The 131374-nt window shown below is 42.6% G+C and overlaps 5 long non-coding RNA genes across 7 annotated transcripts; all 5 read right to left on the bottom strand.

The window, feature by feature from the left end:
• Positions 1-25696: 25696 nt before the first annotated feature.
• LOC118165236 lies at positions 25697-28346 on the bottom strand. Its single transcript, XR_004749933.1, has 2 exons — positions 27709-28346; positions 25697-26231 (listed from the first exon to the last, which is right to left on the bottom strand). It is a non-coding gene; the product is annotated as an uncharacterized LOC118165236 (long non-coding RNA).
• A 17527-nt stretch (positions 28347-45873) lies between these two features.
• LOC118164773 lies at positions 45874-52012 on the bottom strand. The gene is made up of 3 exons (XR_004749665.1): positions 51779-52012; positions 50831-50983; positions 45874-45936 (listed from the first exon to the last, which is right to left on the bottom strand). It is a non-coding gene; the product is annotated as an uncharacterized LOC118164773 (long non-coding RNA).
• A 6640-nt stretch (positions 52013-58652) lies between these two features.
• Positions 58653-72285, bottom strand: LOC118165030. The gene is made up of 3 exons (XR_004749823.1): positions 72174-72285; positions 59201-59259; positions 58653-59094 (listed from the first exon to the last, which is right to left on the bottom strand). It is a non-coding gene; the product is annotated as an uncharacterized LOC118165030 (long non-coding RNA).
• Positions 72286-90055: 17770 nt separating this feature from the next.
• On the bottom strand, positions 90056-112670 carry LOC118164330. Its single transcript, XR_004749444.1, has 3 exons — positions 112547-112670; positions 93751-93808; positions 90056-90448 (listed from the first exon to the last, which is right to left on the bottom strand). It is a non-coding gene; the product is annotated as an uncharacterized LOC118164330 (long non-coding RNA).
• Positions 112671-119570: 6900 nt separating this feature from the next.
• On the bottom strand, positions 119571-124842 carry LOC118164329. Of its 3 annotated transcripts, none has more exons than XR_004749442.1 (5): positions 124650-124842; positions 122601-123266; positions 122078-122254; positions 120903-121328; positions 119571-120037 (listed from the first exon to the last, which is right to left on the bottom strand). It is a non-coding gene; the product is annotated as an uncharacterized LOC118164329 (long non-coding RNA). The 3 variants fall into 3 exon arrangements; XR_004749443.1 differs by having other exon boundaries at positions 123125-123266; positions 124650-124837; XR_004749441.1 differs by lacking the exon at positions 122601-123266 and having other exon boundaries at positions 124650-124832.
• Between the last annotated feature and the right edge of the window lie 6532 nt (positions 124843-131374).

Genomic DNA, 131374 nt, shown 5'->3' with positions numbered 1-131374 from the left:
AAACAAACATGAACAAATCTAAATGCAATTCAGCTGACCTTCTAACAAGAACCGGAAAGGCTCAGCACTCCAGTGACACTCTCCACAAAGCAGAGCTGTCATACTTCATGTTAGATACCTCATTATTGCTTATATAACGTGTAACAGCTACGCCAAGACTGCAGGAGGGCAAGAGACCCTAAATAAGTAAAGAAATAGAGGGGTCCTTGAGAGAGGGCTTTGAAGCTTTGTTTGCATTCAATAGAATCAAGGAACCCCTTGAGTATGAAGGTTAATGGAAACCCCAGGATGATAGTCTACTCAGAAAGCCAGTCCTCTGGAGAGGGAGTTCTGCTGAATTGGCCCCTTGACTTTGATAGCTGAGAAAAAATATATAAGTGACAGCTCAAACAAGAGGTTGTTGTTAGAGTCACTGTAGGTTTCTTAAATCTTTGGGCTTGTTTTCTTTTCTGCATGTGTAACTGCCTCCAAGCTTGTAATAAAAAGCTTAATTCTTTGTTGCTATACAATCAATTTGCTTTCTTAAGTTTGCTTTTATATTTGAACTTGCCTGGTGTTGCACAACCTGGTAGCAGCTCCAGCAAGCCAAGATACGTTGTTTCTCCAGAAGACAGCAATATCCTGTAAAATAAGATCCCAAAAAGATCCTGTAGAATATCCCAACAGAAGACTGGGTGCTCTGAGGACTGGTATTATCAGATACAAAACACAGGGGAAAAAAGAAAAAAAAAAACGGCATTTTCTGACATGTTATTCAGTGACCTGCAAGCAAGCGATGAGATGATTTGCAGCATAAGGGATTATCAGATCTTGACATAAACAGAACCTAGAATCAGCCATTTGTAACCTTAATAAGAAAATGTGACTTCAATCTAGCAACCTGAACAGGATTTCAAAGAATATTTGCATACTACCTAATCCCTACCTCTTAAGGCTGTATTGGCAGTGCTTTATGTGTTGGTTTAAAGAGCTGCATGATTATTAGCAGCTGTATCTGATTATGTGCCAATTAATACTGGAGTTCCCACAGGGCTAATATGAAGGTTTTCCTTTCTTCTACTGTTCATTTTTATCTGACTTTGAGAAAAATCTATTAATCACCCTATGCATGTTCTCTCTGTGCTAATACAGTCATTTATTATGGTTATTAAGCTGCTATAAATCCCAGGGGACTTTGACAGATCTTACAATTTTAGATAGGGGATTTATAAGAAACATTTGGCAAATCATTTGTAGGAACTAAATGTACTGTCTCCAAACCATGTGCCCTTGGAATTACCAGCCTTACCAATTTTGTTTTATTCTCCAGTGCCCTACTCAGAATATCCATCTGTCTTGCTGGTTTCCTGTAACAGTGCCCATCCTGATGACACCAACAACCACAGAGGAACATAAAGGTACAGATTGGGAACCAAACCCAGAGACCAGAGGGATGCCTTTAAAGATGGATCAGCTCAGGAGGCTTGGGACTGTCCCCAGGTCACACAAGGTGACCATGGTTGAGGCGCCCATCAACAAAGATGGTTTTGTATGTTGGTAGTCCTACGTAGGACTTTGGCAAGGAAATTTGAAACTATTATTCCTAACTTCTCACCAGCCATACAATTCCTTTGGTTCCTTATTACTTTACGTCTGTAAGTTGTGCTTTGTCACAGAAGCTACACCCCTTGGGAGGGCAGGACAACCTGGCATGAGAACCAGGTAGCCACAGTGGAGATTCACTTCAGTAATGTATTCAGGCAACACCTCCTCCACACCCCCGAAGGTCTATGCTCCTGACTGGGCTTAGAGCAAAACAAAACAAAACCTTTTGGCTGTGATTTTCAAAAGCTCCTAAAAAGGCTTGTGATCATGAATTGTCATAGCTTAGGTCAGTTCTACTGCTTTTGAAAACTCTCCTTCTTGGTCTTAATATTATTTGTGTATTAGTGTATAAATATTGTGGGATTAATGCTCTCTTTCTCAGTGACTGCATGATACAAAGAGAATTATCACCTGAAATAACCACTGATTTAAAAGTATAAACTATTTATCCTCGGCCACCTGGCCTGTGATATGAATTTCTCTGTATCTGAAAGCATTTCATAGCTTTCTCCATTTCCTCACTAAGTTTGGGTGACTTTGATGGCCTCTCTTTGCAAAGTTCTTTTACCTGGGCAGCAATCTGTTGTTCACATAGGCAACCAGTCTCTTGCGATATGACCTGATACTACAGATAGTATAATTTAATATTCTTACTGGTTACAGCGCTGTTCTATGAAATAGGATGGAAAGTTTTGCTGGCCTCTGAGGCCAGTTTGCTACAGTGAGGTAATTTTCATTTTCGGGGCACATTTATAACTTATCACTAATGTGATGACCCCTGGGTCAGTTTTGCAAAGTCATTGAGAAATTAAGTGAGCAAAATGGACGGCTGTGGTGTTTTTTTTGTTTTGTTTGATATTCTATTATTATTTTAATATTCCTTGTGTTACCTGAGTTCTGAAACCTGACTCAGCCTTGATAAGTTTCAGGCTGTCGTTTCCTCTTGAGCCATCTGGCTGAGCCTAGCAAGACAGGACTGAGGAAAGGAAGTTGCTGGCCTTCCCTTCCACATAGTGGAATTGTGAACATGGACAACTACAAATCACCCGAGTCAAACTTTTGGTACCGCTGTAGTCATCAGAAAGTTCCCTGTTGATTTTGGCAAAGCAAAAATTTCTCTCTGGGCCAAGCAATTCCAACTGTCACTGTCTGCAAATACCTGCAAAAAGGCAGAGTACAGAATATATACATCAGGATGTAATATGCAGCCTGCAGGAGGGTCCCTAGATGAGGCAGTTTGAAACATTTCCTTCATTATTTTGCAGTTTTATGTTCTTGCTTGCTATATCTGTGTAAGCATCACTAAAACTCCAATAGGAGTAATAGATAGAATAATTAAAAAGAGAATGGAAGAAATTAATTCCATATATAACTTTTTCTGACTACTGTCTCACTCTGTTTACTTTAAGAACTCAAGGCTCAAGGTTGCCATCACAAGGCAGAAGGAAAATACCTTACATAAAACACATCTGGCCATTTTGTAAGAAAATTAAAGTTATGGCATTTGGTTTCACCGTTGATATAAAGCTCCCCTTCAACTCTTGAAGCATAAATGAGCTTATTTTGTCGTCTCCTGAAGATCAGCCATGTTGTCTGCAGCACACGTACAGACTGTATTTTCTGTTAATCCCTTGGATATTAATCTGTCTTGTGGCTGAAGCCATGTTTCAGAATCTAAGCACAGAAACACAAGGGTTGAACCTAATGCAGTCATAAGATGTTTTTCCTTGTGATGCACCCTTGGCCAGTTGTTTCCAAATGTGGCATTAGTCAGCGAAGCATAGAAAACACTCAGACTACACAATTAAAAAATGATAGCCCCTTTCTCTACAAATGAGTATGTTAGTGTTGTTAATAATCATCTGATATTAATGCAAAGCTGTGCTGTCACCTGCCACAAACAATGACCGTGTATAACTCCATCAGTTATTACATTACAAGGATGCCTGAAGCCTTATGCTGACTGTAAGGAAGCAAGCATTTGATTTAATGCATTTAACTGAGTATCATATATATATAAATCATAGCTTTAATTTAATATATGCATGTTCTTCACTGTAGCAATTACCCACATGTCCACAAAGAACAGTCTGGGCTTCAGGGTTTATTCAGGATTTATTCAGGATTATTCTTATGGATGATAGCACTTCATGGTCTCCAAAACGGGCTTTTTCATTACATTGCTTTCTGCTAACAGGATTTCTTCAAGATGCCCCTTTCAACTGTTTTGCATGCTTGTGTCTCTGAACCACGAAAAATACCAGTAAACTGACGCAAGACTGATTTCAGCATCACAGGTAAAGCAAATGTTCAAAAAGTGTATTTTGTTCTGACACAGTCCTTTAATCAAGGAAAACATTTGCTCAGCTGTAAATGAATGAATGGTAACTGAGGGGAAAAAAGACCCATTCGGAATTATTAACCTGATTTTCAGCTTAATTTCTAACACAAAGTGAAAATAAATAGTCTTTACCTCATATAAATCCATGGACTCAGTTATTCTCACTTAAGTAGGGCTACAGAAGTTTTTACTAGCTGAAAATTATGCCAGTTATTTTTATCTGAATCTGTAGCCTTCCAGAAATCTGTTCCAGATTTCTGAATAAAAATGCCCTGATATGCTGAGGGCATGAGAATGCTTCAGTTGGATTGTCCATAGCAATTAGCAAACAGAACCTTTATCAGAACAGACCAAATCCTATTCTCAACTCACACTGCTGATAACATGAGATGTCTGAAATTTTAACCTACAGTGCAGAGTCGAGAAACTTAAGATTCTAATGGCATGATTTTTTTCTCTCTAATTTAAGGCTCAAAACCTTAGGAAGTAAGATGTTTGACTCCCTACTCTGTCATTGTCATGTAAGTTCTATGTTTCTTCAGCTAACCTGCCAGACCAGCTGGTTTCCAGGGGCTATACCTATACCACTGGTTTATCTTTATTGTGCAATATATTGAGGAGATAAGGGAATGGGTCACAACTGCATCAGAAACATTCGTTAAGCATATTTGCAACCACGGTCTTGTTGCCAGTGGCTTTTTCCTGTGCAGCTGTACAGAACTCATAAAAGTGTTCTTAAATATTGACCCATTTTATTTGTTTAGTTATCTTTCTGGCTACTTTTATTCTAGAATAATCAATAACGTATTTACCTGGCAAAGCATTTCCACAAACATTTTCTAAGCAGCCAACAGAAGAACAGTGTTGAAAGGTTTGCTTTCTCCATTACAGCTGTAACTAATGATTTGTTTATTCAGAAAAATGTAGAAAAGTTTGGTCTTCTTTAGCAAGCAAGGTTGTAAAATATATATATATATATATATTTGAAATTGTATCTGGAAGTTGAAATGGCTCAGGAGAGTTCCACTCAAATACACTTACATTGGAAAAGGGATTCTTGAAAGTTTTGATCTTTCAGAAACATTTGAGTTTCATTCAGGAAGCCAGATAAAAATATTTTGCCTCACATTACGTAAATTGGTATTGCAATATTTTGTTTGAGTGATAGAACCTAAGCATTAGTGTGTTTATAGTACTAACTGGCAAAGCACCTCAATTTGCACAGAGGAACTGCAACAATTCAGTGATGCACAAATCACTGACACCATAAACAAGCATAAAAAGTTTCACTGATTCTTCAGATGGAGATTTTCATTTGAAAAATGTAAGATTACTTAATTTCAGGTTAAAGCCCCCCTTTAAAAAAAAATACATTTTTTAATAGTTGTCATGTTTTACTGTGGATTTATTTTCAAATGTATCTTCCATACTAAAAGAACTTTCTTTGCTTTTAAAAAAGGAGCTCTAGTAAATGAATATGTTTCTCATGTTCAAATTAGTTTAGTTTATTGGTTTATAAGGTAAACTGATTTGACCGTCTCCAATACGTATTCACCCTGCTTTAATGAAACTAATGGGACAAAGTGCAACATTTTGTTGCTAGAGATTAAAAAAAGAGATCTGTCCATTAATTTACCTGGCAACAGTCTCTTTCCAGACAGTGCTGTATTCTGAAGTACATGCTTCACATCCTAGGATTTAGTTACATTTCATGAAGGATACGTGACTAGAGAGGAGAACATTGTCCTTATTACTTCGTCCTTACTGACAAGAGAGGGGTTGTTCAGTCAGATCTTTGAACTTTGAAGATCCTGCTAATAAACATGACACAGTTATACCCTATACTTAAGAAATCCAGGAAGATTTTATTGAGCATCTCAGCGCTATAAACACACAGGGATGGCAGAACAGAGGGAACTATAGTGATTGCTCCCAAATCTGCCACACTAAACACCTCAATTAAAGATGCTGTCACCAGGAATTTCTTTGTCACAAGGTGCTAGGAAGGGCTGTAGCACACACAAAATTGGCAGAACCTACTGCTTTGATGGGTCAGGATATGACCCAAAACGATTGGTGAATGCTCCAGAGAAGACAAGGCTACCTGATGGAAGGCAGTGGCTGCCATGTCCTGTCAGGCTGGCAGACCCCTTGTGGTGAGGTGTCTTCATACCACTGAAAATGGCACCTCTCCCCTTCCCTCCCTCAGCCATCCCCATTTGCACACATCATCTCTGTTACCCCAAGGATCATGGCAGGAGGCAAAACACCTCAGAGGGCAGGTGAAATTCACCCCCAAGCAGCATGGGGGAGAAGCCATGGCATCCATGAGGGGCCGCCGCTCTGAGGAAAGACAGCCAGCTCACTGCTCAGTGCTGAGGGAGCTGAAGCTCCACAGCATCATCCCTAGCATTTATCTTAATCCCTTCCCAACCATTCCTCGTTTTGATCCCTTTATATTCAACTCCAGCCCTCAGGCCATTTTGAAGGGTTGGGCAGCAGCCTGATGCCTGTGTTGATGGCTGAGCAGGAAGAGCCGTGTGGTGCCAGGTGCCCAGAAACGGGGCAGGGGGGCCAGGAGCTCTTGGCACAGGCCATCCAGCACAGGGCGCCTGACAAACTGGTTTTATGCACGTGGTCTTGAATCAGGGGCTTGTAAAATTAAGTCAACACAATAAAAACAAACAAAAACACGAATACAAACTGTATTCCTAGCAGTTCTATCTTTGTTTCAGTTAGACTGCATGTGAATCCTCTTGTAGGTGTTCCAATTCAGAAGGAAAGCTGGTATTGTTTTACCACATTTCACTCTGCTTCAGCTCCTGAGTTACAGCTGTTTGAATTCAGAATTCAAGTCTTTATGAAAAACTGTAATTTCACCTACTTTAAAAACCAGTAATGTTTCCTGCGTGCCCCACGCAGACAAACATTTGAAGGTCAGGTAGTAGGATTTTTTTTTTTTTTTTTTTTTTTTTAATTTAAATACCATCTCAACATTTCATTTCCATCCTTCTTGGTATGTCTTTGCCTATTACTCTTTTATTAGCTTTCCTGCACTGATTTTGAGCCCTCCACAGCAGCACGCTAAGCGCTCCAAAATGAATTTACCTTTTCCCACTGTAGTATTGCTGTTACCGGCAACAGCCTCATCATTTACTCTGCACTAAAAGACAGGAGAGGTTCAGCCCCTGGGTAAGCTTTCTGGCTCCTCACTCTAATAACTAGTGCCACTAACACAATAAAATTTTATATCATTTTTATTGGATCCCTCCTAGAGACTTATAGGAGGAGCACTGGCTTGCAGAGCAGATGTGTGAAGCTGCAGACAGAATTGCATCTGTTTCCTTTTGCCACAAATTGTTCTGCGTTGTCCCCTGTTGACTAGGAAATTTAACATACTGTCACTGTACATCGCATTTGTAATAAAATCATTGTTGAACATAAACACATTATCCCTTTCTACCTTTTTTTTTTTTTTTTTTTTTAAAAAATAATAAACTGAGATTAATTCATCTACGTCTCCCTCCTCCTCATCCCCCAAAATAGATTTTTCTTCTGGCCCTGATATTTCCTGGAGCTAGGCCAGCTCCAGAAGTTTGATGCTGCCTTTCACAGCAGTCCCGAGAGCGAAAAGGAGTACAGAGGAAGTGGAGAAATGTATGTAAGAATCTGCCACTTCCCACTAAATCAAAAAATATTTGGTACTATATTTCTTGATATATATATTTTTAAACCCAACAACTGTTGCCTTCTAACAACAGAGAAATAAGCCACAGTCCAGATCCAGATAAGAAATTAAAAAAGAAAAGCTCTGTTTCCCAGCTGCAGAAAGTTGCCAACAGCTTTTAATTTACAAGCCAGGGTGAAACCCTGCTTTTGCTGCAGTCACAGGTGCTCTGCATCCTTGTACTGCTCTGGGTCACTGTGGCCACTCTAGTTTTTGGCTGGCTGGATAAACTAACTCCTGGTTGCTGATGAACACAGAAGACAAAGGAGTCCAATACCACATTGACAAGAAAAGATGAGCTTATTTTGCTCATTTTCCAAACTGAGGGAAGACAAAGGAGATGCATTTGCACAGATCCTCCAAGGAAATACTGTGGTGTCTTGAACACCTGTAACACATGGACCCTAATCCAAGAGGAGACATCTCAGTGCTGTGCTAGGAGAGGCATTTGGCTCCTGCGTCCATCCCGAGAGCTTCAAGATAGCTCGGGGCTGTGGCTGCACTTTGCTCACAACAAAACTGTCACCTTCCACCATCCTCACAGTGAGGCACTGACGAGCCACTGAAATACTTGGGTATGGTGCCAAGTTGGGAACACAGCCGACACACACAGCAATGAGGGGAAGCCAACGGGATTATGAGTGAAAATCACATCCATAATAAAAGTGACAGGGGTGTCACAAGCCCTTTAAGGGGCCCTGTCTTATTTGCATTTTCTTATGCTACTCAGAAAACTTAATGAAGTTTAGCTTCTGTCATTAAGATAAACCAGCTCTGGGGTGGTACTGTCAGCCATACTAATTAAAAGTCAGCCTCTAAGTGCTTAAAGCTTGTCTGCACTTGAAAATTCAGTTTGAGGTAGTGCATAAATTCAAAATGCAATTGTTATACTAACTAAATCTGTAAATCAATATATTTATTCCAGAATAAGTGTGCCTTTGAACTTGGATCAAATGGAAACAGATGGAGCAGTTGCTTCTTTCTCCTCTCCCAAAATAAAAGATCTCTGCATGGGAAACAATTCAGGGGTGCCCATTGCTAAGCATACTTATGCACAGACAAGTCTTCAGACAGCTGCAGGACAGCAGCCTTCCTTTCTGTATGCTTCCCTTTGCACAGTGCTTCACCAGCTGAGCTGAAGCTGCAAGCAACAGCTGATACATTTCTACACAGTGCTAAACTAAATTGATATAGATTACAGTGATTAAATTTTTAAGGACCTGTAGTGTTTCTGCAAGGCTTCAGTTAGAGTACAAAGCCCAAATAAGAAAACTTAAAGCTGGAATAAAACGCTTTTAAGAAATATAAAGTACTTTTTAAATATTTCATAAGAAAGCAAGTTTAGAATAGAGCTAGAAGACTGTGAACATGTGGTATCACCTTTATGTGCATTGTAGGAGTAGTTATCAACCAGTTTAAAAACATCTAGAAAATACTAGGGAATGTAAAAAATTTCAGTCACCATAAAGAATGGTTTTGTAGTTAGATTCTAAGAACCCGCAATACCCAAGTCCTTTGGAAATGTCAGAGTACCTAAAAAGCACAAAAATTTCTGGATCTTCCTCCCTTTCATGTCCTGCTCTACCAGCTGCATGTTTCATACAATGCTTTTGTGATGCTTGCTAGCAAAATAGAAATAGCAGCTAAAATCATCACTGCTGGGGAAAACATGTCTAAGACAAGGGCTAGAGAAGACATGGAGCAGAGCAATGTAACATACACAACTTGACTCTAATTTGGATGACGTGAACAGGGCCAAAATATGCTGTTTGAAAGGGAAGGCTGTTCCCACTCAAAGGAAAGTGAGTGGGGAAAAATAAATGGCTTTTCAGGTGCTTTTGTCCAATTTACTCTTTAGAGGCTTCATGGAGCATATCTCTGTGTTGGCTCTTTGGTTTCTGGCACCTCCTGCCAGGAAAGCCAGTGAGTTTTGGGGGATCTTAAATGAAGAATTAATAGCTGTGTGAGAGAAGGGAACATAGCACTTACCTCATCCATTATTAGCAGAGATTTTGGAGAATGTTGTGGGAAGATGGTAAATGGAGAGTCACATCTAACAAGAAATGTTCTTCATTCAAAAAGATGATTGACAGTCCTTGCAGGGCTGTCTGACCATGTCTTTGAATAGGGAAACAAAACCAAAAAAAAAACAAACAAACAAAAAAACAACAACAACAACAACAAAAAAACAAACCAAACCAAAAAAAAAAAAACCAGAATTTTTCCTCTTATGAGTGGTAAAGTATGACTGCAGCACAAATGAAATTGACTTTCCTTGCTGTTGAATACAAAACAGTTTAATCAACATCTAATATCCACCAAATTACAACCTAATTGTCCACCTCCTACTTCTGGAGGGAGTCCTCTGGCATTTGTTAGAGGTCTGCAGTGGGTTCCTCCCAAGCACATGGTTCAAATACTGCCACCATCCTACTACACAGATGGAAACTTCTGCTCTATAGAGGACTCTAGTAACACAGAGCTTCCCTCCACTCAGTTATTAGGGGGGAAGTGTTCCCCGAGAAATAAAGGGAAATACACATTATTTTAAAAATGCAGCTGGAAAAGGTTCCCAAAATTATTTGGTGCAGAGGAGGAACACCACGTACTATTTATTACCCAGAGGCAAATATCCAACAGAACTCCTACACATGCAAGTATGTGTTTACACATGTAAATATGTGTGCAAACTCATACACACAAAATAGGACTCCACAGCTGCCTTCTAACCAAACCCAAAGGAAAATTCAGCATGCAATTGGCAGTGGTCATCCAGCTGAGATGAGGTGTTCCTCCTGCTGATATCCAACCTTTTGCTTGAAAATGAACCACTTGGCAGCAGCAATGCGCCACAGCTGGAAGCCACAAACAAGTCAAAGCAAATAAACAATCCCCAAATTAGGTTTAAAGCGGAGATCAACAACAACAACAAAAAACAACAAATGTCATTTGAAAGCCTACTAAAATTGGCTTGTGTCTACAGGAGTGCTTGGTAGTTCAGCACTTCTCTGCTGCACTTCAGAAATTGAGAGAAACAGAAAAACAGTCTTAGATGAAGAAATAAATAATGGACACTTTCAACACAATTTGCATTTGAATCAACTAGGCTGGCTAAATTAATTCATCCATTATGAAAGGGGAATTTTACTGTCTATATTTTCAGGCTCCCTACTGTGCTAAGTTAAATGGGCATTGAAGCAGGGACCACTGGCTTCACAGAAATTGCTGCTAAATTAGTTTCCTCCCAGTTATTATCTAGTTTCACACTCATGATCTGGAAGTCTAATGCTAATGGAAGGAATTGTCTCAGGGCCTTGTCCTTCCTGTTCACACTAGTGAGGGTGTACAGCTACAGTAGTACTTCGCTATGATATAAGGCAAAGGCATAACTCACCCAAAGCTTTTGCCCGATATATTTTTCCAGGCCACCCTCCCCAAAAGGGTTAAATCACATAGCTAAGGTTATTTTGTATTAAATATCAATTTAAAAGACTGGGAAGGTTGAGGGGCGATTCCTTGATATATTATTTCAATTGTACCCTTGAAACAATTTCGAGCAATCTTAAAATAGATGGTTGATAACATTAAACATCAGAAGCAAGACGTGTTGTCACATCCTTCAAGATCTACAGCCATTTATAGAAACCACCAAGGTTTCTTCCCTTGCTCTTAGTTCCAGAGGAAATTGAAATATTTACCTCTCAGAGTGAATTTAAACAACATAACGGGATTGGACTTAAAATATTGATTTTCTTGTTATTGGAAGGTTACAGCACACAGCATCCACAGCACGCAGAGCAAGGGCGGACTGACACTATCTAAGGCAGCTAATGCCTTGGAAATTTACAGGATAACTCTTAAAACTATTCACTAAATGACGAGCATAGAAATTACCTGGGTAAATACAACTAAGCTACCTGAAATGACTGGCGAGCGATTGACTCTTGCAATGTCTGTCTTTAAACCGAGCGTGAACTCTGACTCCACTTGGGTGGAAAATGACTGGGGCAGACTGCCACTAAGAGGAGCGATGGCTTTCCAGCCATGGGCCCGACAGCGAGGAAAGGGAAGATTAGACACGGCATAGCTACAAGTCTTCATTTTTTATTTTTATTTTTTGGTGAGCTGATACAAATCAGAGAATGCTTTTAGAAGTACTGGGCAATTCAATATCAAAGATAAGGAAGAATAAAACTATCTCACTAATCACTATTCTGAGGATAGGCATTCTCCAAGATTCATGAAAACAGCTGAATTTTCAGAAAGATTCAACAGACAATATGTTAAATATTATTTATGGATTCCTTTAGCCTTCAAACTGAGGGAAAAAATGCTGCATTTCCTAAGCTACTGTGGATAGGGTAGTTTCCTTCCGTATCAGAAATATTTCACTTTGAACAGAAAGTAAATTTCATATCTCTGAAAGGTCATTTATTCAGGATGAGTGACAGGTGCCATGAACTTACTCAGTGTCACTTGCATGTCAGTTCAGCTCGATTGAACACAAAGCAAATCAATTCAGCCCAGTCAAGTATAATTACCTGCCAGAGCAGGGCACATCACTTTGCATTTGTTATTATCATCAATGCCACAGAAGCACCAAGTCCAACAGCAGTTTGATTAGCATGAGGTCGTATAGAGCTCCTCCTCCTCCAGCACTTCCTTCTCCAGGAGTTTACAGCATGATCAGTACAATATAATAATTGCAATTGAAAAAATTGCTAGGTCCAATGCTAAATTAGTACCAAATTTTAGTTGGAGGGGGGAAAAAAAAGGCTCAAGAGGATGTTTGCAGGAGCTGGAAGCCTGTATGTGCTCACAGAACTTGAATCTGGGAGTCTTTGCTCCTGTCTCTTTTTAGTGTCTTGAAAATGGTAAATCCCTGGAGCCAGGCCATCAATTTCAAAGACAAATTTTGCCAAGTCACTTCAGAATTCTGGCAAGTTTAAGCCTTTTTTGACAAACCTCTGATATATTTCTCTCTAAATTGTCAGAGGCTTTGGAGGGCTGGGGGTGAACAGATGCACAAGTCTCTCAAATTTAACTGAGTTAGGATGCAAAATTCACTTAACCTTGGGAAAATACAGAACAAGTTTTTAGTAGAAAATTACATATCCTTCCCAATCAACTGATGTGTTATGCTAGGTGTTAATTAATGTTTTTTCTAGATCTTACACCCCCCACCCCCGCTTTTTGGGACCATGTAGTTTATGGAGGACTGGGATACTGGATGTTTTAACCGAGATGTTTTCTAATCTGCTTGATAAAAATGTGAACAACCAATACTCAGTCAATCCAACACATATACGTATATGTTTATGTATCACTGAGACAAAACAAAAAGGCTAGAGATTATAAAAGGATTGACTGCAAACCAAGTGCTTTAGACAGATTTGGCTACCCTTTTCAACAGATATACTATAACCAGTCACAGTGTTAGGAAGGTTGGAAGGACCTGTTCATTACAGGAAGATTTAGAGCATCCCTGTACAGTTAAAGCGCTTACCAACCTGCAACATATTTGGGCGGTTACATAGTAGTAGTGTTTTCAGTTGTATTTTTTTTATTCGTGATAGTAGAAGTACTCCAGTTTAATAAAATGAAAAATAAAAAGAAAATCAATTAAAAATAGAGGTAAATCACAAAACCAGAACCTTTATGCTCCACAGTTAACAAATTCAGAAGGCTGACTTCATTGGACTCATGACTAAACCACTCAACAGGCAAACTTGACAGCGTGTTAGACTATGGTGTCCCTGATGCCTTTTCAGAGCTTCAGAAACTGAGGTTCCCAAGAAATTCTCTACCATTCTCTACATTCCCTGCATGTTTTTCAGCATAAGATATGGTTAAAGAACAAAGAACTATTTCTGTACAATGCAGAACACAGTTTGTCTTGCTTTGTAAGGCTCCTGTTGAAGTCCTGGCTCTCAAGGAAGCGTAGTCAAGATCAATCGAAGCCTCCATTCATCATGCCTCAGGGATGAATGGATGCAGTCTGTGTCACATCCATAAGAGCTACTTCCATTATTCTGTGATCCCCCCAAAACAAGTATAGTTCAATTGATTTTCTCTGTGTCTTGGAGCAGGTTGCAAGGGACAAAGCTAGGCAAAAGGAAGCACTCTCCCTGTAGGGTTTGGAAAATACTAGGAAAGGGTAGAAGCTGAGTAGAGAATGCTCTTATGCAGGGGTCCCTGGAGGCTGAAGACTGCAGAGATCTGTCTTCCTAAAACTCTGGCAACAGTAATACTAAAGGAAAGTGCTCTGACTTTTGCAGTCTCTGCCCACTTATGAAAAAGGTGATTTCCCATACTTTTTATCATAGTTAATGCAATGCATAATGACCACAGGTTACTGTGGAGGACATTTTGCAGGGGTAACCTTGACATCTGATGAATGTAATCAAGGACTCATCTTTCTGTTTCATTACCTGCCTTGGACCAGGAATAAGAGAAAAAAAACAAAACAAAACAACAACAACAAAAAAAAACAAACAAACAAACAAAAAAAAAAACACAAAGACCTTGCTCGGATTCATTCTTTTCATATGAAACTGGACTTTTTCAGGAACTAATTCCTTATCTTGCCCTGTTAGAAGCTCCTAAAATAGGCATAGCTCTTGCTTGGCCCAGAATCCTTCTATTTTTATCTTCTTTATTCAAAATAATGAAGATTTTCTTTCTTTAATATAATTTACTATCAGATTTACCAGAAAATTTCAAGCTATGGGAAAATGTTGGTTTCAGTTATTTTTATTTCTCCATCAAGAGAATCTAAATGAAAAATGCCACTTTCAAGTCCATGCTTTGAAATGAAACATTTTAAATTTAATACTACTCTTTGGGGAAAAATAAACAAAGAGAAAACAAACATCTTTCTCTACTGAATCATTTTGCTTCACTGCTTAAATCTCAACATTTTACTGTGTATGGGACAAAACACCATTACTCTTCATATTTCTAAGAAGAGAGCCTGTCACCAGAATATGAATATATCCACATGGACCTAATTGACTGTACACATCCGGACTGCATGTTCTCATATATTCTGCTTGTTTGGTCGCAATATAAAAACAGAAAGTCATTTCCTTCCTCAGTATTTTATCTAAGATGTTACAAATTTTCTAAAGCTTTTTGGATAAAGCATTTCATACATACAGTGAGCAAAGGAAGGTAGAAATACAGTTGACCCAGGAATGTAGAGACTGAATAATTTCATTAAAAAAAAAAAAAAAAGAACATGAACTTCAAGAACAGTTTTTGCAATAGTTCCTTATAGCTGTTCAGTGTCACAATCTGCAAGGCTTAATGCATTTTACCTGCAAAGGTAGGTGGACTTAGCTCATTGGCTATGGATTTATTCTAGTATTTTCAAGCTTTGTGACCAATGCAGAAAACCACAATACTCCTCTGGACACAATGCTGGCTTTTCTTCTCCTTCACTTCTGAAAACATCAGAAATGTTCTAGAAATTAATTGGTGGGGAAAAGAGGGCTCATAAGGAATGTAGGCTGATATCCCTCTGACATTTTTTTCATATCTCGAAATCAGCACCTTTCACACTCTTGGATTATATTAGACCTGGTGCTCTCCTAGTCTGACATCAAAAAGATCACAAATGCTCCAAGGCAGGGGGTGGCCCTGTCGTGCTGAGGAAACAAACCTAACTAAATATATGCAGGGTGCACTGGGTGTCAGGTGCCAAAACTCAGCCTCCTCATTTTCAATGTTAGTTTTCAGACTTCCTAATCTTCACAACTTTTTTTTTTTTTTTTCCTGACAAACTCCATCTTGGGGGTGTGTTCAAAAAAGATGATATAACATTCAACTGGTCTTAATAAGAAAATGTTTTGGATGACACTTGAATGAAAACAAAGGTTTCTTATCTGTTTTTAAGGGCTCCTGTCTCCAGAGTATTCCAGGAGCAGTAGGACTCTCATTATTTCTATACCACCCACCTGGATTTTAAGACAGACTTAAACCATTCACATCCTTTAAGAGAGAAGACTAAATGCTAGCATCAGCTCTCCCATGAAAGAACGGAAATAGGAAGTCACAGGCATTGTCAACCCAACAGGGGAGAGAGGCATCGTCACAGGGACCTCTGCCTGCAGATTTCCCCAACCACTTGGATGCTTCGCACAAATAGTACACAACAAGACAAGAGCTAAGTTCACAATTACCGATGTATTTTACATTGAGTCATAATTAGCTGCAATGTATATACTTCACTTTAAAATAGGTATGAATAGATAGAGTAAATGCCAGGGACTGCCATCTGCTCCATAAGCCATAATTAACTGCCTGATTATGACATACGTATATATTTATCTAATTAGTTTTAATAGTGCTGCTTTTGTTGGCACCACACCAAAAGTAAGGTGAAGAAGTGAGTCCCACCCCTTTAGAGAGAGAGGCTGGGGATGCAGACAGCTCTCATGGGGACTTGCTCCAGAGGCTAGTTGGGGTTCAGTTAGAGAGCAGACAGGCACCCTGAACAGGGCATTACAAAAACAGAGGGTTTTGCAAGACAAGGTCAGGGCACAGCCAACCCCCACAGCCTGTCCCTGTGTGTGGCATGAAGCACATATCTTGGATCTCAGACAAACTCTGGTGTACAGGGGTGATGACCACACTGAGAGGTGAGGACAACAAATGCATAGACAAACATAGCTGTGTCCCACCCAAGCATGTGCTGTAACCAAACTCTGCTTCTTAAAACAACTCAGGATTACTGATTATTTGAGCCCATAGAATTCTATTGTCAGCATAAATCCAAAAGGACTTTATGGAGATTAGGATACTTATCTATTTTGTTCAGAAATAAATAAATCTCTGAATACGTATTTTTCCCCGGTTGTCTCTGTAGTATAACCAGTGTTGCATTTGCTATTAATTTAAGGGTGAGTAGCATTAATGCTTTGCCACAGGACATACTGTCATAAATTCCACATTTTGATTGCAACTCAGATGCTTTCTACAGAATAAATACATTTAGGGACACATTTTAAAAGTCTTTCAGATGCCAAAGGATACATTTGATATTGATTTCGAGGGAAGCCAGGCATCCAAATGCATCAAAATCCAGTCATTCAGCCCAGCCCCCCGAACCACTCAGTCAATTTCCAAGGGCTAGTGAGCTTCTTCTTTAGGTTAGGAAGCACTGTAATTAAGCTAAGTGTAGGACATATACCTCTCTATGCATGGAAAGCCAAAGGAGTAGAGGAGATGCCCCATATCTCCATCAATCCTTACACACTTGGTGATTTCACAGAATCAGATGCTATTCATCAGATCGTCTCCTGCATACCAGCAGCATCTATTATTTACACCTCCTCTGGCTGGTTGATAGGTCTGAATTTTAAAGCCCGGCTCCTCCATGGATTCAGTGAGGTTCACCCTCAAGGAGCTTTGTGTTAACTTTACAAAAAAATTTACAAAAATCACCTCCCACACCTCCCTCTCACTGCCACTCCCCCCCAAAAAAACACAATATGAACGTACAGAAGAGGTACAGAGGATGCCCAAACCTTCAATGGTCTCACAGCGTTGGTCTGTGTCACAAACCTCAATAGCCAGGTCCTGCCGCCTGCTCCCACACCAGTTAACCAGGAGAGCAGTCTGTCAGCCTGGGCAATGATTTGGCAAATCTGTCATCAAAGCCTGGTAAATGAAACATGACAGACACTTCCTCACTCAATGCCCACAGCGGGGCCAGATGACAGCAGTGACACCGATGCGACTACCCCGCGGCAGACCGGGTACAGTAATTTAGTGACACATTCCCCCTCCATTCCCTCTCCCCCCGTCCCCAGGGACCACCAGCTGTGGATGCCATTTCTTCCAGCCCGCGGGGTACAAATACCTGAGAAGTCCCTTTATTTCAGCAGATGGGCTGAAATCCCTTGACCCCCAAAGAGCTTGCGTAGCAGCATCCTTTCCTGCTGCTGAAGGTGGAAAAACATGGTTCCCTTGCTTTTCTGGGAAACTGACAGCCCCTTGCTAGTCCAAATGAAATATTATTGCTCAGGTATTGCAATTATGTGGTGTACAAAGCTGGCTATATTGCAAATGCCAAGTGGGAGGAAATGGAAATCAGTTTTTTTGTTTGTTTGTATTAAGGAGATGTGGGAAGATAATTTTTCAGATGGGACCAATAAAATTACATAGCCCTCTTTAGAGCCTGTTTCTGGAATGCTGCTCACAACCTCTCTCAGAGCCATAACAAGACAATAACACATAACAAGCTGCAATAACAGAATTGAAGCTTCTGACATTTCAGTAAACAATGTGGGATGGGCTTAACTCTTATGTTTTCTGCAGAACCCACCAGCAAGCCAAGCAAGACATATTATCCCATAAGAATAAGACACATCGCAAGCTAAAACTTTTAACTGAAGAGCCATGCCATCACCCGCAGAGCCCTTTTCCTCTGACCACAAGCCTGCCGTTTCCCATTTCTGTCTTTATTCACAAAATGAGGATCCCATCCTGTAACACCATCAGCTAAGCAGCTTTACTGCTCTAATAGCTTTGCATCTGTGAGTCCTTCTATCTGACTCCTGATGGGCTCTGTCCAGAAAAGCACTTAAATATATCCCTCTGTAGCCAAGGGAACATCCTCTCTTTGGCTCCAGGAGAACTTCTCACATGCTGGAATTCACAAGCGTGCTGCTGAATCAGGGCCTCTCACTTCTTTGTCCAATTAAGAGCATTGTCCTCATTAATTATAAGCAAAACCAGGCAGGTATGGCATGACATTTGTTGGGGCAATTTTGAATGCTCTGGGATAATTATTACCAATTTCTTTATATATATATATTTATATATATATATAAACCATCCTCCATTTTAGGAAACCTTCTTCTGACCCCACACCAGAGATTTCCATTCTTCAGCATCATGGATATCAGGGTCCCACCCCACACTTGGTCTGGGATGTTCAAGCAACAAGACCACTCCTGATCATCTCGGGTAATAAAGCTGAAGCAAATAGCTCAGATGGAATAAGGAGGAACACTTTCCCCCTGTTATTTTTTTAATATTTTTTTTTTATTTTTTTTCAGATTTCAATTATGCCAGCCACTGATGCATGCAGAATTCACATGCTCCTCGCTGGACCTTCAGAAGCAGGGCTGAGGCAGCATATTCCTGTGATCTCAAGAGCCAAGCTTTCACAAACCTGTGTCAAACACTTTGGCTTCCTCTGCACGCCCTGGTGCTGAGCTACCTCACTTTACCCCCTACTTATTTTGCTCAGTTCCTCCCAACTGCTCATTTTGCCATGCAACCACAAACCACCACCTGCCTCGTGAAGCCACACTGCATTCAGTGAGGCCAGAAATTTCTCAGCATGCTGATACACTCTAAGACATTGCCTCTTTCGAGGCAGGTCTGATCATACATTTCCTGAGGGAAAACAAACAGGCATCCATCAAAAATGCCCAGCCTGCTCTGAGCCTTGAGATTTTTACTGCGATCCAACTTCATTTCCACATTCTGTAAAAGAAATCCATTCCTTTTGGAAAAGCCCACAAACTTCCTGTCCTTTTCCATCTCCAGTTTGTTTTTCTTATATCAGTTGAGAGGGATGCATTTCATTACAGAAAGAAAAAAGGAAAGAGACAGGTGTCAACACCAAGTTTTTTCCCTGCCTCTCTTGCTGCCTCGGAGCAGTGGTACCCACCCTGCTAGCAGCATCAGATGTTGCCACTCCAGATATGTCACACTGCTTCAGTTTGCGTGGTAGTCTGGAGGTTGGGTCACAATATTTTCTAGGGCAGGTGACTATTTTTCCACAGTGTAAAGGGTTACACATCTGAATGGCACAGAATGAGCCTACATAGATCAAGAGACACTTTGCAAGAAAAATGAAAGAGCCAGCACCAGGCAAGGGCACAGCTGGAGGTTCAGCTTCTGTTTGTGGTTTGGCACCTGGTTTGTTTCAGCTTCAAGCCATCCCCCTTCTTAGAGTGGTGCTGCTGCTTCTTTCTCTGTGAAGTGTTTTGAGACCATGCTAAAACACAGCCGGGTGTTAGAGGTGACTGCACAGCACACTGCCTCTGTGAAAGACCTCGAGCCTCCTTTTAGAGGCACAGCACACCCTAAACATGAGTGGTGAACTAAATCCAGGCAGTTCTGTATAATGCCAAGCTCTATAACACCGTCAGTTCAGGGTTTTTCTGTTGCTAGCTTCTTACAGTAAGGATGGGTTTTGGCCAGCTTTGTTTGCATGTGATCAGTGCACAACAGCTCAGTGTAACAAAGCATGGAGTGATCCGGTCAGCAGACTGTGGGCATTTCAAAGAAGAGGAAGGAGATGGGGGAAGAAACAAAGTCAGAGCCTTGTAAGATTTGAATGTTAAAAGTAAAATAGAGCTTATATATGACTTGAAACTTTAGGTCTCTAATTCCGTGCACATGCCCTCTGAGCTCCCTGCATGCTGGTCCTGGGAGGAGCACATCCCTTAACAGCCTTGGGTACCCAAGTTGGATTTCCAAACCTCCCTCCTTTGCTGTGCTGGAGGTACATGATCCCACAGGACTAGGGACAGCATCAAACAAGCCTTTAATACCTGTACACTTGTGGTTTTGTACATTACAGTAGCAGCCAGAGATGGTAGGAGCATTGACATCCGAATGACCTGAGTAATGACAAGCTAAAAATGCATCAACTATAGCAGACTCAGGGCTGTGCCACGCTCCAGAAGAACATGCTGTGAAGACAGGAGCAACACCTTTTCTTGATTCACTGAAGGCACATAATTGCCTCACAGAGCAAACATTGTCTAGATCCCCCTCCACTGGCCAGCCCTGCAGTGGCTTTCAATTGTTTTTTTTGTCACCTCCTTGATTTGGCAGACAGCTTCTTGACAGCAGGCAATGAGTGCCTAAGTGCTCTCAGAGAGCTCTCCTAGCAAGGGTCTTTCCTTACTCAAAAATTGGATGACAGCATGATGCTTACACCTGTCAGCATCCCTGACACCAGCCACTTATCTCACTGATCTAACACTTCTCTAGCACGATATAACCAGGGACCAAGCAGCTCTGACCTATGTGCAGGGGACACTGCAATAGGGCTTAGTAAAAGGCACTGTACTCTTAGTTTCTCTGGAGCTGTGGAATAAGCATGGTGCAACATTTTGAATTAGCATTAATCTTTTTTGTGTTACAGATAGAGTTGTGAACCTCACAGCATCGTCCCTTGCTTCAAGGGCTGAGTTGCTCCTGAAGAGCCAGAGCTGTTACAGCCATGCTGACGGCTGCTGAGCATCTCAGTCTCCTGGAGAAGCACACTAGGGGGCCTGTGAACACCTTTGCTGCAGTATCAGGTGTCCCAAGTACTTCTGCCTGAAAAATAACATAGCAGGGACTAAGAGCAGGAACAAGACTAAGATTTGCTGCCCTTCCTCCACAGGAACAAACTCTCACGTGCACGACGGAAAGGCTGTGGGGGCACAGCAGCCTTGGTACTATAAAAGCTCAGCTCTACATGAATTTCTTTTAGACCTTCGTGAATTGGCATGAGGCTTGGTAGGAGGAGGGGGAAAATTGTATCTGATGGCTGGTGCACAGGGGCTGGTGGCAAGCCATCGCCCTACTGCTGAGCAATTCCATCAGCACCGCTGCTGTGGTAAAATTGGTAGCATCACAGCAAGAATTAGCTGGAGTTTGTGTCTACAGCAAGTGAAAAAGATTTCCCCCAAGAAAACTGGGCCCAACGCAAAGTGAGAACACATTCTGCAGAACTGCAGCTCTTAGCTTTTCTTCCCTCTTCAATTGGCCTCCCCCTGTGCTGCTCCGAGCACATGCTGCCATGCTCAGCTGTTATTAAATCTGTAAAGCTTTTAGGAACACATTCAATATGGGAAGTGGAGCATAATGGTAGAGGCACATCAACCTTATCTAGGTTTCAAGAAAGTGAGGGGAAAAATCCCTCAACAAGTGTTCAAATAGGATTGTGTGAAAAAACTCCAGACAAATGTGTTGGGCAAAATCCTCTGTAATCAGATTCACAAATATCAAACCAAGAGTTCGTTTACTGAAATGTCTAATTTTGTGTTTTTGTTACCCCCATTAAATGGGAAGAAAAAAAGGTCAGGAAGCCTTAGCAATAGGTAAGTAAAAGCCTGGAAGAAGTCAGCTTTCTTCAGAGCCAATAAACCAGTTACCTTCATTCTTCAGGAGAAAGTCAAGACAAACTTAGAAGGACGGAGCATGCTGCAGATACAGCCTTCCTATTTACATTAGGGAGTAAACCACGGCCTTTGGTATACTGATTCCTCCCCCCGCCCCCGCATAACAATGGAAACTAAGGGCTTTTACTGAAACAGGCTTCTTTTATGGGTTTCACCTGCAGACAGCTGAAGGACTTCAGCAATTCAGTCAAAAAGCTCTGACAAAAGGCTCTTTGTAATTTGGTACAAGCCTAATGCACAACACAATTATTTCATAACTGCAGTTACTGCAGCTATCCCTCCAAAAATATGACACCCAGATCTCAGACAATCTAGATTTGATGCTTATGTTTGGTCTATAGTAGCTTGCTTATCCTGAATTCTGGTTTTCTTATCAAAACAGCTAAGAACTCCCCAGACACAGCTGACAGAAGGACAAGTAACATCCCCCTTCTCAACCACAAAGAGGTTTGCTCAGCTGGAAACATCAGGTCACGTCCTTTAATACCAGTATTTGAGTGGCATTAAAGGCCAAGGTCTTTCTCAAAGATCTTCTCTAGGTCAGGAGCAACGGGATTCCTACCCTTCCTGCTTGGAGAGGAAGGGTAGGCTGTGCACGTGGCAGGCTGTGCATTTCAAAAGCCAGGGACCTTTTTGTTCTCAGATAATGAAAGTCACTTCTTTAGACAAGTTATTATTAAAACAAATCCTCCATAGGATTTAAACAGGACTGGAAACAATTTCAGGAAAAGCCCAACTTTCATGTTGGGCGTAGAAAAGAGAAAAGGCACAGCATGCAAGAGACGACATCTGAAGGTTGTTTTTTTATCTCTGCATAAAATCTATGAGCTGAGGGACTGTATTTTGGAAAATACTTGTTTGACAGAGGGTTACACCTCAGGAAGCTGAGTAGTGCTAGTCACAAAGACATTTTTTTTCCCCTTTCTCCCCAGAGTGGGCCAGGATTTTGTGCAGAGATCCTGTTGTTTCACACAAAGAAGGGCAATTTGGTTAAAACATAGCAGAATCCCTTAACACCCAGATGTCTAGACTTTGAAATAGTATGGGGGAGAGATTCCTCATTCCTGCCAGTCAGTTGTCCTCACGGACTTAGCCCCTCTCCAGCAGATGACAGCTAATCCACCTACATCACTTGTGGTCCCATCACCGTTTCCACACGGAGTAAAAAGCTAGAATAAAATGAAGACAAAGTGCTTTTTGCCTCTGCAAAAATTCAGCATTTTCACTTGTTTTGCCTCACTTCAGTGCAGAACAAGTCCACATCTTAGAATTTTGTAATGCCATCATGATGGCAAAGCTGCAGGTTAAATGAAGGTTAAATGAAGGATTACCCAGGTCACTGCTCCACACTGCATCCATAAACACACAACCTGCTTTTCCTCTACCACAAAGCCAACTGCCATTTCACATTTCTACTCACCCACAAAAATAACTGCATTCTCTCCACATCGAGGCAGTGTCATCCAGCCTCCCTCCCTAGCTTCTCCCTAACGTGGCAACACCACCCTTTTGGGTCTGCAGTACAGCCCCAAAATGCCCCTCTCCAGTATGAGAGTCTTACTACCCATCTATGACAGACTGATCTCTCCCCAGGACAGCAAAGACCTTTGAAAGAGCTCAGCACAAAGCATGTATCTGGCACAGAAAATGCCATGTCAAGTGTGCAAGGTTATAAACAGCTCTGGAGCACAAGGTAGAGGTAGGGAACTCCCACATGAGTAAGGAAATACCAGGTTTAGCTACTTATTATGCAGAACAAAAAGCATGGGAATGAAATTCACTTTTGACTAAAGTCTGTCATTTCAAAAAGCACCAAACTGAGTTTTAGAAGCACTATTACGAGAAAGGTTTTTTATTTATATATATACACACACAAATTCACGTAGATTTAGCAGTAGGGGCAATCCTAATTGTACCTGGGCCAGCTCACTCACTCTTCCTAGAGAATGCAGATCAAAAGAATAATTCATAAGCTTTAACGAGGATATGGGTTTGCAAGGTCCCTCCAACTCATGTGGGCACACAGCAGCAGGGAAGGAGCAACGCAAGCTGTGGCCAGAGCCTGGCTCGAGGCTGCAGACACGTGTGGGGCTGACAGAGCCAGTGCTGCCAGGGGAAGGGCAGCCCCTACTCCCCATGAGGGGAGGCATCAATATTTCCAAACAGCTCCCCATCTAATTTGTACTTATGCAAAAGAGCCATCCTGTAACACAAATCAAGCAATTAACATGCAACACTTTAGCTAGACTCTCCTTTCCTTGTTGTTGAACCATCTTCAGTGCCATTAATGAGAGCTAATTAAATCAATCAAGTCACCATCACACCTCCAACATCCCTGCAGTTACTGAACTTGATTCAGATGGGGAGTGCTTTCCCAGGCACTGCAAATATCAGGATGCACATTTATCATGTTGTCCTTCTCGCATACACCTGCTCTCAGTGCTGCGCCTTTCATTTATCATCTGTTGTCACCGCTCCCGTCCCCGACGCATCCAGGTGTCAATTAATTCTTCCCTCACTTTCCTGCGTGGCTCAGGCACATTGTACTGAATAATCTGTCCTAATGCCTATTCAAAGCCCTCCTCACATGAAAGCAGCAACACTCAGCCACATCCCCTAAATTAGGTGGCTGTGACCGTGTCCTCTTTGCTTCTGTGCCTCAAGTTATTAAAACTTCAAACCACCTCCATGAATTCAGACACTTCTCAGGGGAAGAGACAGACGTTTTTACTCCCTTCTCCCCAGTCCTAGGGCTTGGCAGGGAGATTTGCAATGTAATTATAAGACAAAAACACATTAAAAAAAAACAAACATACAAGAAAACACACCAAACAAAAAACTTGTCTTCAAATTATTTCCAGGAAGACCCTCTAAGTGGACAATTGCTATGGACCACAGACCTCCAAAACACTCTTTAGTTATTTAAATGCTTATCAGTTGTCTCTCAATACTTGCAGTAGCATTTCTGGTACACTACCAGCCCATGAACCTACTGCTCTGTTCAAGTGAGCATGCAAAGGGATAACAGTCTTTTCCTAAATAGGATCATCCTCTTGCATTATAACATTTGGTCTCTCTATTTATGTTTCTGCTCTGCCTGGCTAACTGTTTTTTGTTTACAAATCAGCTACATTAATGTGCTTTAATTTCAACACTGGTTGTTTATTTTAGAGACAAATCAGTTGGCAAAAGAAAAGCCACCCTAATGGAAAGCAGCACCAGCATGACACACATTTTTATGTATATATGTAAAAATTCAATAGTAAACTTAAAAGAAGTGTGAAGGCTTATTTTAGTTTTTACTTCACAAACAGACCTGGTGGCATTTCCATGCTTTACTTACACAAATACCAACTCACAGCTCAGAGGGAACAGCATTACTTTCTTATGCACCCCTTGCCCATGCATCCCCTGCTCTGCCACTGCAGGCTGGCATTTATCCCCTTATGCAAAAGGGCTTCCAAAACGTCATCTGAAGATTACCACAGGCATACTAGGAATAATTTAGCCATTATTATGGCAGGATGTAAGTCTTAAAGAAAGGGTGGAAATATTTTTGCCAGACACCCATTCTCCATCCTCAAAGTTATATGGGGGGGTGGGGGGAGGGGAAGTTTCTCACCTTGCCAGTGAGGGGCACAGGGACAGCACACAGAAGCCAGGCCATGGGCAGTTCCATGTCTCATGGAAAACCTCTGGTCCCAAACCTCCCCCCTTTGTGAGTTTGCTAAGCTCCAGCACAACTTCCCCTTACTTCATCGTGCCCTGATACATACTGTAGCAATTTTAAGAATAAGCACAACTGGCCTCATAGTTCCCTCACACTTCAAAGATCAATGAACTTCTTTTTCTTAGAGGAAAACCTCTGTCAAAATTTGTGTTTTAATCTACTTAATGTCGTATATTTGACTAAACTCATGCAACTAAAAGCATTCTGTCAGTTAAAAGCATTTCATCAGGCATACACATGACTCTGGTGACAAAGTGATTTTTGTCAACAAAATTCTGCCTGGCAGACATACAAAAGCTTGCTTAGCAGAGAGTGGGTACGCAGCAGAGGCAGGAATCAGATACCGCAGATTAAGCGGTTATAAAAAGACACGGAGGAGAGAGAAGTTATCTTCTTGGTGCCAGACCGGGGGAAGCAGTTTACATGAAAAAAGAGAAGGAACTTACACGGCAGCATCAGCTTCCTATTGGCCTTTAAAGTTCACATAAATCAAGCCATCAGCACAGAGCCACGGTCACATCACACGTGCAGCTTGTTTCCTACTCTGCTTTTGGCTGCGGCGCTTTTGATCCTGCCATCGGTCGATCTGTTTAATGTGTTAATTGCAAACTCCTCTGGTCTCCATCCAACGTTTCTTCTGTTTATTGGTGCCTGGCATGAGAAAAATGCAAATAAGGTGGCTGATTTATTTTGCCTTACACATATCATTGAGCCTTCATCCTGTCTGCTTAGAGAACCCACCAAATTCTGGACCTCAGGACTGTTACATTGCTCCGAAGGCACTGGGCCCTAGCTGGAATGGACAAACTGCAGCAATGTAAGAGCTCAGTAGTTCTTGCTCCTGGCTTTCTCCATCCAAAAATCAGCAAGTTAAACCCTACCCACACACCCAAGGCATTTAAAGGATGCACCAGAGCCACCCCCTTCCCAGTACACTGCTTGGGCTCAGCAAGCAGACCTCAGCACAACTGCAACAGGACTCCTGCAACTGGCATGGAAAGTGAACCCACAATTTTCTGTGCTGGGATTTGCAAAGTGAGGTCGTTCATCTACTCTTCTGATTCATTTTAACCAGGTGTTTTGCACCTAAATCAAGATCTAGGACTGGAGAAGGCATTGATAGACCTTCAGGCTACCTGAGTGATGCTGCCACTGGCAGGGAAATCAGGTTTTGTGCCAGAATTAGTGTTTGCACTCATCTAGCAGAAGCCCTATTTATTATAATACCTGTCTGGATACAATGAACTACGCATGGCAGTTCTCACCAACTGATAAATGGTCAGGTTCCAGGCATAAAAGAAATTGAAAGGAGGCAAGGAGCAAAAGAAATCACAGGCTGAAGGCCTGTGGCCATTGCAGAGGTCAGGGACAGGGTGGGGAGCTGGGTACTGTATGAAGTGATTCATCAGAGGAAAAGAGAAAATACAGAGAAAGGCTTCAGCTGCTCAGTGCTAGGGAAGCCAGGCTGCAAGGGGCAGCACATGCGGGAGCAGGGAAGAGAGTTTTCCTACGGTGCAAATGGAGCACACAAAGACAAACCCACAGAGGAATAAACTTGCAGAGGACAAGGCTATGGCACATCATGGGTCCTCAGGAGATGCTGGCAGAGAGGGGAGTAAGGAGATCCCTGAGCAGCTTTATTTATCTGGTGGGAGAGCTCTGACTTCCAAGCCATGCCAGAGCCCCAATGTCCAGCAGCAGAGGCGCAATGCATGCTGATATTTGCACCCTGGAACCAAAGCAAAGCAACTTGCTGCGAGCCTGCAGGGCAGTGCCAGAACTCTTGTCTTTCTTGCTCCCATAGGAAACAGCAGCCAGGGAAAGCTTCCTTTGCACCAAGCAGCAAGAAAGTCTCCGTTCAGTAGGTAGGAATACTCACTTGTCAGGTGAGAGGAAATCAGGGCTTGTAAAGGAATTAGGAGCTGAGCTCTGCTGCCTCCTGGTGCAGTTTCCCTGCTGCAAGGTGGCCTGTATCCCCCAGCACTTGTCATTTTCTTATATGCCTTACCAGGCTGTGCAGCAGATCCTAGACTCTCTAACACATCTCTTCCAGCAGACCCGCTCTTTAGTTACAGCGTTAGGTTCTTCCTTGCTAATGATCATTTTGAAGCCTTTGAGCTGTACTTACAGCATGCAGTTTGCATGGGGAGCTGAAGTGCTCTGTTCATAGACACTAAACCAAAGAGGCATTTTAAGGAGTACATCTGGCAGCAGGGTTTGCATAGCCAGGTGATTATTGTCCAGGAGAGAAATCGAATTAATTTCACACCCCTCGCTTCATCGTAGCACTTGAGCTGAAGTAGCAATAGAGAAAAATCTCATCAACTAACCACTAGCCAGCAGAGTCATTTGTCTGCTATTGATCTGCAGCATGATTTAACAGGCTGGGAAAGCAGGTATAGGAGGGTACAGCCCATGGACATGCTGTGTCCCTGCGCCCAGTAGCCCTATCTGCCAGCAATGAAGCCTTATGCAAGGAGTAGAGCACTTTGCCTTGCTGCCATTTCTGCCCTGAATAAGGATTACAAGTCCGTTGTGCATGGCAACATCCAAATGACCTTACTGAAGTGTGTGACAAATAGTTGTTGTCAAATTAAACCAAAGTGACAATTAAAAAAAAAAGAGGATTCAGAACAGCAGCTCTCATCAGGCTTCTGCTCAGAAAGGTTTCAGCAGAGTTTCTCTCTCCTGGCAGCCCTGCTGCCTGGGACAGGATGCTGCTCTGCAAGAGCCAGTGCCACTGGCAGGAGAGGGAAGTCCTTCTCTGGGACTTGGGGGACAGGGAAGAAAGTTTTTTTTTTAAAAAAAAAACAACAACAACAACAAACAAACAAAAAACATTCAGTTCTGCACTCAGCTGCCAGCCAAACCCTAGAGTCCACAGGTTTAGCATCAGCCTGCCACAAAATGAGAAGAGGCTTAACTTCTACCAGGAAGTCCTTGCAAGCTGTTGCACCCACGTTTGCCTTGGAAAACAGGTTTGCCCTTACTCTACCTGCCAACATTTACATCCTCTACACCAGTGAGAGCCAAAGCTGCACTGCAAAACACCTTGAAATTTATGACTGATGTCATTAGCAAACCGCAGAATTAGAATACAAGACTCTCCCCATTTCCCAGCCAGTTCTTCCAGCCACAAGCCCAGCTCCGCACAAATCACGCAGAAGCCATGAGAAGGAGCTACACACCAAGCCATAAATCCCACCTGCCCTCTCTCCTACTTAACACCAAGTGACACAAATGCCCCCAAGCATCTGTACAGCTGCTTTGCTGATCATATACATAAATAAAAAACAATCTCATCTGAGCCCCTTAAACAGGGGAATTGAGTGCTGGGGTCCCAGCTAGACTAGCTGGAGTGACTCAGGGTGATTTTTGATTGAAGCTGGCTGTTACCAGATACAATTAAGACTCCATTTCAGTTAAAAATGAATTGGCTGTGTAGCACAATTTGCAAGTACTTACTGCTTGCACGCTGCGGCAGGTAATCAGGGGATGGGGTTGCAATTGTGTCGCCTCGTGTTCCGCTCCTGACGGAGCACAGAACGTGAGATTCAATTTAACAAAAAATTTGCCACGCAGCTCATTCCTGCTGGGTGGGAAAGCAGAGCCTGCTGGCAAGGCTCCCTTTGAGTTTCACTCCTGTTTAAATCCGTTACCACCAGAAGTGGCACTTCTTTAACCTTTGCACTGAGGGAGAAAAGAAAAGCAAGAACCAAGGAGCATCGCTGAGAGTGTTTTGAGAACATAATCTCAGGCTTCATCCAGAGCAGGTGAAAATCAGTGGAAATTAATCCTTGTTTTAATGCCTTCTTGGTCTTTGTGAGTTTCAGAGAAACCAGAGGGCAGCAGGGCCAGCACGTTAGGACAGCAAACACCGATCTGTGCAAAGGAGAGGAGACTTGTATATGCTGGGAATCGCTCCCCCTCTATAGGGCTGCCAAGCTGGAGGCACTGGGTGGTCTCCAAGCCCTCCATGCCCACTAGGTGATCTCGAAGCCCTTCCCTGCTAAAGAAGAGAAGGCTGAAGCAAGGAGGAAGCTACATACAGATTTAGCATCTCCTCATCAGTCTGCCCATCCTGCTGCAAGGAAAGGAGCACTGTGACACTCACGAGGCAGGTCTTGAGGTGCTGGTTTGCCTGTGGTGAGGAAACAGGTGTGAACTCCATGCTGTGGTGTGGTTATTACACTGGCTTTGCTTTCTTGGGTGTTTGAGGCAAGTGCTCTGCTAGGGAATTAATCTTGTTATGGTGAGTCACTAGAAATATAGTAATTTTAATGGGTGTTTTACTGTCAACAGTTCCACATCTGTTGAGCGCTAAATTGGAAACCAAGAAGAGAACATATTTCAGTTTTATATCAACAGCCCCGTGAAGTACTAAATGCAATGCACACTGTGCCCCACTGCTCCCTGGGTCTCCTTGTGCTCTCTTCCAGTTATCTGTCTGGGGGGCCTGAGGGGCTGGCATTTAAAGGACTCCAAAATATGTTAGTGCCAGAGACTTCCTGGGCTAGGCACAGACCTTTCCTCTCTTCACCCCTCTTTGGGACCCATCTTCACGTGCAGCCACTGCCTCTAAGTTCATAGCCCAGACTCAGCTCTTCCAACACATCCAAATTCATGGACACATCACCACCACTCTTCACACAGCTCCCTGCTTCGTTGCTGTTAATGACACATAATAAAACGAATCACAAACTTATTCAAAAACCCAAGTCTCTTAATCTGATTGTTTCCTTAGGCTAAAAGTATGTTCTGACAAGTTTTGGGAGCTCAGAGCCTACCAGAAGAACCAGTTACTGTTGTTGCCAGGATGAAGACACCTGTACCACCTTTCTGGTCAAAAGAGGACAAGGCAAGCTGTCCACTGGTTGCCAGTCTGATTTGGCTCGGGTAATGAGCCCCTCTTTCATCAGTTTGCCTTTATGAGTGGTTGTCTCTCTCCTCCCCGTGACCACACAGAAACCAAAAGACATCAAAAAGCACAGGGGAATGTTTAGTGGCTGGTAACTGGAGAGGCTTCAACAGAAACCTTAGAGACAATAAAAATAAAAAAAAATAAAAAGGAAAAGGACTTCTTTGCTCCTGGTCATGTCTTCAGAGATGACATTTTTTTTGCCTGCAAGCATGACACAGGACTCAACACCAGTTTGCTCCCACTCATGACTCCTCATCAGCTTTGTAAAAGCCCTGAGGAGAGTTTCTAGGCAGCCAGCAGCAAGATTTGATGGGGCTTTATGCAGGCACAACTGAAAGAGGAGAAAAGCTTATCTCATTAGATGAGAATTCGGTGTTTTAGACAGAGGCAGGCTGTCAGTGCCAAGAGCTGCGTGCGCTGGCAAAGCGAGAAACAGAAGCACAAAAAAATGCTTCATAATTTGTGCGTCAGCAGTGCTGGAGACTTGGGGGAGCAGGAGGGAAAAGAAAAACACTTTTCCTTAAAGGGAATAACCTGCACACTCGTGAATGCTCCTTTTTGACACCCCCTGCTACCTGCCAGCCTTGCTTCATTAAGGAGCTTGCCCTTGCTTGAATGGCTCACAGGAGACTAAGCACTGGCCAAGATACAACAACCTTCACAGGAATACGTTTTGAGGCAAGATGATGCCTTTTTGTTCATTGCATCACGAGGCTTAGCTTGTTGGTTCCTTGCCCTCCACTGGAGTGGCACAGCAGGCTTTGGAAGAGGACTAAGCTTAGTAGAAAGTTCTTCTTTCCCCTCTCAGCTGGAAGTAGCTCATTTTATTCTTTCAGACAAGAAGACTTACAGGTTTCCAGTTAAAGGAACAGAGACTGGATAGTAAAGTGGTGTTTGGATCTGTCCCAGTGCACTTACTGAATGTAAACCTTTTTGACTGGTCAGAAGGGAGATCCAGGTGTGCTAAGTTTAACATGAAGGCTGCACCTCGAGGTGAATCCATGGCTCCCACAGCACAAGCCCTGAGCACAAGGGTCACAGCAAGAGCTGCTGCTGGAGACATTTAGCAACTAAATAAGAAAAGGAAGGCACGTACTTCGTTTGTAAGCCCTGCACACTCCCTCACATCAGGGCCTGCTCCCCAGCTGTACCTTGGGAGCTATGAGCTTAGGTCATTGCGGAGGAAGGGGACAGATATAGCAATTCAGTCTCTCCTTCAGGCTGCCCCAGGCAGCTAATACAGACGCCGATTACAAGAAACAGAGGTACATATGTCCCAAGAGGTGCTCATCTTTGATGGCCCAGGTCAGCTAGAGATAGACACCACAAATATCTTCCCCTTCTGACATAAGTGGGTCACGCTAACAGCTCTGCTGTCAGCTGGGCAGGGAAATCAGGCAGAGGAGGTCAAATAGCTCACCCTGCAAGTGTCTGCATGAACACAGAATTTCTGTCCTCTAAGCACTCCCACCAGGTTCAGCACAACTTTTCACATAGAAAAGAGGGCAGCTCTCTAACCTGCTGCCTGTCTCAGAGCATTTGGGGATTGAGGCAAACAGAGATCTCTGTCCCCACCTGAGCCACCCCCTAGACACCAACATCACCGTCACCATCCTTTTCAGTCTTGCAGCTTTCTGTCAGAGCTGAGTCCCTCCAGTTCTAACACCCAGGTTACACATATCTTCAGAACAACCTCTCCACTTATCTCAGGCCCCAGACACTCTCTAACACTCTCTAACTCTCTGATCTCCTAAACCATCAGCCCTACTGCCACAGAAGGAACAGTTTTAGAAGAAAAGAGAAAAAACTTACCCTTTGCTGTGAGGATTGATGCTCCCTGCCTCAGGGAGAATTGGATTTTGCTGGCCAGATGCACAGAGGATGAAAAAACACCCCTGCTACCCTTCTCTACCAGACAGGCTCTGCACTCAGGACAACAAATGCAGGGCAGCAGCCTGCAAGGAGCCACCATGAATCTCCTGGGGGAGCTTGCTCCCTCCAACATCCATGACCTATCAGGCTCTGCCAGGAAGGCAGCATGCTCTTCCCTCCCAGCAAAACCCTACAAATACCCCAGCTCCTCACCTGGGGTCACTTTAGCCTCCTGATGAGGCAGATTGTGCAGCTCTGGGGCCATCTCCAGCTCTCCCCAGCCTTTGGCCAGCTGTTGGGGGGGTTGGGGTCCCCTCCTCATCAGTGGGTGGGAGCAGACACTCATGCAGCCTTGAAAGGTCACCGTGCTGATAAGCCATCCTTGCTGAAACCATCGAGTGACCTCCCTGAGGACACTTCCACCTGTGCTACCCCTTCAAGACGAGTGGAGGCACGGGGGGGCCTCCAGAGCTGAGCCTCCGAAAGGCTTTTTGAAATGTACTAAAAATTAAACTTGTACCCTGTCTGTAGCTGATGAAAAGTACTCCCTGGGTCAAGCTGCTGAAGTTTCTGAAGCCATGGAGATAGCAGAAGAGCCCCGTCAAAGTGCCATTCACTGCTTTTATCTGTTTGGGACAGGGACAAAGCTATAGAGGAAGTGCTATCTACAAATGGCTGTATTTGGAAACAAATGCATATGTTACCGCACTAAATTAACTCAGCTAAAGAGATGGAAATTAGATCATTTAAAAGCAGAAAGCTCTCCCATACTGTTTCAGCAGCATCATCTTTTTTATATAGCCAGGCAAGAGGCTCATTCTGGGGGAAAACAAACACATCTTTTATGATTATGGCCATTCAAAGCTGTTTCTTACACTCTAAATTGTCTAACATGAAGGATCAATGGTGTCCTCAGATGATGATTTAATTAAAAACTCCTCCTTTCTTCAATTTGAGATCTGCAAAAATGCTCTGAATGGCTGATGGATGACTTGCCATTACCTTGCCATCTTTCTTTTTAATATTTTTTTCCCCAGGATTTTAATTGCTGCCATTTGAGCATTATTGATTAACTGTAATTGCTCCTTTTCCCATAGTTATCTCCAGCTATGTGGCCTGTGCAAGGGATTAAAGTGGAATGCTTCAGAACTGCAATGTTTTTTCTTGTCTGTTAACGAAAATGCAGATAGCTTGAGTACGTGTGCTTGTGTGTACATCTCTTATGTCTGGACCCTTCATAGGCTTGAACTTGAAAGTGGATCAGTCTGTAATTTTTTTTCCCTTAAAGAAAGCACACCAAAAAGCACCAAAAACTCCTTTTATAGTCCAGTTTCTATTCAAGAGAAACTCGAACAATGAAATACTTACAGCACAGGAAACTCCTGAGTTCACAGAGGAATAAACACTCCCCTTGCCTTCAGGAGTCCCCAGGGTGGATGCTTTTCCTTTGCCTTGCCTTCACTCCAGCAGTCCTGTGGCTTTTCTGGATTACAAATGGTCAACTTGTCTTCCCGTGCCTGTTGCTTTGTGTTTCTGGTGCATTTAAGAGTTCACATGTTTCAAAATGTGCTGTTACGCAGGCAGTGTCAACTGCAACGGGACAAAGCCACTCCTCGCTGCAAGTTTAAGGCTTTGTGTTACTTTTAGTCTGAGGATCATGATCTCAGCCTACAGTATTGTTGGGAGGCAGCAAATGATGGTGGGTCTGACAAGTCTGGTGCACCTAAGTACAGAGATAAACCAAAAAACCACAAACCCTGCATCATTAATACCAGACCAGTTGTTTTAGGAGAATGATCATCAGTTAAGTGGGAGTTCATTACCAGAATCTCTCTGTCTAGAAATAAGTTTCAGATACTGAGCAGCTGCCCAAAAGACCTAAATATCAAAAGTTAGTGGTATAGAAAAATAGTGGTATAAATTTGATAAATTCTTCCCTTTAATGTTTTTGCCCATGGATGCCTGTGCTCTGGTGCTGCCCTACATCACGGCAGGGAAACCAGCACCATACCCAGCTCTGCTCTAGCCCAGCCACCGCCAACAGCTACTGCTGTGCTATGGGAAATCCTGCTCAGCCACACCCCATGAGAGCATCCTGAAGCCCAGGAGAACTGGAGACAAAACATCTCAGTGGTCAGAGGATGCAGGAGCTTCAGCAGAACCCCCGTACCCCGTGATGGGCTCACCGGCCCAGCAAAACTTTCCATGGTATGACCGAGCAGGCAGACTTGCAAAGGACACTGCTGGAAACAGAAATTAAAGTGCAGCAGTTGGCAGGGAGGCATATGAAGGGAATTATGGATTTCTGATCTGGTTTGAGAAGACAGCTCAGGTAGGCGGCTAATTGGGAGCCTAGGGAAACAGCTTCCCGAGGTGCATGCAGCAAGCAGCTCAGGTAGAGGGGAGCTACAGGTTTTCTGCATGAACAAGCTGATTGAGTATGGTATTGATGATAAATGCATTTTGTCACTAAATTATATAAAAATAAATACAGCAGAGAATAAGAAAATCAAAGTTTTGTCAAGCCTTTTGTGACTTTTTTACTTGTCTAGGGATTTTTTTTTCCCATTATGCAGGGAAAGACAGCACAGTTGGGAATGCTTTCACTTAAATGCTGCTAGGGTGAAGCAGCTCCATGTCCTATGTCTTGTTCAAATTAAATACTGACAGCTATTTAGTAAAAATGATGGTCAGGACATCCACTTCCAGTTTTTTTGAATATGCACGAAAACAACTTTTACAGTTTTGTATTTTAAGAAAAGGTGTTTCTTCTGTATAAAAAACATAGTTTCATCATTAAATTACTGGGGTGACCTTCGCTATTGAATCTCTGCTCTTCAGAGAACAGCAGGGGCTCTTTAGGCACATGCTGGGAACTTACTCAGCCTTCATCTTTCAGTTCTTTAGTCTCACAAAGTAACACCAACCCCAAAAGAAGGAAATATATATATACATACATAAATATATAACATGAAAATAAACAAGAGGTTCTCTGGGTACAGAAGACAACCTAAAGAGTTGGACCATCCAGTGGCACATGGACATCCAATGATGTGAGCCATGAACACATTTATGGACTTGGGCGACTTAAAAAATTAAGAGGGGGGAGATCTCACTTCTTTTGACAATAAAACAACATTTGGAAAGTTGTAGCAGAGCAAAACTTGGCATAGAAATTGAGGGGTGAAGAATTATTTGGAAGGAAGCACTAAAGGATTTCAGAGACTAATTCCATCTTGAAGGTTTACCATATAAATTATTTCTGGAAAAGAGGAAGCTTCTTGCATTGCTTTGGCAAGGCCCATTTTTTCTTGTTGTCATCAAAACATGTTTCAATGGTTTTTGTTTGTTTGTTTGTTTTTTAAATGTGATTTGATGAGATTAGCAGTAGAAATTTCTCAAAAGCATTTTATATATCTTAATAGAAGAACATTTCCATTAAATTCAAAATACTGGCCTAAACTCTTCTCTTTTGTAAGGCAATTGTGATTTTACTTTTGGCTTTAGTCAGACAGGAATTGGGCTGATGGTGAAGTGCCTAGGCAGAGCACAGGCATATTATGAGCATACATTTATGGACAGTAGAGAAGAGAAAATTCACTCTTAAAACTGCCATTAGGGACCAGAGCTGATCCCACAAGCAGGGACAGGAAGGGGCTTGTTCACATTATCCCAATGTGCCCCAATTAGGGGCCAAGAGTGATGCAGAGTACTTATACTGGAAAGCTGACTATATCAGACAGGCTTCTCTGTCTGATGTATGTATTTAGATGGTGTGAATACTCATCTGAGAGTGAAACCTGTCCCTGGTGTAACACAGTTAAGGCAAGGGCACGCATTTGACCGTGAGAATAAGCAATTTTCACTGCTACCTGAAATAATTCTCCGAACTCCTTGTTCAATTGTTTCCCCAATATCGTGGAATAAAAGCTTCTTTTTGTGAAGGGAGAGCAGGCGGGCGGCCGCCGCTAGGTGGGATGACAGCCTTGCGGGCTGTGTGGCCGGGAGATAACCGCAGCACACCGCCATGCAGCCTTTGGCCAGCGTCGCTTGGAAGGGATCGGCAAGTAAACCACCACGCTATGTATTAAACCTGCCACAGCCGTGGTCACGGAGCAGATTTAGGAAACGACAAAATCTCTTTAAATATTCATAAATGCTCTCTGTAATTGCTCTGCTCACATTCAAGTGTTTTTATAACTTGACTATTGCATGGTTCCATAATTGAACTTACCACGTTTGCGAACGACCTAACAGGGTTGTTTCAGAGCGCTGGCAGAAGCTGTAATGCTGTAGTAAAGCAAATGGGAAAAAATGTTGAAATCAAAGGGTCTGAATTAATTTGCATCAGAAGGAATTTGACCTGAAGATTTCTGTGCTGTGATTTATGACATAAGAAAAAAAGTGATAGTTCCAGTTTAATATTTACAAGACATCTTTCATGCATCTTTTAATGGCATTGTTTATAAAAAATGCATTAACAGTTCTGTTTTGCTTCAGGCAGGGTGATCCTTTACAGGATAGGCAGCTTGATTTGGATCTTAATGATGACAATACTCCACCTGCATTCATAAATTAATGCATCTGGTAGATGAGCTCCTGGGGAACATGCAAGAATGGGAGCTTGGCCTTTGCACATCAATATTCTTGAGGAGAAAGCTCTTACTATATTTTACAGTTCCAAGCAGCTCTGAAAGCTCCCAAACAGCAGTTGACTTCTCTTCTGCTCTAAGTAGGAACAAAGGAAAAAAAAAAAAAAAAGAGAGAGAGACTTATAAATCCCCATCACCACCCACAGAAATTTGTGTATAGGTATGGCTTTTGTCTCTCTAGTTTCTCCATATGGTATTGTTGCATTTCTGGTGTTTTTGTTTGTTTTCATATGGGTTTTCATATGTTTGTTTTCTCTTAAAAGAAGGCAGGGATTTAGGCATCCCAAACCCACCTCCATCCCAAATGATCAGTCACCATGTCTCTCCCAGAAGCCAGTATGGCACTACAAACACTGCTTACATTTACAAGTTTCTCTAAAAAGTCCCTCCCAATACAGGGAGACTTGGACATGACAGAAAGTGATTTCCACAGGTTAACAATTTAGGAATAATTTGAGCATGTGTATGTAATACGTACATATATGTATATACTCTATTTCCAATATGGTGAAGATGCACATTTCACAGGAGGGAGAAGGATGAAAACACCTCCTATATGAGTTAAGGACCAGAAATTGGTAATCCTTAAGAAAACGCATAACTGAAATATTAACAAATACCAGGCAATTCTCAAGCAAGAGTGGCAATAACAAAACTAGAAGTCACCCAAAGTTTTGTTCCATAAAAGCAGTCTGATGATGTAGGGTTTCTTAAGAGGTTAGGCTGCTGTAAATAGACCAATCTTAACCTAAATAAATTAGTGAGGGAAAATATTTTTGTGTGTCATAGCAGAGATTTCTCTTCCAATAAGAGCCTCACTTGCCTGTGAAACCATAATAAAGAAGATTATGGAGCAACATGGAAAGAATGGTCTAGATGATCAAATTTACCTTCCAGTCTGTGGAAGAAAGAATTTGATTTTGTAGCATTTTCAAAATATTTTAACATTAGAAAACTAAATCAGAATGATTATGATATATAAAGTAATAAAGATGAGAGACACACACTACTGATCCTGAATTGCCAGTGTCTTAGCTAGAAATATTAAGAGTTTTCAGCCTAAACAGCCATGACAAGCAAAAGTGCAACAAGAAGGAGTCATCATAAGAATTCGGAAGCTGCTACCAGTCCTGGCTGCCAAAATTTCTTGCTTTTAACAATTAGGCATTGTAAGGCAGTTTGCACTATGGAAAGTACCAACTCTGTATCCCTTATGCCATAAGTCGGGCTCTGCTAAAAATAGCAATCAGCAAGGAAAATAGATGAATCTTTTTTATTTTATGGTGTTGTTTTTACGAATAGGGCATAACTGTACATACACACCACGGCATGGATTAGAAAGTCCTTTGTCCCCATAAATTTCTAGCAGAGTCTGGCTCCAGACTCACGTGGGCTTACAAATAATACAAATAATAAAAGCTGCAGTTGTTGCTGAGCAATGGGCACGACTCATCCTCTCCGTGCCTTTCCCAGTGTCTCCTCCTCAGGACTTCTGTTCCTCCATCTATGGTGCACCTCATTTTCTTAACAAGCACTCAAGGTGCTCAGGACAAAAGCTCAGGATTTCTTTTGTCTCAGGAAATCTAACCACAAGTGCGGCAGTAGGACCCCTTGACAGGCTGAGAAGTCACTTATCCCAGTTCTTGGAGGAGGTCAGTTCCTGCTGTGCAGCCTCAGCCCTCAATTTTGGCACTGTGCTTCCACTGCAAGGGCATCTGTTCCTCTGCAGTCACCGAAAGAGATGTCAGTCATGCAGCCAAAGGACAGAAGAGAACTATGGTGATGAGAGCCCTCTAGAGTGACATGGTTTCATGCTGTTTCTTTAATTTTTTATCTGGCAAGTGAAATATATTTCACCAGAAGGTGGGAAAGGACTTGGAACAAAATTGATCTTGGCTGAGCAAACATTTGACAATGTTCTGTGGGAAACAACCATCTGTCTTGGGAGATATCAACTCCAGGAGATATTGATGGCACTAAAAATATCTGCCTTAATCCACAGTCCCAAAGCATTTAGTTCTCAGGCATAGAAAGCCTCAATTCTTCAGGAGTAAACCTTTGTATTTATTTTTATTTTTGGAGTGCTGACTTCCCAGGTGAGCAGTGAAAGGCTTCGGTTTGTTCAAGATGCAGCCATGCATGTTTTGGCACCTGGGCTGAGTGGAAACTATAGAGGAGCTGTAGAGAGATAATTAATATGGATTAAATGGGAAAAAGGGCTTTGTGCTCTGCTTCACAAGTACAGACCGTACACAGAGATGGATGTCTCTATCTCAGAAGAGCTTCCTGGAGTAGGTTGGCAGGTTGGATTCATCTGAGATGCATGAGAGGAAAGGGGGAAAAATCTTTGAAAGAAACTTTAAAAATACAACATGAATTCAAAATAGATCTTTATTTCTCAGTGACAGAGGTTAATGTATATTTGGAAACCGAGAAGCAGCCCCCCTCCCCCAAATCATTAAGATTTAGGCCATTGCACCTTCCATGTGTGGATAAAATCGAGAATGTCAGAAGTTTTTCTAGGGAGATAGAAAGATGGGGAAGCTTAAATTCCCTGCTAGATGTTCTGTGCTAAAGTTGGCAGATCCACTTCCCTACCTGTGATTAGTTGGCCTCCTGCCTTCCAGGCAGGTACCCTTCTGCGGGCTTTGGAAATAAGTTGTAAATAGTTTTTACCACTAACTGGAACCTTGCTATGAGTTCCTCTTCAGAAAAGGTAGTCTCTTGGCAATCAGAGGGATATCAGGGACCAGAGAACTACTGGCAAAAGCCTTAACCTGTTGAGCCTTACCTGCTCCTTGGTCTAACCTCCACATCTTCCCCCAAACAGTTTCAGAAGTAGTCACAAGATACCTCCCTGGGAACAATCTACATTTGCCTCTTTTGAGCCCTGCCCCACCACTCTTCCACTTGCTGTCATGATCATTAGATTTACTCTCATTTTCCTGTTGTTTTCCCTTTTCAGACAGAGCTTTTGTTTGTTTGAGATTGCTTTATGGTTGTTGCCCAGGAGAGCCAATAACAAGAGCCATGCAATTGTGCTGAGAGTGAGCATAAATGATGCTTCCTGGGGCTGTCCTCCAAGAAACCCCAGAGCTGGATGCACTTTCTGCATTTAATCTCTGCTAAAGACAACTTCTTTTCCATTGCCAGAGTGAAAATTCCATGGTAGCCCATGCTGCTTACCTTGCAGGAGTACATCTAACAAAGCCAAATGTCCCTGATCAAAATGCAGGGACATGAAAAAGGGCAGGCTTATCAGAGAGTAACTTTTCAGCATGGTGAAGGTGGCTAATATAAGCTAGGTTGACAAATAATAACAATAATAATAATATTGAAATTATATACAAATAAGTCACATTATATACAAATTAGTCACATGGTCTGAACTTTTGGGTAGACCTGTGCGGTGTCAAGAGTTGGACTTGATGATCCTTAAGGGTCCCTTCCAACTCAGGATATTCTATGATTCTATGATTCTATAATAATAATACTAACAAATGTTAAAGGTCTATAGCCAAGCCTTCCTCAAAAGCTGACTCAGGTGATATAAAAGAATAAGAAATAAAATTAAAAACAATAAGATACTGAAGCACTGGATAAAAGAAATGCAGTGACTAGTTCATCCAGGTAATCTCAGGTGGATAAAGTAAAGGGGGTGTCCTAGCAGCATAGGGTGCTTCACGGGACAAATTTTACAGAACAGGAAAATTTTTATTCTCACAGAATCACAGAATAGTCTAGGTTGGAAGAGACCTCCAAGATCACCGAGTCCAACCTCTGACCTAACACTAACAAGTCCTCCACTAAACCATATCCCTAAGCTCTACATCTAAACGTCTTTTAAAGACCTCCAGAGATGGTGACTGCAGTAGTTGAGGAAAAAAATGCTTTCAGAACAATACTTTGTAGTCCTGGAGTAGTACATACTATATGTGTTGGGAGGTGAAGGGCAAAGAGGTTTATTGGACACCTGTAGCAGACCAGAGCATTTAGGGGAGCCACAAAGATACTGGATTAGAGTTAAAAAAAAAAAAAAAAAAAAAAAAAAAAGTCAAAATACCTGAAAGAGAAGGGCAAGCAGAAGAAGGGATTTCTGCCCACACATACAGGGAGAGAAGGAGCCAAGACAGAAGGCTGATAAGATGCATACTACTTTAATGATTTTTTTTTTTTTTTTTTAAGTTGGGTTCGTTTGCATGACAGCTCTGAAATAGGATAAAGTACAGAGAAGGGCAATGCTGCATAATGCGAACGAGAACAGGGAACTGTTCAGCTTTTTCATTTAAATGCATGAAAATCTTTGCAAGGTCTGTGTGTGCATGCGTGGGGGAGGGCAGGAATTAAAATTAAAAAAAAAAAAAAAAAGAAAAAAAGTGCTGAAGTAAATGGTGACTCTGGTGAGAGAGCAGGCTCAATCAGAAGGCTCAGAAGCACTGCCGAAATTACAGACTGTGCTAGCAGCCCCAGTCTGCGTTTCAGGAAGCTGAGCAGGGCATTGGTTCAATAAATACATCAGCAACACAGAATTTAACACCACAAAGCCCTCAGCCCTCGGTAGCACTTAAGAAACATACCTCTGTGGTCACAGGGACCTGTCTGTCAAGACAGGATGGGTGTCACTGCCATGGTGTGGATCTGCCCAGCCACTGGGAGCTCCTGAATGCAGGAAAGTGGGTGTGCACAGAGCTGGATGTGCCAAAACGCCCCTGCAAGAGTCATTATGCAGACCATGTTGATCTCTGCTTTCCTGATGTGGCCTTACATGGACAGAAGAGACAGACTGAGGCCATGAGATATCCGTGGAGGGACAGGCTCCCCGAAGCTAAGGGACTTGCAGGTTTGGCAGTGGGAGCAAAGAGCATGTGCTGTGCTCCCTGCTTGGCAGTGGCACAGGATCTCGGCCTATCACATACTGCCAGGCACGGCTGCCACCCGCTTCTGTGGCCTTCCTCGAGCAGGGGCCATATACATGCTAGGGCAGCCTTTGAGGGTGATGAGCAAGAAGGAAATGCTTGAGAGGCACAGAATTGCTGCTCAAGGCAGAGGACATGGGTGCTGCCTTACCAATGGGAGGCCTCACTGGCTTTGCATTGTCCTCCCAGACGTCCAAACCCAGGCAGGCACAGCACCCTTTTAGCATCCAAGGGAAGATCGTGCCTCACACGTTACAGGCTGGCCTGAAACCTAAGGAAATAGAAACTGGGCCATGATGAATAACAACCGAAAACTCCAGACCAAGCCTCTTACCCTCAGACCTCCAAAACCCAAACCCTGAGGAGGCCAATTAATGTAAAAATAAAATGCATATGGTCAATAATAATACAGGCATTTCAGCTGTCCTGTGCAAGTCAAAGGATTTCTGCCACATCAAATATCTGTGCACTCTGTGTTCAATAATGATTTATTTATGTGTGGCTACCATGTACCCTGAAACACATAGCTTTCTAATTAACTCATAGCCACCTGGAATAGTAATTAGCACAATCTGGAGCAAATCCGTAAGACTGGCCATGGGCTGTACGTGCTTGTATCACTGAAAATAGTCAGCCTGGGTGAGTTTAACCAATCAATGAGAAAATAAGTGTTTCAAGTTGCATGCCACGAGGCTACCCGATGCTAATTACAGGTATGAAAATCAGGCTCTAGTTGTACAAGGAGGTGTGGGCTTCAGGTCCCTTCAAATCTGCTCAGCAGCAATGCAAGGATATGGCTTTCAATATTGAATCAAAGTGTTGAAGCCAGAGAAAGTGCTGGAAGTTTTTACCCAATGGAAGCATTACTGCCCTGTGCTGGCCCTCAAGGCAAACTTCTCCTGGACTTCGTGATGGAGAACTGCAGATCTGCATGGGACCATCACACAACAACCAGGGCAAATAGTTAAACTGGGGCAGAAGACTTCATACGTGGTGTGCATGTGCAAGAAGGCAATTAAGTTGATACAAAGCTTTCTGCTACTCCAGCTGCTTTGTTTGAGGCTCCTAGTGTTTTGACACTTAACACCTTGCTATTATGCTACCACAAAGCCTTATAATGCCTGAGCATTGCTTATGCAACTCCATGCTCTGAGTTTGCTGCTGATCGGTAAATTTAGTCCTGCTGGAAATGTGGAGGCAGTCTATGAAGGCTGAACTGTTTTCCTATCAGTGTTTAAGTTCCTTCGTGCCTACTGAAGGGCTTTGCCTAAAATCAGTGACAGCCTACCCCCTCCCATGCCTATTCGTCATAAATGTGTGAAAACAGAACCCAGCATAGTTAGTAATTATCTCTTCATTATGCCAATGTGCTTCTGAAAGCATAATCATGATCAAAAGACACATGTGATTCTCCTCTTACCATTTTGTTTGCAAGTTGCAGCTTTTTTTTCTTCTGTTAATAAGTATTTTTTTTTTGAAAAAAAAAAAAAAAAAAAAAAAAAGGAAAGGAAAGAAAAAGAAACAAAAAGAGCTTTTGAAGCCTGTGTCTGTCCTCGCATTAGTGACAAAATCCCCCTTGACCTGAGGACTCAGACTCTGCAGAAGTGAATTGCAGCAGAAATAACAGGCACATGACAATGCTGTCGAGAAGGGCACTTCTGAAGTACCTAAAACTCCAGGAGACTCTGAAAGATAATTTGGTGCCCACTGCAGGTGGTTCCAAATTTGCACTTCATCAAGGATGAATTTTGATTGAAATTAGTTAACCAGCAATTTCCTTTCTCATTGACTTTTAACCATTTCTTGTTTCCAGTGCAGTCTCGGAAGCTCTTCGATACACACACAAATGTTTTGGAGAGGCAGCAGGAGTCAGTCCAAAGTTTAAGTAAATTCAAGCTCAGCATATGTCCTTCAGCTAGAAATTGTAATGCATCCCTGGAGACACCTAGCTGACCCCGAGCTGGAAGGCAGAAAACAAGAGGGCACATTTCCTGCTCCCTACAGAGGATACCGACAAGAGCCGCTCTTGATTCACGGTTAACATCCAATGTAAAAAAAACACCCTTCTTACTGATCTTATGCTAGGTCTGATATCTAATTTACCTGTGCCTGCGTAGCCTTTATATTTGTTCCTCTTCTCCCTGTCTTTTAGGACTCCCTGCCTGTGCTGTTTTCCTCCTCCTTTCGCTGCCTATCCAGAAGTGTTCCCGTTCTTCCTCACAGTTGTTCTGGCAGTTGTCTGTCCTATCATCCCCAGCTATGCAGCCATTACGTGATTTTTGAGAAATAAATACAACTTTAAAAGTTTATCCTGAAAAGACACTTGCTCTGGATATTGCACAGAAGGTTCAGGAATCTAGGAGTGCCCAGTTTAGGAACTGCTTTACATTATATACTGCTTTTTGTCAGAACTGATCAGAAAATGCCACTCTGAGATAGTTATTCCATAACCAGTGTGTACTGGCAGATCTTGAAAGAACAAATGGTGCTCATAATTTGTGTCCAGCTTGCTTAGTAAGGCAGCACTGGATTTAAGAGTAGGCCCCAATTAACTTGTGCATTATGTCATTTTACAAGGCAGCAATGCCAGTGGCTGACTGTCACAGTTGAGGGACAGAGCCATGACTTCTGTGTGAAGAAGTTGCCAGTGGAGGTGAGAACATCCCTTTGCCAATGGCTGGAGGACCAGCGTGGAGCAAAGGTCAACAGTCACAGTAGCTTAACACAGACTTTATTAAAGCTCTTCATTCCTCTGGCAAATTGATTTGACTTTTGGAACAATTAAACTATTTGTGCTTCCATCCAGTCTGCTTGGTATAAAATTCCAATGTAAAACGAATCTCATCTGAAAGAGCAGCATTAGTAATGGATAGTGCAGCTCTTTGTAATGAGATACTCTTATCTGCTTTGATGAGTTAATAGTGAGCAACCACAATAGTTAACAATGCAGACAACACACAGCTACTGCCATCTGAGCCAGCAGAAGGAGATGGGGTTTACAAAGCAGAGTTGAAGTTTCAGGCTCCAGAAAACTGGTCATCCCCTTCCTTCCATCCATCCTTCCATCCATTAAGGAGGAACCTAATGAAAACCAGCCACACTACTGCACATGCATTTTCCCCAGAAGGGTGGATGTGAAAGCAAACAAAACAAGGCAGATGTTAGCCCTGGTGCTGAGCGTGCTGCTGGAAGATGCCTACAGCAATGAGAGCTCAGAAGCCTGTAGCGCAGAAGCCAAATACTTCACGATGAGCTTTTCATGGCACACTGTTTTGAAATACTTCAAGGTGATGTGGCACGGAAATAATTTAGGCAAGACTAGATTTTCCAAAGCAAGACAGCATGATAAAACATTACCCTTCATGATATACAGCTGAAATTACACTACCTGAAAAGGCAATCTCTCATCTGAAACACTGAGTATCAAAATCATTTGATTTTTTTTTTTTTTTTTTTCCCCATCAGAACGTGGAAAAGATGAAGCACATTAAAGCAAAATTTCTTCAGATTGAAATACTGGCTGTCTTGCAAGTACAGAACGCTGGAAATCACAAGTTGTCTTCATTTTTCCAATCATTTTGAGTTAACTAAGTAACTACCTAAGCTTGTTTGTAAACTGCAGTGACAGCCTCGTGGTTAAACTCTCAGATGTATTTAAAAGATATCCTAAGTGACTAAAGAAGGAAAAATAACAACATTAAAAAAAAAAAAAGCTCACAGTTTGTTGCATTATATCATCATTTAACTGTAGGATGTTGGAGTTTGCTTTATCAGGATTTGACAGCATCTACTTGACTAAGCAGTAGCTCAAACACACAAAAAATAAAATGTAATAAAAACACCAAAAATGTCATGCCTGCGAGCTTCAAAGTGGCACAAGGCTCAACGAATTTAACACTTTTTTATTGCAAAAGGAACTGCTTACCCATTGATTCATCTTCTGTTCAGCCAGGATCGTGCTGTCAGTACTGCTCAGAGTACTAGAGCATTTCTCTCTGCACAGTTTTTGTTTGTTTGTTTTTTAAAAAAAAAGATGTAATAAAAAAAATGTCAAGGCCTCTGCTTAAGGCTGCAGAGGTACCTCGTGGTCTTTGGAGGAGAGCTCATTAAAAATGCATCATGCCAGAGTGAGAGCAATAGCCTGCCTGCACAGAAAAGGTTTGCAGATGTGGGGGGGAGTTGAACACAAGGAGAAATGCAGTGCTAAGGGGAACAGTGATGGAAGCAGCTCAGTGCTTCCTGGCTGGTGGCAGTGATTCAAACACACTGCCACAACCAATGTATGGCTCATCCTTCATCCCACATGGGGCCTTTTTTTTTTTTTTTTCCCAAGGAGAGGAATATCTGGGAGGCAGGCAGTGGCTTCTGGTGCCTTTTGCAGCGCCCTAGCAGAGAAATAGAAAAGTATCTCCCCAGCAAACACAGGAACGCAGCTATCCTGAGGTGGGAATGTCCTGAAACCCTGCTGGGTACACGACTGCAGCAGGTGTCTCTAGGGGCTTGCAGAGCTTTCCTGAAAGTAGCCCCATCTACTGACATAGGCTGGGGTAAATTGATCCCAAAGCAGAAAGACCATGCAACTCCCAAATCTCGCCCGTTACTGCAATCTTCCTACATCACGCTGTCATTCCACAACAAACTTCAGTGCCACCAGGCAGTGATTTTAGAACAGAACAAAAAACTACCAAGCCAACAACAAAAACACAAAACAAAGAAATAAGGTGCCAAAGACCAAGACATTTAGAAACAACAAGATCCTCAAATTATTAAAATTTGCTCATTTACGCATCTTCTCCTCTTGGCACCCACTGGGTTTGCATCTTTTCAGGCAAAGGTTTTTTTTTTTTTTTTTTTTTTTTTTTTTTTCCTCCTTTCTCTTTCTTTTACCGAGGAAAGTGTGGCTCCTTTCCAAGTCATATATCACACGAGATATTCTGGACATCAGCAGTCAGGCATTTTACAGTAGCATTCAGGTTCCTTCTTTGTGCTAAACTTAGGAAGTCAGGGACTCGAGCATCATATAATTTTACGTGAGCTCAGTGGGTGTAGGATTTTACAAAAAGAAATAAAGGGAGCAGGGATAAGCAGTCAAAATTACCGGAGGCTGTTTTTCTCATGGGCAAATATTAATTCTACAGAGAAGGAGTACTTTTAATAAAATGTTTTTTCCTTTTAAGCAAAGACATTTCTACAAGATTTTCAGGTATACCAAGTATACCTGACAGAATAGCTGAGTCTTCCTTCCTTGCCCCTGTCCCCTTGAAGGAATTATTTTTATTTTGTTGTTGTTGTCACATCTGTGAGGATGTTTGTGTTGTTTCTTTCCGTATATTTCAGGTAGCCCAGCAGCACGTGTACTATAGCATACTAATACACAGATGACAGGAAGGCTGATGTTTCCACCTATTTTGGGGGCTATATGGGCACATATCACTATATCATTCAGTAGGAATGTCTCCTTAATGTAGGAGATGCTAAAATAAGCTTTTTGTACCTGTTCTCCACTTTAGATTCCAAACATACTTCAAGCAGTAAGTTGGCACAGTAAGGACAGATATGTCTGCAGGTGTGTAAAAATACACACATCAGCCTCAGTCCTGAATGCATGAACATAGCTGACAGACTGAGCAGCTCAGTGGGATGGAGAGGATTAACACATCAGGAGCAAAACGCAGCAAAACAGCATTATTTCCCCTACTTCTACCCATGCTGCTGTCCCGAGTACTGCGTGTATTGCACCAAGTGTCACACGCTGTCATGTTTGACATACTAGCTGATAATTTAGATAAAGACCAACAGGCCCAAGTACAGGCAGGAGCATTATCAGCCCTAACTCCAAGGATGACAGGTTGTTACCACAATTTCCTAAGAGGCTGCAGCTGCGAACTCTTTTTCTTTTGCTGCTTTCACCCCCTACTCCGCAACCTTCAGAAACCAGAGTTTAAGTCTCTTTTAAGTTGATGTGCTACAAAGAAACAGAAAGAAAGCCTCAGGGGGAAGATATTGGCTCTAGCTATTTGATCCAGCTTTTCACATTGCTATTCTGTGCCCAGTTCTGAGAAAAAGAAATCCCTTTATCCTACGATTCCCTACCTAATCAAAACTAGTCTATTTTATCCAAATAGCCAAGCCACGCTGCTTAACTCCTGCATTGATTTTAGCCCCTGGAGAGTCAGATCTGAGAGATCTTCCTTGAAGGACTAGTCAGAAATGAGAGCAATTTTGCTGCTGCTGCCATGAAGCCATGCCTTTGTCCCAGAATATTAATTTTCCCATCGAGAAAACAACCAGCGTGATGAGGGACCATGAGACCACAGGCAGCAGCCTCCCCTCTGCCTCAAACTTTCACCAGGGCCATGTGTTTTGCCTGCACAGGGAAAGCATCAAGGGAGGGCCTCAGAGCTGCTGCCGGAGTGGGGAAGTGTGGCTCTTACTGGGGCAGGTGTAACATTAGTGGCCTGGATGGGACACCAGGCAGTGGATGGACACTGTTCCCCACATGTCACGTGAACAAAAAGTCTTAAACATATCGAGGTTCTGCCACCTCTGTGGGGCAGATATCACCAAAGGTGGAAAGGAGAAGAGGGAGGGACATCAGAAGGCAAAACAGTATTAAAGAGGAAAGCAGCTTTTCACAAAACAACGCAGGGGGCTCCAGCACAACCCAACATCCCCTTATTACCTCAGTTTTCCTGGAAATCTGCAGCAGGAGCATGGAGGTATGGGGATCTGTCATATTTCCCAACTTCCCTTTAAAATACGACCTATCGGGTAGGCAGGAAATACCAGAACACCCTGCATCTCTTCCAGGGACACAGCTCCATTACACAGAGAAAACAATTATTAAATCAGTAGGTAAAACAAAAGCTACAGATTATTTTTCTTTTACAGGTGACAATGCCACAGCAGAGTCTTGCAGTTAGGGAAACTGATTTTGGAATACAAATGAAAAGCACTTTCTGCAGATATCTTACAAGTAATAAGCAGTGGAATACACAGTCCCTTTGGCTCCCAAAGTCACGCAGATGAAATGAAGCCATCACTACATGGTTAGGTCCACAGCAGCAGCACAGGAAAAAAAAAAAAAAAAAAGAAAAAAAAAGAAAAAAAAAAGGCTGAATTCAAAATAATTGTGACTACAAGATGAAGCTGTTCCCGTCAGTCTGAAATTTTGAAGATTCACTGTACAAATGAATTACAGTACCTGCATTTTGTTTCCTTATTTTCTAAACTGACTCCCCTTGCAACATTCCCTCGCATGCTGCTCCATCTTTGCCAAAAAAATCCTGTACGCTGCAGAAAAGTTATCCAGCCTCCTTTGACCCACCACAAGCTCTAAGGCTATTCTTAACCTCATTCCTGCAATCTCAGACAGCTGTAACATCGAGTATAGCTGGATCAACTCTCCAAGCACTGGTCCAGCTAAAGCCAATGTGCACTTCTAAGAGCAAACTCTCATCAGACCACTGGTCTCCGTGAATTCCAGATTAAGGTCGGGCTGATACCTTATCCTAGGCCCTGTCTTCACTCTTACAACTCCCCAAACCTGTAAAATAAAACGTATCATTGCCAATTCTCAGCGCAGTGAAAAAGGCTCTCCACTAAGCAGGGCTTACCTGCTTCTGCTCTCCTCTCCATCTCTGCTTAAATCCTACCCTGACCTTTGCTGTAATGCTTTAAGGATAACTGCAATGTGCTCACACAGGCAACTGTCTAACTCCTTCTGAACACTGCCTTACACCGTCTTATCTTTATGTGCTGACAACAAATAAAGCAGAAATAATGGCTTTTTTTTTGTTTTCTTTTTTGTAGCAGAGCATCCCAGAAGACCTTGCGTAAGGGCTGTTGCCCATGCTGCTCAAGGAGATGCTGAGGCATTGCCATCCTCTTTTGCTGGTACTCATGCTTTAGAAAAGGCAAGCAGGACCCTGAGATTTTCTCTAAACAGGGATGCAAAGATAAATTCACTGCTTCAAGAAACAGAAGTGGTGCTGCAAAAAGCCATCAATTACTGAATTATGATTTGCTTTGGAGATTTGCTGGCCAAACCTTTCATAAAGGCATTGATACTTATTTTGTTGTTGTTGTTGTTGTTTTTTGGTGGTTTTTGTTGTTGTTTTGGTTGTTTTTGGTTTAATACTGGACAGTACTGGTTTGTGCTGTCTGTCTCCCGTTCTTTCACCTGAAAGTTTATTTAGAGGAATCATCATCTTTTTACATTGCAGCAGCTGTTACTGCTGCAGCCTGTGTGGTGACTCCAGCAGCCCGCAGACACCTAGGAGAGGAAGGTGTGTTTTCTCAGCATGAGCAAATCACTCCAATATCTTGTTGTCAGCCAGCCTAAGGCAGGATGGTACACTTAGGATCCACCAGCATAGGCAGGGGTTGCTCTCAGCCCACCCCATGCACCAACGGATCAGGAAGCAGCAGATCTGGGAGCAGCAGCCTCTGTGACTTTTACAACAGAAACATTATTTAAGTGAAAGAAACAAGAAGAGGCCAGCCAAATGGTGGGGGATCCCTTGCCTTCCTCCAGTCTCACTCAGCATAAGGAACCAAAGTCACTGGATGCAAATTCTGCAGAGAGCCCCAGCAAGCATCTGGCAGCTGTTCAAGTCTGGATCACCCCAGTCTCAGAGCAGCTCATATGCACTCACTTTCAGTTGTTTTCAGCAGTGGTAACAATATCTTCCTCAAACACCAGGCTAAAAATATCTTTTAACATCCACCCACCAGCACCTGTATTCATTTCCTTCTCAGTAAAATCTTTATTTTTTTCCTTAAACAAAAGCGGATGCATGGACAAAAGAAAGAGAAAACAACGGGGGAAACCAAAGCATTACGGATGTGGATTACAAAGGAATCTTAGTTAATGAGCCCACAGCATACCTTATTTTCAGTCTGGCATCTTATTGTGCAGCAGTCTTCTTTCTGTAAAACACATTTCTGAAGTTCACCCTACACACCAACATGCCTCTGCTGGAAGGTGCTTTGTACCTGAGAAGCCGAGCGCCCACTGGGGTTGCTGTGAAAACAAGCTTTCTGTTGGACAGGAAAATAAACTGCCGTAAGGATACTGAGCAAATACTCAGGGAAGTAACAACACTAGAGTACATGTCTTCGAACACCATGGCAAATTTTTGAAATCCTCACCCTCTAAAGCATTTCTGTGGGTTTGAGTGGGTTGTGGTCCCCCACCCCAATGCAGCTTGGTATCTGTTCAAGATTTGGGGTGGGGGGAAGAACACTTCAAAAGGACTACTAGCAATGCATCTCACATGGTGTACGACATGCACACAGTGACACAGAAATTAGGATGAAAATAAATATCAATGAGACCCAGTCAATTAAATCCAGTGAAAGGCAGCTGCTAGCTGCATGAAATTCATCGTTAAAGGGAGCTGCTTTCAATTTCCAGACAGGTAGCAGTGAAGAGACCCTCCTGCTTCTCTCATCTGCAGCTTCTTCTCATCAAACACAGGGTTACTGGAAAGGTCAAGAGACTCAGCACCGCATGGCTGCTGCTGTGCTTACCATCTATCCCATGGCCTAGAGGCACCAAAATCAAACCTGAATTTTAGAGCATCCAGCTGGGGGAACGGGATCAAGTGAAGAGACCGATGGGTAGCAGATAGAAGAAAGCCTGGGAACAGATGAGAGACTCTGTGCAGCTCCATCAGAAAGTCCGAGGGGCTGAGCAGACTAAAGCAAAGAGTGCTATCCCACTAGGGGGCTGTTTAGTGGCTTTCGGGATCAAAACCAAGCAGAATTTTGTCCTGTATACTTTTAATTAAACTTTTTTTACCATTGCCAAAATACCTCCATTGATTTCATTACCTTGTTCCTGGCTGTCAGAAGTCAATGCTGGCTGATTTGTCTTTTCAAAGTCCATGTCTCACCGTTACAGCACACATCTTATTCTGTACAATCCCGGCCTGCCCGTGGGCTGACAGCAAGGGCAAGCTCTCCTGACCTCCATGAACCGACAGACATATTCTCACTGAAGCTGCATGAAGACTTCTTGTTTTCCTGCTGGCCGTTAGCTTTCACTATAGAACAAATGATTCCTCATCTTCTTAAAAAACAAACATTAAAACAAAACAAACAGAAACCAGGTGCATTTCCGATACTGTTCTCATAAACGTTAACCATCAAAGCAGGAAAGAATTTAATAAACCAAAATTTCACCACCTTGTTACCTTATTACAGCTGTGGCTCAGCACCATAGCCACTAAAGTATTTATCACTGTTACATAATTTTCAGGCTGCTTCTCCCAATTTCATAGATGACAAAACAGAAAACCAAATAGATTACATAGCTGCACACCAAAGGTTTCACAGGAAGCCTGCCATTGATTTAGACATCAAATATCATCCATGTGTATATATGTATGTTCATATATTTACAGGCTTTCCCTTAATCTAGATTTTCATATTTAAAGTGAAGCCATGCGAATGAAACACCTCCTTGTGTCACTTTCTATAGGCAACTTCAGTATAAGTGGAAAAGTTATACTTCTTCACAGCCACACCTGTGCAATCCCCACTAGGGTTAAAAACAGATCAAGAATTTCCTCGCATCCTTGACCATCACCTAGTAGAATTAATTCAAAAGCCTCCTCACAGGCATCAGGGGAAAGCGTGCTCATCTTTCCATTCACAGACTTTTTCACTATTTCCCTTGCAACATTTGCTCTGAGCACACAGGACAGCTACAAATCAATGCTCCATTTATTACCTATTTCTGGGATCAAAAATGCCAAATTTAGACCTGTCACATTTCAGAAAGAGTGTATGCACACAGTCTAGACAGTCTGTGTATATCTGAAGGGAATATACAGCCATGCCCAGACTTGAAGAGCTAGCAGAAAGCATGACTGCAACCCCAGACCAGATGTGCTAGGCACAGCTTCCAGCTTTGTTCCTCCAACTGGCTGACCCCCTTCTGATTGCATTCACACAGGGGTTTATTTGGGGAATGGGGACTGCTTTGTGGAAGAGGGAACACAGCTGTAAAGGGCCAGGATGCCCTGAATTGTAGGTCCACAGCTGACAAGAGGTAGGCAGAATATCCAAACCCTGGAGCTCTTACTTTGCAGGAAGGGCAAGGAGTAAAAGAACATGCTGACAGTAGGAAGACTTATGTGACATACCAGGGAAATCTATCTAACCATAAGGATAGTTGTCAGACTCCCTGGGGAGGCTCTAAAATCAGGCTTTTACTGTAGGCTGAAAATCAAGCCACAGTTGTCTTCCTGATAGCAGCCCTTGTATTTTAATATTAACTCCTTACATAAGGGGACAGGAAAATACATATCACAGGGCTCTGTGCTCTCCCTGGCAAATATTTCTTAGCCATGTCCTATTTTATTCTGAAGTCATCTTTTTCACAGAATCACAGAATCACAGAATTTCTAGGTTGGAAGAGACCTCAAGATCATCAAGTCCAACCTCTGACCTAACACTAACAGTCCCCACTAAACCATATCCCTAAGCTCTACATCTAAACGTCTTTTGAAGACCTCCAGGGATGGTGACTCCACCACTTCCCTGGGCAGCCCGTTCCAATGTCTAACAACCCTTTCGGTAAAGAAGTTCTTCCTAACATCCAACCTAAAACTCCCCTGGTGCAACTTAAGCCCATTCCCCCTCGTCCTGTCACCAGGCACGTGGGAGAACAGACCAACCCCCACCTCGCTACAGCCTCCCTTCAGGTACCTGTAGAGAGCGACAAGGTCACCCCTGAGCCTCCTTTTCTCCAGGCTGAACAAGCCCAGCTCCCTCAGCCGCTCCTCGTAAGACTTGTTCTCCAGGCCCCTCACCAGCTTCGTAGCCCTTCTCTGGACTCGCTCGAGCACCTCCATGTCCTTCTTGTAGCGAGGGGCCCGAAACTGAACACAGTACTCGAGGTGCGGCCTCACCAGAGCCGAGTACAGGGGGACGATCACCTCCCTGGCCCTGCTGGCCACACTGTTTCTTATACAGGCCAGGATGCTGCTGGCCTTCTTGGCCACCTGAGCACACTGCTGGCTCATATTCAGCCAACTGTCAACCATCACTCCCAGGTCCTTCTCTGCCTGGCAGCTCTCCAACCACTCACCTCCCAGCCTGTAGCTCTGCTTGGGATTATTGCGCCCCAGGTGCAGGACCCGGCTCTTGGCCTTGTTGAACTTCATGCAGTTGACCTCAGCCCATCGGTCCAGCCTCTCCAGATCCTCCTGCAGAGCCTTCCTACCCTCGAGCAGATCGACACACGCACCTAACTTGGTGTCATCTGCAAACTTACTGAGGGTGCACTCAATGCCCTCATCCAGATCATCAATGAAGATATTGAAGAGGACCGGCCCCAGCACCGAGCCCTGGGGAACGCCACTAGTGACTGGCCTCCAACTGGATTTGACTCCATTTACCACGACTCTTTGGGCCCGGCTATCCAGCCAGTTTCTAACCCAACAAAGCGTTTTCTATTAGGCCGCCCTCAGTAAGCTTAACACAGTGCTGCATGGCTGCTGCTGACCCTTGCTTCAGGAACTCAGGCTCAGCAGCATCACTAATTAAGGACAAAAACCTACTGGAAGCACCCAAACCTCAAATCCTCTGTGCCTGCATCCCTACAGACCTGTCTGTCCTGGGGCTCTTCCATCGGATAACCTGTATCTCAAGACCCCTGCAGGCTTACTAAAGGCTGAATTTCAACACAATTTAATTTGGACCAATTTAAAATTTCCCTCTTTTCTCATTCTCCTGCATGGTTTGAGCTTCCCACCCCACTCTCTAGGTATGATTCTCTCTGGATCTTTGAGCTCTGCATCTACAAGGACAAAACTTCCAAAATACTTCCCTGCAAGTCTTTCCCTAGTCTTAAATGTTAATGCTTTATACAGCCCTGCTGTGTGCTGGGGGACCCTTTACATTATTTAAGGGCTGTCAGTCAGGTGTGAACCTCTCCACTGATTTCCCATTCACTTCTCCTCTCCTGGCTGCATCAGGAGACTGCAGCCCACAGCTCGCACTGAGCAATAACAATTCCATTTGTTTGAGTCTGGCCTGGCTCTGTTCACTTCTGCAGCCCATATAATTCTCCTTACTGCGCTGTGTGTGACATTAATGACAAAATAAATAATTCAGCATGGTTTTCACCCAAATGTAGCCCTGTCAGAGACTAAGATACGATCTTTGCTAGCTTATTTAATGTAACAAGCAGTTGAATTGTTCTTTTAAAGGTTGAAACTCTCATTTTAGTGGAATTTGGTGGCAAAGCTCCCCTGAGACCTTATGGTAACTAAGAGGTACAAACTCCTGCTCCATCCTGGCTTCCCATGTAGCTATCACATTTGTGCACCCACCCAGCAGGTCTGCATCTTCCTACCTCGCAAATTTAATGAACAGCTGGATTTTTAGGAATCTTCATTTAGCTCAAAGGGAACACGAGCCAGGCAGGATGAGCTGAAGAGCACTAGGGATGTCTGCACCACATAATTATGAGAAAAGACAAACCTTACTTCAATAACAAGCCCTGGCAGTGAGGCTTCATGAATGAAACCACTCCTGATTGGGGGTCTCAGGGCATTGGGTAAAGAATCCAGCCTCTCTGAACACTTGAGATGTGCTGCTTGGCTACATGCCTCTCTAACAAGATTGCTGAAAAAAAAAAAAAAAAAAAAAAAAAAAAAAAAAAAAAGCCATTATTATTATTATTTTAAATAATGGCAACATTTCCAATAACTCCACCAAAACCAGAATATGCCCCGCACTACCCACTCCCCCCCACTAGGTAATTTTTCTTTGTTTCTCATACTCTCAATCCTACTTGCCCTGTGCTCATCAGTACTTTCCCTGAGCTGCCTTGCTAAAATTGTTGTTGATAGCTGTATAATTTCCGCATAAAGGAACACTCCTACCAGGAGAATTCTTGCAGCTTGCTATGCTGTTTCCCCTTACCCAGAAGCTTATCAACTCCAAAATGATCCGAGGGTTGCATTTGGGTCAAGACCCTTATTTTCTCATGACTTTATATTCGCCTCCTGTTCATTTTCCCCCCCAAGCACACTACTTAATCTGCCTGTAAGCAACACATTCAGAGGTGGCAAATACATCATGCCAAATTATTCTCTCCTGGAGCAGGGTCAATTTGGTATTCATATTGGCTTTTCATTTATCCTGGGTCTACAAAGTGGTTTTACTTTCTTTCAGCTTCAATTTACCTAAACTATTGGTATCTGATTTTTGATTCCGCAGAATTGAACTGTGCCTAGACTGCTATCCAGGGTGCTTTTCCTCACGTCTGCAGAGACTGTTTTTCCTATTGTGCAATTGCTGTTTAGGAAGATCATGGTGTGCATTAGATAGCTGATCAAATAAAGCCTAATGAATTCACATAGAGATAAATCATTAAGGATTGTGGTTTCAAAATCCATGAATGGCCCATTTCCTTCAAAATAAGATAATAACAAACAGATGATACACTTTAAAGTGTAATCTAAGGAAAATTGCTAATTGCTTCACTGGAACTGGAAACTGTGCACATGGAAAAGGAGGCATTTACCCCCCAAAAACAGCTGTGATTAAGAGGGAATCTAAGACACAGGAAAAGGTATCCATTGGGTTATTTGTCTCCAATTCTGGCCAAGAAGACCGTATTACCCCAACCAGAAGCTCTCTCACAGCCCAGGTCCCTTAGCAGCCCACAGTTCCCTCGGGAGGTCCTTCCCAGACTCACTCCAGTCATACTTTAATGTCTTTCTTGTTCTCCCTTTATGAAACCTAACCCTAAAAATAATCATAGTTCAGCCATAACTATATGGTAACTTCCGTACCATCTTTGCAAGGGACAAATACAGCCTGGTTTAAATACTTGATTAGCTAAACAACGGCATTAGTCAAAAACATATTGATTTGTTAAGCCAAAAACTAGAGTTTAACAAGAAAAGCCTTACATTTGAATGACATTAAGTCTGCCTGCTCAATATAGATCTTAGCTTTGATGGTGATGCTGGCGCAGCTGGTAGCGAGCAGGTAGAGAGCCCCAGAAAGTTTTCCCTAAGATCCTCAGCCTCATTGCTGAAGTAACTGGCTTCAAGGCTGGAATTCCTCCTGAATTTTAAAGTAAAAATATTTTACAGTAATATGAAGTATTAGAAAATATTCTACACTAAATTTTATTCCTATCATAAAGAAGCTCATCTTATAGTTCTTTCAGTACAAATAGCAAGTGCACATTCCCAGCACAACAGCCCTGCTATCATGTGTGAGGTGGCTCCCAGGGCAGAGTTATTCCAGATTAAAATGAATTTTCATTTGAACAGACAGGCTTGCACTTTTCTGTGGCTGCACCCCAAAGCACACAAGTTGCATCCACGGGGATCCCTCTGAAGAGATGCCGTGCTTCCAGTGGGCTGACTGCAGGCAGCAATGCAGCCAGTCCCTGCAACTCCACAAACCACAGCCTACAAACCACCAACCAGTGCTCAGGCTCATTTATCACCAGCCAGGGAGCTGATGACTTCCACTTGCACCTTGGTGCCCACCCCTACTGACAAATGGGCTGTGGAAAAGAGGTAGGGAAAGGTGGAGCTTGCTGCAGGCACTGACTTCTAGGAACAATAACAATTTTGCTCCTGTTGAATTTTGGAACCTGCTGTGCTTTAAGCATGACATTGAGAAGTATTGTGTTGCTTTGCTCCCAGCTCTTCCACCCACCTAGGGTCTCAGCTCCCCAATTTTTCTCCTCATGCCTTAGGTTCCCCTTGCCCATCAGCTTTGGGGCTGGGGAGGAGTTGAGGTGACTCTTTAGGGGTTTTAGGGGTCCTTGTGCCAGCTTGATCAGACAGGTGAAGGTGAGCTTGTGGTCTTGTATAGGGGTCTGGCTTCTTTGGGAAGACACTAAACCCAGCACCACAAGGCCAGCTGATGATTTAACACAAACACACACACTGCTCTTGTCCAACAGCACCTCACCCACTGATGTATTCAGACATCTCCGTGGCTTTGCCAGGACATCAGCCCAAACAGCACACTGACACCGCCAGGACAGCAAAAAGGGATCGGTGCAACCAGCCCTGCTCTGCGTGCAACCAGAATATTTATAACTTGAGTGTTTTGCTCAGGGAGCTGGAGCCTAGTTTAGACTCCTGTTTCCTGCTTGCTTTCCTCTCCCTGAACAAACGCCAGTTTTCCATCATTAATCCCCAGAGCCTCGCACTTCCAGTTTCCTGAACTTGTGTTTCCCTTCCCTGTAGATGCATCTTCTCCTCAGAGGAGGAATTACTTAAGTTTTATTCACAAAGAAATGCAGAGGTGATTGACTGAAACCACTATCACCAGCATCAGAATGGGAAAAAAGATCAAAGTGTTTGCAATTTGCATTTCAAATTATAACTCAAACCTAAGTAAAAAGTATTTAAAAGTCCTCTGCGCTACTGACAACAACAAAAGAAGGTCAAATCTAGAATGAAATTATTTTTACTTTCATTAGAAAACAAATAATTCAATTTCTCACCCAGGGAAAAGGCCAGGGCAGAGAACCAGAGTGTGCCCTGCCATTGGCACACAAGAGATTTGGGTGGGTAATTCCATTAGCACTGTGGGAGTCCCTCCACATTATTATTATTATCATTGTATTAATGAGGAAACAAGGCAAGAAGAATAAAAAACTTTGGGAGCAATTTTTTGGCTCTACTTCTGGATTTCAAACAAGGACATCTCAGTTTCCCCATCTCTGCCAGAGCATGACTTGTGCATTACTAAATCTTCACGTACACTCAGCCCTGGAAGCAGGGAAATGTGAACCACTGCAAGCAGCAAGACACACAAGTGCTATTCCCTTAGTGTTCACAAACTTGGATGGCCTTAAAAGCCGTGTATTAAATAACAGTGTAAAGGGACAGGAAAAGAAAGAGCTGAGCATTCAAAAGCAAGTGGCTGTACTCTGTGCAAGCACTTGACTCTGTAACATCCTCACCAAGTAATTGTGCGGCGCTCTCCGTGTCACAGCCATTGTTTCATCTCCTTATCGGTGCCGCACACTGCCGGGGGCTCTGCAGCTCTTCCCCGAGAGGGCTCCCCCCAGGATGTTCACACACACACGCAGAACCCCAGGAAAATGAAAGCGCTCCCAGCCACTGCCCGTCTTCCTGCACGCTGTCTCTGCAGACCTGCGCAGCGTGGAGCAAAGGAACAGGTTTTTGCTTTTAAGCTGGAAAAGTAGCACGGCTGCTGGAAAAAAAAAAAAAAAAAAAAAAAAAAGGAAAAAGAACAAACCTGGCTGCTGCTCTTGTGGTGGTTCTTCGAGAAAAGCTCGGTCTCTCAGTTCACCAGGCCTACAGATAGGGCAGATAAATTGCTTTATAAGTTTTCTAACAGTTGCTGCTGCATAACCACATCAGGCTTGTTCACAAGCAAAAACACACAGCACATCATCTAGGTCTTATTTAGAAAGTGAGTGAGCCCATCTCTCTCCAGCACCTAAAAGGGGGAAAATAACAACTACCTGGGGTCAGACATCTGCCGTTCCAAAATTTCGGTGTGGTGAGGCCACAAGGACCACTGCCTGTCGGATGGGAGCTTGATGGGCTGCAGCTGGGATCCTGCCCAAGCGCCTTCTCAGCCAGAAGGCAGCCCCAGATTGTAAAAGCTACATGTCTGTTTTGTAATTAGTTTTGGATCTTGGTGGCTTTTCTTTCTGGCTTACCAGTAGTCCTTTCTCTGACCATCGTAATTTCAAATAAACTCCTGGGTGGGCCTGAGCACTTCAGTAGCTCTTCAAGCAAAGATGCACCTGGACATCTGGATCAGAGAATCGGGAATCTACATTATTGATGTGCCAGCCCTTTATGCTGGGCTGGTGTTTTTAAACATTGGTGCTCTACCCAGTGTGAGATACATGAGCAATAAGGAAAAGCAAAACTCTTTCCCCACCAGATCCTAAACCCTTTCTTGCTGGTTAGACATCAGACCATGTCCCAGGATGCCACAACTCCTTCCATGCTGTGCTAAGTTCACTGGACTAAGCCAAGCAGTTGGGAGAAAAATTCATGAGCCTTTTTCTACTTTGCTGGGTTTGGAGGGTGGACTCACAAGAAGCATTATTTTTGCCTTCCCAGTGCAGCTGCTGCTTGGGAAGCAAAGCTTTGCTGTTGGCTTAACCTTTGCAAGAGTCCCAGAAGATGCAACTGAAGCTTTTGCAGTCTGTTCTTCCAGCTCCCAGGAAGGCCCTTTCCCACACAGACCGACAAAAGTCATTGTGCAGCAATTACACAGCTCCTTCACACAGGCACACACAAATACATACACCTATACTGGCCCCAGCCTGGTTGGAAACCCAGGTAGGTCTGGTTTGAGCAGCTTCGTGTCCCTCAGCAAATACACAGAGCTCAGCAACAGCAGAGGCAGCTGCAGCAGCACGCAGCACCTGAGAGCCTGCTCTCCTGCTGCACTTATCCCACCCCAGGTTTGCAAACCGTTTTGCAGCTCAGGGATTTAATTGGGAGTCTCCTGATATTGGGCAGTGGTTTAAATGAAAACTCCTGCTCCTGGGGAATGCAGGAATCTCAGCCTTCATTTAAAACCAATTAAGTCCTCTAATTGCAGAGGCAACCTGAGAACACCCAGTGAGAAAGTCCTAAAGGATGTTACTCTGAAGGTAAATAAGAAGATCCTCTGCTTTCCCCACCCAGTTTTTATTTAAGAAATTGCTCTCAGGATTTCCAAGCAGATTCAATGACACTGGAGTCATGAGTAAAAGATTCATTTTAGAGATACTGATATTAATGCAGTGGAATGGGCTGGCAGGGAGAGCAGATAACTGTAGCTTTGAACGTAAGTAATGACTTATTTTTATAATAATTATAATAAGATTAAAGCACTTCCACTGTAGCTTGAAAGAGGCAACAGATTCATTGTTAGCAGCTCTTAAAAATAGTCCAGCACAAGGCATTTTAATGGCTGGGCAGAGTTACCAGTTGCATCTCTTTAACATTTATATCACCAGGGCATGAATTCAGCAGCAGTCAGGGAGTACAAAGCAGCTCTGGAGCATCTGGGATAGGGAAAAGAAAAAAAAAAAAAAAAAAAAAAAAAAAACAGCTGAAGTTTGAAAGAAAACTGGAGCAGTGTGAGTTATGGCAAGGTGAGCTCACACCCTTTCCTAAATCTTGGAACCTAGGAGCCATAAGGAGGAAAGTCTGCAGTATTTATGACTTAATGGGAAGGGGTATGCCTCTTTTAACAAAACCAGCTGCCTTGCAGAAGGGAGTAAGACTGGCCAGAGTCTCATGCCCTGACTGTAAATGATGATTTTCTTCCAACCATTTTCTGGTCATTAAATTCAAAAGCACTTTTTCCGCATGTTTACACACCTACACAGTTCATTGGAAGTAAGAGTGTGTCTGTTTATGGCCAGAAGTGCTACTTCTGTTTGGAAGAAACAGGTTATTGTGCAAAATTCATGTAACTGCTTTCTGTAGCCCAGAGCAAATCAGGAATTATCTCTTATAGCAGAGGAACAGATTTATACTGAAGTGTCCCTTGAAATCTCTCATTCAAAGGCTGATGGCTCTAATGACTGCCTTCAAACTGCTATCAGTAAAAGTTTACACACCAAAAAAAGGAAAGTCAGAATGCAATTTGGCAAACAGCTGTACATTCACAGCCTTCGGTGACTGATCTAGTCTGGGCTCTAATTTCCCTCTGTGTAGATGGGTAAGGTACACAGGTTGAGCTTAACAAGACCATTAGCACAAGTAGGTTTGCTCAGGCCTGTATGCGTGTGCAGTGTGAGACCCTGCCTGCCATCAGCTGGTGCCAGGCCAGCCCTATCCCTACCCAGAGATGTACAGTGGAAAAACAAGTAGAATTTTTCCCCTTTCCCTGTGGTCAAGACACCCCGGGAACCTGAAACCAAGAGACCCAATGAAGAAGCACAAACCTCAGGTTTTGGCTGAGCCCAGTCCAAGCCCAGATGGCTGAACTGAGCCAAAACAGGGACCAGCTCCCAGTGCTTGCAAGCATCTCCCTTTCCTGGGGCAACTCGCATTTGTACTGATCCCTTCCCATCAGATCCAGAGCCAGGGGTCCAACAGTAGCAAATTGCTCACTATTTTATTCCTCCTTTGCCTGAGGATGAGCCTTCCCAATACACAGTGCGGGACAGCCCCCGATGAAATTGAATCAGATACACGTTTACAAGATATTTGGACCAACAAATCATTTCTCCAGTCAGACTGAGATACAGTGCTGCTGCTGATGATAACTTGGGTTTTTGAAGCTGAATGGCCATGGAAAGCCCTCTTGCCATTACGATCTGTGAACAGCAATGGGTTTAGCTAAGTGCAGGCAAAGATGGATGGCAGCACTTTCTGCATCTTCTGCTGCCACCAGAGAGCTCTATGTAACATGGGCTGGCAGCTCTGCCCCAAAAAGAGATGGAAGAAGATGCTGTACGTTATTGTTATGGTCTGCACTATATTGAATTTATCTTTGCTTTTCCCATTAAAAATGGGTCGCAAAAGATACTGCTATGAGTTAACATGAAATTAGTTCCCTACAAAAATAAGAGATTTCCCTGAAATATTGAGGTGTCTAAAGAGCTAAAAAGTCTTTTCAGAGTAGGCAGTAACACTACCATTAAAAGAAAATTCTGAATAACATAGGAACAAACAAACAAACAAAAAACCACCATTTTAGAAGCAAGACTCATTGCAAGCAATACAAGCCTTGATTTTGAGTCTGTTCTTCAACCTGCTGTTCCTGGAACGGGAAGCCGACAACTGTGCCACTGCGGGCCCATGCACTGTCCTGCATGGAGGGAACTGAGGGAGGACAAGGAAGAGAGGGAGAGAAGAAAACCTGGAAAACAGCATGAGGCAGAATAACTGACTGTGAAATAAATAAATAAATAAAAATAGCAGCTAGATTTGCTGGGTGAGAAAATAAAAGAGCAGATTGAAAATTAGCCCCTAAAGAGCAGGTCCAGGAGGGATTTGTTGGAAGCATGAAAAAAAAGTAAGTATTGGTAGGAAAACAGGGTAGGCAAAGCAGAATCTGCAACAGGGTAAACACAGGCAGCAAAAGAGCACAGATGATTCCCCCTATTAAAAAATAACACTTTTTTTTTTTTTTTTTCCCCTCTGAAGGAAAGTAGCAAATGTGAGAAAAATCTCAAATAATATTCTTCAGACAGGATCTCCTGTGAAGCTATTTTATTTGTGATTGCAATGGCGGGCGTCCTGTCAATCAGGCGTGCATTTTAGTAAACAAATCATAACCTTTTATTCCCTATTATCTGATGTCTGATCACCTCCCGTTTCCTCATTGGCTGAGTACTACGGGTTCACAAGCTACTCAATGCTCCTCTATTCCATATATGTACATTTTTTCTTTTCTTTCTTTTTTTTTTTTTCAACCCTTTAATTTCTCCTTTCTTATGTTTTGAGAACTTGTGATCTTTGTTTTACTGTTCTCACACTGCTCATCCTGTTTTTCTCAAGCTTCTACCTTATTTTGGAACAGTGAGGCCTTGTACTGTCCACATACCTACTTAGCATTTCTCCTTATTATGACTACACAACTACCTTGGAATAAAGAAAAATAATTCTCTACTGCAAAAACACAACTTAGTTTCTCACAGAAAAGACTGTTGAAAAAAGTGATTTCAACCGAGAGCAATGCTCACTGAAATCACTGGGAGCTTTTGCATCATCTTAACTAGACACTGTACCAGAACCTCATCTCCTTAGCAAATAAGCATAGGAGGAAGCAGGTGTGCAAACAGCCACAGGATGCTCTTATGTCATTCTCACTAATGCTAAAATAATACTCAAAGTGGAATTTAAGATGCATCACTCATGCCTAGCAATCACCATGGTTATTTACCCACATGAAGAAAACTGGCCCAAGCCTATGCTGTAGTCAGGAGATGAGGAGCTGAATCCATGCCTGCACAAACACTAAGACTTGTGGTAGGGAGGTAAAACCTTGCAGAAAAAAAATCCAGGTAGGGCTCCCTACCACTGCTGCATTTTGCTTTTGTTCTCTCTCCAGTAAATGTCTGCACAAAACAGGCCTCTAATAGATGAGCTCCTCAGCAGCTACTGACAGAAGGGCCAGGAACAACTGAAAAAAATGCAAGAGTTTGAGCAGGTGAAGGTACCAGCACTGTGCTGTATGGTGAAGGCTGGAAATGTGCAGGAAGCACTTTTATTATTCACTAGCTACCAGATCATGAAACATCCGTGCTTCTATTTCCTTGTGTGTAAGCAAAACCTTTCAGATGAGTTACCTTCCTCAGTTATCCTCTCTCTAAGGTGACCATGAGTTTCTTATCCCATCATGGCACCTTACCTGCTTCAAGGAAGGCCCAGGATGGACAAAGTGATGCGCCAAACAAAGCTTGTGCAAAGGGAGAAACGAGATCAATCTTTTCACATACAAAATCCTTTTATCCATCCACCTCTGGTGTATTCACAACTGTATCCTGGCACCATTTAGCCACCTGAACTGTGTTCCCAGTAGGCTCAGAGCAACCAACCAGAAGGACTAAAGTCACCTCTGAGCTTTTTCCTGGACCATGGCCTTGAGCAGCCTGGAGGGACCCATCCAGCAACACTGCCACCATCACCTGCTCAGCCCACCGCAGTGCCATGTGCTCCTCTGCCTGCTCAGAAAAACCTTTTCTAAAGAAAAAAACAACTCCCCCAGCAACAAAAGGAGATGCTGAACTCAGATCTCCAGCTGAGTGCTTTCTGTTATCATTGCTAGTCTTATTTATTAAAAAATAAACAGAACCTTGTCTTCTGTGAGATTTCACAAATGACAAATGAGTTTGCAATGACACAATAAGACAAAATCCCAAGTGCTTCCAGTGCCAGAGAGATTAATAGACTACTCCATGGTCTGTGGGACTTTAGCCCTCATTAAGGTCAAGCCAAATTACCTTACAAATAATTTAGCTATGACCCTCAGCTCCTTGTTTCTGAACTGCCAGATTATGCAGCCATTAATCACCTCCAGGTTTGGCCTTTGCTTTTGACATTCAGAAAGTAAACTTCCTCCATGACAGTTCTCTTATTGGGTTTCTCAGATACATTCATATTAAAAATAAAGTAAGAAAATCTCAGTCCATACTAAGGACTGACGATTCCTCATGTTTCATGAAGGATTGAATGCACCTTTTAATAAATTTGTTTGTAATGCACCAGTTTCATTTTGCCGACTCCCAAGGAAGCAAATTTCTATTTGATGGGCTAGAGGACAGGAGAGATTATTTATCACCGTACGTCTGGGTCTGTAGTTAGTTGCAGAGCCATAAATTTGGAAGACAGCACAGTAACTGATCTTCAGTTAATTTCCTGGTAAGTCTGAAAACTTTGTTTTGGGTGATCACTGGCAGAGATATAATAATAACAAAAAAAAACCTGAGATAGCCAAACCCATTGTAATAGCTTCCATAAAGATTATTTTGACTGGGGCTCTGCAGGACTTCATTCACTGATACAATACCACTCCCTCCATATAAATGATAGCAAAAATGTGCTTTTATGTCCTGATCAGATTTTGGGGGGATAAGACCCCTATAGCTGTATTTAGCTCTTAGAAGCATGTCTTTAAGAACAACCTGTATATCTGAGGGCTGAATTTCACTCAGCAAGGATGTTTAGTGAGGTTTAATTTTGACAAATGGTCAAAGGCCATGGCCTTATCGCTCAGTGCCTGCTTCAGCTCCCAGCGGATGGCAGGTATACTCTTGAAATAAAGCTCCGACTTTCGATTACTGCCATAAAGAAAGCTGCAGAACCACCCTTTCTTCATTTGTCTTAATTATAAATATATCTCGTAGCTCATGAAAAATAGAGAACTCCTTACCATAAGTGATTAATGAACTTGCAGATTCTCCTGCAGATATATTCAATGGCCTTGCAAGGGCTTTTCTGTCAAAAGTTCTGCTTTGAATACTACTTCTTTACATTGTAACTACAGTAGCTAGCAATTAGGGACAGCTTTTGTTGCTTTGATTACTTTCCCATCAAAACAGCACCAAAACTTGGAATAAGCCTGCAGAGCACCAGCTTGTAGCAGTGCTTCATAAGGGTGTGATTTTGGGGCAGCTGATGAGAAAGCCCTTGTTGTAAATACCTGCAATACTTAAATATGGTGAATCAGCTGGGCTCTGTCTATTGAACTGTATTTTCCCCATCCACACACAAACGGTAAAAGAGCATACTAAAGGATCAAGCATACACGCAAATCCCTTCCTACCGAATGTTTATGAAACATGGAATAAGTAGTAATTACAGCTTTCCCTATTATAGCTCCAGAAAGCTCTATTAACCACCTACCCGTCTTTGCTTACTATTATTTCTCACAAACGTGTTGAGCCATTGGGTGAATCAAACTCAATATCTTGGCAAACGTGACTATTCTTCATGTAATAAAATATGCTCTGCAAAAAGCACTCATTTGCAAACACAGGTTCAGTTAGTGCATACAGTGAGCTCAGCATGTAGGAGTGCAGGTTTTTAAGAAGCCAGGCTGTCCTGCACATTTGTGCATGAGTTACGACAAACCAGGCAGCATGTGGCAGGGCATCTTTCACTGCTAAGCAGGTCAGCGAAGGTCTTCGATTTCATTTGCTGCCGCCTGTATTACCAAATCTTGTGATTTTTTACATTTAACTTAAAGTACCTGACACAGAGAAAGGAAGAAGGGTCAGGTATTTTTCTAAAGGAACAACGTTCCAAAGGATATATGGAAAAATATTTTATAGATAGTTCATATAATAAAGTGTTTTGTATGAAAAGCTCAAAAAGCGCTTTTCATTTCTTAACAAACATTTATTGTCCTGTTTGACTTAAAGGTCTCACTTGCATTTTGACTTCTTGCTATTAATCCCAGTTAACAACTTCCTTTCCATGGTAAATTTTCAGAATAATAAGTTAATCATTATCATTTGGTTCTTGCCCCATCCCAATTAGTCTTTTTCTTATTAGTTCCAGCTCTAGCCTCATGAGACCCTTATTGTTTTCTAAAAATACATCTTACCCTACTCTTAGGGAAAACTTTCAGCTAAAAAACAAAGAGCTAGAAACAAAAGACAAAGAACAGCAACAAGAAAAACAGGAGTGAATAGAAAAGAGTTTTTTTTTTTTTTTTTTTAAAAAAAAAAAAAAAAACTATTTCTGGGGATGCGGTGCTATACTCCCATTTTCTTGTTTTATTGTTGAACCTGGTGTACCATGTTGACTACTTGCATTCAATCTCGCATCACTTTGGAGCCCAGTAGCTCCAATAACTGCTCAGCTGAAGAGCTCTCCATCTATGTGTGTATGTTACGTATCTGTATTTATCTATATGCACCTTGCATTACCTGTGTACCAGGCAGTAGTAGATTTTCAAGAGCTCAGCAGGCAGTGTGAGGGACGTGTTTCCAGGAGGTCCACTTCTACTAGAGAAATTCCATAAACAACTGATTTTCTCTTAACACTGAGCACCCTTACTGGGACTTTTGCGGCCAGACCATCGAAGCTGTTCAGCACCCAACACAGCCAGTTTGCCTAGAAGCCCTGCTGCTAATTTTGTGGCTAAATGAGAGCTGACCTCAATCATGTTTTTTTTTTTTTTTTTTTTTTTTTTTTAAATCTGGCCACAAAGCTTTCATTTAAACTGATTGCTCTTCAGGCAAGCAGTAAATATCTTCTGACGTTGTCCTCCTACTTTGGTGCCCTAACATATGCAGACTGCTTATTTATAGAACGCACTAGTTTCATATACATTTGGCCAAGTCCCACAGGATGAAATCTCATTCAGTTCTGCAGTGTGGCCAACCATTTCCCCCAGCTGCCAAGTGCTAAGGCAGCAAGATACTTGCTGTACAGGAGAGGGCAACAGGACCCAGCCAAACCCAAATTCAAGAAATTTCCTGGAAACAGTAACAACTAATGAGAACAAGAGAAGGAGGGATGAAGCTGATCAGCAGAGTTTGCATGCTTTTTTGCCCAACCTGTAGGATGAAGAACAGAGGGAAGATCCCAATGCATCAACAACAGAAGACATCCTACTGTACATCCAAAATATAGGATATTTAACGTTGGAAAGAGAGCCCCTAGGCCCAACTGTTGTTTTCTTTTTAGACAAAGTTCCACTAGTGCTCAAAGAAACAAACAACTAGCCAAGCAAAAAAGGGACACCACAAGTCAACTTTGCCCAGTTTGGTTTAGTGGAATTAACAAATAAATGAGAGAAACCAAATGCTATTCCCTTTAAATATTAGGAAGGCAAAATGTTTCTTCCTTCGGGGACGTATATTTCTGGTATTCCATGTGTAAGAACATAAATTTGTTTAGAGAAAAAATGGCTGTAAAAAAATCCATCAACCTCCACATAAGGATGGACACATTACTTTTTGCAGATGTAAAAAATTGTTCTGAAATGTTTAACTCCAAAAACCAGCAGCCTACGTCACACAAGCCTCCCTCCTCATCAGAGGCAGGCAGGGAAGCAAATTCCCTTCTTCTAAGGCCACAGTGCATTGTGGTGGGCACTGAGCTCTGAGGCAGCCAATCATCACATAAATAATCTTTAATTGGCATTCCCAAAGGCTTTGAAATGTTATTGCCTGCTGCTGGCACTCCGAAAGAAATGCTTCTGGAGACATAAAAGGAAAAAAAAAATAATAAAAGATCACTTGCAATTAGATGCAACAAAACCATACCCGACTGGTATGTGTCAGGGTAAAAATAGCATCAGCCAAAATGGCAAATGCTTCTTAGTTTGTCAGGAGCTGGATGCGTAGCACCAAGCTACGAGTGATTATTACAGCCTCTGATCAGTGAAGCAGACAATCATTTCCCTTGTTATCTTGCAGCCTGCCCATGTGAACAGCATCAAACAACTATTAAAAGACACCCCGCTCCCCCCCAAAGGGAACACCAGTGGTGAATATCTGAAAACCTCCTCGTTAACAAGGTAACCTTTGAGACTGGTGAGAAGACAAGGGAGCGTTTACCAGCCTCTGTATTGATAATTATGGGAAAAGAAAATTGTAGGTCATTGTCTATCCCAGTGGTGTGAAAGAGAAATAAATAAGGCAGGAACATTTTGTGCCATGCCTATGGTTCCCCATCCACTGCATCTCCCCTCCACGGAGAACTGCTACCAAAAAATAATTATCCATGGAGCTGCTTCCCTGGGGCTGTTCAATACTGCAGTGACATAAATTTGGAAGTTACCCCCAAAGCTTTTTACTTAGGAGTAAAAGGAGTCTCCATGGAACGCAGCCCTTAGGGAACCTAAAACATCCTGCTGAAAGTGCCCTGAGAGGGCTCCCACACAGGTGGGCAGCAGTATTGTATGCTGGGGCTGAAGCACTCAAAATCAGTGATTTTTGTTCCCTGAGGGCCTTTGGAAATGCAAGAATGGAGATGCAGTATTAAGCAGAATATCTGAAGGTAACTTGATTCACTCTTTCCAATATTTCTTCCTCCTGTGTCACCCAAGAAGCCTCAAATACCTAGCGATGCTCCAGCATACAGCCACTTGGCCTTGATAGGGACAACATGAAGGAAGGGGACAAACCCTATCCCCTTCCACAGCCCGACCCCATTTTGTCTGCAACCTCACTGCAAGGAAGGAGGATGACTACACCTGAGCCTGCACCAGGCTCCACGAGGCTTGCCATCCTACCCCGGCAGAGCCTTTGCATCAAACTACCAGTTATCTTCTCAATTAATTGCAGGTATCAATGTGGTTGGCAGGACAGCCTTGCTACCAAGGGATAATTTAATATGACTAAACCGTAATCAAAGCCTTAATAGCTTCAGAATTTAATCTGCGCACAAGTAGGATTTATAAAAGAGAAAGGATGACCAAGGCTAGGATGAATAATGTTAGTTGTAATATAACAGCTAGTTGTAATAATATAATTAGTTGTGATATCAAGAATTAAAAATTACACTGCTTTGAGTTCCAGGCCGCGTGCCAAAGGGGAGCCGTTAGTCACAGAGATGAGGAGCAGTTACACAGCCGATTATCTCATAAACCGCAGGGCCCAGGAACGAATCCTACACACCACTGGAAAATTTGAGACTCATCATTTTACAGCAATACAGAGCATTTCATTTTAGCCCTTAAACCAGATCCTTTCTGATTATCAGCATGCAGTGCTTTCCAGTTTCCACCCCAAACCCAGCATGGAGGTGGCTATCCTCAGCAGCCCTCCTGGCTGAGCTCCCCTTGTTCTTCGGGCAGAGCCACAAAAGGTCTCTCCTGGCCATCAGAACCAGCTCAGCCCTGGCAACCCACCCGCTCCCTTCCTCCACCCTCACCACAGTCTTGTGTGCAGCCTCTTATGTGGAAGGAAAACCAACTAAAGAAAAAAAAAAAACAACAGCCAACAACCCCAAAACACCACAAACCCCAGCCTTTTTCTGCTTTTCCCTTTCTGAGGAAGGCTGCATGGTGCTGGGTTGGTTGCCTCCTCTGACAGGGGCTGCTTCCTCACGGGGTTAAGCAGCCCAAGCAGTTCAGCCAGGTTACACACTTCCAGATTCAAAAGGTGGAAGACATCAGTAAAAGTATAATTCAGTGCCATAATGTGTAGTGAAGAAGCTATACAAAACCAGAAGTCTTTCCTCAGCCACTTCACTTGTTAGATTTTTGTTTGTTTGTTTTTCACTGTTACTCACTCAATGAGACACTGAAGCTATCGCTTTATAGATGGGTTTGGAAAAATCTTCTATTACTTCTACATTAAAAACAAACAAACAAACCAAAAAAAACTGTCTCCTAATTTTAGGCAGCAATGAAGAAGCTAAATGATTTTTCAGGTGGTGCTTATCCTTCCCTTCTTTTTTTTTCCCTCCTGTTTACTTTCTTTTCTTCCTCTTCTCTCAATGCCAAAAAGAAAAAAAATGTGCTTGTAAAGGAGGAAAACGGGGCAAGATAAGATAATTCCCCCTAGGGAAAACAGACAGGAAGAAGTGGATAGAAGAGTTGTGATTTTTTTGCTGAAGGCAGCAGCACACCGCCCCGCCACCCTTCCCCAGGCACCTCTCCCCATCACCCTGCGGCATCGATGCTGCAGGCTTGCAAAGGCTCAGGGGGGTTTGTATGTCAGGAAAGGCTCTGCTCATACATGGGGGAAGCTCTCCCCACGCATGCACTGGAGCCCTGGCACAGAAGCAATTAAACACTCCAGGCTGCACATGCTCAACACAATTTCCTTTTGTGACTGTCACTAAATAAATGCTGCACTGAGCCAATAAATCTTACAATGGCCTCATTTTTCTGGCAATGACGCCTCTGGCAAGGCCTGCATGGCCCAGAAAGGGAAAAGGTTAACTTTTTCTGAAATTCCCTAATCCTGCGTATCTGCTTCTTCTCCCTAAACATCTGCCAGCTCCAGACACCTGTTATAAATATCAGTTTGCATTGCTGTGGTTCCTGGAGTCTATCAGCAAACTGAGCAATTAGTATCGTCAGCAGATCATTCATTAACTCAACTGTTCAGCTTTGGCTAACCTAAGACTAATCACGTATTTAATTCCTATCTAGCTGGATCAAATCAATCAAAAGAAGAAAAAGAAAAAAGAGATAGTAGGTAAATATCACAGATCAATAGGTAATAAATGAAAACCTTAATCAGAATCTTATCTGAATGCTAACAACTCACAGTAAAGTGAGGGAGATTGTTTCTTTCCCATCAGGTCCTTCTGGTCATCATCATACTTTCTCCTCAGCTCAACCCTGGAGCAACTAAAGTACACGGTGAAAGGGTCAGAGCAAGGGCTTGGTGCCCTATGAATTAGGAGCTGCAGCTACTGATTTACTGGTGAGGAAGCAGTTTCACTGCTGGTTGCTCTTAATAGCAGTCATGGCTGTTATACAGGGAGCAGGAGCTGGTTCCTTGCCTTGTGTCAGCAGCAGAGGTAAATAAACTCAGCACAACTTTGCTGTGCAAACTAGAGAGTAATTACAGGAAACTGGCCATTAAGTTGATGAGCTGATATCCACTTGTACCCTTGGAGATTCATGTTCCAAGCCATACTCAAATGCTGCTATAGCTTTTAACAACAAGAATGTGGATAAAGAAAGCAAAAGTGCTATAGCTAGTTTTCAGCTACACTCAGATAATAATTCACCTTTAACAACATCAAGGACAAACAGACACATCAAGAAGTTAATCTCTATTGATGCCAAGAATAAAAAAAGAGAGAGAGATTAAGAAGGAAAAAAGTCGTACCAACAGCAACACAAGTAATCTTGATGTGATCCTTTGGGTGGGGTTTGTTGGCAGTGAAGAACATGAGTACAGGAGGTCTGCAAATGTCACCAGCTTCAGACCCTGCCAAGGAATCTGAGAAACCCAAACTACCTCCCAAGACATGCCAGCCTAGTACTGCTGTCCTGTTCACACTCACAAGCAACAAGTTAACATACCCACATCAAGGAGGTGACTGCAGTTGCAGAAGTAGGCAGAGAAAGGAAGAACTTTAGGAAATCCTGCTGATTCACTTGCTGCCTTGCCCTACCACTCTTTATGCTAGTTCCTTCCATCTGGCTGTTCCCTCACATCAGTGTTCTTACCCTCACCCGAATTCTCTTTTCTGCATTAGCTCCTTCCTACATAGGTAGGAAGAGGAATTAGCATCCTCCACACATGTGCTGTCTCACAGCCCAGATCTCAGTTTCAGGTGAGGCTGAAGTCAAAAGACCTAATGAATCAGAGAAGAGCAGCTACGCTCCTGACATGAAAGGCACGGCAAGCTTTCATCTTCTGAAAGGTTAAAAATAAACAGTTTAGCTTTCAGCAAAGTGGTCTGATTAGAGGCAAAAGAAAACTATACTGATTTCCATGGAAATGTAATATTTTGTTGCTGCTACTTGATCTTGTTCAAATGTATTAAGAACACAAAAGAGTGTAATTTCAGTATCTGGAGAGCACTAGTATATTTTAAATTTTTAAATTAAATTGATTTCTTTTAAAAGAAAGCTGTCTGATTTTACTTTCTTAATTGGTTCATTATCACTGGAAATGGAGCATGCTCTTGTAAGAGTTTAGCAGGATAGCACAGAAATGTAGAAACAGCTGCAGCTCTGCAGCAGAAGAGATACCCTCATTGGCAATATCTATACAGCCAGATCAGGGACTGTAGATCCTCTACATCATTTTGTCTCTACAAACAGTGAAGGACCGTTCTTAAAACCATAAATCTTACTAATTTTAAACCAATTACAAAATTCACACTAGTTTCTACAAAAGAAGGATCAGGTCCTAAATTTCATTCACTTCTATTAATATGTAGGAATAAGGATCATCTACGCATGCTCTGAAAGCAAAATAACTCTCAATTAGTTTGGGTTCTCATCTCATTACTGTGGTACATATCTCCACAGGGAGGCTTCTTTCAGATGCATAGTGTCCTATTTCAGTTTAACCTAGATAGCAACAAAATAATCACTCAAAATGGGGCACCATTGTCATGACCTTCACGGCAATAAATACTAAGTACAGGTATGAACAAGATACTGCTTAGTTAGTGCAGTTGTTGTTATCTTTATAGACATGCCCTGCGGTAGGATCATCTCCAGCATTTCTACACTTACCCATGGGGTGCTGGCACAGCAAATGCAACAAGTTTTCTAGCAAACAAATATTTAAATAAATAAATAAATAAATAGTGATGACAACAACAAAAAACTCTGTTTCCCCAAATATCAAAAAGTGAAATTTCCTCAAAGTGAAATTTCAACAGAATCAGTAAACTCTTTAGGTTCCCCTTTTTGACACTATGACTTTATTTATTTATTTTTGGTCAGAGGTTTTATCTCACTGTAATTTCAGGTGACAGAGCAACTTCGGTTTCTAACCAAAAGGCTGCTGTACTTTTAATCTGTATATTATATTCTCCTAGATGGCAGGAACTAACACACTCTTATTCCAGTAGAAATGACGCAGGAAAGAAAATGGAGCCAGGAGAGATTTGCCCACAAACCACAGACAATTTCAGCCTGATTTAGGACAGCTTTCCACTGCATTAGATATTGATCAGTATAAATAATCATTGATACATTGGCTCAAGGTGCTTTTTTTTTTTTTTTTTTTTCCTTTTAATATAATGGCCTCATGAAACTGATCTGGCTGCCTCCTTTCCATTACACCAAAGACCCTGTTCAGCTAAGGTTTTTACTATACAGTTAATATGAAAGACTGTCCATTAGAATATTTAGATGTAGATCCACAAAGAGATGCAGACACTGAAATTCATAGCTTCAGGAGCCTGCTCTTTACAGAGCTCATAGGCCCAGGCCAGATGTCACAGTTCTTTCCTTGAATGTGCAGAGAAAAACCACAAAAGACAGCTGCTCTCACAGCTACTCAGTAAGAAACACTGAAGAGGAGAGTGGGATACAAGCCCCCTTCCTGAAAGTAATTAGTAAATGGCTAATGAGAAATCACAGAGACCCTACTAACCAAGAAGTGTGGTGAATACAGTAGTCACCAAGGGGACAGGTGACCTGTTTGCAAATAACTTGGGTAACAGGGTATGTACCCAATTATGGCCATTACAGAATTCTTCCTTCCCCCCCCCCCCCCCCTTTTTTTTTCCCTTTATATTTCTCTTCTGTGTACAGACACCTTCTGCTATTTCCTGATGATTTTCTACTCTCAAGTGGGCTAATATTACACATTCAGCTGGGTCAGCTAAAAGCTCCTCCATGTTGGCCGCTCACAGCCACACAGGTTCTTGATGCAGACTTAATTGCATTAAGGACTGGATTTAAGAGCAGCAGATCAATGCCCAGGGGAGTTGTTAGGGTGAAATATGGAGACCCCATCCACAGATGAAAGGAAGACCACAACATAATAATGACAGAAAAGTAACCTATCAGCTATATTTTCATTCACTGTGCTCTGCCTGGCAGGAGAAAAAAAAAAAAAAAAAGTGTACTCATTTCACTTCTTCAATAATTTTTCTTTTAACAATATCTGACCTTATTAAGGGAACTATTTTTTGGACACCCAGTGGTTTTTACTCTGTATGTGTCCTGTTTCTGGCCTAATACATTTCTGCATCAGTGCTTGCAGGAAGATCACCTGAGGAGAGCAGAGCAGAGCCTGCCAGCCCCGCACTCTGCCCAAGCAAGGCATTAGGGACGCATCAACAACTTTTATGTACAGTCCTTCTTTCTATGTTATTTTTTCCCTTTTTATCACCTATACAGATCATGCTGCATTTTACCTGGTATTTTGTTGTTTGGTGTCCCTTGAAATATCTGCTTCATGCAGCTTAGCTGAATGCAATGATTGCTCCTGGGCAGTTTTTGTTGCTGTAGTTGGACATCTTCATTTCAGGGTTTCTACCAAGCTGAAAGGCATTGCCATGTGGATGATGTTAATTTTGAGCCTCCCTGCAGTTTCAAACAGATTGGAAAATCATAAGACACTGATGTATAACTTCCAGTATATATAGCTAGATTTACTGATAGATTAGCCAGCACATGACTATTAGATTATTTATTTATTTATTTATTTTTAAAGCTAAAACCCTTTTAAAACAACCCTATGTTTCTGCCAAAGTAACAATAATTGATTTGGACCATCCTGAAATGCATTCAAGCTCAGCATGGGTCATGGCCTGATGAACAGGTGAGCCCTCACTGCGCAGAGAAATGCAGCCTGCTAGGGAGCCTGCAAAAGCCACGACCTGCCAGGTAGGAGGCTAATTTCCAACAACCTGATTCAGCAATAAAGCAATAAATACAAAATCCTCCTCAGACCTTTCAGCCACAAGCACTTCAGAGACACCCAGAGAGGATTATCTCCCTTCAATATGGGCACTCTTTCTATTTTCAGACATCTCATATCCCACCATTTTGGCCAAATCAGTCTTCGGTTTTGACAACAGACAGCTGCTACCTATAGCACAGAAACACTTAAGCAGCAGGCCAGACTGGATATTCCTGTCTTTTCTTCTAGTGTTGGGAAGGAAGGGAAGAAGAGGCCTCTCTCAGCTAGCAAAGAGAGCCTATCCCTGCAAAAATAGTTGCTTTCATCCTACTTTCTCAAAAGCATGAGTGAATGTGGCCTCCTAGTTCCTACCATGTTCCTACAAAGGAAAGCTACCGGTAAGTAGTATTCAGGTCAGCAGGAGCACATTTATAAGCCATAAATCAAACCCAAAAGACCTCGGACATTTATTGGTAGCTTGCAGACCAACAACCTTAAGCACCCTGTGAGTCCCAGGGCCGAGCTGCTGGATTCGGTTTGGGTGGCAGCAGTGGCTCCTTGCCAAGCTGTCACGGTGGGCTCTGACACGAGGCGGTGCGCTGTGCTGACATGTCCAACAGCAAACAGCATGGGCAGAGTTTGTTCACAAGCCCCAGCTTCTGTCACGTGAACTTGGGAACAGTGGAAGTGAACGATAACACCATGTTGCTGCTGCATTCCCTGTGCGCAGGACTCCTGGCCTGCTGCCTGTCAGGCCATCTTGTGTCGTACATGCCTGTGCATTCAGCTCCTTATACACAGGCATTTTACTTCATCAGCTGTCCTACCTCTCCCTTCGAATTTCTCGGCTCTCTCACTGCAACACTCCTGAAGAAGTTGTCCTTTTTGGTTCTTTTCAGTCAGGGCAAGGTCTTCCCCTTCCTACACACAATCACATTTTCAAAACAGAAAGTGAGTTGCTGCGTGAAAGACAAGTCTCCATGTGTGGGAAATAACAATTCTCATGAACAAAAGATTGAGAAACTGGTCACACTCCCTTAAAAGATGAGGAAACATTTGTCCTTTGGTTAACAGAGGGGGACAGGTTTGTTTCAGGAGAATGACAAGTCTACCACCTTACACGCTTAAGTTCAGGAGTAAGTGTCAGAAGAGTGCGGCTTGCTTGCATGGAAAACGTTTGCACAGACACCGCGTGCTAGCATTGTCCCCATTTGAAGCCAGACCAAGCCACAATGTGTAGATCCTTCCTTCCCGTGTTATACTTTGCTTCGTGCACAGTGACATTGGGGTTTGGGTGCCTCTTGGTGCAGGCTGGTGGGCAGTTTAAAGAGAACAGCGATTGCTATTTAAATGAGAAAGTATTGTAAAAATTACGTAATTTCTCCTGTTTGTAAAATTCTCTCCTTTTAGATGAGAAAGAGGAATGAAATCTGATTAATTCCCATCTGCCAAGAAGAGGAGCTGTGGCTCTCAGCTGATGGGGCCCTATTGCAGTGCCAAAACTGGGCCGTGGTGCTTGAGTGAGCCTTCGGTCCTGCCCTTCCCCGCCGGTTTTATGAAGATTACCTGGCTGATGGCAGTGGTGTACGGGGAAGCAACAGGGCTCTGGATGCAGGCAGGGGACTGTTGTGCCCTCTGTCATTGCAGCAACAGCCCCCGGTTGTCCTGCAGCTTGTTCAGAGTAATGCGGGGGGACGGAGGTCGGGAGGGCTGTCAGCGTGATACCTGTGACGTCTCACAGCAGAGCTCTCCTGTGTCCACCTGAGACAGGATCAGAAGAGGGATTTGTGGCTGCTGGGGTTCATCAGAAGCCAGCACTGCAGTGACTAGCAGCCTGACTGAGCTATAGGTGAGACAGGAGTGTTTATTTAGCCATTGGCGCCTTCACAGCACTCAGCCTGTGGAGAAAGGACAAATGTGTGTTCAGTACTGGTACAGAGACACACAGGAAAGAGGGAGATTTCTTCCTCAGAAGGTATCTGGAAATTTTACAAAACCTCCCTTCTCTACACCACCTGCAATACCCATGAGATGCAGGGAGATCAGGTACCAGACACCGGGGGATGGAGAGACAGGGAGATAGCAGGTGATACCCTGGTGCCAGACACAAACAAACACCAATAACAAAAAAGAAAAAAACAGCCCTAAATGAACACACATGGAAAAGGGACAGTTCAGTCCTTCCTATGCTGAAACACAGCAGCAGGACCAGAAACACTGAGCCTGCTGAGGACCAAGTACGGAGCTCTCCAAGGGATCTTCCCAGGAGTTCTGCATCCCCCAAAGGACCACTGGAAAATGGGTCTTGGAGAGGCTTTTAGGCACTTCTGATAGCTCAGCTGAGCTATAGCTGAGACCACAACTGAGTGGGGCTGGTGGTAAGCCAGAGAGGGGCTGTGGGGGACACATGACAGCAGAAACATGCTGAAATACCAGCTCTGCTGCCTGTAATTGCATAAGAGGCTTCTCAAAAGGATGGGGAGAAATTTCCTGGGGAACTGGCTGACTGAGGTTACGGAGATAATAAGTATTTTCAGAAATCAGCACCACTGCCAGAAAATAAAGTGGAAAACCTCCCCCACAGAAACTAGAGAAGGCAGAGTCAGAAATGCTGGAGTAGGGAGAAAATGCAGAGCCAATTAGAAAGCCTGGTAAGTGCTGGGGGAAGGCTCCCTTCGTCAACCAACCTGCTGCAGGGGATGTGAAAATTAAGTTGGCTCTTGGAAGAGAGGAATCCCACCTAAAGATGCCTTTTTTTTTTTTTTTTTTTTTTTTTTTTTTTAAAGGAAGGGGATTATCTTGGCTTGGCTCCCTACAGCTTTTAAACGTGCAAGGGAATTTAATTAAGTGTTGCCACTTTGCTAATGGTTATGGCTATTCTCAGAGGCTCTCAAGACTTTCCAAACTCTGCAGGGTTGGTCTGGAGATGCGATTCCTTAATTAACAGCTAGGTAAGGCAAGCAGGGTCTGGGACTCTGCCCTGGTCAAACAGCAGCTCCGCCAGCTTATGAAACATTGACGCGGTTCTGCTGAGGTGCAGCCAGCTGAGGGATTTATTTTGCCTGTTCTATTCCTGCAAACTCACCTGTGGATTTCCATGGGGTACAAGCACAGCAGCTGCTCACTCTGTGCCACAAGCCACCCTGCAGTGCTGCTGTGTGCTCTGCTCTGGAGGGACCACATTTCACAGGCTGGCCTTTATCTCCCCCTAAAAGTGGGATGTTATCTCCCCCTAAAAGAGGGACATAATGCTCAGCCAGCTCACAGGTTAACAGCTTTCTGTTCCTCTGATGGAAAGAGCTGCTGTAGGATTCATTAATCAATCTGTTTTGGAGCAGCATGCGGGCTTATGATCTGTTCAGACTCCAAAAAAGGCTGATATCTGGGACACACTGGTCTATTCCTGAGACTTGCAAGTGTACAACTCAATACACAAAACATCTCATTGTTTTGCAGGTTTGACTTTAAACTGGATAAGGCTGACAGAGTAAGTGCTCAGAGCTTCCGGGCCTTGTTAAAACAGTCCAGCCTTGAAATTACATAAAGGGGAAATGAAAAACAATTAACCCCCTTTTAGACACATCTCAATCTTTTCAATTTTTCTACTCAGTAGTTCAGCCAAGTGAGCAATGAAAAGTGACTACAGCTCCAAGCTGAGCAAAGAAATAAGACGTTTCTACAACAAGATGCAGGCCTTTAATACGGCCTTACTGGTGGGTATATCCTTTATATTTCTGACCAGCTGGGCTGTTGTTGCTGAACCTCTCTCTGCTCCTTCTCCTGCCCCCAGAGCTACTCAACAACTTGAAGCAGATATTCGGAATTGAAATTTCTGCCTGCCCAGGAGACTTGTTACAAGATTATAAGAAGGGATGAGAAGGGTTAGCTACAGGTATTGCTACAAGCCCTACCAGTAACAACAACAGATTCAGACCAGTGTGTTATGTTTTGCATATGTTTCTATGTTAATAGCTTAGATCTGTTCTGGAATTTGGCAGATCATAAGTTGTATTAACATCTTTTTTCTTGACTCATCATTTCAAAATAAAAACAAGCAAAACAACAAAAATCCCACAACCATTAAACAAGGCTATCATGAATTCTCCCTAGATATATGGTAATTCTATTTCCAAGAGGAGTAAAGTGCAGAAACTACAACTGTAGAAAAAAAATAAAAGAGAAGCTATTATGGAGACCTAAAGCAAACGATACCTGTGTAACATCCTCCCCTCCAAATGGCTCATGCCTGAATAGCTTTCTGCACTTTTTGTTTTGTTTTTCTACTGAATTTGATTTGAGCAACTGATTGATTTTTCTTATGGCATGACGTGATGAAATCTGAACTGATGTTACATTTCACTGATGTACAATGCCCTTGAGCAAATATCAATTTTGTCTAAAATGGCTTTGCAAGGGCAGAGGTCAGTTAGGGGACTTTCCCCTTAGCTCTGTCACAACCCCTTGAGTTCTCATGACAGTCTTATAAATAAATCAGACATTCACATTTCAAGCAATGATCCAGGTTCTGAAGGGTTTCTCCTGTTGCATGAAAAACAATTTTCACTTGAATGATATTTCAATCAGAACTGATCAGGGATGACCTGATCCAGTCCTTGACTATGAGTAGAGTTGGATATAAAATTTGTTGAGTGCACACTGGTTGTTTTTCAGAGCTTGGAAACATGCTATAGTCTGTAGATGTGCAACTCCTACCATGCATCTGTCCTCATCCAGTCATTTACCCTACCTTCAGCCTCATTTGGGAATGAGTTTCCCCATGAACCCAGCCTACTTAAGGGCTCTTTCAGCACAATAACCTGCCACATGGGCACTGTGCTGGGGGAGGACCATAACACACATCATATATCTCATCTGGCTGCCCTTCCTGCTAACCTTGTTTCTGCATTTTGTGGGGTAACACTGGCTGATGTGGAGCATTAAGGTGATGGACTTTCTTCTCTTCTGGCCTTCTCCTTTCTTTGGGGCAAGAAAAGGCTATAATTTGGGACTTCTCAGGAGAGAGGGTGCTGCTGTAGCAAGCCCCCCAGGCCTTGAGATGGGGGCTGGGCTTCCTAGCCTCACCCAGGAGGAAAGCTCACCCCAAGAGCACTTTTGGCACTTTGATGTTCCCTCAGAAATGGGCAATGCTGTCAGCCATTTGGCAACTGCAAGCAACTTCCCTAGAAGGATGTTAATCCAGGACCAAAAATCACAGTAAATTTCCATACACTGTCAGGATGAATTTCATTTATTAGGGACTGCAGCAATGTGAATTTGAACTCACTTGACTGATGGACTAGGTAGAAAAAGCTATTATTTTACAAATACAGGACAGACTAGTCAGTGAAAATCTCTAATTACTATTATTATTATGTTTTACAGAGTCTGTTTGGGCTCCCACGCTTCCCTGTAGCTTTAGATGAGCCCACCCAAATTCTATTATCTGAGGTGGTTTTCCCACACAACATCTGACAGGTCACCCCTAATAATGCACCAAGTTATCAGCTTGACAGGCGCCCCCCCTTTACTTCTCTTTTTATTTATTTTTTGGCTCAGATTTTGATGCAAAGCAAGCTGAAGCCTCTCTTGCTTTTGCCTCTGACAAAGCAGAAATCATCCTTGGGAGTCAGGTCTCAGAAATGGTATTAAATCAGGGCTGGGGGAAATGCAGATGAGCTCTTTAGCTAGGCTGTCAACAATGCCACCAGCCCCCAGTAAATCTTACCCCCTTTCTTTGCTACTGACAGTTCCTTCCCACTATTTGTCTATATTTATGCCTGGTTAAATGAGTATATACATAAAGTACATCTAGCCCACAGCCAGATCAGAGCCTCAGGCTCACAGGCAATTGCAGATGCACAATACTACATTTCTTAGCTACAGTGATCCACAGCAGCCCCGGCTGAGCTGATCTTGGGGTGTGTTTGCACTGGGGCAGGTTAGGGAGTCATTGCCTAATGCTTTTTGCCCCATAACCATAAGGCTGAAACCTCCAGCAATTTACCACCACGTTTTCCAGCAGATCCAGAAGATGCTGTTGATACAGTAAAATACTACGAGACAGCTTAAGTGAGCAGCAGGTCCAGCAGTCACCCTTTGCTTGGCCAAAACTCTTTGCATAACTTATCCCCAGGAAGACGAAGCATAGCACACACCACCTTCAACTCCTACGACCTTCCCAGGAAGATTCTCAGAGATACTGCTATGAGTACAGCTGGGGTGAAAACACTTGTCCTCCCCTCTGCCTCCAAGATTGAGAAATAAAAAAAAATACATCAAAATAAATAACAATAATAAAATCAAAATTAAGTCCTCGAGCGTAGGAAGAAAAAATCCACAGACAACAGAACCTGCATCTTCCTGGTTTTCCCCTCCCCGTCTTGAATCACTCAGCTCTAAAATGTCATGGAAACAACTTTTTTTCATGGTCATACTTACCATGTAAGACATTTGAAGCTGTAACCTTATCTTAAAAAGAAGAATGGAGCAGTAGGACTGACCTTGATCCTAGACTTAAGCCATCCTAAATTTAAATGCCAGTTCTCTAGGAGACCTGAAATGCTTTACTCAGGATCTGAGAAGTAAAAAGGAATAAGGAAAAAAAAAGGTAACATTCTACTTCTTCTCTGGCAAACTGTAAGGATTAAGATGCTAGGGATTATTGAGTTTTTCAGTTCTTCAGTAATGCCTTTCTTCATCAGAAAGATCTGGCAAGATTAGGTGACTAATTTACTTGCTGATGTGAGAAATGTTCAAGTTCAGAGGATTTTTCTTGTCCTTACCTGAACTTTCACTGAGGATGGATTTTTCAACTGAGAAATGACTGCTTCAAAACCAAGTTATAGGTCTCAAGGGAAGGGCATTTAGGATTTTAATTCTCAACAGTCACGTCTAATTTGTCTGTGAAAGATGCCATTACACTAGAAGAAGGAAATCAGTTACTTAGACTGAAAACAACCTGAACATTTGTCATGAAGAACAGCTTAAGAAGGTGGGGAAAAAAAACCGACAGGTTATAATGTAGAAATGAATACAGCAGCTAAGAAAAGGGAAGAAAAAAAAAAAAAAAAATCACAGATCCACGGGATTCATTTCCCTGATAGATTTTCTGCTTCCATCCACTGCAATTAATTTGGTCAGATGGTTTGCATCAGGCTTATTTCTCTTGATCCCTGAGAGTCTTGAAGTTAAAAGGCTGGGTAACGATCTTCAGCCCCAGAGAGACTTTTAAATAGTTATGAGAGCCTTCCCTGGGAAATCAGAGTGGTTTTCATCACTAGCTTGACTGGATCAAATCTGCAGTGATGACTTACAATGCAAGACCTGGAACCTCTCTGGGGTTTCTTGACAGTCTCTTCCAAAATCTGGCATTGCTCAGCTTGAGAAACCTTGCTTTATGGGATTTCCCATAGAAAGTCTAACTGCAGGTAGTATCTTGAAAGCCAGGGAGGATCTCTGGTGCCAAGAAATATCCTCTGCTTCCACGTCACATTCCAGAACCCACATCGACTGGGAAACTAATGACCCTTTCTACATAACAACTTCTCCAGAGGTGAAGTAATTAGTCATATTCTCCAATATTGCAAGTGCAAGAAATTCAGTAAGAAATTGAATAAAGAAATATTACTCCAGAGAATTTCCTTGTGATATTCCGAAGTGCCGAACCCATTTCTGAGTGTTTCTCAGCTTCCTACCCCATGCCTAATGGAAGAATGTGCCACAAATACCAACTAGCAAGTGATGATACTTCAGCATGGGGCTGAGTGCTCAACAGAACACAGAAGGACATGGTAGAGGTGGTCATTTTCTGTGCTCACCCACATTACTGCTGCTCTGCTCTTCTCCAGCATCATTTGCTGGATCTTCAAGTATATTCTTGCTCTGTGCAAAACTAATTTCAGGTCCTGTTCAGGTAAAGGAAGTACTGCAGCAACGTCAGGGGGGCAGCACTCATTTACAAAACAGGTTTGCTCCTACACCCATGGGGATATTTAGGTGACAAACACACGTTTCTTGCAAGCCATAGGCAAAGATTTCAGTGGCAGAGGCTGCAAGCACAATGTGAGCTCCGAGCTCTCACGAGGCTCCTGGGGGATGGCAGATGTGGGCTAACAATGTGGGCCATGCTCCACACAAGCATGGTGTCGCAGCTCAGTGGATGAACTGCTCTCATAAGAAACACGGGGCCATTTTGCATCATTCCTGTCTGAAAACGACTTTCATCCAAGACCAAATGTTCACTCTGCTAAGACAAATCGCACTCCCATTCCTTCTCCATTGTTGCCAGAGCTCATTTCCTCTATTGTTCTTCTGTAAATTAGGGCAATTCATTCAGAAATGAAATGCAGCCCTATACAAAGGCCTTGGCAAACCTAAATGCTGTTCAAGGGAGCACAGAGGATGCTAGTTCTCCTAAAGAGAGTGAATTCCACAGTAACTTCTTTTGCCCAAGCTTCATAATTAATTTTGAAGTGAGCTCATTAGAAACAGTCTCTGGGCTTTAGTCCACCTTAAATATATTTTTAAAAAAATACTCAAAACTATTTTCCTCCTTTTCCTAGCTTATTTTTCTTCTAATTGTTAATAATTTTAATTAACACCAGAATTTCTCAACAGCACGCCATCTCCTCCTTTTTCATTATAGGTGTTAATTGCAGATTCAAATAAAAAATGAAGGAGAAATTGAGGTAAACATCAAAAGCAGCACAACACTGCTGGATGCGCAGAAGAACAATTACTTGCACAGTTGTCTTAATAGAGCTTTGGTTGATGTATAACAAAGTTTTAAAACTACTTTTTTTTTTTTATACCGTCCTACCTCCAAATACCAGAACCACTGTGCCATCTTTCCCTGCAGTTCCCAAAAGCTCAGGATCCCCTTAGGTAGATCCCAGGCAATGGGAAGCACTGGTGTCCTGGCCCTCCCTGCCCCACCATCACAGCTCTAGATGCATCAGACACATCCCCCTGAAGCTATATGCACTGTTTGCTTCATATGGGACCTGCCCAGCCATGGGGATGCGGGAAGGAACTTTCCTTTCCCTGCCTGCCCGTGAGCATGGGAAGGATGGCTAGGGGCTCAGGACACTTGCTCACATTGACAGTAGTCATTACTTGCCAGCTGACAATGAAATATAGGCTGTATCTTTCTATATTAAGGGTATAGTTTTAGATTAAAAATAAAACAGACATCTGCTAGATCAAAACACATCCCTTACCTGCCCAGCACTGACCCATGAAGTGCATAAATATTCATAAGAGCTTTGTCCATACTAATTCTGAAAGACATTGTCATCTCCATTTTATAGCTTCCATATGTGCTGCTCCTGCCCTAAGTCACATTGTCCTTTCTACTCATGACACTTAGAGAATTAAGAATTATTTATTCTTACCTGTAGGTCAGACTTTCTCTCATTAACATCTAGTTATGCCTTCATCTATAGCCTCAGTCATTTCTATTCCTCTTGGAAATCCTTCTGGTTTTCCTTCTGCATCCGTTTCCCCCCTGCATCCTGCTGAAAAACAAACACACCTAAGTCCTGACCTGACCTGATCAAGTACTTCCAAACCATGCTGAGCCATTTCCCAGCACAAGGACAAAAGGACGGTGCAAGCTGTCACTTCTCCAAGGCCACTCTCACCTTTCCTACAGGGCTCCTTGGAAAAACCCATCCTCAGTGCTGAGGCTTAGGGCAGCTTCAAAGCTCAGACATGCGTCTGGCATTTCCACTTGTGCTAGAGAAAGGTTCCTGCATGGCCATATTTCAGACAGACTACAGGGCAATGATGCATCTCCCTAGGCCTCCCTCTGTGTACCTCTGAATTTCCCCTAAAAAAATTTTTTTTTCCTATTTTCCAGGTTAAGTTTATTAATTTGTATATATCCTCTGGTCTTTGTTTTTTGCTTGGTTGGTTTTGTATTTTTTTTTTTTTTTTTTTTTTTTTTTTCCCCCCCGGCCCCCCCCCCCCCCCAATACATCCTGGTTTGTGTTATCCAAGAGCAACATTGATGAGTTTTAGTAATGATGGTTTAAAAATAATAATAATAAAAAAATAGGCTACTAGTCTCCTGTCCCCAGTACCCAGTCCAGTCCAACTCTCCCTTCCCTAAGAGAAACTGCGCAATAATGTGCTGGGCAATCCCTCAGGAAAGGTTCACTTGATTTAACTACTGTATTTCACAAGCCTTTCCAATTTAAGCCCTCAAAAAGAGCCTCAGGAGAAACACTGCTGCTTGCAGCCTCAATGCTTCATTTTTCGGAAGAAGTCCTTGTCCACCCATTAGATGCTCACTTCATATTGGTTTGGTTCCCACTGTTGCCTTCACAGCCCATATGCTCTCCTTTCCCTCTGCATCTCACATAAAGCCACAGATCACTTTTGCCCCCCAGTTTCTTTTCCATCTCCTTTGACCAGTAAACAGAGAGAATAAAATAAGATTTTTGGAGGCCTTTGCAGGGTCTGTATTAGACAGTGAGTTTGGGGCACAGCCTGGCAGCTCTGCTGAGCACTCCACCTGCCAAAGAAATCCCCTGTTTTGCTCACTACTTGTCTTACTCTGCTTTCTGACTACTCCAGCTTTCTATTTTGTTCTTTCTGCTATTTCCCTGCTGGCATTCCTCAATTCCCAGCACTCGCTTTCTGCTTTCAGCTGTTGAGTCCTCCCCTGTGAAATGTTACTCTCCTCTCACGGATTTTCTTCTTCTTTAGGGTTTATATTATTTTAATTTGCATTTTTCCAAAAGGAGCTAAGACCTCTTCTGCTTTAATTACTGCTCCAGTTAGCATCCTCCAGCCTTCTTCCCACCCCTTTCATTTTCACCACTTCCTCCCAGTGGAGCTGGCCCACTCACTTCTATAACTCCCTAAAATTTACTTTCTTAAATGTAGTGCTATGGGCATAATTCATCCCTAAATCAAATTTGTTTCCTGCTGGGAGCATCACACAATCTTCCTTAGAATTTTTTTTTTTTTTTCTTTTGGATCAGTTCTTATTTTTTCCTGCCTGCTAATTCTATCTATAAAGATACATATTGGGGCAAGAAAGCAGAAGATAAGTCAGATTTCAAAACTGCATTTCTCTCTCTTCCCTCTTTCTCCCTATCCAGAATAAACTACTGTTCATATAATTTAGAAGGACTGAAATTTCTATATATATATAGCCATAAAGCAATATATGTTATGCAAAGACAGGTCATAAGCTGATGTCAATCAGGATAGATCTATCTATTTGTCCTCAAAGTAAATGCATCAGTTTCTAGAAAAAAAAAAATAAAATAATAAGAAACCACTGAAGTTTTGCAGATACAGCACAGCTGAGAACCAGGACTGCAGTTAAATCTGCTGTTGTTTTTTGTTTTCATTTCTCTTAAAATTATGAGCTAACTGGCTCATCACATTATTTTTTTGAGCCATTAATAGTGTGGAGTCTAATTTAGAAGCAAAACTAATGCACAGGAAAACCAAGCAGCACAGATGACAAAATTATCACACCTACCCTGGTACTGGCAAGCAGAATAAGGGCTGAGTGCTTGCACATGTGGCTTACTTGCATTAGTGTGAAAACAAGAACTTTGGAAAAAAAAATATTATTCAAATTGGATTGTTTTTCATGTCAATTCATGACATGACATCCATTTTTGTGAGTTTTTGCTAACAGGAGAGAAACTTGCTTACGTGTCTCTTTGATGTGGTTTTACTTTTCATATTATCACAGGACAAGCAATGACAAAGAACATCCATACAAATGTGTTGCCTTCATGTGTGCTTACTTCAGAGTGAGGGAGAAGAGAGAAAACCAACCCAAACAGACAGAAAACAGATAGAGCATGACTATTTGTAACATGTATACAAAGAGTTTCCTACAGCAGAGACATATCCCCAGGCTTCTCGCTGCTCCTATAAAACAAATAAGAAATATACAAAGTACCTCATAAAGCAGCTTGTTAGATTTTATTGCCAGAAATCCATTATCCTTCATATTATCATGCAAATCCTCTTACTGCATTACCTGAAAACAACATTTCAAATACAACTATATATATATATAAAGAGACAAATTCTTTCTTTAGTGCATGTCACTTGCACATTAACAGTAATAAGAGTTCCTGTGCACCTGCCGAGGTGAGAATGGACTGCCCACCCACCTCCTTACTCAGGAGGGTAAGTTGTGAATTGCTGCATATATGTATTCTTTTCCCTGAGAGATCAAAGCAGGAATGCAGGATAAAGGGGAAAGGAAGAGAAAAATAATGAAAAAAATATTAAAAAGCATACCCCCACACATAAACACCCACACACCAAGAATCAGGACACTTCCATAAAATAAAAATGCAGAATTAAGCATCTTTTTTGCTCTTTGATAGCCTGCTAGATTAGTGAGGCAAAGTCCCCTTTCCTATGTTCCTTGGCTCTACCCATAGCTGGGCAGCAGGACAGGATTGCAGCTACTGAGGGGAATATGCTGGAAACCGCATTAAACTGTATTTTTCCTTTATTTCACAGGAAATGTAATTACCTTGTGTACGCAGCTTCCTGATCAGAAATTTCAAATCTTTTCCTCCAGTTCTAACTTTTGTAAAACATTATTATTATTTTTTTCTGAATTCCATATTTAAATCACTATCAATCAGCACCAAATAGCTGCCAAGATAAGGGTTATTTTGTGGTGTTTTATCCCTCTTTCTATCCAGAATTAGTCATAACTTCTTTTCTTTTTAAGAGCAAAGTAAAAGATTGGCTGCCAAAATTAAACCCCATCACTTCAATGTTACATATAACAGCAAAAGTGATTTATTATTATTTATTATCATTTATTATCATATTTCCATGTTTTAGGGTTTTCTTACACGCTGCCACCATGCAAGAGACCCAAAAGACTATGGGCAAATTTCAGTCTAAAGAAAGATGCTTTTAGTTTGACTTAATTTCATTGTTCAGGGTGATGGGAAGAATGCATAATATAGCACCAATCCTTCCATACCATAAAATCAGCTATGCGGGGAGGTTGGCTTCCAGGAGCACAGCTTGTGGTGCTAAGTGCCAACATCAATTACAAGGGAACAAAGATTTCATGAACCTACAAACACTGTGGGACATATCCCATTAGCTGCACTGACAGGCTGTTCTCAGAATGGTTTGCCCAGAGCAAGAAATGGATGAGTCCCCCTGCTACTACGCTATTTAGCACCTTGCAGAGTCTCTAGCACATACAGCTTCACCGCAGTGCTGTAGGCCAGGGAAGGAATATTTTTCCCATTTCACAAAGATGAAAAGGAGGTGCCTCCTTGAAAATCCCACAAGCAATCTAGCCACCAAGCCCAGTGACTCCTGTGTTTTTCCAAACTCTGGCCTCAACCATCAGAATAGAAATCTCAGTTTGGAGACCAAGCTCGGCTCTGGGTGGAGAAATCACACAACCACTTTTACCCCTCCTTCTCCTGACACCAGTCCTGGTGATGTCTCCATGTGAGCAGGAAATCAGCTTTTAAATTAACTTTGCTGAATAAACAGAAGGAAAAGAGAAAGAAAAACCAACCCTTGCTGCCCTCCTTGAGTGCCCCTGGAGCCTGGGACCACGTAGGGAGTCTCAGCTGCCAAATGTATCACAGGGTCAAGCCATGTTTTGAATTCATCCTTTGAATGGTGCTGGAACGATAAAAGACAAAGTTAGAATGTCATAGGAGATATAAGACAAAGTTAAATGGTGCATAAACAAATCCAGTGCTGTGTTTGACCTATATGGGAGGAGGAAGAGCTGGGTGTACTGCGTGCTGTGCATCTTCTAGGAGACAAATGAAAAGGTGATTGGAAACTTATTCATACACTTCATAAGTTTCTGCCATTCACTAAATGGTACGTAATAAACCTTATTGGATTCCATATTTTATGGGAAATGACTCTTCCATAACTTTGTCCCTTTAATGGGTACTCATTTAGGAAAGTACTGTGTAGGTTTTATTGCATCAAAAGGAATAAAAGATTTTAAACGAATCTTAATGTGCTCTCAAAGTGCTGGAGTCAGGGACTTCAACCTAAATTCACAGCTAGAAGCAGAATCTTTCACAAGCTTTTGAACGTACATAAGAAAAACTTCGGGAATAGAAGTATTTTATTTTAACAATCCTCAAGTCTCCTTTCTTCTTTTATTCACACTGGTAACCTCTTTCACCTCTCCTCAGTTTTCCTGGTCTTCAAGTTTCTCTTAAACCTCTGTAGCCTCCTCCTTCCCCCCCACCCCTACCCGACTCCCCTTCCAGCCAACATACCTGTTCCTGCAAAGAACAGGCAGTTTTCTTCCCATCCTATTTCACAGGTGTCTGCCGGGAGAGAGAACCACTTGTATATTTTCATGTGTTTTTCCCCCCACAGGCTTTTTATCAACACACCTGAGAATCATAAAATAACAGTCTCATTTTCTAGCGTTATTGCTCCTGAACAGTGGGAAATACTATAGAATCAAGCAAAACCTCTAACTCCCCCGCTTTCTGAGGCTCCCAGCTAAGCAAGTCAAACTGACAAGTTCATAAAGATTTCCCTCTGACCTAAAGACATAGCATTTATTTGCATATTTATTCCATGTGACCTCATTTTACATAGGTACATTTTTCACACGTAGCAACTTCCCACACATTCACACTTGCCATGCCCAGCATCCTGGCAAAGGCCAGTTATCCAGCACAGATGCATCTGCTCCAGGTAGTGTCCATTCCTCTTTGGCAATCTTGCTCTCCCTTTCTAACCTGATGTCATCCTCAACCCATTCCCCCTTCCTTCTGAAAGCTTTCCTGCAGGAAATTCAGCCATTCATGATGACAGCTCCAGCTTCCCCACATGCATGCACCTAACCTCTGGGAGCAGATCACAGGGGATGAATCAGCATCCAAGATGTGCAGTCCAGGATAACACACAGTTGAGGAAAGTAAATCTTTCCATTAATTTCCATTTCTCAGGCCTGCAGCCTAATCTGAAAATATGTCCAATACCACTGTCTGGAGTTAATATCAGAGGTGAACGTGCCTAATTCATTGTAGGACTGGGACTAATTGCGGCAAAATCGTTAAACACACACAGTGCCCCTGGGATTTAATCATACAAAATAGCATTTCTCCTCTTCCAGATATAGGTATACAATTAGGAGAAATTCAGTTAGCAAGGTATAGCAAGTTGCCATCCGTTAGATGAGCCATAGCTGCTAACTGAGCCGTTCTCCAAGTCCGCTCCATTTGTAGGATAAACCATCTTTGCTCAACCCGCTGCAAAATGCAATATATCCACCACATGCCCCTCTGCTTCACAGCCCAACAGTCCTGAGCAGCTCACACGGGCAGCTAGCAGTCAGCCCCCGACTAGGGAACCAAGCTGCCCAGTTCTCCTCCCATCCACATCTTCTAATTTCAATTCAGTAATGAACTTCCCTTTCAATGACTGGAGGAATGATTTGCTTTGTCTTGCATATCTCAGCATCTAAAGAAGTTTTGACAAGGACTATACCTAGATTTTCTGATATAAACATATAATAAATCTAATATTGTCAAGCAAGGTGGCATTTCTATTTTATTTTGAAAGATAATTTAATCTAACTTCCCAGGGGATTCTTCTCTTGTGTCATAACAAAGTCTGGCTTGTAATGGATTTCCCATTTTTCTTTCTAACTCGAATAATGACAAAATTGCTGCACAGAGCAGCAGCATTCTGTAATATGTCACAAAATGCAAGCGGGAAGTGACAGTTGTCTCTGAATGGCTGGGCTCAGCACAAGCCCCCATTTCTAGCAGCACAGGTACTTAGCTGCTTAATGTCTCCCCACAGTCAGCCCCCAGCCAGACTCAGAGCACAGGGAAAAAATCCTCATGGAACAGGAAAGAAAGCAGACAAAGGAGGGGGGCAGCGGTGGGAGAAATAATAAAAATAAAGAAATCGATATGTAGCACTTAAGGACCGAGCTTTCAATTAATGTAACGTTGATACAAAGCAGCTGAGAATCTGGTTCATAAATATATATCTCTACATGTCATCCTAAATAACATTTTTTTTTAAATATTAAATTTACATCAAGCAATAGTATTTAATGGAATCTGTGTGTACTTTGGGGAAAAATACCTCTATTATATTCCATTATAAACCCTTATGTATCAAAGGATTAAGAGCCACTTCTCTCTTCAATGGCATAATTTTCTGCAACCAGTTCTAGAATCCTTCCAGTGCTGTAGAGCATCCTCAAAAAAGTAATGTTTTCTTCTGTAGCTGGGATGACTGGGTATATTTTACTAGCTTAAAAATTGTGCTGGAACTTCCTGGCAGAAAACAAGCTGGTGCTCACGGTACAAAGTTGTATTTACCACCGAAAAATAAAAATAAAATTTCCACTGTGTTTTGCATTGAAGACCTCAGGCAACGAGTTCAGAGCTGGGTAATTAGTGGCTGAGCAGCCTCACGCTTAGGGTGCCCTGTGTTCTGTAACATTTACTGTAGTGAGAAGTCGTTATGGGAACCCGGAGGCAATAGTCCTGCTCGCATTTCACCATGTGGTTACACAAAAACTAACTCGCTGTCAGCTGCCCCCTTCAGCAGCACAGACCTTATATTTGAGAGAGGCCATGCCCTAGCAAGCCTGGTGAAGACCTGAGGTCCCTTACACAGCAGTCACAGATGCTGCTGTCTCTTCTCCCTGCTTAACATCAATGATTCCTGCCAGGTCTCCTCTGTAGCTGATCCCAAAGCACTTTGAGGAGGTTGGGATCATTCTTTTCACTCAACAGGTGAAGAGACGGAGCCACAGACAGGTGGCTTTCCCCATGTCCTGCCATGTTCTTATGGCTGATGCCAAACTCTCTCCCTCACCCAGACATCTGCCCCAAAAACCATAGCAGTGACAGGGTCTTTCTCCAGTTAAACATCTTGCTTCAAAATCCAGCACGTCCCACAAATCCAATCCTATTTCTCCCCTAACCCAGCTGGGGCTTGCACCACGCAGCTCCCTGCCTTCTCCCTCCTCCCCGCCTGGTTCATCCCACCAGCCAGGAGCTCAGGGTGCCCCAGGGTGGCTGTGGCTTTGTCCTCTGGCAGGACGGAGACTCCTGTTGGGTGTCCACCAAGAGGTTGGTAGCGTAGAGACTCATCGACCTCACAGCTGGGCTGCTCTCAATGCTAATGCGGGGAGAGGGGGAGAGGGAGTTGTGTAATTGTTCTGAAAGCCTGCCAAGCAGCTTGTTTACAGAGTTAAACGGTCTGTGGTATAATTAACAGAAGGAAAACTGTATGGCTTTTTGTTACTTGTGACACAAGGTGGCTTTTTTCCTCGTTCTGACAAGGCAGGAGGAAAGCAAGCACATGGACAGGGCGACCAGTGAGTGCACCCGGACCTCTGCCCTGTTCTGCATCTCCAACACCTGCAGCTCTGTTCCAGAAGCACATGTGCTGCTTGAAAAGACGCACGAAGCCTGGGCAGATAACTCCTGGGGATCCAGAATGAAAATGAGGATCTAAGAGTTGTAAAGCTGGTCACCACAAGACCCAACTTCAACACACCTTAGTGTCACAGTCCTCATTTAAGAGCTCAGATCCTCTCTACCACACTTTACACTATCCCTCCCCCTTCAAGCAGCACAGGGCCATTGATATCAACAGCCTGGGGCCAGATTTAGATACTTTCAGCATCTCCTTCTGCAATGTTTGCCACAGATTTTTGCTCTGTATGAAGGAGTGCTGAGCCCTTTAGAAAACCCAGGCAAACTGATCTCTCCTTTCCAGTTGCTACAAGTTCTGAGATAAAAAATAAGAGGGAACTTGCCATGACCCTCAGTGAGAGCTGGGTCAGACTCAGAGCTCAACCACACCCATCCCTCTGCTGCAGAGACAGGCTATCAGGACGAGGAGGAGACAGCTGTGTTACTGAAAGGGCATCCTGCCCGTTTGTGGTCACAGTGCTGTGAACAGGGCAGTTTCTCCTCATGTAAGCTCACATTCACTATGCCACAGCAAATTCTCCCCTTTTCCCTGCTTCCTGATGGAAGATGGGGGTGCTGGAAGATGCTGCCGCAAGTGGTTTCCCAGCCACCCTCTTCCCATCGCTCCCACCCCCACTCACCACTTTCTCTTTTTCATTTTTTGAGAGGCTGGAATATCGCAGGATAAAGAGACTGCAGCTGTGTTGGGGAAAAGAAACCAGTCACGCCTCAGCAATTTATGGACAATTTCCCATTAATAAGAGATAATGGAGTGCAGTTCAATGGATTTGCAATTGTACACTTGCTCTTTGAGGATATGGAGGGGGATCTGACAGCAGTTTGTTCCTCTCAGAAATGGCATTACCATGATTTTGTATATCCCATTGTAAGGGGGGAGGTTTGGACAGTTTAAAATGGTTTAACAGCCTATTAGAAAAACGCAGGTGTATCAAGTTATTGAAATGACCCCAAATACTGTTCCTGCAAGGGAAACATCTGATACAAATTACCCATGGGCTCACAGATCCCACCTGCATGCACTCAGTGGGCCAGTGCAAGAATAAAGGTCTGCTGATCTTTGTGAGTGTTTGTGACTCAATTCAGTTCTGCTTGCACAAGGTGGGGAAAAAACATGGTAGGGGATGATCCAGGAGACATTCAGGCTGCAGATTGTGCATTTTCATACAAATTCTGGGGTGGGTTGACATGCTTGACATCCATGCATTGCACGCAAGCTTTCGGGGAAGGCTAGCCTGACCACAGGCTCTCCCTGCCCCATCGTAATAGTCTGGGGTTATTCTGCCACTTTGTGCTGCAAACTCATGCAGGAACAACACAGCCTGCTTACTGCAAGGAGACAGAGTTCTCAGGGGTGTGAGGCATAGGTATGCACAGTCACAAAATGGTAAGCTTATATGGGAATTTTCTCCTAAACCTTGTCTCTGGGTGCATGATTCACCCCTACAGAACCAAGGGGTCAGTGCCAGATTAATCTGCTCACCTATGTAAATGGTTGTTCCTCATCAGACTCCCTCTAGATATGGATACACTGTCCTGTCCTTACAGTCACACTGGCTAATAGTGCAGACAGTTCCTCCCCATTTCCACTTGTTGTCCTCCAGTATAGCTGACTCCCTTGTAACACCTTATGACCAAGGGCACACAGAAGTGCACCTTCTCCAGCACTCATTTCTACACACCCCCTCTGATACATCTACTGCTTAAATTCAACTTTTCCATCACTAAGACTAAGAACAAGTAGGCAATTTCCAGATCAAATTCACCTCTCCAAATCCTCTCTCATTCTGTAGCATTGTACTATTTCGGACATAATGTAGCTAAAGTCCACAGTGAAGATATATCCTCCGTTATGTTACAAGTGGGTGATTATATCTGATGTTTTATTCTCATCTTTCACTGTACTAACATTTTTTTGCTGCTGCTACATGACTACAAAAAGCATTTCAAGCATTTCTTCACAGTCACAGTACCAAAGTGGAAGACTTTTTTTTACCCCCTATGTACTGATACTTATGAAGAAAAGAGTCTGAAATCCAAATACAGAGGTGTTTCCTACCCACACCAAACTACTTGCATGACAAATACCAGCTCTACCAGCACTATTTCAATGAATTTTAGAAATCTGTTTCAAGTCACAAGCTTCTGTATGAAATCTAAATTCACCAAGGTTTAAAGGTCAAAGTTTTTGCCAAATTCTCAATTCTATTACTATTTACTTGCTCAAAATATTTTAAAAAAGAAAAACAAAAACAAAAAAAAAAAAAAGGAAAGAAAAAGAAACCATGGGCACACAGCTATTGAGGAACTGCACAAGCTCCCTGAAGGACTTCCTTGAAAAATAAACCAGAAACAACCAAAGCAGCCCCTACTCAGATGCAGGTACAAGTGAGGTTGCATGAACTGAGCATATGTTCCTGCAAACGCTTAATTGAAGTTTCCTCTTAAAGCTCAGGGCCGATTCCCTTCACAACTTCCCAGACGTGATTCAGGTTCACAGCACAGCCTGAAATTAGTCACATTTGACGTGATTTCCAGTTTTAGTGCAGGTCTCTCATAGTTACAGGCTGCATCCAAAGGATGCAGTTTTGGGGCTATACCACGCATCTCCTGTGACATGTTATCCTTAAAAACTAAAACCACAGCACTTTCTTGCACAGAAACATTACTTGCCATGAGGAAAATTAATGGCCCTGAGTACATCCCTTTGCTCATGGCTGGCAAGCTCCCCTCCTTCTCACTGCCTCCTGAGAACAATGCAGTCAATGTCCAGCCACTCGGTGGGAGGGAGATCCAACCTTTGGAAGTTTATATTTTATAAGATTGTATTTTATATAAGTTAGACAAATAAAGGACAACAACATTACTTATTTTTCATGAGCTAAATAGAAGAGGTCGGTGATCTACCCCAAGGCTTCTCAATCACTTTGGAGAACCAAACCCTGTGCCAGCCCTTCTCCCAGCCACCCACCAGACCATACTCTCCCCATGTGGAAGGGGAATTTAAAAGCAGCTTGGGATGATAGGGCTCCCCAGTGCAGCTGCAACAGTCCCACTCCTTGTGCATCTAAAAATACTAACATGTACCAAAGCACAAAACTAAGCCCAGACAGGTTCAAGTTCACTGGAGAGAACAACAACAACATTTTAGATTTCAGAACACATCATTTGCTTTAAAAATAACCAGAAATTGAGGAGGTACCTTTACAGATTTTTAAATAGCTCAGCTGAAAACCAACTGTCTTAATGAAAAACAATAGCAAATTACTTGGTTATTAATCTCATGCACAGAGGCAATTATTTCCCAACTGAGATTTTTATTTAAAAAAATAATCATACAGATTATTTTGGAAAGATGACAAATCTGCTTCTTGGCCTCCCTTTCTCTTGCTGTGTCTTAATTTGCATAAACATGACATTAAAAACTGAAACAATCTCTTTAAAAAACAATTACTCCATCAGCAAAACCTGACAGCGCAGAATTCAACTGCACCACAGAGATCATCCTGCTAAGAAGAAAAGATATTTTTTCCCTTTTCCTGACATTAAAACACCCCTCACTTCTAACAGGACTGCAGTTCAAATTTATGTTTTAGAACACTTTAATAATTGAACATGTGTAAATATTATTTTTAGATGCACTGCAGCAGAGAGCACAGGAAAAAGATCCCATACTGAGCACCTTGACGGGACTGTTCAACCCAAGGGGGGAAGGGTTATACAAGACCTTACCGTGTTGAGACAGAAAAAAAAAAACACAAAACTGTAGACACCTTCCCATTATCATGCTGCGCTTGTCTCTCGAAGCTTTTGTTCCATTAGAAACTTGTTAATTGCTGCCTTAGTAACAAAGGAACAACATGCTGTGGTGGGACTATTAGGAGTCTACGTGCCTTGTTCACCCTTAGAAAGGCAGAGGGGTTTAATTGGCTACGTATTCTTAGAAGATGCTGTAAAGCGGGATAATCAGTGGTGTCAGCATCTAATAATGGAGATTCTTCACAATGTGGAAGAGGAAGCCCAAACCCTCATTAATAAAAGGGTATTTTTTTTTTTTTTTGCATGACCACAGAAAAAAACTTGGATGACTGAATGTAAAATTTATGAAGTGCACAGGCAAGAAAACCTGCTCCCTTAAGAATTTTAGAAGGCCATCATCACTACATCGGTCTGACGAGTCTATTCTTCCAGCTCACCAGAAAAGAGATCTGCAGCCTCAAATGCAAAACAGCAATTTATAAATCAGTTTACCCAGAACATACACTGCTCAATTGTATCAGCTCACTAATAAATAATTCCCTTAGTACAGAAATGCAAGGGCTAAAATACTCCTTCAGCCCTCCTTGGCAAAATTGAAGCTTCCTGTAAATCTCTCCTGTACTATCTAGTGCAATGTTTTCATGATAATCCTCCTGCACTACTATTTATTCTTCCCTTAGATTTTTCATGAGAAACAGCACACAACATACTCAAACAGTTTCAGATTTAAGTACTAATTTAAGGTGGGTGCAATTTTATGAACAGACATCAAATGGCCACCTAGTACACCTGGTTTGCATGAGGTCTGAAATCTCCAGAGCTTTCTCCAAGCACATTTCACTTAAGATACTCATATCAACTCCAAGCGCTACATCGAAGTTAGTTTCCTGGAGCTGGATTTCAGCAGAGCTTTGTTTGCAAATGAGCTGTTTAATAAGTTTTTAGGTACTGTCCCTCAGGAAGCTGTCAGTCTGTTGGTGTCACTGCCAGTTTAGGAGAATTCAGCCCTTATTCAACTGCCCATACTGAAGTAGAACGTCTTGGGGAAAAATAGAGTAGGAACATAATGCTGTACACAATTCTCAAATCTACTAAGCCTGTATTGCAAAACAACTGGGCCACCTAAAAATATCCAACCACTGCACTTGGTGCATGACACTGTGGCCTATGGTTCCTCTTGGCCCATTTCTAAATGACATTTTTGTATTTAGAGTTGGGTGGGCAGCATCTCACATTTTGTCTTGCAAACAGCAAGAAGTTACCTTCTCATCTTCACTAATTTATTGTCTCATGATATTTGTAAAGCAAAATGATCTCCCCAAAGCAAAACAATGAGAATCGTTTCACTGCTGCTGATATTTAAAGAAGCATTTTGGTTTAACAGTTTAAAAGGAGCTAATAGCCTTTTCAGCAAGAGATACAGCAGAAGGTCGAGCTCATGGCCTTTTCCCCCTCCTCGCAGCAAGCATCCTCAAACAGAGAGCTGTCAGATGGACCCAAAACAAACCCTCATCTTAAACAAACACCCTTTGTTTATTAACAACTGGATTCTTTTCTTGTTTGTGTAGACTCACCAGTGTTTGGCATAAGGCAGAGAGGCAGAAAGGGCTAAGGGTGACCACAAGGACCATCCATTTCTTTTCCCATAACACAGCTCCTTTGTGCAAAGCAAATGCCAGCTCTAGCCTCAGTTGTGATCACAGCTTGTTTGTACACCTCCTCCATCCCTCCCAGGCCCTCTGGGGTTCAACAGCAAACTGCAATATAGGCAGCTTTAACTGTAGCTATCTATAGGCTCCAGTGGGACCAAAGGTTTTTTCCTATAGAAAGGAATCCAGATCTCTGGCAGCTCTGCTGGCTGTGGATTTATGCTGCGGGGCTCAGGCCTGGCACCTCCCGTGCATCACTAAATGGAAGGAACATTTTCTGTTTGTGTCCTCACATTAATTCAAGTCAGTAATGAAGTTGGGAGCATCACAAGGTTTTAACAGTATATGGGATTAGACTAGGCTTAGATAACTAAATAAATGAACTGACTTAATTAGCTCTCCTGAAACAAATTATTATACAGCACTCATTTCCAACTCTCGTATGAACCCCAAAGAGTTCTAGAAATGCATTAATTCCTTGAATAATAAATCTTTATATTTTTGCATACCTACTGCAATTATGATGGATAATGAGATTTTAATTAATCAGACCCAGAGTTTTTAATGTTGTTGAAGAATGCAGATACATTAGGGACCTATTTATTTGGTAAATCCTAGAGGGGAAAAAAAAAAAAGAGGAAAAAAAGCAAGAAGAAAAACAACAATATTCTGTGTTAAACTAGCCTACATCTAACAGTCTTCTTAACAGCATCCATCCTGCAAACATCCTTATCCTGAACATGAACTCTAAACTGTCAAACACTGGTCAAAGTACCAACTCCAGTACCTCTCTAAAGAAAAATACGGTTATTAAATATTATGCCACCTGAAATACACTCTCTTTCATGCAAATAACATCTTTTCTACTGGAATTTGTATGCTCCATATGGAAAGATTGTTTTCTTGCTCATGTTCTAAGCTTCCAGGTCCTTATGAGTGACAGCCACTTGTTATCTTTCTTATTAGCACAGCAAAGCAGATGTAAATAACAATCATTAAACCTTTCACTCATATTTGCCATTTTTTCAAACCCTTCTGAGGAGATAGCTAAAGATCTCTCTTGTGCAAAGGTAGTGGCATTGCAGTTGTCATTAATTATAAATCAGTTTCTAATATGACTGAGAGAGCAAAGATTGTAGGGGGTCTCGTTAACATGAGATTAAAATTCTCTTGAAGTGTAATTATTTTGCAAGAGAGTCTTGGACTGGATTTGTGACTATGTATTGCGCCTCTGCACATACCACGTTGGCAAAGGAGATTTTGTTGGTCACAAGGAAAGAACACCACTGGTGAGCACTATTTCCCTTGGAAGGAAAAACTGAAGAATGGACTTCAAATTCTAAATCCAGGTTTCCAACAGATTCTCTTTTTTGTTATCAGCTCTTTAGCTGAAGATGGCTGAGAAACTCAGGAGAACACCCTGGAAGTGTAAGGTCAACTCTTATGTGGATTTGGAACAGAGAAAAGAAGTAGTGCTTCTAGTTTAAATAACATTTAATTTTAAGTTTAAATGTGAAACGTTGAGGCGTAATTTGTTTTCCATTCTAGAGAGAATCTCTCTGGATTTGACAGTCAATAGGTTTAATTTGTTGTCCCCCCTTGCCCACTCTGAAGCATTTCCTCTGGAAAACCACTTTCCTCAGAAAAATAAGGTCAAAAGAAAATTTTTGATTAAATCTAGCAATCGGCAGTAGCATATTCAAGCATCTTTTCCCTCTGGTTGTATTGTTAACCACTGCTCTAAAATAAAATGCAATCCTTTCTGAGCCACAGAGAAGGGACAGAGGTCACAGACACCTCCACGGCTATGGCAAAGCTGCGCGAGTCTGATCCTAAAGTCTGAATTTGCAGCAGCAGCTAGGTGTGGAGGTCCCCGTGGCTCAAGGGGTTAGGAAACTCTATCTTTGGGCTCTTGCATAGCTTTAAAAATCTGTGAGTGCCTTGCAGAATGCAGCAAGGGATGTTCTTGGCATTTCTCTGTGGAGAGCTCGCATTAAAGAACAGATTTTTTTTTTTTTTTTTTTTTTTTCTTTTTGCCACAGAACTGCTCACAAATGAGAGCCAGCTCCTAGCTGCACTGAGCAGTCCCTGGTTTGAAAAGCGAGCACCCAGCCCCGAACTGCTGTCAGCCTTCCCTGGCTGATCCTCAGTATTTCTCCTGCTTGGCAGCTACCCCACCCCATGCCAGAAATCCCATTTCAACAGAAGGCCAAAGCAACAGGGACACACAGGGACACACTAAATGCCATCTGACCCAGGGAAACTGAGGACATGGTAAACAAATCCTACTGGGAAATTTTGTTCTATGTTTGCAGAAGCAGAAATCTTAAGAAAAATAGGACCTATCCCAGGACAAAGTGTGGTTTTGCCCAGGTCTCTACGGGAAGAAACTTGCTATTTATTATTAGCATCAGTGCTACTGCAATTCATCTTGTTAATTCAAAGACTCACTTCCAAGCTGCTTTGATATGTTGCACTCAGCTCTTTGAGCCCTAAAATGCTTTTTTGTGCAGCTACCCCCCACCCCCCAGGTTTGGTTGCCCTACCCCCAAAAATCTAAATTTGCTTTCATGTGCTAGGAAAACAAACAAAGGAAAAAAAACCAATGTGTGAATTTGCTACTTCTGAACATGTTGTCCTCTTAATTTGTACTGAGCTAGTTTGTTCAGTACAGAAACAGCCGTAGGAGCAGAGCAAATTTAGCTGTAAGGCAAGGTTGGGGCAAGAAGGGAGCAGGCAGAGCCAGAGGGGGTGAGCTGCGTTTGCTCTCCTCACAGTGCTCCCACAGCAGGTTTCATCATGACCCTGCCCTCCTCCTGCATCCTTGCCTCTGCTGACAACAGATACGAGGGTTGGAAGTGCCACATCCACGAATGGCCTCTAAGTTAACCTGTCTTCCTCCTGGAGCACAGCGCCTCCGCTCACCCTGTTCCCATCCCTTTCCATCCCTAACGAAAAATTAACTGGAAGCAGAGAGCAAGTATCTTTGTATATCTGGGCCTAAAGACTACAAGGGGAAGCCTCAGCAAGCTGCTTTGTGCAACGTACAGACAATTTGGAGAAAATCAGTAGCAACAAATCCACATGTTAAGCCAGGCAACTTCTTGAACTTCTTGCCCATTTGATTTGAAATAACACTTTTTAAAGAATAAATAGAAAGTTTTCCTCTTTTGGAGTGAAAAGGGCAACTGTAAATCACAGTTTGTCATTTCAGAATATCAAGTCTTAACATTTCATTCAGCATTGTAATGAGCTGATGGCCTTTGGAAAGGAGAGAGGAAATGGCCAACTTCATCGTTAGGGCATTTATTTTACCTAACAACTTCCTCAGCCTAGATGAAGACTGAAAGGGACGGATCAGTCTTTAGCCCCTGCAAGCCAAGTCTCCTTGCATTTACGGAACAGAAAGAAGCCTGTGAACCACGGTAAGTGGTTATCTTCAGCCAGCAATTTTACACCAGCTACGAAGAGAAAGCAAGTCAGAATCTGCACTGGTAAAAGGCATCTCACACTATTAGATGATCAGCACCGTAACTTGGGGTGCTTAATCTGCTTTCTTGGAGTAAGAGCCTGCCTGTCCTTTGGCATATGTGGAAAGCTCGCCACACTGGTAACAGCAAATAAACGTTAATTTGCCATCAGTGACGCAAATGCACAGACCTTTACCCCAACAACACAAGGCAATGCCTGCCTACCACCACCTGCTAATGTGATCTTAAATGACCCTTGGGAGATATGGATGGAGCCTGAGATGCAGGAGTTCCTGCCTGCCCTGAGAGCCCAGCACGGAGAACATTCTGCCAGGAAGCCTCAGCAGCAGCCCCAGCAAGGGATGGGTGTTGGGGCTTGGTGCCAGCACAGCCCCGTGGCTGGGGCTACCTGCAGGAGGGTTTGCCCTAAGCTTTACAGGACAGCCAGGGGCTGTCAAAGGGACAATGCATGCAAACAAAAGAAAAGTGACTTTTGATATCATGGCTGATGCTGTCTGGACAGAACAACCCCCAGAAGGCCTAGCCAGAAACCCTGCACTCTGCTAGTGCAATTACAGCCTAACAAATCAGTACAAACACCAGGCATATACTGTTAAAAATATTTCTGAACCTGTCGAAAAAGCTACACGTCATCTCAGTACACGCCTACAGAAAGCGGACTTGTGAGCATCACCAGCCCGCTCCCAATGCACTGAATGGCACTGGGCTGGAGCAGATGCCTTTATAACTCAATTGCAAAATAATTGAAGTATCTCCAGCACCTGTGTGAACAGCACAGCCCCAATTCACAGTGTCACCACAACCAGTCCTAGCTGCAGCCATTTCTGCGGGGTCTGCAGCAGTGCCTCCCCACAGCAAGTTTGGCATGTGGACTATAAGGTTTTATTGCCAAGACATATGAATGTATTCTATTTGGATATTAGCAAAATAACGTTTATCCAGAGACCTCAGTTACTGCTTAGGGACAGCTTGTACATAACCATTCACATGGGGCCACTCTCCCTGCAAACCAGCTCCTTGGTCAAGCTCTCTCCTTGTAAGAGATGCCTTAATGTTTCCCAGCCCCACCAGCCCCCTGCAGATGAAGAAGAAGGTTAACATACCAGCTAAAAGCATTCGCTCATCCATCACATGAGACTTGCTCCAGGAGCTTTTGTACCAACTCGTGGTCTGTGACAAATCATGTCCCCTTATAACCCTTTTGAGGGAGGTCCTTTCCCAACCACAAGCAAGCAGCTAATGATGCTCTGCTGCGGGGTGGAACATGGCTGATACAAAATGAGCCCATGTGTAGGACTTCTGGTGTACAGCAGATTGATGCCATGATATTTTTTAATTTTATCTATATAGAGAAATAAACATATGCACGCAGTGTGTTTATTTCACTCTATCAAACATAATTTGAACAAACATGACAATTTTTACTGTGCAACAGAATGTCTCTGTGCTAAGTATTATAAGTTTCAATGCTTTGTAGTTGTATTTCTATAGGCACGAGAAGTATTTGACTGCACAGTGAATGCATTTCATTAAATAGTATAAATTTACACTCTGTTGTAAATGAATGTTCATTTCACATTGTAATTTTTTACTGCAGAATGTTGCCATTTTAGTATTCACTGTAATCACTCCACTGTGTTGCAAGCAAATGTCATTTATATGATATGTAAAAATTCAGAGAATTCAATTTAAGGGATCTCAGTCTGAGGTATAAATACATGCAAGCCACGTTAACACAAATAAACTTACTCCAGATGGTTGCTTATGGCAGATAAAAATCAAATTTCACCATCCTAAGAAATTAAATTCCCAGTTCAAATCCAAGCAATTCCATACAGTTTCTGCTGACCAAAACGGCCAGCAAATTAGCACCAATCTAAACATAATGAATATAATGAAGTTTTTGTTACTAATAAGAGAGCAAACATTGTGCTTTCTAAAGGCTTTAGCAGCTTTTCCATCTGAATGTTTTTGAGACCCCACAGAGATTCCCTCAGCTATCTGTCCCAGAAAATACTGTATACGTAACTATCTAGAAAGAGAAGTATTGATACAATAAAACATCTGATTCCAAAAGCAACTGTGCTTTATTTGCTCCTCTACCATTACGGCTGCCTGGAGTACTTACAGTACAGCCCCAGAGCATTAACAAACACTCTGTGTATTTCTTCTCCGTTGATAGCCACCTTATTGCATTCAGCAGCTAGCAAATTAAACCTTCAAAATAATTCTCATGTGCACTGACTGTAAAGTGAATTTAAATTAAAGTAATACATTACAAGGAAAGCGAGTACCTAGCCAGAGTTCTCGGCAGCCTCTTTCTTCTTCCAAAGCCATCTTCAGTGCACACAAATAGAGCTGCACAGTTCACACCTGCCAACATACAGCTGCACATGCCGTATGGTGCAGGACACACCTCATCCCAGCCCTCTCGCACATATGTATTTGCAAACACCTCCTGCCACTGGGAGACTGATGAGTCCAGCCAAGTGCTGCTAAAGCCAAACAAGAAACGCCTCGTTGCCCAGTTCTCCTCCGTCAGGCACACACATCCTCCCCGAGGGAGGGTCAGAGCACCGGGAAAGCTTTTAAAATGAAATTATTCACAGCAGCCACCCTAAGCAGATGAAGGTCCATGGGATAAGGCTTATGGTTGTCCCCTTACAGGTTGATACAAAGCCAAAGAAACGAAGTTACTCAGTGTCATAGAAAGAAACTGCATCAGGCCAAAGATTTTAGGAGAAATGTTGTGTAGCCCCACTGGTATCCTGCTACATGTATTTATGTCTCCATAGCTCCCAAGCTTAAGGTTTGGGCCCAGGAGCGCTCTGTGAGGCTGCCTCATGCTTTTCACTTGCTTGCTGCAGTGCAGAGCTAAAAGTAACACGGAGGTGATATTAATTGCTCTGCTTTCCTGAGGTGGTGCCAACAGGATGGAGCTGAACTGATCTGAAGTGCTCTGAAATAGCTACAGCCTTGAACGTGGCTTATCTGCTCCACGACTGCTGGAGAGACCCAAGCCTTGGAAAGTCTGTGCACCCTGATGAGAGCCAGCTGGATTACACTGCCAAGAGGCACGCTCACCAGTGGGTTTGATGAGAGTCGGCTTAGATGAGAATTAGAGGAGCCACTCATTAACAATTTATTTATTAAATGATAAATAATAAATTATTTCAAGTCCTGCTCCTTTTGTTTCTGTGCACATATAGCTGAGTTACAGCATCCTCTGCACCTACTGCTTTTAGGTTATGCTTGAGAACAGTCCTAAAAACTCCCTTATTTTAGGTCAAATTCAAGATAAAGTTAGCTACCTGCAAGTAACCCCCTGCAAGCGTCTCAGCAGGCTGATCACAGCAGAGATGGCACTGTAAGTCAGGCACTAGGCATAGCCTCGTTGAGAAATGGATATCAGCTCATTTAAATAGGCACAAAACCCGACTGCATCAGTGCTGCAGAACCCAGCTGGCACTTGGTACAGACATAAAGCACAATAGGAGAGAAAGCCAGCAGCAAAACGAGAGGAGCCTTTGTGATGGTGGTGTTGATCTTCCACAGGACTAGCGAAATACCGAAGCAGACATCTCCTTGTGTGGTTGCCCAGCCCTTTGCAGAGCAGCAGGGCAATCACCAGTAGGGCTACTTCAGGGTGGAGATATTACAAGGCTCTCCAAGGCAGCCCCAGAGCCGTAAAGCAGTTCACTGGGGAAAGATATAAAACCCGTGTGTCCTGATACCCTCCATGTCAGCAGGCAGCTGCCTGGTCTGTGTCTCCAGCTGCCTTCAGTGGAGCTTGTGCTAGCTGGAGACACTCAGCTAGGAAAAGCTTGGGGCTATTCCACATCCACCAGGTCAGGGTGTTGTGCTTAGTGCAACAGCTCTCCCCCCACAGTACAAGCCGGCCACTCAACACTTCATCACCACTGCTCGCAGTTTTCCCACTTTGTGTGTCTTGCCTCCTCCTTATTTATAGCCCAACCTGAGCACAGCTCCAATTAGCAGCTCTTTTGGCTTCAGAGAGGTGCAGGGTTGCTAACAAGCTTTCTCCAGTAACCTCCGAAACTTCAGAGGATCTGAATTTAGCACTGCAATCCTTAACAAAACCAGGTCTGGTTTAATTTATTTTTAATGTCCCCTCAATGTCAAATAAGGAATTACCTCATCCCAGCCAGCTCAAGATCTTGAGACTCTTTCATACAGAGTTGTAAGCCATGTAAGCTTTCCTTGCCCTTATGCACTAAAGCATAAGGGGCATCAGCTCATTTTATTACTTTCTGCAGCAGGGATTTGGTTATCAAAATCTGCTCTATACATGCTTGAGGAATGGCTGATGTTAGCACACAGCTCCTTCTGGATTATTCTTTAGCACTGCAAGGCTGTCCATGCCTTTTTTTTTTTTTTTTTTTGGGGGGGGGGGATGGGGGGGGGAGTGGGGGGGAGGGCAGGACTGGATTTACTGGCATTACATTTCCTGATTCAGCCCTCCAGGTTGGAAGCCTCCAGCCACCCTTGGTGGCCTGTCACTTATGCACGGGGCCAGCATCAGAGCAGTTTAGGTGCCATTTACAGAAAGAGACCAATATTGCTGGATGGGACCCATGCTAACTGCACCACAGGTCACTGAGTACTCTGTGCTTGCTGATAATTAAATTCACTGTTGGACGCTCCTTGCATTTCCATGTGATGCATATCTGCAGAGATGGATGTTGCCCCTAATTGCTTTTTATAACAAGGTTATAGAAATCAAGCTGTTATGTCCAGATCCGCCAGGGCCCTGAAAACACTACGTGATCATAGGTGGCATTAGTAGCCCACCGCATTGTACCACAGTTGGGTACTGAGAGAAAGTCTCAGCCCTCTTTCAGTATGGTGGGTTTTTTCTTTGTGTGTTTTGTTAAGAGCTGTATTTACAGAGAAAAGCTGAGGAACATTAAAGTAAAACTCAAAGTAAAGTTTGGGGCTGCTAAATGGTGCAGTAATTTTAGGGCACAACATAGTCCTTATGAGCAATATTACTTACTGCCAGTTTGCACGATGTCTCTAATAGCACATTACCCTTTTATTCTTTGACCTAACACTGAAATAAACCAAATAAATGAATACATACCAATGCAGCTGCCTTGGGCTTTGCTGGTGATGGCTAATTGCATTACTTAACAAGGAGCTGCTTGTTGAGCGATCACTATATATAACACAACCTGTTAACTTCCCCCACCAAGAAAGAACTGCGGCACAGTTTAATACTGGAGAAAATTGGGTAAGAGAGACGAAGCTGAAACTGTACAAAACCATCCCAGATATCACCATTTTCAGGCTCAGCCATGAAAGAACAAACTAGGGAAAAAAGCTAGTTAAGTCTGTCCAAAAAATGCAGCCTGGCCCGTTACTTCTATTTCCATCTAAAAACCAAATCCTTTGTGAATCCAGCTCCAGTAGAAGCCTTCCCTAGATGCAAGTGCCTGCGCTACTGGGCAAGAGATTAAAATCAAGTCTCAGAAGAGAATTCATCCAGTCAGGGAGGAGAAAAGTGTTCCTAATCTTCATATTACCAATAGGTGCATTCAGCTGCTACTTCTACTTTTGCAGTCTCACCAATCCCCCAGTGCAGAATTTATCCACGTGGGTTTTGAAACACAAACCAGAAATCTGGGTTTGCTTTATGTAGGGGTAAGTGCTACTAGATCATCAGTTATTATTATTGTATTTTTTATCTGTGGAAATAGCCTCAAATGGGTCAGGGGAATTGTTCCTCAGAAGTGGCTACTGCTCACTGCTGGAAACAGAGCAGCTGTTCAGATGGAGACACCTCCACTGCAGAAGGGAGAAGCAGCACACTTAATGATCCCTGCAAACCAAGCCCACGTGGCACGGGCACGCCCAAGTCCAATAGCAATTAATTATTAGCCAATTAATCAGTTAACCACATTCTGATACGCATTTGGTCTAGAAAACGCTTGCAAGTCCTACATATGCAACATGTTTACATTAACATTTCGGAAAGCCTAGCAGCTTCCAAGTTCTTTCGTGTTTGCATACAGCATAGATCTCTAGGAAAATCTGATCAGGAAGCATAATGTAACTAAATTATTGTAAACTGTTTTCATACATGCCTCTGTTTTAAAAATAAGCAACTACAACCACTTTACATACAATATGATTGTTGCTATCTAATTGTATTCTTCATCAACTGCTGAGCTAAGAATAGAGTGGATTTTTACCAAATATTTTAAACAACAAAAAAAAAAAAGGATGGGGATTATTCCTGTCCCAAACAGCTTTCTATTTAAACATGTCCTTACCCAAGAGCAGGGTAGTAAAGTATTTTAGTCCTTTCCAACACCCGGATTTCAGGAGAACTAAAGCCATCAGCAACACATCTGTACTAGAAAGTGCCACTGAGCAAAGCTTGTCTTGTACACTAGCCCACACTGTGTCACACTGAGTTTTTTGACTACTATAATAACTTGCTTACAGGCAGAAGATTACGTTATCCTGTTTGTCTTTGCATCTCTCCCAGTCCTTTACATTTCCACCAGGAATCCAGGTAGGACTTCAGTGCTTTGGTTTGTCTGAAGCATATTTCCAAAGGAGGCATTTAGTCTCCATATGATGACACGACAGAGACAAAAAGGGGAATTTTCACATAACTCACTGAATGCTTGGTTCAAATGCATGGCAGGAACTTGTTAAATAATTTCTCTGATGGCATAAAAAAAAGAAAACCCGAGGGAATCAAGGCATTATTTGTTGCTATACCATGCCTGGAACATCTGAGATTTGCCCATAATAGAAGAGGAGACGGGGGGGAGCTGCAGATGCTCCCTGCAGCATCTCTTTGCAGCTGCAAAAGCAGTCCCTTCTGGCAGCTCCCGACACGACAGCTGTGCCACAGAGGCCTGGATGACACTGAAGCATTAAGATCCCAGCTCATTGCACTGGTGGCCACCAGTCAGAGGTGAGGGGGGAAAACACCTAGCTACAGGTTCACTTTCTTAGGAGAAGTAAATACACCAAGTGTTTGACTACACCAGCAGCTGAGCACCATCTCTTAGACTGCCACTAGAGTCTTATCATAATATAAAAGATAATATCTGCTCGTAACTCAGCAGCACTAGAAAGTTAATGGTAGGGCTGCTGTCAGTGACCTGTCATCCTGGCTGACATGATGGGCACTGTGCACATGTGAAGGTAGAGCATCTCTACTTCAAAAGCCTCTCCGACTCAACAAGCACCATTTTGCTGGGGACGAATTACGCTCAATTTCACACGTTCTTACATTTTCTTACTGGCAGTATCAAAAAAAAAAAAAAAGTGAGAAAGATTTAAGTGTGTACATTCTGTAAAGAATCATGAGAATGACATTACAGAGCTGCAGAAAGCTCAACAGTTCAGCATCACAGAGGCTGGTGGGAACATGTTTGCTGAGCTGGTTGCTGATTCTTATTTGCAATTCAAGGAGCCTGTGATTGATCAGACCATTGTTTCTTCTCCTCTGACTAACATACTTGCCACCCTTGGGGAAATACCAAAGAACAATTAGTGAAGAATGCACTTAAGGTATAAACCTGTGACATTTTGGTGGATATTTTAACTAATGCTAGCATTTCATTTACTGATATAAAATAAAGAGTTGTACAGCCTGATTTCCCTTGCGTGATTTCAATCAGCGGCAATTTCAGTCTGAGTCTCGGGTTGAAAATTATTATTTGCAAATCCGATTTTGGGGATGGGGGGGAAATAAATCTGTTAGTCCATGGTTTGATCAAAAGTTTGAAAGAAAATCTTATAATGAAAGGGTAAAATCTTGGCTGCAAAGTCAACAGGAGCCTCATCCAAAATTTCTCACAGCTCTTTTAATAGCATAAATGTTTCAAGCTAGTACATCTGGGTCTCTGAAACAGTGAAAGCAGTATTTCAAATATTCTCAAAGCCAGCTACTTGGATGGGCTTGAATTGGTGTCAATAACTGTGAAGATTAGCTTCTCAGGCCAAATAGAAACAAGCCAGGGCCACGCAGGCAGGCTTAGTTCTCTCCCAGGAAACACGTGAGCGAAGCCGGATGCCAAGGCTCCAAAGAGGAAAAGCTGGAGGGCATAGCAGCTCACGTTATGAGTGGCAGAGAATTAACAATTTTGGTTCTGCAGCTACTCAAAGTCACATATCGCTGACTACATAAAGGCAAACAATAGGAGAGCAGTAGAAATCAATGCAAAACTAGAAAATATCCTGCATGTTTGGGGCACTGAATAGTCAATACTTGTTCCCTGAATTATAACCACTGAACCAAAGCTTCCTTTAGGCCACAGGAGGGACCACAAGGGATGCACCAGCCTGCATCCAGCAGAGCAGCACCTACCAGACCTTTCCCATCAGCAGGATTCTCCAACAGATCATTTAACGCAGGTCATGAAACAGTAAGATGCCAGCTGTTTGCCTTTACTTTTTTTCTTATTCCATTTATAAAACTACCTTTTTCTTAAGACAAACTAACCAAATTCAGATACAATGCTGCCTCTTGCCCCAGCCACTTTAATCAATCTGGTAACCAAGCCAGATTGTATGCCAATGCTCCCAACAATTAACTTGCAAGGAATCCTGTGATGAACCTTAATCTCTTTTCACACTGACTTTATTATACTCACTCACACTTGTTCATATACAATTTGAAAATAAGACACTGCCAGCCTAACAGACAAGCCAACGACCTAAATGTTCCAGAAAATGAGATAATATATGTCTTAGCTGTCCTGTGAGGCTTGCAGAAGCAGGAAGAGGTATCACCAAATAATTTGAACCAAATTATTCCCCAGAAGCACACAGTTCCCTAACCTGAGGAAGTTTTTGGTGTAGCTAGTAAGGGAAAATACATCTCCCAGACAGCTAACTACAGAAGAAGAAAGTAGGAAGGTCAGGAAAAATAAAACACTGAAAAAAAAAAAAAAAAAAAAAAAGATTAATACACCAGGAGATTTATATGAAAAGAAGGGGCAGAAATTTTATTCCTTGCCAAGCAGTACCCCAGGCCAGAGGGTTACAGATCCATCCTGTGTTAACAGCCCTTCCTTCCTTCCTGCTTTGATCACAACCACCTGTCTTTTTTTTTTTTTTTTTTTTTTTATTGATTCTAAGTACTGGCTTTGAAATTGCCTGTTATGGGAACAAAATAAAAGGAAGTGTTACAAAACATCTCTTGATTAGCCATTTGGCCTGACCAGCAGAGTTTTTTTTAAAGTTCTGCCAGGGAAGCCAGGCAGGCCCTCAAGGATAGGATGCTCATGGTCTTAACTGGAGTCTGATCAAATAATTGTCTTTCTTTTGGGAGGATGCAGGCCTGCTGCTGAAATGGTGCTTTGATAATACCTTGTGCAAAATTGGCAGTAGCAACCATTTAATGTCACATTTTTGCTTTTACTGAGCAGCTCTTATTACTTCATATGCATTAAAAATGCATGGCTGCTTATAAATCTTTGATTACACTATGCACTAGGCCTCGTCACATTTTTCACCTCCCTTCCAGGATCAAATCTACACAACGCATAAACGCCGTACCGGGCACGGGGCACATTTGCAGATTTGACCACAGGCATTCAACAGAGAACACCAGCTGGTCCCGAGAAGGGTAACAAACACAGGAAGGCAGAATTTATCCTTTTTAGAAAGTAATAACATTGAAATTGTGAGAAGCAACCTCACTGTTTCAGGGTGGTGTGTCTGGAGGCTGAGATGCCCTGTTTTTCTTCTCATTGTCCCTCCTCACCTCTCACTGCTATGAGAGGCAGCATGATGGGAATACCTTACTGAATGAGCTGTTAGGATCTGTTTTTTTTTTTTTTTTTTTTTTTTTTTTTTTTTTTTTTTTTTCCCAAGCTCCAGGTGATTTTTTATTTTTTATTTGTAAAAAGGAAATAAAGTAAAATGGATGTGCCTGTCAGGATAACCCAGTTTCCTGAAAAGGTGAACCTACTTAGTAGTTGGAAGGAATCACTTATAAAAGATGCATAACAGCTATCGAGTACCTCCATTGATCCAGCTACAGATGCTCTTGAGCAAAAGTCACCAATCTATCACCCTATTTGTAAACTTTTTCACCCTTCCCACCCTTCAGCTCTCCTCATCCTGTTTTCTCCTGCTACATCCCCACTTCCATGTAGCAATCACAGTCTCTGCTGCTCCTCTCATCACCTGGTCCTCAGCAACTGAGCAGTACCATCACAGCACCTCCCAACAAGGCCAGGCAGCCTACATTAAACTTTCTGCAGAGACACGAAGCTCTCTGGGGAACCTCCTCATCCCTAGGAAATGGGAGAGACAAATCATCCCAAGGTCCGTGAAGCTGCAGAGACATCCTAAAAAACACAATTCACTAAGCTGAGAGAATGAGGTACTTGGTGAGGGGAACACTAACAAGAAGAAAAAAAATAAATATCAGTATGCAAAGCAAAGATTTCAGAGGAGTGCATCACCCTACCTGAAAGAGATAACACTGCAGCTCTCACCACACCACCTGTTGTCTTGAGACTTACCAAATTAACAGAGTTGTACTGTCTTCTGATATAAAGCTGGTTTTGGAAGAAGAATGTATTTCTCTGCCCACACTTATTTTCTTTTTTTCCCCAGCAGAGGTAGCTTGGCTGGATTTCAGAGCCTGAAATCAGAAGACAAAAAAACTCTGTGACTTAAAAGGCACAGGGTGGGGGGAGTGAAAACATCCCTCTTCCACCTCTCAGGTGGTGATGAAGTGAGATTTGCACCTGGCCCAATTTCCCCTTAGCCTGCAGCAGCTCCTGGTAGTGCTACCTGCTCCTCTCTTAACCCTTGAGGTGTCAGCTCTTTCCCAGACCTGCCTGGTGCCTTGGAGCCAGCATTGCCATGTGCAGCCTGGTTGCTGAGTGCTTCACCTCCCTAGCATGCACACTGCTGCCTTTCATGCTTTGAAATAATCTCCTTGTGCCTAGGTATTGTGCAGATTGCAGGCTTTACCTTTTCCAAGCCCGTATCAGGACAGCTGCTCTTTGGAGCTGCCTGTTCTATGTACCAGGAGATTATGAAGAAAACGTTTTATTTCCATGAGAGATGACACAACCATTTTCTCCGTTTACCGACTTTTTTCCCTGATGTACATTATATGAGCTCCTCTCTGTTCCATTTTTTACAGCTATGTTTTAATGTCCTTTAGAAAATGTATGCATTATTTAGCATACTGCAGAGAGAGGATAGGCCAGGTGTGAATCATTCCATATTGAAGGAAAACATGTTCTCTTTTCTGTATAGTTATTAAACCTACTTCCACAGAGAGCTTTTCTCTACAGGTAGGCAACAGCACTGGGTTACTTGATGCCACCTGATAAATATTCAAAGGATACACCAGGATTTCCTCTGAAAGGCTGAATACTTAGAAGTAGGGGACTAAGCAGGGTTTGGGGAAAACAATCTTAAGCAAAGCTTGGCTTCATCAGCAGACGAGAATTTCTCAACAGTTAGAACTGAATTTCAAAAAAAGGAAAATCTTTGCTTCCCATTCCAATGCTGTCTGAGGAATAACAGTTATCAAAGGGAAAGGCACAGTTTTATCAGTAGTGTTAATACGTTTTAAAGTGACAAGTACTTATTTTTTTCAGGCCTGGCTAAACATAGCAGACTTAGAAACTATTTGAAAGGTGGGTAACATTATGCAATGTTACCTTGCGGACACAGTATCACCCCATCTGTCTCAAATTCACCATAGTGATTGCACTTTTTCAGCAGAGCATTGAAGGTTTTTGCCTTAAAAATCCCCTTTGTCATGCTTTCCTTTCATTTTCTCCCCAGTTACTTTTTACCATTTAAAATGGAGCTAAACTGGAGGCTAAAATCTTTGATTTGAGGGTTGTCAACATAAGAGTACTTGAGAGAAATCAATTCCCTTTAATTAAGGGTGTAAATTCAAGGCAGAGGACTCAGCCTGCATGAGTCCACCTTATGGCTACCCATTCGCAGTTACAGCAGCCTGAAGGCAATTAAGTAGTTTGTTTCCACAGAAGACAATGTAGGCTATGTGTGTTGGTGCACCCAATGTGTCTGAGTGCGTTAGCCTTCAAACTTCCACTTGTTGGCTCGGAACAACCTCCCTGTGACAACACAAAAAAACCCAAGCGCTGGCTTTTTCACCTCAGTGCAGGCAAGCGCTTCAAATACTTCTATCCCTAAATCAAACCAAATGCAGTATTATATTTAGATTAGACCTCTTCTGCATGTCTGCTCCAAGATGCTCCATCACCAGATATGATCATAAAAAACTTCTTCCAGCCATCTCCCCTTTTTGCCTTCTCTGCAGAGGCTCATCCCTGCCCACCGTAGCTGCTCTTTGCAGGCAGCCCTGTTACAAATGTCCCAGCCACCGTGTCTTTACCTGGGGAACTTGGCTTTCAGCCTCTGGTCACAAGACTGCTTCTCTCTTAGTGCTGATTAATACAGCTGAAATAAGCAGACTGCCCATGGGATGCCTACGCAGCTGCCTGGGAGCACAGCTAACATGCTGCTCCTGAAGCACATCTTCCAGAGGATCAAGTCTGAAGTTATCTCTGTCAGCACGTCCCACCTAAACTCAACAATCAACAGTCCAGAAATTAAAGGGGAGGTTAACATGATCCCTTTTATTTATTTATGTACCAGCATAAACATGTGGGCTCAGACACAGATGAGAAGTTCTGAACTTTTTTTTTTTGCGTACAGATGAATGAATTCAGGCTGAAAAAGGAGCACAGATCCCACACGAGCCAGTCCCAAAATAGTAAAGTCCCTTTTCTACATTTAGCACTGTGTGGAAGGGTTTATGTGTTCATCGAGGAGTTCCCTGGCTACCTAAAGTTTTCCAAGAGCTGTATCTCTTTATTTCTACACTCAAAAGGATGTAGGGGTTTTGAATATTACTAAGATATTATCTCAATTTTTGCTTGCATTGCATTCAGTAAGGCTGGCTCCAATAAATAGCACATAAATCTTAACTGTCTGTAATCTGTAATAGAAAGACATTTTTGAAAAAGGATTTCTTGGCAGACTGTTATCCATTTTGTACCACTTTTTCTTGCCTTGTTCTGTCCTCTTTTCTTATATGAGAAGAAAACAGATTTTTCCTCTTCATTTTTTTTTTTTTTCCCCCCATTCTTATTCTTGTTGGTGATATACAAGAGCACTGATACAATGTCGTTTTTCATTTTTGCAGCTTTTTTAAGAAATGGATTCCATAGCATGATTTGACCGGTGACAAACGACCCAGCACTTCCACTTGGAATACTAAAGCTGTATTATCTGGCTTCCTGGGGTCTGATGGAGATGCAGTGAAAATTTTAAAAAATTACTGCACAAGAGCAGTGGTGACTGATGTAGGGTCTGCATGCTGAGCTTTTGACCTCAACCGTTTCTACAGTAACTGTGCAATGTATTGTGCTTTCTATTCTCAGACTCACATTGGAAGCCAATTAAATTAAAAGGCTATTCATTTCATTATATTTTTCTCCAGGACACTCAAATAGAAATGCAAACGATTCCTGTTCAGAGTTGCCTGCATCAAAGAAATTGATATCGTAGAGCTAATTTGTGATAACAATATAAACCAATATGCAATCTGCAGTGATTCAAAAGATACGTGCATAGGATGTACACTGAACTTACAAAACACCCATTAGTGAAATCATGAAATTAAATCTTCCAATGGGCACTTGTTTCAAGCCCTCAAGGTAGCACTTTATTTTGGTTTAATGAGCTAGCTAACCATTGCAGCTCATGCTTTTCAAGAGCTGGATTCATCAATATTTGGATTCATGGATTTGTAATATTGAGCAGTTACGGTCTCAGGAAACCCCGGTGAAAATAAAAGCTGTGCAAAGATGGTCCGTAAGCACTTTACTGCTTTGAAAAAGGCAAAGCAGAAGTGGAAAAAAGGAGAAAATATTTCCTATAAGAAACAAAGGAGGAGTTGTCTGAGGACTAATCCACCAATTTGAACAATGAAGAAGCACATTCTCAAATGTGCTGTTCTCATAAGAACTGGTCTTGGTTTCCAGCTCAGTGAGAAATTAATGTTTTTGTCAAATGACAGGAAAGTAATGGGCATGCAGCATTATTCTACTGCCTCTATTTTTATTCTAAATTAAGCTTCTGGTATAGTTCCCCATGTCATTTAGAGCAATAGCAATTTCTGATCTGGTGGAATGACCTTCACATTGAAGGGAAGGGAGAGGACTTTCACACCATCCTGCAGGATACAAAATAACAGCCTGCAACGTGCCATTTGTAGATCATTTTGTGCAGGCTAGCAGCCACAAATTGAAACTTGCCTATCATCAATGGCAGATCAAATTTTAGAGCTTTTATAATGGTCATGGTACTGAAAGCTTGTTGATAGAGTAGATGTGGGTTTATAATGGAGGCAGCAGCCTACATTACGGTTTATCTAGACATGGCTGGCAGGATATAATAAACTAAACGAGGTTGAAATGACAAAAATGTCTCCAGGCTTATGAAAACCTGGAACACTATTTCTAGGAAAACCTGGCAGTTTAGACAAAATTGACAAACGCTTAACTCCCTTTTCAGATAGGTGAAATCATTCCGGGCCAGAAACATTCATCTGCAGTGCTGAAACTCATGATCTTTCCACCAGGTGTGAGCTGGTGCCGGAAAATGAACTTGCTTCCCTCTGATATGGCTAAATTGGTTTGGTTTTCTTCTCTCCCTGTCCCTCAGTAAAATTTCAACCAGCTGTTGAAATATTCAAGACAAAAAAGAAAAAAAAAAAGTTAAAGTGAAAATTTAATTAAGGAAAGGTTTTTTACAATGGTTTGGAAATAGAAGCAAATATGCAAATTTCATGAAGGTTATACGAGCATCTCTACTCAACTTTTACTGTAATAACTAGAAAACAGTAAGATTAATTTAGGCAACTAAATTCTTTCATGTTTAAATCAGGCAATTGAAAGAGAGGCTCTCTTCAATAGAGCATTCGCCTGAGGAGTTTGTGCCAAAAAGTAGCAACTGGGGCAGCAGCAGAGCAGGCCCCTGAAACAAGTTTGGAAAAAAAAAAAAAAGTGCTGCAAAACAAAACACCTAGAGGGCTTTTTGTATGTACACACACATGAATACATTGAATACATGTTTAATATAACAGGTAGGATAGCAGAAAGCAAGCTCTAAACAATGAGGGCCAGAAAATCTGTGCAGGCACATTTTTCTATAAATTGCCTGCTGTGAAATTTCTTAAACCATCTTTGATGTAGCTGGAATTGGCTCTGCTAAAAAAGAGGATACTGAATTAAAAAAAAAACCATAGGTCTACCTGATATGGAACTTAGTGTTTCTGTATTCTTAGTTGACTAATTTCCTTGTTTGGGGATGAAAACTTAAGTTTTCCTTACTATTGTGATTCCTTTGCAGAATATTAACCTTGAATTTGACACAACAGTGATGGCAGCAAAACTTTTTCCTCCTACCACGGTTTTTCTATTTAGACAATGAGGTCTCCAAGAAGAAAGCTTTGTCTTTGATCATTTATTCTTGTTTGGTTCCCTGAGTATAACAACCAGCTTCTAATAAAAACTCCAAGAGTTTTTCAAAGCTTTCATCTTTCTGGATAAGATTTTCTAAACTAAGTTTTTTCCTGAACATGAAACAGAAAGAGTCCATCCTGGATTTTTCATTTAATTTTTTCTTAAATGATTGTCTTAAATGAAAAACTCTCTTAAATCTATGTATCTATCTATATATAAAGATATATACACACATATTTTTGTAAGAAAGAAGGTATTTTCAGCGGTTAGACAAAACTGGAGGTAGAAACTTTAAGTGGCACTCATCGCTGCAGCATAACTGAGGCCAAGGATTTAGAAGAGGGTCTGGATTTTATACAAGCAACAACATTCAGAGTTATATTCTCTAATGATAAAAAGTGTAATGAAAGGGGAAAAAAATATTTTTTCCCCTTAAGGACTTAAGATGGCAATGAGTCAAGGACAAGACCTGATTAGGACATATTACCTGATTTATTTTTCTTTTTATGAAGTGTTCTGAGCAATCACTTAAGGCATGTTGGACTGTCCACTTGTATGAGAAAATATAAAGCCTGAAAGTGTATTCCCGTGAAAGTAACAGAAAATACTTTTAAATGCAGAAAAATATTTGCCCATCTTGAAAACTGTGGGTATTGGCAGAATATGTGCCTGGCATCTGCTACCCCTGTTACATTATTTTGTTCTTCCATTTTCGTTAGGACAGAAAATTAAGTGCTTTCTGATTGAGACTTTAATGAAGAAAAGAAACGAAAAAAAAATAGATTCAGTTTTCTCTGCAAATTTGACCACTTTAAATGTGACTCTTTCTACAAAGAAAAAGCATTGTAAAGAAAGCAATTTTTTTGTGAAGAATAAATCAATGAGAGCTTTTCTTGACATGCTAACGTGGGCATAGCCAAGGTGAATATTGAGTTTCCACAATGGAGGCAGACAGGAGAGAGAGATGAAGACAGAAGAACCCAACCCAAAGAATTTAATACAAGCGACAGGGCAAACCTGTGCATCTCCCCAGTTCCCTCAGCCCCCAGTTCTTCTTTCATTGCTGCTGAAAGGCTTGAAATTTACAGTATAATAGGGGCTTGTATCATTATTATTCATTATAATCTTAGGATATTTACAGCAACACTGACTAATTTCCACTGCAACAAAACCAAACCCAGGAGAGGAGACCAACAGTGAGGGGCACACCTTCTCCGGGGTTATTAGTACCACCAAAAATGAGGTGGAGACTTGTTCTTCCCCAGGTGCCTGAAAGATGCTCTACTTTCTTTGTACATTTGGCTTAAATGCAACTGCCAACACCAGGAACCCAGACTGTGGGAGGTGAGGCAGGGGATGCAGCGTGCTTGGGGAGGGGACAATGCAGCTTCCTCAAAGACCACCAGGATAGAAGCACAAACAAGTTATAACATGGTAAACCTAATTTTTGAAGGGCAACTGCTCCTGTGGATGCTTCCCCCTACTAAAATAAGCAAGAAAAAAAGCTTTTAATTAACAAAAGAAGTTACTTCTTGTCTTTCAGGTAATGCTGATTCACATACAACACACACGAGATGGTGCTGATAGAGGAGAGCTATTTCTCACTTGGAGCAGATTCAGCAGGCTATGCTGTCCACAGTACCAGTCTTCAGTGACACATCTTCAGTGAAACAGCTCTCAGAACAAACCTGCTTGCAAGAAAGATTAAATAAAAATAATAATAATAATTTTAAAAAGTCAGACATCTTCAAGAAAGGCTTACCAAACTAGAAGTCCCTGAGACTGAAAACGGAAGCTTGTAACATGAGGTCCTTTACTTACAATTACAGCGCTTTCCTAGGAAAGTTATGTAGATAAAAGGAACATTAATGTAAAAGAAAATAATTTTGTTGGTTCATTTAAATAATTACTGAAGGTTTAAGCCACAAGGATCAGATATGTCCTGGCTTGAAATGTCAACTATGAAATTCTTGGGTATTCAGAGTTCAGGAATTGGGCCAAAATTTTCAGAATTGGAGGGTATTTTGGCTGATCCTTTAGCTTCAAGTCTCTCTCAAGTAAACCTAAGTGAATTAAATATAATTTTTCATGACCGATTAGAGTATACATTTGACCATCAGCTGCGTCTCACAGTCTGCTACCTACCAGCTGGAACATTTATGAGACTTTTTATAACTTAGTTACAGCTGCCTCATGGAACAATTTAATCATATAAAATCTTATAATACAGATGCACAAGCTAAACAATACCAGCTGTTGGCTTGTGCTCTTGTCAAGTTGCTTTACCCCTGTGCTTCTCCCCGTGCCATCCAAGACATTCCCACTGCAGGGGCACTGCCTTTGGAGGATGCTAACTGCAAGGGCAAGATGACTTCTTTGTCTAACATCCAAGATGCACAGTCCCTGAAGTTTCCAGCAGAAACACAGGGCTTCATAAGCCTATATGTGACAGGAGGTGCACTTAGGAAGCCTCCTCTGAGCAAAAAGTGTCTGAAAATGAAGAGGTTGTGTACGTGTGGTCAATGCTGAGAGGACAATACCCACCTATCCAGCTGCTTTAAGTGATTCTCTTCCTCAAACAAGAGTCCTCAAGGCTCTGGCACAGGTTTGCCCTCTCTAGCCAAGGAGCAGAGCAAGCCTTGTCTAAATAAAGCATTTGGAGTTTTCGGGATAAAAATGGCTTAATGTCAGTGTTATCACTGTCTCTAAAGAAAAACAGCAGAAGATAAAGGAGCATTGCAAACAGGTAAAGTGACACAGCTCATCAACATGCAGAACTCTGTGCTTCACAGCACACTTGCAAGAGCCTCATATTTGAGTGGTACAATTTATCTTTATAACCTTTTCTTGCTAGACGGTATTTCATTTCTTTCTTTGCCTGACCTCCAGCTTCTCTGCCAGAGGTGGTACAGAAAATACACAGCAGCCACGGGAAGGAGAGCAGAGGCAGAGAGAGGTATGAAATTATACTGCAGACTTTGTGACTAATCGCCGAGCAGCATCGCCTCAGAATTAACATAATCTTTGAAAGGTTCCCATATGTTTGAGGCTGACTGGTTGCATGTATGCTAATCAGCTTCATGTTATAACCAGGATATTAGAACACAACTTTGCTAAGCAAATGGAGAAGAAGATCAAAAAATATTCATCAGTGAGATGAAAGAGTTCTGTAGGGGAGATTCAGATTCCTATCAGCATCTGGTATAGCCTCAGGATGGAAAGAGCCCTCACAGTGGGACCACTGAGGGCACTGTTTTGATGGGACCTCTCCTTCACATTCAAGGAGAGAAGCCAAGCCATCTCTGTTCCGTTTCTCTCCCACAACAAAAAAACACCACCACAGAAAGTTACCTACACTGCAAAATTGATGTTGTCTAGACAAAGTCCCTTTCCTGTGGCTGGTGAGAGGATTTCCTTCTTGTGAGCCCCTGGAATGGACCACACAAGTAGCCACATGGAACCGTGAGGTGCTGAGTGGTTCAGCTTTTCTGCACAGCCACAGCAGGTCAATGTGCTTCAGTCCTGGTGGGCTTCGATCCCAAGAGGCTGGCATCAGTCTTGTCCTCCTCCAGGCCTGAGGACTTCTCTATCATGGGATCACTCCAGATGGGGTGCGTGCACAGAGCACACTGCCTGGGCTCTGTCAGCAGCAGCAGCCACACACAGCCTCCCTCAGACATGCGTACCTTACTTGACAAACAGATTTGATGATGATAATTTAAGCTTCATCTTTCTTCCTGCTCTCTACTTAGTCCCTTTCTTTGGTGCATCCTGGAGGTCTCTGCATAGGAAATATCAGGTGTGGAAATAACTAACGAGATATTCATTAAGACTAGATTGTGATGGAGATGGCAAGCCAAATCACCCCCAAACTTCTGTTTCTTTGCTTGCAGCTTTAAGGATCATTTTATTTATAGCTAGAAAAATTACCTGCAGCACTATTGCTGGGAAACTAAAGCCTTCAGTAACATTTATCTTCCATTTCAGCTACTCTACATCGAACATGCCCCTTGGAAATCCAGACAGCAGATACACTGTCTTTGTATAAGACATACAACAGATAATTGGAATGAGGTATATGAGCACTGACCCTCTAGATTTTGGTTTTTGTCATTCTCTCCTTCCCATCCCAACACACATTTATGAAGCATGAAATACGTTCACCCTTCCTGACTCACTTCTATCCTTTTTCAAACCTGACAGAGCACTTGAGGTTGGTAAGTGAACTGTGTTAGCCTGGGTCATGGTTTCAACTGAAGAATAAAAAAAAAAGAAAAAACAATAACGCTGCAGTGGATTAATATGATTTTGGTTTCATAGCTAACAATCATTTTTCATCATTGTTTCAAGCATGAAAAATTTAGCAATGGCTACATGAAATTTCAGTGCCGCAAACTTTTGATGCTCCATCAGGCAGCTTTGCTTTTGCCTGTTGTGCACACTGCAGCCACAAGTCCCTACCTCGTGATCCTAGGTGGCAATTACAAAGATAACTAAAAAAGGTGAGGTTTAGAGAGTTATTAACAGTACCTTTGCATTTCAGCAACATGTGAACAAGAAATTGTGTTCTTCATAAGAAGTCCAATTTTCTTATTTTAACGTGCTCCTCATTTTTCTCTATCTTGACTTGATGTCTCTGGCTGGGCATTTTCACTTCAAATGCCAAGTAATCAAACTTTCAGGAGTGTCACCCACTAATTGAAAGCACTGAAACAAACAACAAAAAAAAAGAGTGTTAGCAATCTGCTTGTGAGTTGCAAACACATACACAGAAACAGAGCAGAGTTTTCAGAAAGGCCAGGCGTGCTTCTTGGAGTGGGAACTTCACAGGAGAAAGCTACTTGGCAATAAAATAATTACTTCCCCTCACTACCCAAGGAGGGGATAACTTGTGGATACCAATTTAAGTTAAACAGGTAAAATGCAAATGACCTGGTGAAAAAAAAAAAAAAAAAAGAAAAAAAAAAAAGATTTGCAAAGTTTCAGAGGTTGCTACTTCAAAATCCACATTTTTTCCAGTAAAGACTTTCACCTAAACATCGTGTTTTCATACCATTTATATTTTTATTTTGCCTTGCAGTTTTACATCATCAACAGCATCTGCAGGTTGCTGTGTTCTGTACTTTGCTATGACACTAGCTCTGTGGGCGGCATGCTGCAAAGTCAGACTCTTAGAGCAGGCATTCTCCTGCCTCCCATTGCGTATTTGGGGATGCATGTGTCTGAGACTTTTGCCTCATGACCAAGAGTGATTTTTATCATTCAGATGGGTTTTAGCTGTAAGATGGGGATAATAAAACTTCTCTAAGGTTACACAAGGAGGGGAGGTTAAAGAACATCTGTGTCTTCCTCAGAGCCTTGGAAGTTAATACTAAAGATGGTTACTAAGATCTTTAAATGCAATAATGATGCTTAGGCCCCATTGCAAATATTTTAGGGAAAACTGCCCCTTTTTAAATAATCTCTAATGCAGTCGCTTTAGTGAAGGGATAGGAGGCAGCTAAGAGTGAGAGTAGTAGTAAGTTCATGAAATATGCTTGGTTGCCTGCACAAGATCTGCAGATGAGCATTGCATACACATCACCATATGCAGGCAAACAGGTACTCACCTTCCCAAAAGCTGGGTTCATGCAAGTCAAATGCATGATAGGACTGGGTAATTCACTCCAAATGCCTCAGATCTCACTGCTCTCAAGATTTAAGGTGACCTCTCCAGAGGCTAGAGAGAGAGAGAGAGATGAAAGATCAAATCAAACAAACTTTCCCTATCTCATACCTTCAGAAATCAATGAGACTACACATGCACCATTTCCGTGATTTCCTTTTTGTGTGCTAGTACTCTCACTTCTTCCTCAGTATTTAATTATCAAATACCCAAATGAACTCCTCAGGATAAAGCTACAACCCAAAATCTATTCACGCAAAAGAGCTATTGAGTAACATTTGATACACACACAAACCCATTTGTAGATAGTTCTCAATCAGCAAAATTAATTGACTAAATTATACAAGGTTAATTATTCACCCACCTCTCACTACACAACTCCCCCTTCCCGCCTTGACAAATTCCTAAAACAATCAAAATGCTGATCACAGCCCAAGAGTTTATACAGCCCTTTCCCTTTGCGTCTCCCTTCCAGTTTCTTCCCTTTGGTCATTTAGTAAGCAAACCCTTCTGGTTCAACAATTTGGCAAAAAGAGTGAAATTTTTGCTTGCAATTATATAACTGCTGCGAGGCATTCCAGTCAGCAGGAATGCCATCCAGGAGATCCACGGCTGTAAAAATGCATAAATAGCCACTGTTCCCTACCATAGGACTTTCATTGGCTGTGCAGTCCGTAGATTTGAACGCTTTGATTTATTGGAGGGAGAGGCAGTGAGAAAACACTGTCAGGCTCCTAGAGCAGCTGAGGTATTAGGCTGCTCCCTTCACGTACATCACGCTCATGAAAAGCGCAGGAGCCTGGCTGGCTATAAATTAGGAGATCCTGGAGGTGTGGGGTGGGAGGAGGAATCATGAGTGTCAACTTAGCTTGTGATTAGCTTTAAATCCTGAGAAACATTAAACAAATTCTGGCTGCTTCATGACTTACCCCTTCCTTTTCCCACTACTCCTTTATTTATAACTTCCCTGAAGAAGTGCGGACCCACTCTCCCCCTACTCCTGGCTTGCAGCCACTTGGGCCAGCAGGATCTGCCTGCCTTGCTGAGCTCTGTTTGCCACATGTCCTTTTGAAATCATTTATTAAGGTCCTAGACCTGATGAGTTTTTAATTCTGCTAGGAAGGCCTTACTCACAGAAGGTGCTACTTCAGCTAACTCGGTGGCCCTGTGCCACTCTTTTCTTCCCCTCACAGCTCCTGCACTCTCACTTCTTGAGGGATCTCTTCTAGCCAAGAGGAACAAGCTCTCTTTTCCCACCCAGTTTGCACAGTGCCCGGTTTATACTATTAATATAACAGCTCTCTAACTATTGCAGGGTAAGACTGCAGCCACAAAATTCATGCACATTTCTAACCCTGAAGTAGCCATCAGTCACTAGGGTCAGTTTGCATTATATCCTATAATCCAAGGTTTATAATAACCAGCCCTCTTACTTACTTCCTACCTTATACCCTATTTCTGGAATATTAAGATTCTGCAGACATTATGTATCCTCTTCAACTCTACCCCTGTGCTCAGGTGGTATTCATATGCATTGATTCACTGCAACCAGCTTTGCTCACATCTTGCACACAAGCACAGAGCCACTGAAATCCCTGCTTTCCCCTCTCCACCCTCACAGGCTTTGCAGCCAGGTGTGATGGATTTCCTTGCAGCTTGCCAGAACCCAGGGGTGAACCCAGCTGCTCCTCTTGCAGCTAGTTGCACTGAAAGCTGCTGCTACCAGAGAAGCCACACCAAAGTCAGAGTTTAGAGCCAGGATGCTCTGCTACACCAGCTGCTTACATAAGTTTATAAGACAAAGCAGACTTCAAGGGAAAAAAAAAAAAAAAAAAGCATCAGTAAAACATCTTTTTACCTCATTTCCTTCTGACTCGACTTAGAGGCTTCTCCAGCAAACATTATGAACATATAATCTTGGTTCTTTTCAACTACAGATGCATGGAAATACAAATGTTATTACAGCAGCCTTTTTTTTTTTTTTTTTCCCCCCCTCTTACTACATGTCAGTACTCAAGTATGTCCAGAAATGCCTTTAGTTCTTCAGATGAGGAATCCTTTCAGCAGAGCACACAGGACTACACCTCTCCGTTGTAGAGCTGTCCTTTTGAGGGGTATCCCAGGGCTCACTCCTGAGCTGATGGGGGGAGAGAGAGCAGGTGAGCCTGTGATATTCGGAGAGTGCTGTCCTTGACTAGTCGTTTTGCAGCTAACTGTCTGTAAGGCAGCCCTTCCCCACGTGGTAAATAGGCTTATTTACTCTTCTGTTCTCACATCCCATTCCTAATGCTTTCGGTGTATCCTAAGGCACACAAGCAACCAGCTTCTGTCCTTGGACAGCAGCCCAGTTCTCCTTGACTTCAGCAGCGTTTGCATGGACTGTCTGAGGAAAGACTTCAGCTCAGGATGGTATTTACACAAAACACTACTCATTAAAACAGCCACCAGCTCCTGTTTCATGAGCAAAGATATAAATTCCAGGTCATTACATAAACTGACTTTACCGTGCATTTGTTGAGGCCATTAACTCGGCTGCAGCCCTGAGCTCACCCTCCAGAGGAGGAACAACATCTTAAACAGCAGTGCCCAGCTCTCCTCTCCAGCCGAGGAGCTTCTGCAAAGCAGGAGCAGCTTTGCACATCTCATTGCCTGATCCCCAGTGGGAACTTGACCTAAATTCTGTGGCACGCTGGGAAAACCAACCTGAGATCTTGCAGCTGATTCAGCTAACGTGAAAAGGTGAGGGCCTTCTTGTGACTCAGCCTGTGCTACTGATCAGAGCAGTTTCCAGGACTCTCTCAGATGTTGTGCTTCTTTTCTCCATCTGCAAAAGAGGGACGATGCATCTCCTTCACACACGGGTGATAATGAGATGAAAGATGCTCAAAGATTAAGTATAGCCCATAAAGAACATCACAAGTTTAATTTGGTATAACTGGGAGCAACTTTAAAATTTCAAAGGCAATTCAATTCACTGTTTTTAGTGCTGTTTTGAAATGTTAACATCTATTCTACTCTGCCACTGCAGTTGGGTTTGCAAATCCACAGCTGTTGAGCAGAAGTCATTAGGGGAAGGGGGGAGAAGCTGGAGTTTTTATAGGAAAGGATCAGGAGTGAATTAATTCATGTTGGCTATGAATTTTCCATCAGTAGATTTCAGTGCAAATCCAAGTGCTGTAAACAGTTTATATTCCCCCTCTGGTTATTGTTTTGAGCTATCTTCAGATGCGTGCTGACCTCCCTGGATTGCTTTGTAGGCTCCTCACACTGCAGAGGTTTTTTTTGCAGCTGAAGCCCCAAGGCTGGTGTCTCCGGGCTGACACTGTGCAGAGCTTGTGGGACCCAGCTCAGTGGAGCTGTGCTGATTGATATCTCAGGGTCTGGTTTGTAGCTATAGAGTGGAAAAATTGGCTTCAGAAGAACAGTTCTGGGATGAAGGTGGAGCTTGGCTTTGACACTTTTCCTTAAGATTAAATGGGCTACTCGCAGAGACAGACAACTTGCTAACTTCAAAGCTTCCTGTCTTAGCTAAAAAGAAACAAATTGCTTCCCCAGTGAATCCTCTCAAGGGAGCAACTCAGGATAAACCTGTGATATTTGCATTAATTCATCTTTAAACATAAACCCGAATAGATTCTGTTTCTTTAATATATTTTCCCATTATTTCAGTGGACTTGTTTTAAAAGATAGCAACGGTGTTTGCTTTGGGGATATTTTGCATTTCTATTTACCTTTTGGCTGGCAGTTCATTGCTATGGGCAGAACTGCTGGAACTAAAGCAGTTGAGGCTTACAAAGATTTTAGAAAGGATTTACATCTGAGGCCACTCTCATGCTGATTTTCAGCAGTGCTGCTCCTCTCAGGCTGGGGACGGTAAGGGGATATTTCGGTGACAGAGCCTGCCTACGGGCTGAGCTGCCCGAGGAGAGTGGGGCTTTGTGGCAATTGTCCTGACACCTGCTGCCAAAACCAAGCAGTTTTGATCAGCAGATATAAAGGTGCTTTGCAGAGGCACTAGATTTTGTCCTCCCGTTTTCACAGTGAAGAAGGAGTGAAGGGAAACAGCCATGTCTGAAGGCCAGTGGAAGAAGGCGAATTTTTCCTGTTTGCTCACAACAAATGCTGCAGATCGCAAGGTGCTCACTTGCTCTGTCCTCTCCAGTTGCGTTGAAGTCCTTTAAGACCTTTATTAAGGGTGTTCCTGGATAACCCACTCTTGTTTTAGGATTTCCAGTTGTCTATCCCTCCCTCTGCTGCTGGCGGACCTCTGCATCAGAGCAGGGATGGATGGGATCAGTGGGGCTCTCCATGCCCAGTCTGCTTCTTTTAGTTTAATCTGGCAGTGAAAGTGGCCTTCAGAAAAATGCCATCAGTGGTAGGGCAACTCAGTTCTGGGTGCAAGACTGTAAGTATGTGCAAATCTCTGAGATTGTGTGAGCTCAGAAACCCATAAAAAATAAAAACAAAACAAAACAGAAAAAAAAAAACCACAGCCTTTCTGAGCTTTGTCTGCTAGCATCTCTTCAGGCCCAAGAGCTTCCCGGCTCCAGGCACCCTCTCATGGGAAGGCTGTCTTGAGAAAACAGGGCTGTTGCACTGATTTCATTGCTGACGTAGCCCACAGCAGCAGTGCTCAGAGGCACACAGTGTCAGCAATGACGCCTCATTGCCTGAACAGCTGCATCGCTCCTAGCAGTTTTTTTTCTTCCAATTAACTGCAAGAAATTAGCTATCACACAGAAACCAGCCTCACGTTGCACTGTTTGGGAGCAGTATTTGTGCAAAAGAGTGTCTTAAGGCAGACGTCAGGCTCTGTATTTTTGAATGAAGTTCACAAGTGAATATTGTGAAGTGCTCTGGGAGGGAATCAGCACCTTGATCAGTAATGAAATGCTTTTGAGCTCTTTACTGGCTTTCGTGTTTAGCCACTCCAATTTCTATCATGTGTGACTGTTTTCTATATTAACGGGAGAAGAGTGATTTGTGGGCAGTGAATTTGAAACAGGACATCAATTTAACAGGACCGCTGGAGGTTAGCACAAAATGACAGAACAGCAGGAAACAGTTGAAAGCTTCCCCCTCAGCAATCAAAGCCCTGCAATTTTGAGTCTTTTCCTCCAATCAAGTAGTGTATTGATGAGAAACCAGTTCTGATAATGACCTTTGAAAGACCTCATTCTGGCCTTCTGGGGCAATTCATTCCTCTAACTATGGTGTCCTAACAGGAGCTCAGCAAAAGTGCATCATCTACACAATCACTCGAGCAGCATGACAAATGGCAGAAACCAAGGGTAGGAGATTTCATTTTCCTTTAACTTGGCTGACTTTTTTTTTTTTCCCTTTGAAGTCCTTGGATCTTGGCCTACGTGAGTAGTGTTTTTTCTGTGCACATCTTCCTGTCTCTTATCTGTCTCAGCTCACTGAAATTACGGATGGGGTATCCTTACTAATTTGTCAGTCCTACTGTAACCTAATGTGCTAGTTCCTTCCTGTGTTGCATAGCTCCAAATTTCGTTTGTGAGGCTGCTCCTAGATCAAGTCACACTCACCACAGTTCAATTAATTTCACTTTTTTTTTTTTTTGTGGTGCTGACAAAAAACTCTATATTTTTTTTTTTCTTGCAAAGGCAGACACAGAGTGCTGAATGCCAGCTTCCCTAGGTGGGAAACAGTCGGTGTTTGCTCTCAGCCCTGCTGGTGGTGTGGGTGCCATATTTTATTATGTGAAAATCCACCTCCAATCAGTGACCACAAGCTGCATTATCGAAAATTGTTAGGCAGGAATCAGAACCATGCAATCTTTGCAGCTGATTTGACTTACCACAACACTACTCTACAGCTCTGGTTTTCAGTTTTAAGCCTCTGCCACTTCCCAGTGCCCCCGAGCTGGTGGTACCTGTGATCACCGTCACTACCCAGGGCAATACAGCAAACGAGAGGTGGGGTTGGCATTTCTCCGGGCAGTCAGCTCTGATCTTGGCCACAAGGCTTGGGTGCTCTAGTACAGATCATAAACTTTAGTGCTACCTCCCCACAACGAGCACATTCTAGCTCTTGGACAAACAGCTGGGACAGCTGGAGCTAAGGCAATGTTTGAGCTTTGTATTTGGCTCTGTTGGAGCTAGGAGGAACACCCAGTTTTAGGTATCTCATGCTGCACCACAGTGATTTTTAAAGCTCCTAATACCAGCTCAGAAATGCCATGAAACGCTGACCCAGTACCAACTCCGTTAGCTCATATTTGCTCACAACATCAGCAGGCTTTATGCTGGTCCTGGGCTCATCCACCCCCCTGCAGCTGGCAGCAAGGTGACGCAGAGATCCCAGAGCTCACAACAGCCACTCTGTGTGTCCAGCTAACCCGACAGAAAGGCATACTGAGAGCAAGCCTGGTTCACACGGAACTGGTGTGTTTGGTAAGAGCACAGCACCCTGCTCCTGCCATTCTTGGGAACACGGTGTGGGTGCAGGGAAAGCTTCCTCTCCCAGATGTGTCTGGGGCCTCCTCCTCTCTTGTCAGCTCTCTGCCATCTTATTATGAGCCAACAGCCTCTGTGTGCAGAGGGGTGAAGGAGTGTTTGATACGCCAGTTACAGCTTATATTTGAGAATTATTTTCCTGGCGGGGTCAGCCAGCCTGCTCGTACCCTGGCACTGAGGAAAAACAGCTTCTGTAACATATATTGTAAGAAAACTTACAAGAAAAAAGGGAAAAGGAAAAAGGGAAAAATATGTATGGTCTTTTTTCTAAGGCAGCAAAACAATTTCTTCCTTTGTAGTGTCTAGGGGGGGTCTCAAGCATAACCAGCTTTTGGGAATTATTTAAGTAGTTGACATGACTGTCTTCCTACCTGATGGCTGTTGATTTGGCTCCTGTGATGCCTGAACAGTTCTCCCGAAGCCAGTTTACTCTCCATTGTCTGTGCCTGATGAGGGCTTTTATTTCTGATTAGATACATTTACTCCTTATTCCAGATCTTTGAGCTTCATTTCTCTCCCTCTGCATCCTTCCTCCCTAAGTGCTGATGATGCGGGTACCACTACTGACATGCCCTGCTGGGTAAGAACAGAAGCACGAACATGTCACACCTTAGCTCAACAAGGCAAGCAGAGGGCAATAGCCTTACATCTGCAAGCGCTGTAATATTGTGCTTTCCCCGTGCTCTTGCAGTTCTGCAGTATCTCTAAGCTAAATACTAAATACTTGGTTCTTTTATTCACACAAACACACGCACACAAAAAAAAATCTACAGAAACAAGCCAAACATGTCAGGTCCCAGCTCTGTATGAGTTTATTTTATTGCATGACCTCTTCTTAAGAACAAGGCATTAGAGAAGAAAGGAGCATTTCCATGCTTGCTTTTAAGGTAGACGAGTCCTGTCTCCCACCCCCCTGAGGCTGTTGACTTTGTAAAGACAGAAGCATACATTAGCTGTGTTGGAGTCACAATCCTCATGGCTTACAAAAAATAATACTACTACTAATAAAGAAGTGAATTAATGTTCCATTTCCCTTTTAAGAACCAACAGTTGGCTGGAGAAAGTGAGGCTGGGGTATGCTGAAATACATGCGTTTACACACACACAGGGAATAGTTGCCTTGCCCTCTCCTGCCACCCCCTTTCAGCATGCAGCACACATAGGAGAGGCATGCAGGCAGCTCAGAGAGCACTGGGCTGTCCCAGCCTCTCAGCCAGTCCTTTCCGAAAGGTGCTCCCAGACCCCTCAGTCTCAGCACACGAGCACCGTGTGGGCTTGGTGCACACAGAAACGTGCGGCGCAGAGCAGGAACAGGCAGCCCAGAGCAGAGGAGAGCTGGAGACCCCCTCAGAAAAGCAATAAAATGCAACGTGGGAGTCACAGCAGTGAAAAATCACAGTCACATACCATTCGGCAGCCAAGCCGGAACATTCTGTCACCGGGAACATTAAGATATGGGATCCCATTTCTTCAGCTCATTGAACCAACTCACCTGAAACAACCCCTGCATCTGGGGGTTCCCACTGGAGCCTTTGTGCAGTGGTGTCCCATTGCAGTTCGTGCCTACCTGTTTGCTGAATTGCTGGATGTGATGTTCAGCAGGTGGTGGCCACCAACATCAGCCAAAACCAGGTGTTTCTTTCCTTTGGGGAAATGGACACTCTTCCTCCCTACTTACCCGCA

The sequence above is a fragment of the Oxyura jamaicensis genome, chromosome 3 (genome assembly GCF_011077185.1).
Source record: "Oxyura jamaicensis isolate SHBP4307 breed ruddy duck chromosome 3, BPBGC_Ojam_1.0, whole genome shotgun sequence".
NCBI classification, from domain to species: Eukaryota; Metazoa; Chordata; class Aves; order Anseriformes; family Anatidae; genus Oxyura; species Oxyura jamaicensis.
The sequence above is the reverse complement of the archived record's forward strand: the minus strand, read 5'-3'. Positions and strand labels throughout refer to the sequence as shown.